The 106,413-nt window shown below is 42.0% G+C and overlaps 3 protein-coding genes and 1 long non-coding RNA gene across 5 annotated transcripts in view; all 4 read left to right on the forward strand.

Annotated features, from left to right (window-relative positions):
- inppl1b (inositol polyphosphate phosphatase-like 1b) overlaps nt 1–14,339 on the forward strand; it is a 39,485-nt gene extending 25,146 nt beyond the window's left edge. For both annotated transcript variants that reach the window (XM_050042378.1, XM_050042377.1), the window contains 15 exons: nt 1,873–1,990; nt 2,098–2,194; nt 2,300–2,438; nt 2,568–2,667; nt 2,863–2,951; nt 5,257–5,338; nt 5,849–5,938; nt 6,037–6,150; nt 6,237–6,325; nt 6,417–6,504; nt 8,166–8,318; nt 8,725–8,806; nt 10,670–11,462; nt 11,549–11,664; nt 13,518–14,339. In XM_050042378.1, the coding sequence (XP_049898335.1) occupies nt 1,873–1,990; nt 2,098–2,194; nt 2,300–2,438; nt 2,568–2,667; nt 2,863–2,951; nt 5,257–5,338; nt 5,849–5,938; nt 6,037–6,150; nt 6,237–6,325; nt 6,417–6,504; nt 8,166–8,318; nt 8,725–8,806; nt 10,670–11,462; nt 11,549–11,664; nt 13,518–13,611 (2,244 nt within the window). In that variant the 3' untranslated portion in view covers nt 13,612–14,339. The remainder of the gene's footprint in view (nt 1–1,872; nt 1,991–2,097; nt 2,195–2,299; nt 2,439–2,567; nt 2,668–2,862; nt 2,952–5,256; nt 5,339–5,848; nt 5,939–6,036; nt 6,151–6,236; nt 6,326–6,416; nt 6,505–8,165; nt 8,319–8,724; nt 8,807–10,669; nt 11,463–11,548; nt 11,665–13,517) is intronic.
- A 6,642-nt stretch (nt 14,340–20,981) lies between these two features.
- On the forward strand, nt 20,982–26,746 carry p2ry4 (pyrimidinergic receptor P2Y4). Its single transcript, XM_050042851.1, has 2 exons — nt 20,982–21,268; nt 24,276–26,746. The coding sequence occupies exon 2, from the start codon at nt 24,308–24,310 to the stop codon at nt 25,400–25,402; it is 1,095 nt and encodes a 364-aa protein (XP_049898808.1). The 5' UTR covers nt 20,982–21,268; nt 24,276–24,307; the 3' UTR covers nt 25,403–26,746.
- Nucleotides 26,747–43,015: 16,269 nt separating this feature from the next.
- On the forward strand, nt 43,016–90,279 carry LOC126389140 (uncharacterized). Its single transcript, XR_007569814.1, has 3 exons — nt 43,016–43,317; nt 47,582–47,679; nt 89,702–90,279. It is a non-coding gene; the product is annotated as an uncharacterized LOC126389140 (long non-coding RNA).
- On the forward strand, nt 51,919–53,785 carry sox3 (SRY-box transcription factor 3). Its single transcript, XM_050042647.1, has one exon. It carries the CDS (start codon nt 52,152–52,154, stop codon nt 53,052–53,054), a length of 903 nt encoding a protein of 300 aa, XP_049898604.1. The 5' UTR covers nt 51,919–52,151; the 3' UTR covers nt 53,055–53,785.
- Nucleotides 90,280–106,413: the final 16,134 nt, after the last annotated feature.

The raw sequence follows: 106,413 nt of genomic DNA on the forward strand, positions 1-106,413 counted from the left end.
TTTGGCTTCAAAACAACTCTGTCTCATAATATTACATTATTATTTCATAGCGTGGTGAATGTGTAAGCTACAAGTTGTCCACAAGAGCGTTTTGGAGTCATTTGATGGTGTATTTGATTAGTTTTGAGGGAGAGAGGGACCTGTATTGTTCACCTCCATTTCAGCGGGCAGCTCTGCCCCACCGATCTCAGAACAGCACGCACTGACAATTAAAGGTAATGTACCTACACATATGACTATAGGGAGTACGGCAATAGGCGAATTTGCCAAAATGTCGAACTATCCCTTTAAGACATTTCAACTTGAAGTGGTGACTCTTATGTCAAAATATGATGCATTGTCATACAGCTGCCATGTTTTCATGGAAGAAGGATTCACAATTTTACATGCCCTGAATACTAAAAGGGGGACACCAAATTTTACACACAAAAGTCTATTTATAGATTATGCATACATAAAAAAAAGTTGTATACAGCAGGGCAATGCTAAATCAGTACTGTTTCTAATAGAGCAAGTAGAGCAACACAACACAGCACAGCACAGAGAAGAAAATAAATATACAAATTAACAAATAATATTTGCAAAGAAATCAATAAAATAAAATTAATAAATAAAATTAATAAATTAAAAAAAATCCCTGACAAACCCACAGGTCATAAGTAATATCAGAATGAATGATTTTCCAAGCGAAAAAAAAAATTCAAATAATAATATAAGCTTATTGTACTACCAGCACGAGCAAGGGTCAGTTCCTGTTATGGATATATAATATATTTTCCTTATTTTCCAATATATTTGTCAAACCTATCAGTACTTCAGTAAGACATCTGCTCATACAAGGCTACTTGACCAAATTCAGTGAACCAGTCCTGAAGGATGGGTACTGATATTTTTCATTAATGTCACTGATTTTAGTACTTTATTTTAGTTTGTGCTTAATGAATATATAACGAAAACGCACTAAATTTTAACATAACATCTCAGAGTGAAGCAACACCCACTATTTATCAGTTTATCTGAATTGAATTGACACATTTCTCCAAACCAAGATACATTTTGTTCAAACAACTAACACAGCTAATTCTTAAGATTAAAAAATAAATAAATAAACATTTAAAATTCATCTCCCAAATGATACTCCCTTACAGTAAGTCTGCAAATCAAAACACTGCCCTGCTGTCTAAACAGATTTGCAATTTTGCGAAACAAATACCTTTGCATGATCTAATTTTACACAGTCTGATGCAACTAAGGATAATTGAGGTCTCTATAAACTAAGGATATTTTATTTGAACAGACCACTATATAAACATTTTACTTCTACTCTGTAATGTTGGGGTCACCCTGGCACTTTAGTCTTACAAAGCTTACGTTTCAACTTCATGTAAATCACAATCACTGCTTTATTCATTTTATAGTTTTGTACATACAACAAGATCAAAACATGTTCCTCAACATTTCAAAGGACGTCAACCCTCAAGTGAAACCTTGAAACGTCACATTTGGTAGACAGCATGCATTAAGTGTGAAGGAACATCTTTCAGTTTTAAGGAAAATGTTTCAGCAGCATCTCAGATTATATGAAAGAATTGTGAGAGTTTCTGATATTTTGTCATCAGTGTTCTTGTGGGAATATATTTGAAAATATTATCTAAATGATAGATTAGAGTTTTGATGTTTTTGTGTGTGTATTGGTTTTTACAAAGACATGAATAGAAACACAAACTGAGTGTCTGTTTCAGTGGATGTGTTGACTGAATCAGAGCCTGACTTTATAGATATGTGTTGAACCAATTAAGAAATCTGTATTATATGTTCCTTGGTTGGAAACTGTTCTTGCTACCTGTTGTAATGCAGAGCTTTGTCCTGTAGGTGGCAGTACAGTCCCTCTGGAATATGAGGCTGGCTGTGTTTGTGAAGCCGGAGCATGAGAGTCGCATCAGCCATGTGAACACGGCCAGTGTGAAGACTGGCCTGGGGAACACATTGGGTAGGCTGCCCTGTGTGATAAAGCACGTACAGAAAACGTACAGCATCATAGCTGACAACAAAATGAAATGTTTTAAGGTTTGAGGTTGAGTGTTGTTGTTGTTTCAGGAAACAAGGGCGCTGTTGGGATCTCCTTCCTCTTTAACGGGACCTCTTTTGGGTTTGTTAACTGCCACCTGACCTCTGGCAGTGAGAAAGTCCTGAGGTACATTGCTAGTATACATGTGTACCACCAAATGTGCGTGCTCCTATTTAACTTCTATGCAGTATTAAAAATATTTCTGTCTCTTGTAATGTAAATGATGTTCAGGAGGAACCAGAACTTTGTGGACATCCTCAGGCTTCTTTCTCTGGGCGACAAACATCTCAGCGCCTTCGACATCAGCCTGCGCTTCACCCATCTCTTCTGGTGCGGAGACCTCAATTACAGACTCGACTTGGACGTACAGGTGGGACAGACTTTTTATTTATGTATTATTCATTGCTCTTTTTTGACAGTGTTTGGAGACGGGTTTGATGTTACATGTGACATGATATTCATGATGTTCCTGCTTCTCTCTGCTCCTCACTGACTCCAGGACATCCTCAAACATGTATCTAAGAGAGAGTTTGAGGAGCTCATGTGTGCAGACCAGCTGACTCGAGAAAGACACAAGAGGAAGTCCTTTCTCAATTTCAGTGAGTTTCAGTTTGATGTTGACCTATATTTAAATCCATAAAACCTTTATCAGACAGTTGATGTGTAAACACTTTAAGGCTATTTTACAGTTACAAAATACATGATAAATAAATAAATAAATACAGTACGATTTAATTTGACTTTCCATCTCTGCCTTTGCTTAACTCACTCTTTCTCTGTTTATCATGGTTAAGAGGAAGAGAAGATTGCATTTCCACCCACCTATCGGTATGAACGGGGCTCCAGAGACTGCTACCTGTGGCAAAAGTACAAAACTTCAGGAGTGAGTCATTTCTTGTTTCACAAAAGCACCTTAGTAAAAGAGGATGATGTGTACATCCAAAATTCTTTCAGGTGCAGGATGGAGGATGCATGCCCTCAATAAATACAATATCCGCACCTCTGAGTTGCCGCCAAAAAACTGTTTAGACACATACAAGCAAGACGTCCATGACTTCAGTGACATCAAGGTTTTCAGCAGCATAGCTCTAGGGATGGCAGAGTTGGTCTGTTCGTGAGTCCTGAAATATCTCAACAACTATTGGATGGATTGTCATGAAATTTTGTAGACAGAGTTTTGTCCTCTTGTTGTTAGTACCCATTGATTTCTGGGATTTACCAGTGTTTTGTGCTTCTCCTAGGTAAGAGAACATTTTCAAGTGGTCAAGAACATATTAAGAGAGAAATATTGTTTCCACAGTCCACAAACTGTTTGTCCAACGCAAGGAAACACAAGTTTTAAATTTGAGTAACATGAAAAAACCAAGTGGCAACCTGCGAGGCTGAAAAATGAAGCCAACACCGTAGTGCCAAAAACTGCAGTTCTTTAAACGGCCACTTGAGGCTGGCTCCAGACGCCAGTCAATCCCCGTAGACACTCATGTTAAAATGCCCAACTTCACAGCAGAAATAAACACGTTGACAGCCTGATACGAAAAACAGTTTGGGTCTGTATAGCTAATTTCCTCCTTCATGACAACTGCACAGGGTTGAATATTTATATAACTCACCCCTTTAAATTTTACTAAGGCTAAAAGTTACGCATAATTAAGGGCGGGCCACTCTGAGTGACAGACTGTCTGCAGATAGTGTCCTTGATTTCTCAGCCTGATCCACCCCTAACTCCTCCACAGCTCCACCCTCTCACCCAAATATGGTGAGGGTGATATCACAGTAGCTACGTCCATTACTTTTACAGTCTATAGAACAAAAAATCACAGGTAAATATCTTGTAATCAAATTTAGATTATAATATAATGTAATAATAGTAATTGGATTATTACATTTGTGGATTAAAAGAAATACTATTGGTCCACTGATCCCAATTAAGACTTAATGATGATGGCTGGATGATAATGAGAGGTTTACATACTGCTCTTAGATGCTTTAGAGTATGTGTTTTTAGAGATCACACAGATTTAATTGATAAAACAGATGAATGGCTGCTGACCGGTCCAAATTGCCAAGAGCGCTGCTTTTAGATATCTGTAATACCCTAAAGAATTAAGGGTATTAATTCCCTGGCAGTTTCACTTACAGCGCATCCCTCTGCGGACTTGACATTTACAGCATCATAAATGTTTTGCTATTGCTAGGTTTTTGATTTTTCTGTAACACCAGTTATGATGCTTTGGTTAAGTTTATTTACCAGTACGTTAATTTCACTGCTGCTTAAGGTCTTCTTCTTACAGCCTTTTCTGGCGGCATCTTTCCAATTCTTGGGCACAACACCTGCCCTTATATAGTGTTTAGGGAGCGTTACCTAGGGTAATAGGTCACTAATGATGAGGTGGGATTCATGTTTCAGCCACCTGGGTAAGAGCAGATTTGGACGGTTGAGAACAGTTGGTGCATCTGGAGTTGACTTCTGTTATTTCTTCCTTTAACAGAAAATTAAGAGAAAATGTAAGACAAGTTTAAGAATAAAAGAACAAGTACAGAGCCACTAGCATGGCTGCAGACTCTTTGACTTGCTTATATTAAAGGTGCTGTATTTAACTCTGGAGAAAGATAGCTGACCTGGGAATGAGACTCAACAGTCATCTATCTTTCTCCAGAGTTACATACAATCCGTTTAAGTTCCTGATGAAGATCTGTTGATCCCAAAGTATGTTCCTATGATTAAATGTTTGCTTTTGGAGTCACTCAGTTTTGCGTTTATTGCTGTGTTAATCACCTTCACATCCTGCACCTGTTTGTCTTGATCATTTATCTAAATGACACCGCTGTCATACTTTCAGCCTGTAGCTTTATGTAGTTTAGACTCTGATGCTAAATCCAGTATGTAATACATACTGTCCCAGCAAAGCACAACTACAAAGACCCTACAGAGACGCTCTAAATATACAGTTGACTCACTTCTTAAGATATTTTTATGCGTACCTTAATCCTATGTGAGGGCTCTGTAGGGACACAGAACTGACAGCAGCAGCCACAACCACTAAAAATAGGAGGTTAAGAGTTAAGTCAGAGTCTAAAGAAGGAACGTGTGGCATAACAGGAATGAAGGCATCCTCAACTGCATACTGTTTCTATTTGTAGACTGACAAACATACAATACATTGTTGATTTATAATCTGTGTCTGTAGGTGCGAGTCAATGTTCCATCATGGTGTGATAGGATTCTGTGGAAGTCCTACCCCGAGACACACGTCCTCTGCACTGCATATGGTAAGATGTGGAGATTTAAAATATATATATGACTCAAAAAGCTTTAAGTAGAGAAGGAAACAGTTAAATAAGATGTAAATGAAACATATGAGAGCAGCACAGAGTCTTGTCATAACCAGAGGTTTTGATGCAGCACTCTCAAATTAGATATCTGTGGTCATTTTTTTTCATTTGTGCCACTGTAAAATGAGAGCAGCCCTCAAAAGGAATAACGGTCGACCCCTACATCCTGGTCTGTGGTCCGTAAAAAAACAGAGTCATTTCCTCTTATTCTGCCCGAGCTTTTGTTTCTGACTAACCTCAGCAAACTGTCAAAACAAAACATACTGTGTCTTAGCAAAACTACACTTTGTCTCTTAAATCACACTTTTGTCACATCCTGTGAAATATCATTGACAGCTCGTCTGCCTCACAGCGCTGCACGGTGATTTCTGCAACAGTGCATGTGAGATATTTAGCGCTATTATTACAGTTATGATAATAAAGTACCGTGGGTTTGTCTCTTACCAGGTTGCACAGACGACATCTTCACAAGTGATCACTCACCTGTTTTTGCCACGTTCCAAGTGGGAGTGACATCACAGTACAGCTCCAAAGCAGGTGATGTCATTGTTGTGGCCCCACTGGACACAAATAGATGGACTATGACTGAATCCCTTCATTAAGTGAACTGTATTGTGATGCACTGTCTCACACAGATGCAACGCCAGGCATGGAGAGGGCCTGGATAGAGCTCGAAGGCATCGAGGCCATTGTGAAGACGGCGAGCAAGGCAAAGTTCTTCATTGAATTTCATTCGTCTTGCCTTGAAGGTATGACGTTGCACCCTATAAGACATTTTATATAAAGCCATTATGCAACACGGTGGCAAAAGATTAATTCATGTCTTTCTTTGCAGAGACACGACGCTCCACAGAGAATGACTCACAGAGCTGTGATGTCCCCGGGTTTCTCAAACTGGGCTGGTCCTTCAAACAGCTGCCGAAGGTCAGAGGCTTATTTGAAAATGGTTGAAAGTATGGTTTTATTTCAAAGTCAGATTCTTAACATGGATTGTTTTATTTCATGTCCGTCACAGCTTCTTCCAATCATGTCCGACATGGAGTATCTCCAGGATCAGCACCTGCTGTTGTCTGTAAAGTCATGTGACGGTTTCGAGTCATACGGTTGGTCACACGGCAAATTAATTCTGTCTAATTAAGTAGTCTATTCATAATGTCCCTCTAGATTGGCTAATTAGGGCCCTTAAAGTAACAGTTTATCCAAAAACATGAAATTATTTTTCTTGTTTACACTCTTATTAAATATGATATCAACAGGGTTCCCACAGATATTTAAATAGTCTTAAAATATACTGACTTCATTCATAAAAAACTAAAGCCTTTTTTAGTATCAAAATGTTTTAAATCAATCTTTTTAAATTCTTACAAATGTTAACACATGGAAAGTAGGATTTTTTAAATCTTTTTTCTGACGTTGCATTGCAAATTGGGAACATTTTCAAAAAACTGGAACTATTTTCAAAATCAATTTTCCAAATGCCTCACGCCGATCAGGATAGCAGAGCCAACGATATTAGTATTTTGTTTCCAGCTGGGAAGCTCAAATCAGAGGATCTACTGTTTGCTAGCTAGCATAAATGAATCAAGAGAACTGAATACAACATTTGAGGCAGGGTCCTGTTCATTCCTGTGAAAGTTTTAAGTGGTGCATGAAGCCAAAAAAGCTTGATTTCTAGCCCTCTGCTAACTTGAATGAAGATAACATGATTTAATCACGCGGACTGAAAGCAAGCGTCAAATCCTGATAATGAAACAAGTCATTTTACAGAGGTTGTGACACTCAAAAAATGTATCCACTGATTTACAGACACTTCTTTTAAAATCTAACCCTATAGAAAAGGGTTTTTTGGTCACATGGCATCACATGACGAACTCAAACGTTGGGATTCCCCGTTTGGCCACTGTGTTGAATTGACTTCAAATCCTGGCACTGAACCCTTGACAACATGGGAAGTGCAAACTCAACAAAAAAACGTAACTAAGATTTTACAGCATTGCCAAAACCTGTACGAGGCAATGCATACGAGGCTTGGTGAATTTAAACGTTTTTTAAACTCCTGAAGATGAAAATCAAAGCAGTGGAATCTCACAGGCAGAGTGAGAAACACAAAATCAACAAGAAAACACATCAACAAACGCCAGGTATCTCTCAGTTCTACTCTACCCTCGTCTCTACCATGAAACAAAAAGTCATGTTGCATATTAAAATAGATATTTGTGCAAAATTAACTAAGTAATTGATGTAGCTTAATGTTTTTTTTTTTAAATCATTGTCAATTTGGTTTTTTAATTTCATTCTGCCTGGCATTAAAAAGTGTCATAAAGTCGTAACTTAAGTCTTCTGGCCTTAAACTTTATCTCCTAATCTAGATAGTTCCATAATATTTTGATACTGTTTGAAGATTTCATTTTGAACTCCAAAAATTTGTATTAAACACATCTCGCAGGAGCTGACCTGTGAACAGTTTCATTGATGACTATTTTCTACCGAGAATACTTTTTTTCATTTCTATGCAAAAGGAAGAATTACACATAGCAAAGTGTATGGACCACTGTAGTTTGAGGCGATGAACTGCGAGTGTTACAAGTATAAATTTTCCTCTAAGTGCTCCAAATGAAATGTAATTAACCTTCAGAGTCATTGAACTGTAGTCAGTGTCGAGGTTGATGGAAATCATGCTGAAACTATGTGGATGGAAAGGTTGGATACTTTGTTTCAGGGTGAAATGTTTTATTGATAAAATGAATAATCTTTTTTTTTACAGGTGAATGCTGTGTGGCTCTGCGCTCGCTCACCGGTGCGTCGGAGCAGTTTGAGACATTTTTGAGTCACCGCGGTGAAGAGATGGGCTCCATAAGAGGACGGGTCAGGGTCCATGTGCCCAAGGACAGACGAGGAACTCGGGAGAAGACCTATGGTGGGTCAGCCGGAACTCGTCCTCTTCTACCCTTTGCCTCGCTTGCACTATCACTTCCCACTAAACTTCTATCTCTACTTTCACTGCATTCTTTCACTCTCCTGTGAGTCTCACATTGCTTCCTCTATTTGGTTCCTCAATGATCCCTGGCTTGGCTTTACACTTGCTGGTATCTATCGACCGCTTCCTCTTTCGGCTCCTGATTGACTGACCCTGACCAGATGCATCCTGAGACACTGAAACAGGACAGATGAGTATTATGTCACCAGGTCAGGTATCACAACAACACACACAAACACTGCAATGCTGTTTGCAAACTGGCTTGCCCTTTGGCCTGCACGCGCCGCACAGTTTGAGGAAGTCTAGCTTATTATGAAATGCTTTTCTTGTGATTTGACTTTTTCAGAGTGTTTCTATTTTGAGAAAGACGATAAAGGTCCTGGAAGAGGACACATGGCTCCTGCATCCACACGGGTCCCAGTAAACAGGTGAGGACCTCTTAATGTGTCCGAGCATCAGTGTAAAGCAGCAGGACGCCTCCAGCTCTCAAGGAAAGGTTGGGATGTTAGATTCACAAACAAAATGTTCTTTTTCACCGGCTCTTAAAGAAAAATGAGTTAACTTCATTTTACAGGCAGGAGTGAATTCAAAATCCTGTTTCTGTATGGTGCATGCACAGGTGTGCGTTAGAGCCTGGTTAACTTCTGAGCTGCTACACTTGAGCCAAAAAACAAGTCAGTTTCAGATAATGAGGTAAAAAATATGTAGCTCCAAGCATGCTACTGCAAGTGTTTACATTACGTAGCCTGTGTACACTGCTACATATAGCTACAAGCTGTCATCATACCGATGTTAATTCCTTCCCAATTTTGGATCATATTCCTGCTGAAACATGTCCGGTTGTGTTTAGAAGTTTTATTGGTGATTGTCACTGTAGAAAATGCTGCCACTTTCCGTTACAGTCATTCACCTGCAGCAATAACAGTACAGAGCAGCCAAGATACAGAAAACCTGATAAAGGCTGACCAATCAGAGCAGACTGGGTCTTTTAAGAGGGGGGCTTAATGAGACAGGCGCTAAACGGAGCATTTCAGACAGAGAGTGAATACAGGTGTTACAGCTCAGACAGTGTGAGGAAAACAAGGTGTTTTTTAAACATTAAGGCCCCGATCAGACAGAGAGCGTTTTAGCAGCTGGAGGTGGCTTCATTAATTGTTTTTAACGAGAATGAAGCTTTTTGTTAGCGTTTCTGCGCTCTAGGCAGTGACCTCCTGGAGTTTAAAAAACCCAGAGCAGAAAAGCGCCTCACGTCAGCGGTGCTTTTTTCCGATTGCCCAATGGGATGATTTAAGAGGCGGTCCTTCTGTGGTGGTCACGACAACAAGTTTACTGTTGGTGAACAATGGAGGAGAAACTGGTGGTAGGGGTTGCTGGATACCCAGAGCTATACTGCCTAATGACAGACAGCAGGTTGTCAAACTGCCCCCAAGTCACTAAAATATGCCTGGAAATCGCCATCATGGAGGCGAAGCTCCTGGACCAGCTAGTGGTACTCCTCATGATCCACCGTCTTTTTTAGGGTCTCATGTACCCACACAGATCTCTGTTTCCCTGTGGATGACAAACTATCTGCTGACAGCCTCCCACACTCAACCAGAGCTACAGCAGTTACCCTCTGCCTGAACATTTTAGGAACTAGATACGAACAAATAAATGGTAGATAGATTACACGGGAAGGTTATGGTAAGGAGGTAATGCCTTCGAGCTCTATCCAGGCCCTCTCCATGCCTGGAGTTGTATCTGTGTGAGACAAATGTATCACAATACTGTTCACTTAATGAAGGGATTCAGTCATATTCCGTCTGTTTGTGTCCAGTGGGGCCACAACAATAACATCATCTGCTAAGGCTGGTTCCTTGCAATAAAAAGGTGCAGGAGGGTTTTTTTCCCCAGTGGCATTCAATTTTTAAAAAAAGGCAGTGCAGTGCAGTGTGCATTTCGCAACCTGCAAAATGCTTTCTGTGTGATCAGGGCCTAAAGTATGTAAACATATTCTAGTAGAAAAACAAAATGCAAGTAAGAACCTGAAAATGAGCAGAACAGGTCCTCTTTAAATTCATAGGAATATTAATCACCTAGACTCTTTACACTGTATTTCATCTTCTCAGTTGTAACTGAAGCCACATGCCCAGATCAATGCAGCCACTGTTTTAGTACAGTTCCACTTTTGGTCTGAATATCTGCAGCAATGTCAACAGTGAATGCTTAAGAACACATTACATTGAAGAAAGTGAGTGTGAGTTGAGGACACACTTAGTAACATAAAACTGTAACATGTACGTTCATTGCAGGTCCTTGGCAGCTCCTCCCAAACTGACTCCGAGCAGCTACACCAATCCTGCCTACTTCATATTCGAAGGTGTGTCAGTGGCACGCAGAGTGGAGGACGCTCTTCCTCAGCGAAGGGACCCTCAGGTGATCTGGTCTGGAAACGAGGCCTTGCAGCTCCCAAAAATCTCAGGACGTCCTGGCTTCGACAGAAGACCCTGTCGCAGATCGGACTTTACAGAGATTGAAATCCCAGCCGTCCTGCCCCAGTACACTCCAACCAACGACCTTCATACACCCCAAACCAACTCCTCCTATCAGCTTTTCCCTGCTAAAAACCCATCTCCCATAACACCACCCTCAAGTAACGCCGTGTCACAGTTCCAGGAACAGACACCACAACCCAGAGACAAATACCAAAAAAATATCCTTCAAGACTCCATACTGCCTGAGAAGAACCTGAGAAACTTGTATATGAATCACTCCGCCATCATCAGGGAAAAAACCAGAAGGGATCAGCATCAGCTTCTCCCAGAAAGAACCAAACCTATCCGGGCAGCCAAGGTTCCGCCAGCTTTCCCCTACATCCCCACTCACTTAGGACACTCTCATTCCTCTGCTTCCTGGATGGCGGATCAGCAGCCCCCTGCACCCACAGGAGACAACTCCCTCACTGCTTTGCAAATGGCCAAGTGCCTCAGTGAAGTAGACTTCTTCCCCACAGAGCAGAGAGGCCCGTCCATACCCAACCAGAGGCCGAGTTACAGAAATGGCCCCTCCATGCATGGAGACAGAGGCTACGGCTGGGAGAAAGAGGTAGCACACAGCTCTCAAAGACAACTTCAAGAAAGATGTGACTCCTGGTTCTCTGTATAAACTCTGTCTGCTTTATCTCAACGCAGGTGTCTGTCCTCCAAGGTGCACCGGAGACCGTGCGGGAGCTCCTCAGTACTCTGGGTCTTCAGAAATACACCCTGGGACTCAGCCTCAGTGGCTGGGATGATCTGGATTACTTCAGGTAACATGAGTTTGGATACTATTACAGCCATTACAGTCACTGCGACTAAGACCATTCATGCATTGACTTCATCACTGAGACATGTGGTTGCAGCAAGGAAATTGATAAAGCACTCTAAAGGGGGAAATAGGCTTTCTTTGCTTTAACTTATCATCATGAAGTACAACTTGATTGCACAATGTAATGACTAAAAAAACAATGGTGACCTTGTTGTATTTATTTTGAGGGTTCCTATTTGTGTATTGATGCTTTTCTCACTTTCCATGCAAATGTATCCCTACAGGTCAAACCCCCCCCACACACACACACACACTTTTCCTTTTTATTGATTTGTCCACAGAATACATTCTTACATGAAAACAAATCCCAATGAGTCCGTCTTTACACTTCAAAATTTTTTGTTCAGCCACACCAGTTTTACTTCCTCACCAGACTCCTCAATAAATAAATATTGAAACCAAAACTCCAGTAACGTGTGAAGCGAAGGTAGAAACTGTTTTGGTCTGAGTTCCCACACAACCCTCAAAACCACTTGGCCTCTCCTCCAGGATGTCACAATCCGGTGTAAATAGGAAACAAATACTCCCTTTACATCATTGCTTTTTACCTACAGGTTCATTTACTAATGCATGTGGGTAATGTGACTGATTGCAAACTCAGACTCTTCCTTAAGATGGCTTCCCTTTGCCTGATGAAGGTCCAGTTAACGAAATGTTGCAGCGATAAAATCATATTTTTGCAAGTTAGACAGTGCGTGGGAGTTTCTCTACAAGTAAAGACTAATGACACAATCTGCGTGTAGATTGGTTCCTCTAAACACGGCTTTCATTTTGCAACTCTGTCTGCCAATGGGTACAGTCTTGTGGGAAATTCAAGGCTTGCTTTAGGGCACAGAGGAAGTGCGTCAAATATTGTGCAACAAAAGCAGGAATATGATGGCACTATTGTTTTCCCCAGTAGCTATCGGTTGATATTCCCAGTTACTAAAGAATTTCATTGTAAATTCTGTCACTATTTACTGGCAGACAGTGGCACAACCGAAGATGCTCAGCTCTGAAGAAAACCGAAAGCGATTCAGTTGTCTTTGTGACAGCGGCACCAAAAATCTTATCATTTAGAAGCACTAAGGGGGGGGGAAGTTGACAAGTTGTCTGTCTAAATACTCTTTATTGTCTACTTTTTGCACGCAAAAAACCCCCCAAAAAACCCAGAAATTTATCTGTGGTTTGCATGTGCAAAATCTGCAATCAAAAAAACAGCTAGGTTTCCACTTTACACTAGCTTTATTATTTGCAGTATTAGCTGTATCATTAAAGCTGTCACCACCAGGTCCCAGTGTTATTTCACACCACTGACCAGCTCTTTCTTTTACAAAACATTGCTTAAGTTCTGCATCACTCTTTGATGCAGTCACAAAATTAAATCACTGGAATACATAAATACATAAAACAGAAACTTGATGAGTAACTCACCTCTTTTAGTCGTATTTTATTCCATCCTTTACATGAGCAAAATATATTTGCTTGTAGATGACCTCAGGGTTCATAGGACAGTTCTAGTTCTGAATATATTAATAGCTTGCATGTGAGAGTTATGCCCATCCAGTGATGTAGTGGTAAATGGGTGTACTGCTACATAAGTGGGTAGGTTACCAGGGAGCAAGTGGGTAAACTATCCTGTATATTCTGTGTATGCCCTCCTAGTCTGCTCATCTGAGTAAGATCATAAATCTCGTCATGGTGTGTTTATGTAAAGATGTTCGCACCATGTGTACCTACAAATATTTACTGGACTATGAAAGTCTTTACAAACTATGTAAGAAATTAATATGAATGTCATTCTCTTCTCCACAGTGGTATCACCGAGGAGGATCTGCGCGCCGCAGGAGTGACGAACCCTTCACACCGACGCAGGATCCTCGAGAACTTGCCCAGGAACTGGAACTGACACGCAGAGATTAAAAGCATTGCCGGCGCCTCGTAGCCTCGTAGTCTGCTCATTCAGAACTGGAAGAACTGTTCGAAACGAGATCTGAAAGGAGGACAGACTGATTGGATATCCATCACATCAGCTGGACTTTACCACAGCCCTGCCATCCTTTCATTTACTCGATCAATACTGTAACAATAGTTAGTCTGTGTCCACACAGCAAAGGGGAACATATCGCAGGAAGTACTCGTTGCAAACGCTGCTTTATTCATCATCCATCTTGATAATGAAAGCGGTGGGAATATGAATGGAAAACCTTGATGGGTAACTCCAGTTACTGACATGAATACAAATATTGATTGTGGTATCAAGGTCTCATTGATTTTGTTTTAAATGAATTTTAAACGACTATAAAAATATAGTCCTTCAATTTCCAGCGTTCACTCAAGTGTTTACCGTTCACCTTCATCCCTTCCACTGTGTGCTTTCCATTACTCTGCTATTATTGAGCCTGGATCTGAGCTTGTAAAAGCCCTCTGTTAAACCTATGGAGCATAAAATCCATAGCTGTATATATCTACTGGAACAGCGTCTGTAAAGTTGGGATAGGAGGACCTGCCATATCTCATTTTGTTTACTGTCTCATACTGTTGCTATCGTGTCACTTAATCAGCACCAGTGTCCACTGTGCATGTTTTATGCCACCTTTTATGAAGTAAAGTGCATAAAGCAACTCTTGACTGTCACTAAGCAATCACAAGTGTTATTTCATGCTGTGGAGCAGTGGTGGAAATCATTTCTTTCTTCCGTTTCAGTGCTCAAATCACATCATTGCACTAATGCTGCTTGTTTGGAGCTGACGTGTAGCCTACTTAATGGTCTAATACTGCAGTACATATGGGCAGCAAGAGTAGAGAGCTTGTAAAACCAGAGATGCAACAATATTTTACAAATAAATCGTGGAGCAATTATTGGCCACAATACTTTGCAGATCCACGACAAAAAGATGATGCTTCTATTTAAAGGGTAACTTTGGAATTTTTCAAATCGGACCCTATTTTTCCACGTTTAGTTTCTCTGTGTGACTGATTTGAACATCAATTTTTGAAATTGGTCTTGTATTAAGAGGGAGCACTGCAGCCGTTAGACACACAACACCTGCAGTCTAACCAGATGGGGGAATTGTGCATCGTCACTCTAAGTCCATTAAAGTATTTTCACACACCAATGCCACTAGATGAGATGGTGTATTGTCTCTATGCAACAACTCTCTGTACTTCTGTTCTGATTTCCAGCTTTTCAAGCTTATTTTTTGTCTGAATATAATTTGCAGCTTCTTAAAATATGAATGAGGATAGTGATCGTGAGATACTGGCTACAGCTGCATTTGTAGTAGTGATGAAATATAAGTACTTAGTCAATGAGAATGCGCGTGTGTGTAAGGGGGCATAACATACAGTGAGCAGCAGCAGTGACCCACCGTCCGACACTGGCACACATGAGGACGGCGGGGACAGAGCACCTGCCGCAGCAAGCAAACACAGCATCTTCATTTATTATGACTTGATCAGCGGACTTCCCTTCAAGTTGTTTGGCTGTAGAAACAGATGATGAGCTTTATGTTCTAAAACCAGCCGCCAGCGATTTGACCAGCTGAGTTGCAGGTGACACGATCAGCCAGCTTGAGTCGAGCTAAGACGGCCAGGTCACACCAGTGCAACTTTTCTCTGCAACATTCTAAAACGGTTTTGTCTAGTTGCAAATCTTTGGTCTGAACTAAGCTTAAGTCTCGCTCAAGAAGAAGTCTTGTTCTGAAATCTCACGAGACATGACTTGCTGCAGGAAGACAACACTGGAAACCCAAGTTAGAGGGATTAGTGTGTTGTGTTGGAGTATAGTAAAGGTAGCTTAGAGTTATGGACCATAATTTAGTTGATTTAATAATGTGGATGAGGCCTTTGAATTCGATGGCCGCCTATATTTATATGAGCCAGAGTGTGCGGATAAAGCGCTCCGACCAATTCAAGACCAGACAAGGGGAGAGTGACAACAGGCAGAACCAGCTGCTACAAGGAGCCTGAGCCTGTCAGTGGCAAATATAACCACTTTTAATGGACAGTAATGATGCACAGTTGCCCAATCTGATTACACTGCAGGTACTGCACAGCTACCATCTGCAGTGGTCCCTTTAAATACTGGACAAATTTCAAAAATTGTTGTTCACATTAGTTACTTAGACACAAAAACGTGGTATATCGGGTCCAGGTTGAAAAAATGTTAAAGTTACCCTTTAAGCATTCTCGGAACCCATCGGCTGTATTCAGCGCCTGACTTCCGGCAGACGGCGATACAGCCTCTGGGGGCAGACCCCCGATTTTTTGGCATTCCGGTTTGATTTGGGCAGAGGAGGTGAATTTCCGTTTCCGACTTCCGTTTATATATAAGTAAATATGCTGAACCATTGCGATGGATTCAGAGTTTGCAGTGACGCCAATTATGTTCCGCCTCGTTAGTTCACTGCATGGACCGTTTAACCTGGCAACAACTGCAGCAGGCTCAAACGTGATTGGTCAATATCACGCAGACTACAAACAGCCTACAACCGGAAACCAGGGCTCTTCCGCTCTTCTTCCGGAGGCAAGATCTCTGGGATACATTCACTGAATGTAGAGTCTGTATATAGAGACTACCCTTTAGGCAGCTGTCATGTAAGAACTAACACTGTGTGTTATTAGCTAGGTTTAGCCAAGCACCCCATAGTCTTTCTATTTCTTTAATTTTGATGAAATAGTTAGTTCTTCTTGAAAAGTACATGGTTGACTGACCAAGAACCAAATGCTTTTCCGCTGTTAAACAACTTGCACAGTTATGATTACATCAGTTATATTTGTGAATAGAGGGTGACTGACATGAAGTCAATGCACAAACATGTGAGAGCTGTATTTGTCAGCTCAGTTTAATAACAGACCACAGCAGCGAGAGATGGGACAATCTCATCCTCAACCACCAAAATCTCACACTCAGAGAGTGTGTGTGTGTGTGTGTGTGTGTGTGTGTGTGTGTGTGTGTTTTCCTTGTAACATTCAGTCGAGGTAGTTACTTATTAAGGCATGACCAAACACATCCCTCTGTCCTCTGACAGCAGGTACACACTGACTTGAGTGATGACATCAGCCGTAGGGGTGCTGGGAATTTTTTGGAAACATGCAAAAAAAGGGTTTAAAGTATTGATTTTTTTTGTCTTTTAGAACATGTTTAATTGAATAGAGGTTTAGATTGACAGAGATTTTAGGTGTTTGAGTAGCAGCATGTTTTAGTAAATGATTATTGAATTATGTTTGAAATACATGCACATATGTTGACACAGTAAAGTTTAAATATCCTCTCCGGATATCAAAACCACGTTGAGCAAAAAGGTAAAATACCTTGTTAAAAGATCTTAATATCCTTCTCATTATAAAGTCCAGAGTCTCTGAATATGTAAATATCTGCCATTTTGAAAGTTTAACTCAAAGGTCCAGTGTGTAGGGTTTAGGGGATATATTGGCAGAAATGGAAAATAATATAATGAGTATGTTTTCTTTCTTTCTTACTGTGTTTTCATTACCTTAGAATGAGCCGTTTATATCTACTTAGGGAGCAGGTCCTTGTCCACAGAGTTCGCCATATTGCACTGCCATGTTTCTACAGTAGCCCAGAGTGCACAAACCAAACACTGGCTCTAAATAGGGACATTAGCGCTTTCATTTTCACCTCTGCCACCATAGTTTGCAGCCTGTCCATGACACGCAGCGTCAGAAAAACACTGATTTGTAATGTTAAACTCCTTTATTTAGTGTTTTTTTTAATGGGTTCAAATCACTTGGTCTGCTTCTTTTGGAGAGGAGACCTCTAAAGGTTGATTCAGCTCCCAGTAAAAACCTCTTGAACAATGAACACTGAAGGAATTCTGACTGTGAGAAGCTTAAGCTGGTTGCAATCTGTCATCCTCACTCCTACAGTAGATGCCACTAAATCCACCTAGATCTTACACACTGGACCTTTAAAGCTCTCCTACCCTACTGAAAAATCAATTCTTAGTGTTTGTGCACTGGAGATTACAGATGTTCACACAACCTTTATCATAGTTACATAATGAACCAAACCAACTAGTTATGAAGCTTTGTAATTACGCACATGTAACAACATGTCTTGTAATATCAAGCTCTGCACACACATCATTCTGCACAGTAAAAGGTCAAACATCCAGGATAAGTAATAATTAGCAAAACACTTTATGACAAGTTAACTCAGAGATTTCAGAGAAAAAAGTTATTAACAATGGACAGTTCAGCTTTGTTTGTATGTTGACATGTTTTCCATCTGTGAGGAGCTGTAAACTGACGCTGTGCTTTGAATGGGTTTCTGAAGAAGAACATGCTTTGTCAGTGGCCCACTCACATTCCTGACATCTTAACCACAGAAACCCAAACAGTACACAGACACAAAAACTCGCTCTGCTGCCTGCCACCAAGCTGACCCACACACACACACACACACACACACACACACACACACACACACACGAACACACACACGTTCTTACTGCATCTATGGGGTGAAGGGATCTGGACTTTCCAAATGTAGGGTATTTGCTTTCACCTCAATTATTTCTCAAACTTTTACTCATCATATCGGGATTTCAAATCATTGTATTACGCTGAAGAATATATGTTAAAGGTCCAGTGTGTAAGACTTAGGGAAAATATTGGCAAAAATTGAATATAACATAATAATTATGTTTTCTTTAGTGTATAATCACCTCGAATTAACAACTGTACTGTTTTTGTTACCTTAGAATGACTTACATGACATAGGCAGTGGGTCCTCGTCCACGGAGTCTGCCATGTTGCACCAGCATGTTTCTACAGAAGCCCAGAACGGACAAACCAAACACAAGCTTTAGATAGGGCCATTTGTGTTTTCGTGTTTTTGTGTTGGCCACCATTGTAAGGACAGGTTAAAACCTCCTGAACAATGTAAGCTGAAGGAATTCTAACTAGGAGGAATTTCAGCTGGTTGCAATCTGCAGTCCTCATCATTTGATGCCATGAAATCCCCCTAAATCTTACACACTGTTTCTTTAATTTAACAAAAGTGCCAGGATTTACCTGGTGTTAAACCTTTGCTCTTTGCATGTAAACAGAGTCATATTTTACGTCTCTGTATTGACCATAAAATGGTCATTTAAGTCATATGTGTTTATAGTCGTTGGGTTATTGGAGGGAATATGATCTTGTTTGCGTCCGTGGGTCAATCAAACTTTTGGTAACTTATTAAGTGAGCGCCTCACCTGACCTCCGTTTATCATCCGCCTCTGACACCAGCATCGCTCATCCTGCCTGCTTTTATATCTTTATGATCAGCTGTTATAATTCCACTCCTTATCATGTGAATCTTACAGAAAAGCCTGAGATGACAAAGATTACAGAGGAGACACACCAGATGAACCCTCCCAGCTCCAGAGAGCAACTGTTGGGTTTTATAACAGCTGTATGGACTACTGTACAGCTGTGCAAATATTAACTTCTAGAACATTTCAGCATTGAGTGCTAGTAAGCGTCATCATGGGAATGACACAGATGATATTAATGGTGGCAAACATGGTTACATATTTTATTTGAGTTAAAGTGGCAATATCACCATGGAGCTCTGCTCCAAGCTCCATAGGTAACCATTGTTAGCGTGTTGCTTCTTCATGCAGTGGCGCCCCCAGACAACGATTCACTCTCACGTTCACACCTATGGGCAATTTTAAGTCTCTGTTAAACCTAACCTGCATGTCTTTGGACTGTGGGAGGAAGCCAGAGAAAACCTACATTAGCCACTTTTACACTGTCTATTCAAAGCAGGTATATCGCACCATTATGCTGCCTTGCCGTCCTGTGTATAAGGTACAATTGCAGAAAGTGGGGATAAAGTTGTCTCGCCTCTGAGCTGTGAACGGAGGTAGTAACAGCCCCCAAACAAGGTCTGTGTAACACATAAAGCCAGAAAGATGTGACCATGGGAGGAAGGGGGGATGTGTGTCATTTTGATTACATATTATGTTGACGACCACACTGCAGGAGATTTAAAAAGCAGCTGTTAGCAATTAGCGGCTAACTCAAATGTCCACAAATTGGGGAAACAATGAGATTCAGGGGCTCATTTCCCTCCCAGCAGATGACAAGATCAGCCGCCATATAACAAAGGCAGTAAATGATTGTGACTGACATGTTATGCCATTGTTATGGTTTAGAAAGTGCTGCTGACACATGTTATATGTCACACTTGAGGCCAACACTGTTGTCTTACATATCATGCCTGTCCCGCCTCTTTTGATTGTGGGATGCATTTATTTGAAAATAGCAGGTTTGTGCATTTAGTCCTTCTCAAGCAAATGCAGGGATTTAGGAACGATGCTTCAAGTGAGGATTGGGATTTATGCAAATCACATTAAAAAAATGTTTAAACGCTTAAAGATCCAGTCATTACTAAAACTGTATGTCATCGAAGAGAGACAATAAAAACTAAAGTTATGGTCTAAGTTGTCACGGTGAAATTTAAAGTGTGTTGATGGATTCATGTCGTCAACTCATACATTGTACCACAACAGAGGGGGGCCAAAAATGGGGACAGTACGGAATGGTTTCATTGGTACCATCCACAAGTTTTCACAGTGGAAATGGAAAAAATGTGAACTGAACCGAACTGTACTGGACTGGACTGCTCGGTGGAAACAAGGCTTTAAAGGCAGTAATGTTGGCCTTGTTTCCACCAAGCAGTCCAGTCGGTCAGTGGAAACAAGGCCAACATTACTGTCTTTAAAGCCTTGTTTCCACCGAACCGAACTGTAATGTTGGCCTCAAATTATTTTTGCCAGTGGGGGAGCCAGCAAATGTGTCAGTGGGGCAATGGCCCCCCTCTGGCCCCCTCTTGGGGGCACCACTGTCATCATGTGCTGTATGCAAGTATGATTTTAGTATTGTGGCTCCAGCCTGGGTGATTTATTTCATAATATTGCATTAATATCATGAGCACATCATAAATTAGAGAATAAATTATATTAATAAGGTTTATATTTATCTCTGAATTGTTGTGGAAGAAAACAGTAGCACAATAATCATCTTTCAATTACTGCACACATTTTAATCCAGACAATTAAAAGAACATAACTGGAGTATTAAGAAGTTATTTATTTCTTTAAGTGTAGAAGTAGGCTACATGAGAAGCTGCTGTGAGGGAAAAAGTAGTCAAACTATGGAGTGGTGTTAATGTGTAAATGAGCTCTGTAAGCAGCCTCACGTGGTTCACCAAATTGAAAGTGACTTACACACTGAGGACTGGGCGGCAGTTTTGTCCACTCAGCAGAGAGACTTCCCATCTCAGCCGTGCACTTTCTGCTCTCCATGTCCCTGCGCTCAGTGTCTCTGCAGCGCTGCCATGGACTCAGACACCACTCTCACTGATAAACAACTTTCAGTGTGTTTCTAATGTTTCTAATGTTCGCAGTCAGGACGGCTCAGGGACGAAGCAGGGGGGACAGAGAGGAGAGTATTAGCAGCTCGGCTGGAAAGTTACGAGGACTTCTGTGAAGCACCGGGACGGATCCAACCAGCCCGACACCAGCTCTGTTTTTGGGATCCCGGTTGGGGTGAGTAACCGCAGTGTCACGGTTACTCGGTTCTTGTTTGTGTGACCGAGGAGAAAGTTGTTCAACACCAGTTAAACTGATTATTTCTGACTCAACAGCGGTGCAGAATAACTAGTACATGTAGTACTTTAGGAGCCTACTGTATTTAAATAGCCTACAGTTTGAGTTACATGTACTTTAGTCGAGAATTTACACTTTATTACTGTTACTTAAAAACCTCTTCTCCAGTGGTGGACTGTAAGTACATTAAGGCTGCTCAAGTACTGTAGGCTTCTTAATGTACAGTTTTAAATACTTTAATTTTATATTACTATATACTTCTACTCCACTACGTTTTAGAAGCTACTTTTGTGTAGTATTGTATTATAGGCTACTTCACTACAGTTATTAGACCTTAACTTAAACTAACTTTAGTTACTTTGCAGATTAATAATACTAAATGTAATTAATAAATAAATTGTGATGCTTAATTATAGATGAAGACTACAAAAGCTACCCAGCTGCAACATTAAAGACATTAACACATTAATGCATCACTAATAACCAAAGTCTAATAATATATTATAGCCTACATTATTCTGAATTATTATTTTATGCATGATCAATATTTTAACTTTTGGTGCTTTAAGTGTATGTAAGTGATGCAAATACGTTCATACTTAAAGGTGAAATGCAGATAGGCGATCACTGTTGATGCTAAATGTGGTCAGTTGAAGCAATGGATTCCTCAGCCTCAGTGTGTTCCATATTGAATGACGGAGAAAGCAGGGTACTCCCAGGATGCCTTGCGTTTGACCTCCTGACATAGTGTTTGATGACAAAAATACCCGCTCAGTGGTCATCTGCCCTCTGAGCCCTGCTGGTCATGGACATCTTTTCCAGTTTAACTTCTGGATTTCGAAGAGGGTCATCAGCACACCTGGGTCCAAGTGAGGGGTAAAGCATGTTTGTGTAGTAACCCTCACAGTGTTGGGGACAGCCCTCAACAACAGCTCTCAGCAGCTCAGGTTCTGGAGGGTCCCCAATGGCTGTATCGTCTTTATACAGCTGCAGCCTCGGCCTCTCTCTGCTGCATTTCTTCAGCCATATTCTCTGGCTCAAAAAAGTACGATTGACTTGCTGAGTCAAACAAAACATTATATCCTCATCCATAACAGCAGATGACGGGCTGTCATTGTCAACTCTGGAAACGTAGTTAGTTTGCAATACAAGTAAAGAAAACTAGGAAGTTTGGGTTCTGAGCTTGAGCGCGCCCCCTGATTACCCAGAGGTACCTGAAATAGCCTGTAGTTCTTTGTTCCTCCAACTACATCACTGTCACGTTGAATGACGGCGCTGGATGCAGGAAGAACTACAGATTTTATAGCTGCAAACTCAGCTTTCCTGTTCAGTACAGCACAAACTGAGGAATTTATGGCTTCAGTCGACTACATTTACCATCAGCACTGATTGGACATTAACATAAAAGATGGTTTTCCTTTAAGCAGAATTTTGAATGTAGGACTTTAACTTGTAACAAATTATTCATACACTCAAGTGTTGCTATGTTTTTCTTTAGAATCTGCATACTTCTTTCACCACCGTCAAACACAGACAACAAAATTAAACCTGACTCCTCAATAAATGAATTATATACCAAGAACTAACAGTTATTTTCATTATTGATTAAGCTGTCAATTATATTCTTGATGAATCATCTGTTTTATAAAATGCTAGAAAATCATAATTTGCAAGAACCTAAGGTGACTTAAACATGCAACAGTCTTATACCCAAAGAGATTCAGTTTCTAGTTATATAAATCAGCAGCAGATACTTTTGCTTGAAAAACAAATGCACTCAAATTGTCTGTCAAACAACACATCAATTTATCGGTGCACCATTTTACTTTTAAAGGTCCAGTGTGTGGGATTTATGGACATCTTAACTATGTTTTCACTGGTTTCTAATCACCTGAAAATAAGAATCATTGTGTTTTCATTACCTGAGAATGAGCTGATCCACGACTGCCATGTTGTTTCTATGGTAGCCCAGACAAATCAAACTCTTGCTCAAAATAGGGCCATTTGTGATTTTCGCATCAGCCACCATAATTCTTCTACCTGCTTGACATATATAATATAATAAAAATATTTATTTGTATAAAATCTTATCTAAGCAAGGTCACAAAGTGCATTAAATAAGACAACAAAACAATATGGAATATAGTGTGTACAGAGGCAAAAATAGAACAAAAAGAAAAAAAACACAAAAGTACAAATCGGGCATTAAAAGGGAAAGCTTACTTATAAAAGTATGTTTTAAGCACTGATTTAAAAACAGGTAATGTTCTAGCCAGTCTAATCTCCTCAGGCAGAGAATTCCAGAGCTTTGGGACCTCGACGGCAAAAACCCGGTCACCTTTAGTCACCAGCCTTAATCTAGCAACGGCTAGTGAGAGTAGGCTTGAGGATCTCAGGTCACGAGTTGGAGCATAGGAAGTCAAAAGCTCAGTGATATAACTCGCCGCTAAACCTTGTTGAGCTTTAAAAGCTGCAGCAATCTGTGCATGTTGAAAATGAGCTGCTGAAGGTTCACTGAAGCAGCGCATTACAATAGTCGAGGTAGAGAATACAAAGCCATGATTAAGCTTTTCTAGGTCAGGAAAAGACACAGTTGATTAGATTTTGGTAATATCTCTTAGGTTTAAGTAGCAGGATCTAATGAGATTATTGACATGTTGTTCAAAGTCCAATTGAGAATCAAAGGTGATGCATAAAGTTCTCGCTGTAGATTTTATGTTCGTTGCAAGAGGACCAATAATGGGTTGTAATTTCCTTGCTAGGTGATCAGGGCCAAAGATTATTACTTCTGTCTTGTCTGAGTTCAGCTGCAGAAAATTACAAGTCATATGGGAGACGTTTCTAAAACCTCAAGGCTAGATGCCAATAAGTCCTCCACACAGGCCTTTAATTAATCTACATGTGCATTTTCTCTATAAATAATGTATAAATCTTATTCCTTTTGAAGGGTCGGTCACCTGCTGGCTTAGTCACATCACCATGGAAACGGTCATCAGCAGCCCTGAAACGCAAAACCAGTCGACAGTGTTCATCGCAATCTTCAACTCAAGCTGTCGCTTTGATGAGGAGTTCAAATACATCCTGCTGCCTGTGTCCTACAGTGTGGTGTTCGTGTTTGGCTTCATGCTCAACGCTACCGCTTTGTGGTTGTTCCTGAAGATGCGTCCGTGGAACCCCAGCACGGTGTTCATGTTCCACCTCGCACTGTCCGACTTCCTGTACGTCCTCTCCCTGCCCACCCTCATCTATTACTACGCCAACCGCAGTCACTGGCCCTTTGGAGTGGCTGCCTGCAAAATAGTGCGCTTCCTCTTCTACGCCAACCTCTACTGCAGCATCCTCTTACTCACCTGCATCAGCGTGCACCGCTACCTGGGCATCTGCCATCCAATCAAGGCGCTGACCTTGGTGAAGTCCCGCCATGCCCACCTGGTGTGCGGCATGGTGTGGGCTGTGGTGAGCGTGTGCCTGGTGCCTAACCTCATCTTCGTCACCACCTCCAGGAGGGACAATGACACCCTGTGCCATGACACAACCAGCCAGGAGTTCTTCGAGGAGTACGTGGACTACAGCTCTGTCGTCATGGTGCTCCTATTCGGCGTCCCGTTCCTGGTTATCGTGGTGTGTTACTGCTTGATGGCGCGGGCACTGTGCCGGCCAAGACGGGGATTATCTGCCAGCAAGCAGAGCGCCGCCTCACATCAGAAGTCCATCAAGCTCATCATCGTGGTGTTGGTGGTGTTTGCAGTGAGCTTCGTCCCGTTTCACATCACGCGGACGCTTTACTACACGTCCCGTGTGTTAAATCTTCACTGTGAGTTCCTCAACATTGTCAACTTTACTTACAAGATCACGAGGCCGCTGGCGAGCATCAACAGCTGTATTGACCCAATTCTGTATTTCCTGGCCGGGGATCACTACCGGTCCAAGATGATGTCTGTACTGACAGGAAACAGACAGATGACAAGCAGTCAAATACCTGAGCAGCCACAAACACAGCCGAACAATAAACAAGGCATCGCTCTGCACTATAAGAACCCAGCCCTTAATGCCAGTGGAGATTTGGAGAGATAGTGGGAAAATGTAAAGTATTAAACATGTATTAAATATTATGTATTAAGTATTCCTGTTATTGCACTGAGAGGTTTGGAAGAGAAGCAGTTTACTGTAACATTAACTTACAGTATTTACCTTCACTCCATCTAACTTCTGTAATAATGACTGTGTTTAACAGACTGTGTTTCAGCTCCCCTCACTTTCTTGAGGTTATTATGTTTGTAAAATGAAGTTAAGTCAGTAAAAAATAATCTGTACCCTTTCCTCAGCATACAGTCTCCTACCACAAATGGATTATTACACCAAACTCAAGTTATGATTGACAGTGTTTGTGCTGCTGTACACTGTTCCTCTTTGTGGGGAAAGATGTTGCGCATGCAGAAGAAAAGTTTTACTATGAAATTACAGGAAGAGAAACTGAAACATTTCGTTATGAGAGTTTGACACCAGTGGTCACAGGTGAACTAAAGAGAAGTTCATCCCATAATCAAAAATACATATTTTTCCTCTTACTTGTAGTGCTGTTTATCAGTGCAGTTTGTTTTGCTGTGAGTTGCAGAGTGTTGGAGATAAGGGACATAGACATGTCTGCCTTCTCTCTAATATAATGGAAGTAGCAGCTAGTTCTCATTCCTAGGGCATCAAATGTGACATCCATACTGAAAGCAGCCTTCGGCATTAATATGAGATGCAGCGGCCAGTGTAAACCCATCCATGGCAATAGTTAAGAGCAACTGATGTAGTATAAACAGTGATCCCATGGTCATGGAAAACCTGGACAAGTCATGATTTTGTGAAGTTTATTGTTACAGTAATCATCTGGGGATAACCTCTCGCATAATGTAACATAATGACTTTTATTTTGCGCAAGTTAGCCGTTGACATAACGTAGCTCTAATATGCGTCAGCTTAGGGCTGCATGATATATCCTTACAGCATTGACATTGGATGTGCAATGTCAAGTGACCAAAGTAACCCAAAAAACTTACACAGTTCTCATTTTCCATGGCTTACACCAGTCAAACCCTCTGCTATAAGTTGTTACATGTACTGTATGTGTGACAGTATAAGTGTATGTATAACGGCGGCCTTTGTTATGGGAAGCGACGCTCTTCTGCATGCTTGTGTGTAGAAAAGTACCATAACCAACCTGGCAAGTGCAGCAGACACAGTGAGGTACATGTTTTTTTGAAATACAAATTTCAATATGGGTCTTTGAAAAGTCATGAAAAGGTTTTGAAATTGTGTCCATGAAAATGTGTGGGAACCCTGTATAAAGACTGATAAAGTCCAGGCAGGGTGGAGGGTGAAGGGGAGGTGGATGGCTCAAACAAAACCGGACCCTCACCCGGGGCAACCAGAGTTTGTTTACAGTGTGAAATCAAAAGTCAACGTTGCTTTAATGTAACGTTAGGCAACTTAAAAACAGTCGTCGCGCACTGACATCACTCGTGACATATTTACGTGACATTACGTACTTATATTAACCCAAAACATGTTTGTTTTTCTAAAATTAACCAAGTAGTTTTGTTGCCTAAACCTTACTCACGACCCTTTTCACAACATTAACCCTGAGTTGCAATGTGCTTCAGCTCTGTGGCCTTCCTGTCACTATGAGACACAGAGGAGACGTGACAATTCGACGGTATTTGACAATTTGGGATGAGAATGTGTTGGAACTATATGCTAAAAGTGGTTTCCTCCTACCGAACTATACACACCAATCGTATCACTGTGCACAGGGAAGTGTGCATCTACTGCTAGCTCACCTAGCTTACTGAGCTAGCTAACATTACAGCTCAGCTGAGGAGGACGTCTTTATTGTTTTCATCTCACACTTTCACGAGCATCTTGTCTGTGAATAAATGCACGCTTCCCTCTGCGTGGTGATATTATGCTCATAACCCCGAATACAGCTTGCAATATTTGAATCTTTGGAAACATCTGGATTTTGACAGGAATTTTAAATAATGCCGTGAGGGTTTGAACAAAATTTGCCGACACCACATGAGTTGTGACTGTGCCACAACTATTACTAAAAATAAACTATGAATAAAGTGATACAGCATATTCACTTAAAACTGAATTTGTAACTCGAGACCAGAATTCAACTAAGCTACTTCATTGGAACTATCCTTCTTTCTGCATGGTGAAAGAGTTAGCGGGTGTAGTCCGGTAGAAAGAATATAGTTCCTACATGAAACTGCTCACAACAAAGTCTGTTGATCTTCTTGAGTAACTGGGTCATGATTTCTGGAAAATGACATTAATGTTGGGTTAGGCACCACAAGCCGAGTGCCATCTAGTTCCATTATATTAGAGAGAGGGCAGATGTCTTTACGGCCAATATCGCCAACACTCGGCAACTCCCACTGAAACAATCTAGAATGATAAATAGCACCACAGGTGAGAGAGGAAAAATATGGACTCTCGCAGTGTGCCTTTAAAGTAAATCACGGAAGAGTCAGTCAGTGAGTTGTTATCATCAGTTGGACACTTACTGATCCAAATATTGAAGTTGATATCTGACCGAAGATGACAGAGACTCTGGCTATTGTCTCAGAAATGAGGCAATAATGAGGCAATCCATCCTGTTGTATCAACAATGTCTGTGTGTTACCCAGAAACTGCAGCTACAGTAAGTGCAGCTCCTGATCCCAGCTGTTTTAGTCCTTCAGCTTTCACAGCTGTCTTTTGCTCAACTGTGGAGAGAAGCGGAGGGACCAGGCTGGACCAGACATCTCTTTTCAAACCTCCCACGCCTCATTTGAAGGATAAGGGATTTTCCTTTTGACTCGTTTACCTTTGGGATTGATACACGGAATTTAAAGCCCTTTTTTCTATCGGTAATTTACGCTGAACTCCTAAATGGCTTTGCAAGATGTGAAAGCAGTGTTGGAAAGTTTTACTTCATGCTACAGAGTGGCCCTCCACCCTTGTTTTTAATGTTGACGTATAAACCACTGCTGCAGCAGTTGTATTCTTACAGCTCTGTGCCACTTGGGTTTCTCATGATGTCAAGTGTGAGTGCTATCTTTGGAGATGTTTTTTCTAATTACAGTTCGATGTGTATCATAAAGTTTTACCTCATGAGTTTGTGGTGTTTACTGTGTGTCACGTATCATGAGCTGATTATGCAACGAATGTTTCCTGTCTGGTTAGTATGAAATCCACCACGATATCATTAGGCTTTAATTTCTTTGTCAACTCACCCTCACTAACCTGCTGTGACCTGAATAGGTAGAGCTAATGTTTGGGAAGTGAAAGTATTACAACAAATACAAAATTATATTTCACTGAAAGTCCACCATCAGTTATGCAGAGTGAGAGTCCTGTGAAAGCTGTAAGACACGATAGGCAAACAAAAGCCCCACCAGAGTGGTGTGAAAAAGTCTTAAAAGGTTACCATTTCTTTAAACCATTCAATGGCAAGAACATGATGCAGGCTCCTCTTTAGGGCGTTGGCTAAATAAAAACTGTAACTGATGAAAAGTTTTATGTGGACAGGATAAGGATCAGTGCATACACTCCCAAATGTGAGATTCTTACCTTTGTTTTTATGCTTAAAGTCTCTTTAAAGGTCCTGCCTGTCAGATTTAGGGGGATATATTGGCAGAAATGTGTGTGTTTTATTTAGATAATAATCACCTGAAAAATAAGAATCCTTGTGTTTTCATTACCTTACAATGGGCTTTTTATGTCTGTGTACAGAGCAGGTCCTCATCTATGGAGTCTGTGATGTTGCACTACCATTTTTCCACAGTAGCCCACAACAGAGAAATCAAACTGGTTCTAGACGGGGCCACCTGTGTTTTCATGTTTTCCCGTTAGCCACTGTAGTTCACCTACAGGCTTGGCTCACAGGAGACATTTCAGCTGGTTGCAATCTGCAACCTCAGCCACTAGATGCCACCGAATCATATAAACTCAACCTTTGAAGAAAAAAACCTTTCAGTATTTCCACACCATCTAATGTATACTTTATATTAACTTGCCTTTTATGCAGATTTTATAATAATAATATCTTTGGAAACTTAAGGATTTTGATAGGACTCTAAAGTAATGCTGTGAGGGTTTAAAGAAGTGTGTCCACATCACATGAATAATGACACAAAAGTTATCTATAACTAAAAATAAACTACAAAGAAAATGATACAGCATGTTCACTTGAAATTGAATTTATAACTTGAGACGAAGCAGAAACTTCTGGGGCTGAGAAATGAGGCCAACATGGAAGTGAAAACTGCAGATCCTCAAATAACCACCTCTTATCATGTCAAAATGCCCAACTTGAGAGCAGAAGTTAACATATTTACGGCCCAGTAGAAAAAACAGTTTGGGCCACTGTAGCTAATATCAGCATTCATGATAACTGTACAAAATAAAACACTGGCTCTAATTTTCAAGTAACTCACCTGTTTACATTTTATCAAGGCTTAAAATTATGCACATTCAAGGATGGGGCTGCTTGAGTGACAGACTGTCTGCGAGGCATCACTACAGTCTATGAGTCAGATTCGCCCCTCACCCCTCCACAGCTCCATCTTCTTGTCCAAATATGGTCACTTCTGGCTCCAAAAAACCCAAGGTGGTGAACTCGAGGCTTCAAAATGGTAGTCCACAAACCAAGGGGTGACATCTTGGCAGCTACGTCCATTATTTATGCACGCTATGCTCAAGACCAGAATTCACCAAAACCACCTCATTGTAAAAGTCCAAGTAGAAACCAATAGAATGATAACAGCAGTGCAGTAATACCCAGTTGTGAACTGAAGGATTATAATAATCCAAATAAATAAACTAATTAATAGTTAATCCCCATGAAAATGTATACTATTTTTTACATTTGCAATGTACAACAAGCCAATAACCAATGGTTGATTGCTGCCACTCACTCTGGGTCCTTTTGCTCAAAACTGAAGTTAATGACAGGCTGCATCTTATAATTCATTACTTTCTGGTACAGTACCAAACTGGTCTGAATCTTACTTGAAGATCAGGGACTACTTTGTGTCTATGGGTAATTAGACATCTGGGTGGACAAAAATAACATACGGAGTTCCCCAAGGCTCCTGTCTGGGGCCTCTTCTGTTGAACATCTACATGCTTCCACTGCAGGCTCAGATTATGAAAACACAAAATATCTTACCATAATCATGCAGACGACACATTAATTTAGATTAAATAAATGAAATGAATAAATGAACAGCTAGATATGCCAGGATTTTCACTCAGGTTCACTCTGCAATGTTAAAATCCATGAACCCAGTCAGAAATCATGTCAGTCACAGACCTGAATTTCAACAGCCACATTAAAACAGGTTGTAAAGTCAGCCTCCTATGACCTTATGAATATATCAAGGATTAAAGGACTTATGTCTCAGCAGGATTCAAAAAAATGTGCCCATGCACTTATCTCCAGTAGACTCCACTACACCACTGTAACAGTGTCTTTACAGGTCTCCTCAAAAAATCGATCAGACAGGTGCAGCTGATTCAGAGCGCTGCTGCTCGAGACCAAGAAAATGGATCATATACCTCCAGTTCTGAAGTCTGGCGTCCTGTCTGTTAAAGAATTGATTACAAAATACCACTGTTGGTTTATAAAGCACTGAATAGTTTAGGGCCAAATACTTTACGATCTTCTGCTACATTATGACATTATATTATTGCTGCAACTCTCAGTTCTTTTAAATCAAGGCTGAAGACTTTTCTGTTTGCTGCTGCCTTTTATTAATTCAAACAATTATTCATATCTTACACTGCTCTGTAACATTTATTCTTGTACTTTATACCTGTCTTTTATTTTATATTCTCTGGGCTCTTTAATTATTGTTTTTATTGTACTTAAATTTCCTTTGATAATGTGTTTCTTTTGCACTTTGTCTTGATATTAATGTTGCATTGCCCTGTTGCTGAAATGTGCTGTATAAGTAAACTTCCCTTGCCTTTCTTTTTCAGCAGACAGTCCATTTTACCAGCGTCTTCACTTTGTACTTTTTACTCCACCAATAGAAAAAGGTGACATTGACAAAAATCTGCTAATTTGACACATGATCTAATAATTTATAATTAAAGTGAATACTGGGTAGACATTCTACGTTATATGGGAAAAGGTCTTGGTATTGCTTTGTGTATGAATCCTGTCTCTACTCCTGGGTCACTCGTGTCAAGATGCTATTGTTGGTTGCTCCGGCAGATTGAATGATATTCTTGCATATGCTTTTTGTCATGGATTAATGACAAACCACCTTCAAATACAAACTGAAAATATGGACTCCATACCTCCGTTTCTCAAATTATATTATGGCTTCAACACTTGCAAGCAGATTGTGCTGTTGTTTTGAATTCATATCTAAATGTTTCATCACTTTTATTCTTGATGGTTGTGCAGACCAGTGTTGTGCAGAGCTGTTCCGTGCTGTTTGTAAGAAGAAGAAAAGTCAATCAATATACTTGACAAAAAAATAAATAAATAAAATGAATCTAATCAATTTTCAAACCGCCAAAAAAACACCTTAGTGCACCTTTTCCATCTGTGGTAATGCAGCTCATTCACTCCTGTGATGTCAGCTCATGAGCGCCTCCCTGTGGTGTGATGTTGACAGGAAGTTGCACCCAGGAGCAGATCAGGGGAGCTCAACTGCTCAGTTCAATGTCTTAAATAAACAAGTGAGAAAAGTTTATGCAGGAAAATACAAAAATGTGCATTTATTTAAAAACCTGTAGGTGTTTAAAGTGCTTTGTGTTTATTTTGGCCCCTGGGAGCGAGGCCGGAGGAAGATGGTTTCCATGCGCCACAGAGACACGGTAAGATGTTTCAATCTGCTAAACTGCTGTCCTCACGTGATTGTAACATGTTTAGTATTTTAAACACAAACACATAGGCTTACATGAGAACACGCGGACACGTTCATTGACATTTGGTTTGCTTTCTATCTCTTGTTAATACATTGCATTTCGTGTGTGATGATGTGTGACGCAGACTGAGCTCGGCCAGGTAGGCCTTGGCTTTGCAAGTTGGCCTTGTGTTGCAGGTGTCTGTCTATACCGGGTTCAGATGGAGGGCAAAGCTTTTTAAAATCACACAGAAAAGCAGAGAAATATTGCAGATGATTTTGTTAATTTTCAGTATAATTCAGGTGCATTGTGCAGAGGAGATGATGGATGATCATTCTGGGAAACCTTCAGTTTGTATTGTTGACTCTCTGCTCTTTGTTGATCTCAGACACGTTTTGGTTGTCTTGAAATTATCCTTAAAAGTTGATTGGAGCATTTGGGTTGAATAGAACAGAAGTGAGCTAAATGACACCTTTTATAGTGACGTTTTCATGTTTTGTGTCACACTTGAATGATGAGCCACATGCCCCCTCTCTGAGATCAGAAAAATCTCCCTGTGTTGGGTTCATGGAACAGTTTAATAACCACTTAGATAAACAGAAGACACATGACCATAGGGTAAAAAGAGGTTTTGTCCTGACTGTTAGAAAATGATAGAAAACTGCCTCTATGTGCCAGGAGATTGAGACAGATTTGTTCTAGTCATGCTGTTGGCTCACTTTATGTGTAAGGTTGCTCTTTAGGAGGCAGGTTTTGTTAAAATGTCATCAAATGAAGAATGATCGAAACAATTTAATTTATAAAGCCATGCTGACTTGGTGACCTGTGTGTGTGTGTCTGTCCTGGGCTGTCAATAAAGTGTTGTGTGCATTGTGATGAGATGAGGTCTGATGAGAGCTGAAGACATTAATTGTTCTCTTGATATTGCTGTGATTACTACACAGTGCTTTAATGTACTTTAAACTACTGTCAGACAAATATTTTCTTATGCAATTATCAAATACTGCTAAGTGATACAATTCAGAGTAATTTAATGGTAGATATTTTATTTTCTATTTGATAGGGACGATGCAATTTAACACAGTTCCAATGCAGAGTATGGAACCGATGTGTTGCACAGAGAGTTTAAAGCTTTTGCTAATTTATTAACCCTTGTCACTAGTTGGGCTTTTACATGTAGACCTAAAATGTTATTAGAATATACAGTTTAAACAATCATACAACCACAATACACTGTAAACATGGAAGGCACGATAAAACACATAAACCACACTCTACACACTACAATACACACACCAGAGTACATATACCACTGTGCAAACATCACAACATATCCCACAATACATCTACTACAATAGACATTGAGATAGATAGATGAATAGATAGATAGATGGAAAAGTAGGCATACATCTGCCTATACGACACATAAAAAACACAACACACAGTAATAAAGAATAGAAACATAAGAATAAAAAACAGCAGTGAAATCATATCTACACAGTGCTGTCAGTCACTAATAATGTGTGCTGATGGAGGTAGTGCAAATCTAATGTGATGAAACATTAACTAAACGGTAAAAACAGCACAAAAATAATGATTACAACTTAAAACTTAAAATGCAAATTGAAGATAAATACATGGACAAATACAATGCCCCTACATGCCTTTTTGCATGTGCACTATTTTATCAGTTATATTATTAGATTGTATGTTTTAATGGTGTATTGTGTGTCTGTGTCCTTGATTTTTGAGTGAATCTATCTATCTATCTATCTATCTATCTATCTGTCTATCTATCTATCTATCTAGTACATAATTTAAAGTCATTTTCAGTTCTGTTCAGTTACTTTATACTTTAAATGGAGGTGCCATGTGCTTTTGGTTTGTATAGCAGTTTAAATGTAACCAGGTAACTCATATTAATTGCCTGTATTAATGTTGGAGGGCGTTTCCTTTTATTAGAGTTAAGATTTTGGGGAACAAGTATGTTACTAGTGCAGGGCCCCAGCCCACCCCGCGCCTGTCAGACTGCAGCGCGGGTATTTTTCGCCCTTTTTAAGTTAATTGGCGCATATTTGTTGTGTCATTTACAGTCTGTATAACAGGAGAGGTGACAGTGGATGAGACCTGGTAATGGAAGAATTCATTTTTAACATAATGATTGAGATATTTGATCAGTAGGTTAATTAGTAAATGAGGCGGCTGGCACGTTAATTGCGACAAAACAGGAGGATTAATGCGCGTTAAAATATTTTGCTTATCGAAAACGACATTTAAAAAATTCTAGTAAAGTATTTGATTATAATGAGCGCAAAAAAACTTCAAATAATCATTTAAAAATTATGGATTTTTATTTATCCATTTATTTATTAACTATTATGGCTGTTCTTTAAAGACATGTCAACCAGGTGCAGCCTCGATTTAAAGAAAAAAAGGCAAGATTTGATGGGTCTGTTTGGATCTCCGTGCGTCTCCACTCTCCAGCTTGACTTGAATAAGTTGCAGCTTTTTTTCCCCTTCCCTTAATCGACCACCGTGCAGACAACACCACTGAATAAAACACTTGATGTCCCCGGGCAGTGAGGATGTCTGTGCTCAAGGACGCTGTGGATAGCGAGTGCAATCAATGAATGATGATCCACGACGTTTAGAGGAGAGAAGAAGAAGATTTTTTTATTATTCTTATAGAAATATAAGGGGGAAAAAGCGTTTCAGACTACTTTGAGAAGTCTATTCAGCTCCATGCATCCATCATTAATAAATGTGACAGCTGTAGTTTAAAATACTTGTGAAAAGCTTTCCATCAGCTGAAAGTCTTCTCCTGCAGAAAGACATTTTTTTGAGTCATTTTGCACTTTCAAAAAGCAAAAAAACCTAAAAAATAAAAGTAATTGCAAGTGATTATGAAGGACTTCAAACCTATTTAGGACTGTTTAAAACTTCTTTTTTAAAAAATGGTTTAATCAGAAAGGATGAATGCAGGTTTTCGAAGAGAGAATTATCACCTCACAGCCATGTCAACCATCTAATCAGAGTCAAGGAAAATGTCATTTTTAACCATGCCATTATCAAAACAAACAAAAAAAAAAACCATCTAAAATGAAACTGCAAGTATGGAAGTATTTGCTTTTAATTATGAGGACATATTCCTGTTAGTAAATCTCAAAAAAATACACTGTATTGATTGTGAGATCCACCCACGCCTCAGCCTAAAGTGATGCATTTGTTGAGCCTTGGAACATTTTTTTTGTCTGTGTTTTTCTCTTGTTTGGCAAATTATAAGGCAGAGACGAGGGATTTCAAGGACGCGTGGACTTCAATTTAATCGAAGAGGCTGAGAGTGGAGTGGAAGAGTGACACACAGAGGAGAGAAGTTCATTATTCTGCTGAAAAGGAAACCAATGGCTTTCACAGTCACCATGGTAACTGGCCTTTCTTTTGCCGTCAGACCTATGATAAGGTACTTCACAGCATTAAGCACAATTATTGCAAGGTAAAAGGGGAAATATTGCTTTCCAATGCTAATAGATGTTAGATATTGATTGGCATGGTGATTCATATAGAAGTGTGCCCCAACTGTTTCACCTGCCTGACTCTCTGCAGCCTTTTAATGAAATGTGATGGAGGGGTGATGCTGGATGGGCCTTTGTGGCGCCGTGGGCTTCGGGCTGCTCTTGCATCTTTACCTGAATATCAGGAAATCGTACTTGTGACAGCAAGAAGATGAAGACAGATTCAGTGAGATGAAGCAAAAAAACAAGAGGTAGTTGTGAAAAATCTGAATGGCTGCTTCCTGCTCTCTTGTTGCAAAAAGTCTCATAAAATAAATACTAAACACCCGCTGCTTCCCATCATTAGCATGTCATTCTGTTGTGGAGTGACCCTGCTCGCACTCTCACACAATGGCGGGGCGGCCTTGGCAGTAGTGAGGTCAGCGCCAAGCACAAGCCCAGGCCATGGGGGGCGGTTGGTTGGTGGCAGCCTGGTGGGTGAGAGCATGGAGGATTAGCATAGTGGAAAGCATGGGAGCTGTGGTGTGTGTGTGTGTGTGTGTGTGTGTGTGTGTGTGAGGAGGGATAGGGTGGTGGGGGGCAAATTGTTTTAACCCCTATTACAGCAACTGCATGGCGCTTCTCTTATCTAGGCCGCTGCAGCCACTCATTAATATTCCGTACATATGGCAGTGCTTTCTGTATCATTGTCTATTAATGGGAGGGATAATCGCTCATTCAATTATCAGGCAGTCAGCAAAAGACCAACCGTGCCTGCGCACCCCTGGTTCACACAGTGGCACAGCCCAAAACAGAGGTGTGCCAGTGAGAAGGTGAGAGCGATAGCGGGGATTACAACATATTAGCTTCTTTAATAAGTCAGGCAGCGTGGAATAATGTGAAGCAAATAGGGATCTGTTGGCGAACAAGAAACATGCCTGAACTTTGCAGCAACAAAGCAGAGGAGGGCTTAAACCTTCTTCCTGTTCAACTTTAAAGTCACACATGCCTCTCGCGCGCATCGCGGCCGTGATCCATGAGGCAGCTTCAGAGACTGAAGCGACTCCTTTGTGGCGATGACCTGTGGTCAGAGAAGGCCGCGGATGGCCGTGTGATAGACTCTGACGGCCGCGCTGAATGAAGCTTGACCCCCGATGTCTGCAGGCCAAAGATCTGTGAAAGTGATCAAATGTAGCCTTCATCCCTGTTGATCTGTGCTTTGTGGCCCCAGGACCCCGCGCTGTCTGTGTCCCTGCTGCCGGGGCCACGGCCTGGATATGAGGAGGTTACTGATGATAGTGTGACCTCTGGCCGCTTTGACCCGGAGAGACCTTGTTGAGTCAACACAAGCACACGAGAGAAGGCAAGAGGGAGAGTTGGAATAAGGTTGTTCAGTGAGTTTCTTCAGGAGGTGGGCCAGGAGATTGGGAGAGTGCAGAGCTGTTGCAAGCGGGGGTGTTTTGGGGGAGTGTGAAAAAGATAGGAGGTGAAATGTTAACAAAATCTTATAAAAATCCGTAGTTTGATAAATTTTCGCATTTTGAATGAACCGAAGGCGGCTGTGGTTGTGGAGGGGCCTTTGTTGGAGGTCCCATTTTCTCTGGCAGAGCAGCACGCTCACAGGGTCAGCGAAGTTACGAAAGTAATTAAAGCTCGGTGATTCACTGCCTGCTGCAGAGAAAAGAAAGCAAGCTGTCATTCTGATTTAGAAAAATAAATTACAATTTTAATAATGGGGGAGGATGGGGGTGCGAGAACGTCTAGAGCCTCGGTGGGTTGGGGGGAGGCGGGGGTGGGCATGTTGGGTGGGAGGAGGGGTCGAGGGGGTTGCTGGCTGCCTACTTATCAATAGTTGCAATTTTTTTTGAAACCGCATCGGTAGTACATTGCGAGAGCACAAGTGCCCTTAAAAAAAGAAAACCCTGGAACATTAACATACTGATTTCATGCGCATGGCAAAGGGCCTGAGCCAATATCAGAGAGGACTCAGCAGTCCTATTGTCTGCTGGGACTCTGGTCCCCTCTGATATGAAAATTCAATTATTTTATAACTAGATCTGGCGCTGCGTTTTGACTGTCGACGGTAGCGCCTTGCCAGCTGCATCAGTGTGGGGGACCAGAGGCTCCTGATAGCGAGAGGGAGGCCTTTCAGACATTGACATGTTTTTGGGGGACAAGATTGCCTAAATGTGTTGCATTTAAGGACTGAAAGTTAATCTAATGCACCACCATTATCTCACTCAGGTAATTCCAATACCATCCTCAATCTATGTTTACGCTCATGCACGCACCCGCATACTCGCACATCCATTCATTCTTCAGCACTTTGAATCTGATTCCCAGGCTTTCTGCATCCAAACAGGTAATGTATTTATTTATTTTTCCGCCCGTGCACATTCGCAGGCAGCCGGAAACTATATAAAATAGAAGTTGTTTTCTGGGAGACATCAGCAGTTTCTGGGTTGTAATTCTGTAGGAAGACATACCCAATATAAAATGGTGCTCAGTGTCAGAAATCTTTTTTAAAAAGGAGTTTTCCAAGTACTTTTATACTTTTTGCATCGCTGGGTACAAAAAGTATATACATACAATAGTTATATACCACTCCACCATGGAATATGGACACCATCCCCCCAAATTTTCACAAATATCTTTGTCTAAAAGAATAAAAATATCACTTTCTATTTGTACACAGGTTGTTTTGTTCTCATATATCTTTAAAATTTCCTCAACATTAACGTCACATTCGTACAAGCACCCAAACTTTTAGGTGCGATCCACACGGACACACAAGCTGCCCTATTTTCCGAGTTTATGGGACAAATCCTTTCATTACCTCCGAGGCTCATTGTGTGCGTTCTGAGGGGGGTCTGTCAAGATTAGGGAACAGGAAGCAGCCCCCTGGTATGGCCCTCTCTACTCAGACCCCACTGTGTTGTGCTTATTAACCCAGCCTGGGAGAAGACGTACCTGCCTCCCCTCATTAGGCCGCCGTGGAGTACGCGCTCAGCTCGCGGAAGAATGGAACATTAATTAGTATTCTCTGCAGGGGGAACTGCCATTAGCACTTAATTAGCAGTAAGAGTACCATTCAGCCGGGCGGCCAGTTAGTGTCTAACACAATATGTTCTGTGTCTTTTCCCTGTGTGTCATGGTAAAACGCGGATGAAAGACCTTGTTGTTTGGTGCATGCATGTGTGTCGAGCTGTGCTCCATGTATTTTTTTTTTTGAAGGTGTCCTTTTTTATGTCCTTTTCCAGCTTATCAGACCAAAGATGTCACATCATGTTGTCTTTATTTCTGTCTGAGAAGAGAGGTATAAAATCTGGTCATAAGGCACGGTGAAGGCCTGAGCTCTCGTGTCAGCGTGCCTCCATCCTTATCTCTATACGATTCAGCTCTGCGTGCTGCCCTCTCGCTGCTGTTGACCTCCTTGAGGGCAAACGCTGCGTTCCCATCTGCCCGCGCGGCTCAGCTCGGGGTGGTAAAGTGGGCGATTAGGGGATTGAGGTCAACTTTTCCCATTGGTCTCAGGGAAGTTCCTTTGATCTGCTGAGTAGGCATTCTTCTCTCCTTTCTCTGTGTTCTCTGTCCAGCACCGTCACCACCGAGGAGGACAAGGGAAGCTGTTAACCCACCTCGGTCCGCTCCTCGGGCCTCGCCGGTCCTCACTGTCCCCCCTGTACTCACCCCCTCCTCCTTCCCTCCGCCAACAGCTTTTTCGGAGGCTCAGGCGGACGGTGGCGGTGGTACCTTTCACTTCCCGAAATCTGAGAGGCGGAGAGCTGTCATTTGCCAATTTGGCCTGAATGGGGCGGACAGCGGATTGAATGTCGTTTTCCCACCAGGCTGCGCCATCCAGAGCAGCAGGGGAGGGAGGGGGATACAGGGAGCGGGGTGTAATGCTAGAGTAAAATTAGAGCTTTGATGGCAGCTAATAGTGTGTGATGGGTGGCGCTGACGTGGATTTCCAGTAAAGACGCCACAGGTTCCCTCTCCCTCCTCTCCCTCTCTCCCTCTCTGCCTCTCTCTGTCCTGCAGCCAAGCACTGACACACCTATGAGATTATGCGGGCCCTGCCTTCTTTCTCAGAGCTGTAATTTCTCCGTGCTCAGTGTAATTATACATCTCCAACTCCAGGCCTGCCTGTGTCAAAGGGCCAGACCGGTCCTGTTTCTCTGTGCGCTGCCTTCTCACACACACATGTACACACACACGTACACAGATCAGCGGTTGAGCAAGTGAGGACACTGCAGAACAAAACTTTTGTAACTGAAGTCCTCCACTTTACATGAGTGTGTGACACTGTAGGAGGTATTAGTGTTTAAATGACCACTCCTCAGACCCCGAGCTCTCTTTCAGAGCTCAGAATACTTTCTTAACTGTGTTTTTGCTGCTTAAAACTTTTTCTAATTTAATGAGAAATGCCTATAAACATGATTTTGAGCATGACGTTTCAGAAGCCCACTCCAGAAATGTACATATAACTGTTGCTTGTGGTCACAGAAAATGCAAAGGATCTTCACCTCCTCTATATCTGTGTTGTTGTTGCAGACGTGACTTTTTATTGAGCGCTCCCAAATCCAAAATAAGCATATTTGCATTTCTGTTATTGGTGTTTAAAAGCATTTTGTTGATAAGACATCCAACAGAAAAGCAGACTTTTTTGAGATCTGATCACCTCCGTATATTCGTCTAATCAAGGGATGTTGCCATATATATCAGTGTTGGTGATAATTTAGAAGTGAAATACTGACACAGTGTTAATGATACACACATGATTATACTGTATAAATAACCCAGCGCCTCTTAAATCATTTTCCAGTTTCCTTCTGTTCTCGCTTTGCCTCCCTCCAACAATGCCATCCGGTTCCCTTGACACTATCCTGTAAGTGTAATGGCTGCTTTCTTAGTTTTGTACAGTTATGGTGACAGGCTCTCTTCACCTCCCTTCATTTGAATTTTGAATGTACTCATTTGCCAAAAAGAGAGACAAAATTCACAACAACACAGTTAAAGATAAAACTGACTGATAGCATTATTGTTATTATTTAAGTTTTTCTTTAGATATCGTGATAAAATTACTGTTGTGAAATCTTTTGGCCACAGTAAGTGTGTTGTGAATGATGTGATATTGTGCCAGCCTTATTGTAATGTTTGTCTGTGAACAAGTTGGCGAACAAAATTAATTTATATTTGTTTTTTCGTAGCATATCACGCATTTATTCATTCAAATCTTTATTTAGGACTTGGGAAATCAGTTGAGGGAGATCCTTATTTTCAATGATGCCAAGCATGAACAAAGACATTTAAAACAATCAGTCAGCAAACAAAGAACCATCATGTGTTTCAGTGAAACAGAAATGAAATCATACAAAACAACAAACAACAATAGCGATAAATGATCACTAACAGTACAAATACAGGATGACAAACTGGATGATGCCAAGGTGTACATGTATAGTTAAAAGCATTTACACTCAGTTAAAACAAGATCAGAAATAAGGTATTTAAACAGCCATGATGGCGGCAAGTTTAAGGTCTTTTGCAGATTACTCCATGTATAAGGAGCTCTGTAAGAGGATGACACTCTTCCTAGTTCAGTTCTGATTAAGGGAGTGTGAAGCAACAACCTATCCTGCAAGCGAGTGCCAGGATTATGTGAGGTCAGAGTTAAAAAACATAAAATATTTTCTTATTTGGTGCAATAATAATGCTTTAAGGTGTAATTCTGATTTCTTCATGTGCTGTTTTATGCGAAAAGATGTTGATTTTACCAATTTGTAGTATTACTTTTACATATACTGCATGGGGGAACATCGAGTAAACGCCAAGTTAATCGATTAGTCAGTTGATAGAAAACTTATTAACCACAATTTCTCTTTCAGAAACATACATATATTTTTTAACCTCAAAAATTAAGCTTGAGAATGTGAATGGAGCTGCTGATTTTGCTCTGATGTATCCAAAAGATGCCATAGAGGAGTATCATTTAGCATAGTTAGTACTATTCTGGCTGAATTTAACATGATGATTAACTTAATTATTTCCTGGATTTTGTTTTGCTTATAGTCCCTAAATGTATACAGACCTGCAGGATATGTAAATGGATATGGATTATTGACTGGATGTCTTGTGCCCTGGCCATTTGTTGCCTTTATTGAAATAGCTGCTGTGTTGTTAGGTTAATTGCAACAATATATTCTGTATCAGACAAGTCATAAAAAACACATCTATGAGTTTCAAGGAGATTTTAATGTTCAGCCTCAGAATATGAAGTGGCTAAATGCACTTTTAGTTACTTTGAGTTTCTGCCATTGTGACAAGTCACTAAATGAGTGCATGGATTTGTGTTGCGCAGGATGGGAAGGGTCTCAGGTATTGCAGCTGTCTCCTTCAGGGGTTTTCAAATCCACATTACTCACTCGGGCCCTGTCTCCCACCCTGCTTCCCACTGAGAGACACGAGGATGCACGAAACACAACACTGGGAGCCGCCTCAGGGCTGCCAGACACACACACACACACACACACACACACACACACACACACACACACACACGTTACATTAGGTGTTGTGATAGCTTCTGAGGCACGAGCAGCACTGTGATGCTCTGACATATGGAAGCTTAAAGGCTTCTTAAATATCCATATCAATCTGCCTGCTTGTCAGCTTGACAATGACGGAAACAGAACACCATTACCAGCGTCAGGCGGTATCGTCCTCATCTGTGCAACATTAGAGAAATAGATGGCCCTGTGGAAGACATTCCTCTGGACGCTAGCCGAGCCTGCGCACGGAGAGTGAACTATAGTTTTGAGTGTTTTGAGTTTTGTATGTTCTGTGTGGTCAGAGCCTCCATGTTTGGTTCAAGAGTCAGAAATATAATCTCCTGTTTTAAAATGGATCTGATTGCATTGATTTGATTGTTCTGCTCTTCCTTGGTAATGCCTATATGCTTGTGACCGTGCGAGGCGATTGTCCTCTTCCTGCTGCACAGAAAGCATTGTACTCTGCTCTCTTGGGATGGGAGATGTTTTGTTTTTTGAGCTCTTTCACACCAGCTCTCTCCCTCTCTTTTTTTTTTTAACACAATAGCCCTCTCTCCTCTCACCCAGCGTGGCAACCCTTTCAAACGGGAAGCTCCAGGTCAGTTTCCCTTGCCAAGTTTTGCAGCCTGCCATGTTGTCTATTCTGCTCAGCTATTTAAAAAATGTTGAATATCAACAATGGCTTTCACTGGTGCATTGTCAACTTTTGTATGAAGCAATCTTGGCTGAATGAGATGGGTCCCAGAGCAGGGAGAGCTCAGCTGCAGTGTGCACTACCACACCAGTGACTGCCCGGCTCTCTTGCTCTTTATATTTCCTCTGCTGCACTGGGAGCTGCCGTGGTGGTGGTGGTGGTGGGGTTGGTGGTGGTGCTGCCGTCTGAATGGCCGTGAGTTGGAGTCTGTGGCTGAGGCTCTGGGGCTGTGGATGTCACTGCTATCTTCCAGTCCATGGTCCTGCTCCTGGCCCTGCTGACAGCCAGCTGTTGAAGGTGTGTCTAACAGAGGGATTGGGAAGCAGCAGCAGCAGACTCGGGACCAGTCAGATCTTGGTGAGTGTCCTCAATTTTCTGGCCAGAGTGGGAGGAGGTTAGTAGTAAAAAGAGGAGAGAAGAGGGAGGGGGCGTTCAGGGAGATGGTGCAGAGAGCTTTGTATCCTGTGAGTTGTGTTTACTGTCTCTGTTCAAGCATATATCTGTGAAGACTTTACCTGCAGGTATTATTCACCTGTTGGTCATTCTGAGCAGAAGATTTAAGATATTTAACAATATTAACTTGCGCTAAATGTCACAACTCTTTTTTCCTGTTGCAAAAATACTGACACACTCTCCGAAAATCAGAACTCACGCAACAGTTCTTCTGTTTGCCAACGCCGCGACCATTTAGCCACTTCAACAATGTCCAACCCCCCCTACAATAACCAAAGGTTTGTCCCGTCTGATATGCACACTGGATGCATCGGCGACTTTCTGCTGAGCCCTGTGTGTTTGCACAAGCACGTACATCTATGTTTGTGCAAGTGACGAGAAAGATGAAAGCAAGAATGAGAGCTTGCTTCCAGATAATAGTAGCTTAGGCTCTTTGTCCTGCTGTCAGCCAGGAGAGGAGCGACGCTGGAAATCGCTCCAATGCAGCGGCAACATCTTGTATGTTTCATTGACATATCAGTCTATGGGGCAATGAGCCGTCACCTCTGCACTCCTCTGGTCTGTGTGTGTGGGTGTGTGAGGGCGTGTGTGTGAGAGAGAGTGTGTGTGTGTGTGTGTGTGTGTGTGTGTGTGTGTGTGTATGTGTGTAGAAAAAGGTGGCACACCGAGGTGTACTTCTTTGTTAGCTGTGTTAGTGAAAAGTGAAAGTTGATATAAACGAGATGGAGAAATAACGGAACAGAGGCAGTCGCTCTGAGTTTATCAGCTGCTTTAACAATTAAGCACAACAATATTTTTTGCAGTTATTTTTTTTATGCTTTCACACTGTGATTTTTGCTTTTTTGTATTTTTTCATATCATATTCAGAGATTATAGCAACAAGAGATATAAACAGCAACCTTAGGAACATAGGTACGGTCTCTAGTTCAGTCAAAATTAAATTAATTTAAAATTATAAGAAAATATTTCTTATATGGAGCAGTCACAAAGTCAACTACACCGTGTAATTTCATATTATTTGGAATTTCGGATTTGTCCGTCACACTGAACTCCACATTTTAAATATTGATTTGACACTTAACACAAAAACTTTTAATGTTTTAATACTTGTTTCCCACTATATTAAATTATTTATCTCAAGTAAATACAGCTATAAAGTATACTACACAAATATGCAATAAATGAAAGCTATTAATGTCTTCATAAATTACACATCCACGCAATTTTTTGACACTTAAATCCGACTTTGCGTGGCCTGTCTGACAAATATAACATAAGAAAGACATTAATGTTACTTGAATACACCTGTAAACCATGTTTTGCTTAAGTATGGCAACACCACTGGGACAAAACACATGCAGAACTGCAGTGTTCTGTAATACTGAAAGCAATAATAACAAGTTTAGCTGTTAATAATTATCATGATTAAATTTGCGACAGCAGTGCATGGCTGCTTGTTGTAAAACAGCAATTTTTTTATTTATTTTTTTTTTATATTTTTTGTTATAGGGGACAGTTATATCACATTTTTATATTGATGGGGATGTGTCCCCCCCATATGTATTATAGTTACTGCCTTGTGAGTATTTATCCTGAGCTAGCTCTTTTTATATATGCTCCTATTATCATTTATTCTCATATTTCTCTGACAATTTTCTTCATTAATTTATTGAATGTGATCCACACTTTCCAAACACTTACCTGAAAGCTCCAAACAGTCCCAGTAAACCGAGTGGAGACACCCCACCTTCTCGAGGACCTGCGCTGTCCTCTGTCTCACCTCCTGCGAGCGCAACCCAAGGCAAGGTGACCAAATTCATCTCAGACCGGCCCATCCATTATCTTGTCAACACAGTCAGCTCCCCACCTTAGTTTGCTCTTCTCCCAGAAGACTCACTCTAATGAAATACGCAATAATCACCGCGCTCATCTCGTCACGCTCAAGGTAATTAATATATTTAGAGGGCGATGGCTAACTCTTAATTAAATTATGCCTCCTCTAATGAGACCTTGACTGGGACTAAATTTATGACCACTATCTGCTTTATCAAGTGCTCTGCATGCAACAAAGATTTGTCATTTTCTCCCAAATCACAGATTACACACAATGGTACTCATGATTTATATGTCAATTTATGCTTGTTTGTTTCTTTATTTAAGGTTTAATAAATTACCTCTCATAATTACCTAACCTAGTTTTGGCTCCTTAAAAGCCCCAATTTCTGCAATTAATGCCTCGGTGCCGTATCGCTGTTACATATTCATTTTGGAGGAGAATACAGATAACAACTTGGTGGCATTAATCATATTACAAAATTGGGTGTATTTAATTAATTAAAGTTGCACTGCAAATTAATTGCGCATTCCCACAATATTATCTTAAACTAATGAAGGCTCGACAAAGAGACTGTTTCATTTTTTAAAAAGAGGCTAGATTAGTGGGATCTCAATTATGGCTAAAACAAAAGAGGGCTGCTTGCTTGGGCATGGCGCAAAGCAAAAAGTGGCGATTCAGCACTTTCTTCCAAACAAAAAACGGAGAAAGTTTCCATTGTTTTTGCAAAAACTGAACATGGCAATGATTCAAAAGATACATGGAAAATAATGAGTGCTGTAATTAGCCAGTCAGGCAATAACAGTATTTAAAATGATCATCATATAGAGGTGCTTGATAATGCCATTCACAGGCAGCAGGCATCTGCTTGCTGACAGAATATCATAACTTTAATAATGGTGCAAAAAAAAAAAAAAGAAGCAGCAGCATCCGGAGGCCTAATTTAAACTGCGCTCTCTTTTGTTGCACGTTTACAGCATTATTCAGAGTGCATCTTGCTCTGAAAACGGCTGCGTGGCGAACCCCTTGAAACCGGCAAATGAGATGTAATATGATGTCTCTATAGGATAAATGAAGATTGCACAGATTAGAGGTTCAAGTGTGAGCTGAGCTTTGGCTGAGGAAGTTCAGGCGGCGAGACTTTGTTCCTGAGCAAACACAGGAGTGATCATGTTGCGCGCGAGATGGCTTAATCCAGCCTCACCCAGTGGCTCAGAAGCAAAACCATATTTATTGAAATTTTCTGCCTAATTTAAACTGAATTGAAATTAGCTTTCAATGGGTAAGAGCTTATAATTCACCGTAATTTAGTATTTTATTTTTCATTTAACGCGTCATATACCAAATGTTTTAATATGAGTGTTCCCCCTGATCTGCTAAGTAAACGTAAAGAGTCTTTGTCTAAGAAATGACTTCAAGGAGCTAATAATGATTGTGTATTCATTTAAAAATGCTTCCACCGATGTCCTCTCCTGTGATATAATTCCATTTGCTTTCTAGCTTCATTAGTCAATAACTGCAGGAAAAAATGCTTGTGTCAATTATGGGAACTCCAAGGGTCAGTGAGTATATGAATTTTTAACTGCACACTGGTGCACAAGATTATATTAAGTGGTCTTGTAACAATGATTAACCCCGACTGTGTGTGTGTGCTCCTGAGCAATCCTGCATGCACTCGTGTGTCGAGCATACTTGATCAAATATGTTTGAAATGTGCATCCCTAAATGATAAGCAGCTACAAGCCCCCCAAAGAGGGCGAGGTGATGAAGTGAAAAACTATTCCCTTGGCTAAGTGAGATGGAGCAGAGTGTTGGGTGGTCACGCCTTGTCTGCTCATGACAGTGGCGGGTTAAAGAGATTACACTGGGTCTGTGTCAGCAGCCTTGGCCTTGCTCACACAGGAACATAATGAGGAAGGACATGCTTGGCCTGCCGGGGAGAAAAAGAGCTGAAAGTTTGAAGCATTCTTCACGGGCAGCTACAGGAGGCCAAACAGCTTTTTGCATGTTGTTTTACAAGCCGAGGTCAATAAGTAGAGACGGTTACATTCCGCAGAGCTGAGCAAGGTGGCGGACACATCACTTCTGGGCTTCACTTCCCCCCCCCCCCCCCCCCCCCCCCCCCCCCCCCCCCCCCCCAANCCCCCCCCACCACCCCACCACCACCACCCCCAGTCACCACAATGAAAACACAAATCACTTTGCTACAGCGGAGGCAAGAATGCAGCGTTCTCCATTAGCCCTCCTCACAGACTTGCAACACTCCACTAAAGCTCTCCTGAAAAATCGATGCATCTGTCCTCTGAGTGTGTGTTGTGTCTCTTTTTTCCGAAGGTTTGAGTGACAGTCCCGACACCTAATGACTGAACTTTCACTGCCTCAGATGGGCCCACGGTTAGAGATGATCGCCGGGGTTACATCCCAACGTGTGGGTGAGTTTATGAATCTGCCTGCTTCATGCCTTTCCCATCCTCTCTTGTGATGACTTAGGCTCCATATGCTGCCACTATATGGTGGAACAATCGAGGAGAAGTGATGACACGGAGCTGCACTTAAGATAATCCCATGTTTTTTTGAGGATCAGGCCTCCATTTACCTCCATTTATTCCCTGTCCTGATGCACATATGAGTCTAAACACCATGGTGTTCATTTTAAAGTTTTGGCTGTCCTTACTCTGGATCAAATCTGCACATATTTGTGTAATATTAATATTTAATTCAACACATTAAAGATAAAACTTACTTAGATTTGATCTTCTTAAATCTCCAGGGCTTATTTTAGTTATTTTTTGTTATTTGCCTCTTAAAGAGAGTTTGTCGTAGCGCCTGAGGGGAAGTTTTCAAGCAGCAGAGTGCAAAACTATTCCCATGTTTTTTTTTAATAAAAGTATTTCTTTTTGATAATATTTCAAATCACACTAGGTTCCTAAAAGATCTGCCATGTAAAGACTAAGATGCTATCAGTATGAAATATAAAATGGGTTTTATGATACCTGTTGCAAGACCAGCTCATAATTTAAATGTCTAAATTTCCCAAAGCAGCATCCAGGGATAAAAAATGCACTCAGTTGAAAGCTTTAGATTTATTTTTAGCTCCTTCCTGACATAAATTAATGACCCATGACTGATGAGTGTTTGTACAAATGTGTTAATATCAGGTCACAATGTTTCCCCCAAAAATCTGACAGGGTATAAATGTTCCCTCGGCCATGACTCTGCATTACGCACAGACATTAAACATTTTACGCTATTTTTGTTAAGTATTTTTTTGTCTCTTATTGGGTCAAATAAGTCAAATTACCATCAGGAATACTATCCCTGCTTTGTGTTAATAAAGAGGTGATAATAGCATCACTTTTATTCCTCCAAATGACCCGTGAATATTATTTTACCTGTGTTGAACTGGGAGGACGCAACCATTCACGCCGACACAATGGGAACAGCAGACCGTGCGTAAATTGCATCTTCATTTGCATTCCTGGGTCCAAAAAATCATGCAAATCTTAATGAGACAGTCTCCATTGTGGCTGTAATTGAAAACCCATTCTTTGTTAATTACTGTTACTCAAAGGCCTTGTCCGCAGTCACTGAGCTGAAACAAAAAAAGTTATTGATTCTGGAGGTCGTGGGGTTTAAAATGGACACGTAAAATAATGTTGTTTATTGTGACATCAGATGCGACTTTCGATTATTTAAAAAAAAAAATCTCCTTATGTGGGAATTGTCAGAAATAAGACTACTTGTAAACGCAGGCTGTGGCGATAAAAAGGCAATAAAAGGGCAATAAATTACAAGCTATTATCAGTTACTTATTTGCAGCTGAATGGCAGACACGCAGCGCCTGTGTCTCCTCGTATAATATTAAAGTTGTGCGCATTTTGTCCGTCATTAATTCAAATTGTCTGACCATAAAGCTCCATTGACAGGCGAGCAAAGGATGCGGACATGCAGAGATCTCCACTGGTTTCAAAGGTGGGATTAATGTGGTTTTGTGTCGTCTTGAATAGATTTTAATTCCCTTAAAGCTCTTTGCAAATATAACTTAACATTTTTGTTTATTCCCGAGGCCCACAGGCCAGAATTAGACCTTTCATTAAAGAAAAGTTGAATTTATTTTTATCCTAGTCAGATTTAGAAAGTAGATTTAAAGCTGTGGCAACACAAATGTGAAATAAAAACAAAATATTTGCGTTAAATTATCTGATTTGATTTTCTCTGCAACGAAAGCTGCTCAACTGAATTGATTTCTCTCCTTAGTTTGAGGGGAAACGCGCGCACAGTTCATCCATTTTTAATAAACATTAAATGATCCATCGAGCTGGCTGCATGCAGGTTACATCCTCCCATCAGGACATCCACATATTTCCCAACATTCAACAGTGGGATCCTGCAGCCGCGCGCCCTCACAGCCCCCTTTTTAAGGCTGTCAGGCTTGTTGAGTCTGAATCAGAGCAGACTGTGCTGGTGGTCCTCCCTTCCCTTAATTAGGAAATTAGCTGCACAGAGGCCCTCATTACCAAACTCCGGGTTACTCCTGGTGTTTTTTTTTCTCTTTCTCTCCTTCTCTCTCTGCTACCGGTCAATTTCCATAAGAAGATTACAAGCGGATCAGTATTGAGATCTGCCCAGATAAACAAATAACTGGTCCCTGAGAATAGATGGCTGCTAATTGGACGTTAGTTTTATTGCTCTTGCTCTGTTTGTGACGCCCCATTGAACGCGAAAATTAAATTCATGAAGTGATGTCTCTTTGCAGCTGATTTACTGCAACTATATGGCTGACTATAGGCTTTCCTTCCCTGGAAGATAACACATCATCATCTTTATTTGTGCCTATGTGCGTCATTTAAGAGTGTAAATGCATTTTTCTGTACTCCTGTTTTTGAGTCATAGTGTAACTTTTATAAATATATATATTTCCTTGTCACTTTTTTTTCATTTTGCAAAACTTTCACTCATTATTAGGAAGAAAGAACATTGATAATTTAATAGAAGCAGCTCTTTAAACCCTTAAATCAGATCTGATTTGAGACAGAAGCGCAATTTTCCAAACAAACTCTTATTTATTTATTGTTCTCTTTTAATATCTGCTCTTCTCCCACATTAAAAAAAACCCCTGCACACCCCGGTCCCTCAGGTGCCCTGCCTCTGCAATAAAATGCATGACTTGTTTCAGATTTGAAAGCTGCAGGAGGTGAAACGCTCTAAAAATGCACATACCCCACCGATCCCTGCAGAGCTCCATGCAAATACCGAGGTGTTAATAGTCGTTTTCGATGGGCCCATTCGCTCGTCATCATTAGCAGGTGTGAGTTTGGCCCCTGTTGGGGTTTGCTGCAGAGTGGTTTCAGCGGCCGAGCGGCGTTTCAGGTCGTTTGTAAGCACACACATGCAAACGAAGGCCACTCCACGGTAATCATTTTAATAAGCATTAACACCGCCGAGAGAAAACAAGTCAGCAAACAGTAGCTGACACGCACATGACGGAGCGAGCTGTGCGTGTGTGTGGGAGATGGTGTGTGTGTGTGTGTGTGTGTGTGTGTGTGTGTGTGTGTGTGTGTGCAGAGTCCCAAAGTAAACTTTTCCCTCGGGGATTAAAGAGATAGCCTGTCCCCTCCACAAGAGGTCGTTGATGTATTAAAGTTTTGCATTGTGGTGCACCTGAACGCAGCACAGACAGACACATGAACGTGCCTTTCATTTCATTTAAAAATATCCTACTTTACAAATCATGTTTAGGTATTTTTTAAGATTAAATAATGCTTTCGAATATTTATTTTAACCCGTCGAGCCATGCGCCTTTTTCTGTTTTATTTTTACGCACGTACACTCAGGGGATATTCCTCCACTGGAAGGAAACTCGGCAGGTTAAAGGAAATTCACTCAGCGCTCAGGGAGGAAAAACTTCCGAGCAGGTGGTCTAGAAATGCTCTCATGAAACATTTTTATCACATCAGTGTGTTGAGGGGTTTGACAGCACCGAGCCTCCAAAATAAAACGAAACCTGTGTATATTTTTTATATTTAATGTTGGCAATATATTTAGTGAAATTGTGATTAAAGCAACAAAGGCGTGTTTGACAGCTTGTAGAGATGAAACGATTTATATCTGCCAAGGGCACATTTTATTCCAATATTCCACTTTTTACTTGAAGTATTTGCACTGATTTAAAGTGGCCTGTTGGGATTCGCCTCTGCAATTAATTTAATGACATTGATTCCTTAAGACTTTTATTCCCTGCAGCGTATGTACTGCATATGTACTCGTTTGCATTTAACATAAGGTGTAGCCTTCTGTCTGTAAAAGTTTTTGCATGTCTGGCTCAGATTTATTCAGCTGAGTCCCGAGTGTGGAAAAGGAGCTGACAAAATAACCCATCATCGGATGTAATTAGCTCCAAAAACACCTGCTCAATAACACAAATAAAGCTGCTGTATTTCCCGTTACTTCTCACATTATAAAGGTTGTAAATTTCTAACATTTTGCGCTCACGTTGTTGAGCTGCGCTGCTGTTTTAAAACTTTACCTCTCCCTCCTCCTCTAACCAAAACACGGCGCTGCGCGCTCCGGTTGGTTACGCGCTGGATATGGGAGCTGCGCGCTGATTGGTCGCCTGTCCCTCATTGTCATGCTGTCAATCCACATCACATGGTCCGACCACTAGGCCTATTAACAGATGAGCTTGGCGAACAAGTTTACAGACTTCTGTTTCAGAGCCGTGGGGGACAGAGCAGCTTTGAGCGGAGAGCAACCAGAAGCACCTGCAGACACATTTTGCCTCTTTGGGCACAACTTTTTGTTCCATCTTCTTATGAGACTGGTCAGTACCTCTACCTCTTTGACTTCTGGCGCTGTTTTGTGAACTTTTTATGTGCCTGTGAGTGAACACTAAAAAGCCGCCTGAATGTATAACATGATGGAAACCGAGCTCAAGACCCCGCTCCCGCAGTCCAACTCGGGCTCGGCGCCGGGCGCTAAGAACAACAGTGCCAGCGACCAGGAGCGGGTGAAGCGGCCGATGAACGCCTTCATGGTGTGGTCCCGGGGACAGCGGAGGAAGATGGCTCAAGAGAACCCCAAAATGCACAACTCTGAGATCAGCAAGCGGCTCGGCGCTGACTGGAAACTTCTGACCGACGCTGAAAAGAGACCATTCATCGACGAGGCCAAGCGTCTACGCGCTATGCACATGAAGGAGCATCCGGATTATAAATACCGTCCCCGCAGGAAGACCAAGACCTTGCTCAAGAAAGACAAGTATTCTTTGCCCGGGGGTCTGTTGGCGCCAGGAGCCAACGCCGTCAACAACTCGGTGTCTGTGGGGCAGCGGATGGACGGTTATGCGCACATGAACGGGTGGACAAACAGTGCGTACTCCCTCATGCAGGACCAGTTGGCCTACCCTCAGCATCACAGCATGAACAGCCCCCAGATCCAGCAGATGCACCGGTACGAGATGGCAGGGCTCCAGTACCCGATGATGTCCTCGGCGCAGACCTACATGAACGCGGCTTCCACGTACAGCATGTCTCCGGCGTACACGCAGCAGACCACCAGCGCCATGGGACTGAGCTCCATGGCGTCCGTGTGCAAGACCGAGCCGAGCTCACCGCCGCCGGCCATCACGTCCCACTCTCAGCGGGCGTGTTTGGGGGACCTGAGGGATATGATAAGCATGTACCTGCCTCCCGGCGGGGACAGCGCAGAGCATTCCTCCCTGCAGAGCAGCCGGTTACACAGCGTCCATCCGCACTATCAGACCGCAGGGACTGGCGTCAATGGGACGCTACCTCTCACCCACATCTGAGGGGAAGAAAGAGACTTCAAACTTTAAAAAAAAAAAAAAAAGTACTTCGGATACTTGAACTTTTTGGTTGCTAAAGAAACAACGTTCAAAAAACAATTTTATCTCAATATCTCTTTGAGTTGTCCATTTTGAAATCTGAAATGGACCCGAAACTGAACGTTGAGCCCATCAGAGTAAAATGCATTGCAAAGAGGCTTTTTATCACAAGTATAAGCAATCAACTTATGTAGAAGAATTGGACTTCTATATTTTAATTAATGCCATATTTTCTCTCTATGAAAAGGCATGTGGCCTCATTAAGAGAGGCTGGTGTATTTCAGAAAAGCTGGATGGAAAAAAGTTGGTTCATAAATGTTTACACTTAATTTGTAGAATGTCAGCTGTCTCGACTGTGTCCAAATTTTTTGTAGTCTCTTTTTATTTTCTCTCCTCCCTCATTACCCCCTAGGTTAAAATGAAATGTTAAGACTGTGCGGGTCGCAAACGCAAGTTTTATTTATAGTAAGATTTTTTTTTTCTTTTTAGCTTGTGAACCCGATGTTTTGTCACGTGAAAAAAAAAATGTTCAAAGTTTTTTTGTTTTTGTAAAATGTTATTTTCTGTGATGGTTTTTTGACAGTGTCATGTTTACGCATTCTCCTGAACGAAAAGGTTTATTTAAACTGACGTTTCTACATATTTTAAGACCATCCTCTATTCTTAAATGCTGAATAAATTTGTACGAAACATGATTCGTGACTCTGTCTTTTGTGTGTAATGTGAGGTTTGGAAATATGACTTTTGAAAATACCTGGTGTACTAAAACTAGAGTTTTTACAGGTGTAAAGATCTTCAAACACACTGAATGACAATTGTTATTTCCCTATGATAATCTTGTAAAGATCAAACCATAGAATTAGATATCTAAATATTCAAACAAGTTGAATCTGCATTTTTAACATTTTTGCCCGCATATTTATTTAAAAAAGAGAAATACAGGCACAGTGATATTTCCAGTTAACACATCAGATATTTCCTCATGCAGAAGATAATATTCAAATAAATTGTTTCTCCAGTTCCTTTACAAGCCTGAAAGAACAGTGAAATAATTACACAGTGCTTTTGTGGACTTATTAAAATGTTTAGTTTGTTTTAAACATCCATTTAAAATTAAAAATATAAATTTACATTATTTATTCTGATCTTTCCTGAAAGCTTTTTTACAGGCTTGTTAGTTTTAGAAATATCATTCATAGAAAATAAGGGTACTTTTCATCTTTTTATTTTTGTGTAACAGTCGGTGAAAAGAACCTGTATTTTGTTTTGCTTTATCACGTTAATATAGTTAACTTAACTAGCTCATTTTTATATTTTCGTGGTGATGATTCCACAGGTTGTCATCACTGTGTTGCCTTGTTCAGTTTAAATGTGTTTTTTGTGTTTTATCATAAGAATTTAGTTTGAATATTTCTACTTTTTTCAACAAATCAATTCGAGTCTAAGCAAATAAAACTAAAACAAATTAAAAAAAAAATGAGATGTGCATCAGATTACATTTTAAAATGGTGTAAACTGACACATTTTTCAAATAATCTATTATAAATTGTGTAAATATAACCCATAAAGCACAGGTGATGACATCAGAGGCTTGCTTTGAAAAGTTTTGTGATGATGTGCCAAAGTATATATAATTTGTGATGTTCTGTTTGGCAGAGAAAATAATGTAATAAATTACTTCAGCTTAAGCATTTTATTTAAATACTTTGCATGTTGACGCAAGTTTTTCTCTTTAGGTGTTTGATATATTTCCTGACGTGTGCAGAGAAACTTCTGTTGTGCCCATCTGCAACATTTAGAAAATGCTCTGCAGCGATGTGTCCCCCTCCGAGTTAAATTTCATGATGAGTCAGGCGACTATAATCTATATTTCATTTTTAACAAATTACACTGAAATTGCTTCACATTCATGAACTCAACAGCCCTGAACAACACTCACTGTGGCTGACACTGATAATGCAAAGGTGTGCTGGAGAGCGCACCGGCCTGCTGTTGCAGTGTACCTTAGGATAAATAAGCTCTGGCCACCAAGAGGGCCGAAGCAGTGGCAGTCCTGCTGGCCTTCCCACACTCCCTGTAGGACTTGATCCACAGCTCAGCACAGCGGCCTGGATTAGCCCCACGCACCTTTGTGGAGGGAAAGATTATCCAGACCTCCCTGCATTCACTGACAGGGTCTTAAGTCACTCTAGCGTGCCAGCAGCCACCCGTCACCTAATCACACTTTCCAACTCATTTTTTTGTGATTAAGCAGCTTTTCTCTTCCTGCTCCTCTGTGTCAGAGGTGTTTGCTGTGGGCTAGACGGACTGATGGTTTTCAGTCATTTATCAAACTCTGAAAATTACGTAACCTCGGTACGGCTTCCACCTGCACAACCCCTTTGATAAATAAATAAGTTGTGGGTTAACTTTCAACCAAAATGTTGAGGTTTGATGCAGAAGTTTGAACATGTCAGCACAGTTCAGTGAGGCTCGGTGTGACTGGCACAGAAATGTCATGCCTAATGATGATTTAGCAGTGAAACTCAGTGTTTGGGGTAAGGTGTGTGGCTGGACCGTGCGTGGCTATTGATCGTGTTTGAATGTTCTGGCAGTGAGGCCATCCGAGTTGGGCTCCCTGCTCCCATCCCCCCCTTCGCTCTCCCCCTGCTGAGTGCCCGGAGGGCCTCTCTCTCCTGTCATGTGGAGCTCTGTGCCCACTCAGCAAGTGCAGGCATATCCCACTTCCATCTGCCTATGACCTCACAGCCCCTGTTTGTTTAACCCCCTCTCCAAAAACTAACCTAATTATAGCCCTGTAGAACATGGATTCAGCGGATTCCCAGTGGATTCTGCCACTGTGTGTCTACGCGCACCTATGCATGTGTGCAGTGCATGCAGGGCTCCAGCTCGACAGCGGCAGTGCTCTAGGCCGCGTTTCAGTCGATCCTGTTTTTCACATGTCTCTCCTCACATTATGTCAGAACATGCCCTGCTTGTTGCACGTCTTGTGGGAGTAGATGTGAACAAGGTGGTAAAAAAGCAACAGGAGTGTGTTTTGAGGCCTCTTTTGACGTCAGCATGATGAGTGGAAAACTCATTACACAAATCTGGCTGACAGACTGACGTTGGTGACATCACTAACTCGCCTGCTCGACTGGATGGGCAACTTCCAGCAGGAACACACCTTCTGAAAATACTCTCAAGTCTTCACGTAATCTCAAACTCAAATCTTGAACCTCCTCTGATGTACAGATCAGACATCACTTGCAACATAGTTTGAATGTAACGGATGAGTGGATGAGTACAGTGTGTGACCGCGGTTAGGGATTGCACTTATGACAGTCAGACTGTATTGATTTGCTGTGGCTGGGATCTCCAGGAGGCCCTTTGAGGCGAGCCTGGAGGGCCCTAAAGTGGCCTGTCCAGCTTGGGCAGGCCTGTCCAGAGCGGTGGGACTCGTGTGAGGTACTGAGATTGACAGCAGAGCGGTGTGTATGTGTGAGTGTGTAGAGGTGCGGGGGTTGGGGGTGGGGGTTAATCTCCCTGAACTGGGGCAGATGTTGTTAACGAGCTCCTCTCAGGTCGACTCCCTGCGTGGGAAAATGGCATCAAATCCTCCTGGGGTCAGGGCTTTTGGGCTGACCCACTGAGAGCCATCCCTCTCCACTGCACCGTCCTCTCAATCCCCTCTCCATTCACTCACCCACTCACTCACTCATTCACTGACAGCACTCACCACAGACACTAGAAAATCACATTTGACCATTTTTTTTATACCTCTCCTCTTTTAAGTACATCCCCAATTTTCAGCTCCTTGCCTGAACGCATGTGAGCACCGACAGACTTGTTCCGTGATGCAAATGGCTCATTAATGATAGCTGTGGTTGGATCGCCATGCCTTACACAACCACAAGGAATGCTGAGTGGGAAATGCTTCAAAGGAAAGCACGCCGCCACTCAAGAAACTGCATCCGCCCAGCAGCGAGTTACTTGTGTTTATGGCAGTCGAAAGTAAATTAGCTGAATTAAGGCCTTATAGACTTTCAGGCGCCCGAGCTGCTATAAGGTCGGGTACCTAAAGAAATAATCGTGGGTGCAAAATTACATGTGTTTAAAAAAATATGTTCAAGTGGAAAAAATGATGTGTGATAGGTTTGTTTTTCCTGTGTTAGCTTTGATCTGATTCAGTAGATGTCTGTTGAAAGACATGTGAGAAACACCTGACACCTGTGCCACAGAGCATGAAGGGAATCAAAACTCAGAGACTCAAACCAAAATCTATGTTAAAATCTCAAAAGTGGGGAAAAGAGAAGACACCAAGCACCTCGACCACGATGTTGTTCGACCTATGTACAGACTGTATACACTGTACACAAGTGATGGCTCTGATGTGGCGACTTCTCATCATTCATATCCGGAATGGGCACGTCTGTCATGTCAACATACCTGCTTTAGGGTTTATCCTGACTTAGGTTTTAATACGAGGGTCATCCATTAAGGTGTCTGACTCTGAAGGTGTGTTTACTTTGTCCCAGCAGGTGTGTGTGAATATGAGACTTGTCAAATATGAGACGGGATTACCGCCTCTTTTGTCCCAAACAAAACAAATACAAATCACACGAACAGCTGAAATGGGAGGTTTCTGTTTTTTGCGCCGCCCGGGTTGTATGTTTAAGAGTCTTTTTTTCAGACATGGATCCTTTTGACGTTTTTGTTCAGCTACTGAGGTTTACTTGAACTTGTTTTCGCTTGTAATTGTGGTTGGAGGAAGATGTGTAAAACCACCCGCACACATGCACATGAGCACACAACCAAGAATGAAACTGGATTAAGAGGCCTCTTCCTGAATAACCTGTAAGGGCAATTACATACAAACGGTTGCTTCTAATGAGCGCTGAGGAACGCTCAGGCCAGACCAGTCACCAGAAGAAAATGTTTGCATTGCATTTTTCTGCAAACCACTAATTAATATATTTGCATGTTTTATAATTATCAGGGTTTTTGAAGTTACATTTAACCTAAAGATTGTCATCGGGAGTTGATGGTGTATACCATGTCACACGCCTGCTAAGCTGCAGACTACTGTTTAAGACCAACGAACAACAAAACCTGTTGTTTTTTAGCGAGACATTGCTGTGTTTCCTGTGGCTTTCTAGGCACTGAAGGTGGGTGTTTTTTAAGCGATCTGTAGTTGCTTTGTTTTCTGTGACTTCTAAGTGCCCAAACATGGGTGTCTCTTAGGGGCACGTAGCAGTTTTTCCAGCAGCGTTTAGGTAGCCAAAAATGTTTTTTTTGCATGTTTTTGCGGCTTTTTAGCCCTGAAATGTGGGTGTTTTTGAGGGGCCAGTTGCTATTTTTCCGACAGTTTTTTAGCCCCAAACATGGGTGTCTTTTAGGGGCCTGCAGCTTTTTTCCCAGCAGTTTTGAGGTACCCAAACATGGGTGTTTTTAAGGGACCCGTTTCTTTGTTTCCTTTGGCTTTTTAGCCCTAAAATATGGGTGTTTTTTGGCAACCTGTAGTTGTTTTTCTGGCAGCTTTTGAACTCCCAAACATGGAAGTTTTTTATTAATCCATAGCTATTTTCCGAGTGGTTTTCAGCGCTCAAACGTGAGTTTTTTGAAGGGACCCATTGCTGGGTTTTCACTGGATTTTTAAGCCTTCAAACATGGGTGTCTTTTAGGGGCCTGCAGCTGTTTTTCCAGCAGCTTTTGATACTTTAGGGACTCGTCACTTTGTTTCCTGTGGCTTTTTAGCCCTCAAATGTTGGTATGTTTTCTTCAGCACCGAAATGTGGGAATTTTCAAGGGGCTTGTTGCTGTGTTTCCAATGGATTTTCAGCCCCTAAACAAAGATGTTTTTAGTGACCCATGGCTATTTTTCAAGCAGCTTTTCAGTATCCAAATGTAGGTGTTTTTTAAGGTACCCGTTGCTGTGTTTCCTGCGGCGTGGGTGTTTTTTAGTTGCCTATAGCTGTTTTTCTAGCAGCTTTTCAGTATTTAAATGCAGATGTTTTTACACGACCCATAGCTGTTTTTTCAGCATATTTTCAATATCCACATATGGATCACTTTAGTTGTTCTTTTATCTCAGACATGTCTTAAGATGTTACATGCCTTTTTAGGCTCCCTAACATCAGCTGATTGACAGATCAGATAAAGCTGATAAAGACATGTCACAACCACCACCAAGTGACACTTCTGAGGAAGGCGGACACACCTTAAAACCTTAATACATGTCTGAGATAAAATCAAATCAAATCAACTTTATTTATATGGCACTTTTCATACAACAGTAACACAAAGTGCCTCACAGAGGTTAAAAACAACAAAGATCCAAAACAGAAAACAAAAAGAAAAGAGAAAACCCAACCCTCCCACCCAACAAAAAGCTATTTAGCTCATAAAATTGAGTTAGTAGCTAGGTAAGAATGATCTAAAACAGAGACATAAAATGCATCAAAACTAAAACCTATAGGCTAACTAAAATAACAAAAGATAAAGGTTAAATGAGATAAGAACGTAAAAAGAGGAAGGGTAAGAATATAAAAAATAAATAAAAAATAGATAATAGATGGATAAATCGGTTATAAGAGGAATTTAAAATAGATAAATAAAGAGATCAGTTAAAAGCCTGATTAAAAAGATGAGTCTTGAGCCTCTTTTTAAAAACATCAACAGTCTCTGCAGCTCTGAGGTTCTCCGGCAGGCTGTTCCACAATCGGGGGCCATAATAATTAAATGCCGCCTCCCCGTGTGTTTTAGTCCTAACTTGTGGTATGGTTAAAAGGCCGGTGCCGGAGGACCTCAGGGTCCACGAGAGTTGATATGGTAAAAGCAGGTCAGATAAATAAGAAGGCCCAAGACCGTTAAGACATTTAAAAACTAATAAAAGAACCTTAAAATAACAACTAAAGTGATTATCAGAAACTGAAGACATAATGAACACCATTGATCCAAATATGGATGTTTTAGGGTCCCATAGCTTTTTCCCCAACAGCTTTTCACCTGTTAAATGTGTGGGTATTACAGCAAACTGAAGCTGTTTTTCCAGCGGCTGTTCAGTACCCAAATGTGGGTGGTTGTAAGGTACACGCTATTGTGTTTCTTGCAGCTTTCTAGCCCCCAAACGTGGGTGTTTCTTAGTGGCCTGTAGCTGTTTTCCAGCGTCTTTTCAGCCCTGAAACGTCGGTGTTTTTTTAGTGACCCATAGGTTTTTTTCCAGCAGGTAGTGCCACAAAAAGTGTTTTTTAAAGCCAAGACATGAATGTGTTTCCTGTCTGGATAGTGGCACTAATTGTGGTTGGTTGTTGCCGAGACATTGCTGTGTTTTTTACTGAGGATTGTGCACCCAAACCAGGTATTTTAAGCCAAGACATGATCTTCTCCGATCCGTAACCAAGTGTTTTTTTTTTGCCTAAAACATGTTAACCAAGTTTGAATGTATCTGCTATATATATATATATAACGTGCAAATGTAACATATCTGTTTTTGCAGAAATGTTTAATGCCGACATTTTTTCTGGCGTTTGGGTTGCTCAGGCACCAAGTGAGACACTGTAGTGTGTAAAAGTGTGTCTGCTGCAGCTGGCCCCTTTCTGAAGAACCCATCACTTTGTCTATGAACACTGGAGCATGTAGCGTTGCTTTTAATTCGCCAAACTAGAGTTCTGACCCCACTTCTGACCTGTCTTGGAAGCCTTGGAAAATGGGGCCAAGTGTATATACTGTGCCTAGGGACAGCAGAAATATGGGACTGCTGCAAGACAATGCAGAGTCTGGGGGGGATAAGGACTTAAGGGGGTGACAAGGGGGAAGATTAGGCCTCTCATCTAGGCCACAGATATTGATTAGTGTTTGTCGAGGACAGTGAGAGGGAACACAGATTGACAGATACACAATAGTGGTGTGGTGTGAACATATCGCTATTGTCAGAAGCTGAGTCCATTCAGTAACCTGTACCCGTGTGTGTGTGTGTGTGTGCATCCCCAATAAACACACACACACTTCAAAATAAAAGCACATGTTGAAAAAAAGATGATTAAATGCACCCAAAGTAGGAGGAAAGATTTATTTTCCTAGTGGGGTCACTTTGTGTTTTAGTTTAGTGTAGCTCTGTGTGTGTGTGTGTGTGTGTGTGTGTGTGTGTGTGTGTGTGTGTGTGTGTGGTTTATGGGAGTTTAACCCTGGGAACATGGGGGGAGGTGGGAGACACTGGGCTATGGGTCAGTCCTGACTGACTCTGTCACTTATTGATTAGTTGCCATGGAGAGTTAGTCAGGCCATCTCTCTTTGAGGTGTGTCCCTGAGGGCCAGCAGCACTGCCCAGATGAGCCTGTGGAGGCTTTGTCTGCAGGGGGTCACTGCGCTTGTGTGTGCGTCTTGTGTGCACTGTGTGCACGAGTGAGAGCGTGTGACCTCGCTAACTCTCACTCGCACTTCCTTCATCCTCATCCCTCTTCTTTTGACCCCCTGTGGTACTTCTTCTTGCACTTTAGGCGCTTTTCTGCATCATTCTCCTGCACGGCCCAGACACCCAGCTAATCTGCTCGTATCTCAAATGCATCAATATTTATGTACACCTACTCCAGAGGGGCCTGTAATAATGGGGATTGTAAACAAATTGTCCAAACTTATTGAGCTGTGAAATCCCCTTCATAGCAGCTGGATTTGCCTACTTATATGATCCTCTTTCGACCGTGTTCTTGATTTGTCAGTGTTCCCATCAAACATAAAGAAGGAGGGGTAGCAGGAGAGGGTGCAGGAGGGAAATGGATGGTTCAGGACTCAGTGGTGCCAGAGGTCCACCTGCAGTAGCTGACGACTCCACTGACAGCCCAGCAGGGGACGGTGAGGGTGATGGTCTTCACACCTCTCTGGAATAATTAGGGAGCTCAGGAGTTGAGGCAACGGGCAGCATACCAGTGTTTAATTCCAGAAACAAGGTGGAGATGATGATTATTTTAATCAAGATCACCAAGATTTAAAGGATAATGCCATTGTTTTGCAGCTTATTTTCATGGCCTTGGTCATTTTTTCTATTAATAATAGTACTACAGTTTTATTTGCCAAGTTAATTGCTGGATTTGGGAACATGGAGACAGTGCAGAAAAGTCATAAAACTATACAAGTTTTAAACAAACTCCCAAGTTACCTGAACACGTTTTGTCCTCTGGCCTTCATCAGGGCCGTAAGCCAAGACACACTGGTCTTGCAGTAGAGTTTGTTAGACTTCTTTCCCTTCTACATGAACCCTTGAAGTAGGTGACATTGTCCCAGAAACCCCCGACCTACCCAAACTTATTTGGAATGAACAGATGAACTGAAACGTAAAATTGTTAGCCACAGTGTTCTTCACACTTACTGCAGTTGTGGCCACACAGTTTTTCTGTGCTATGACAGTTTATTATCATAAAGGCCTTGACACGCCAAGCCGACAGTTTGCTGTTGCTCAATATGGGGTGTTCAGTGAGTGCCTCTTGCCCTAGTATTAGCAGTGTGTCTCGTACCATTGGCACTAGTCAGCCCTTGTCTGCTGTTTTTTTTGGCTAGTTCAGCATATTGAGTCAGTGCCGGAGATGGCAGAACACATCCATAAATTAAATCAATCTGATTGGGAGTTTAGGACAGTGCAGGTGAAGAGAAATGGAAGTGAGGAAAGCAAACAAATGACCTAAAACAGCAGGGCTCAAGACTGAATCAGACTTTTTATCTTTTTATTCTCAAAGCTCTTAATAAGCAGAAACAGTTCATAATTGTTTGTGTGATTGTTTGCTAGCGCACAGTAAGTATCCTTTGTTCTTTCAACATTGGGGTTGTCGTTAATGTGCTCTCGGGCTAACTAGCATCTTGAGACTGTCCTGTTGGTCTTCTAGTTTTCCTTTTAGCCATTTTTACACAGATATTGTGCTCTAGGGCCGCTTCAAAGTTCCTTCTGCATGCCACCTTTGCATTTTTACACAGAACCAAACAAGGGCAGCGTCATTCCTCTACAGTGTGTGATTACGGACTGCGTGCCGGCATTGCAGAATCAAAAAAGGCATGACAGGCATGACATGTAACACAACAACAATGGTGAAATATGGCAATGACAATCGTTTACCATCTCTGATATATGGCGGCTTATCTAGCCGTCTGCTCAGAGGGTAAGGACCTCCTAAACCTCATTGTTTTTCCAATTTACAGACAGTTACAACCACTGTTCTTCTTCTTTGAGTCAGCCGCTAACTGCTAGCAGCTACTAAATTTTAAATCTCCCGTGATGGGTTGCATGCATAACATGCTGATAAAACGTTACACCCGTCCTGCCAGCTGACGTGTTTATACAGACGCTGTTTCGCTACTGTTACTACTTGCGGTGGGAGCTTAAAGGCGAGACCACTCTGTCTCTGTATTCCACGATTGTACCTTATATACCAACCAGCAAGGCCATATAACGGAGCATTTTTCCACCTTGAACAGGCAGTGTAAAGGGGCTTTTGAATGATGAATACAGACTACTGTTCGTTGCTGGTGTGGAGAGTTTCCTCTCTCACAGGTGCAGAACATACCTGCTAGTTGGCTGTAGTCTTTGCAGTGTGTTCAGATGCAACCTTTTGGGCGAAACAGCGAGGACGTGATGGGACGCAACTGTCGGCCTTCATCACCACTTGTTCTTTTAATTTGGGGTGAATTCACTTTTGGTTTCCCTTGTAATAGTGAATGATTTTAGCCCCTTTCCCACTGCACAAACAACCCACTAACACCAGCTAACATCTGACTTTTCTGCCTAATGGGAAAGGTTACAGTTGGCATTCACACCCATGTGAAATGACTCCGCAGTAGTCATAGATATTTATCAGCTCTGGCTCCGATTGGCAGTGATGGAGACGCAACACCTGAGTGAACACACTAGTTTTAGCCCTTTAATCTGTGAGATGCTATGATACGCCACCACAAACACCGTCCGTCTCTGCCCAAGCAACACGAATACATTGTTCCAAATTAGTCTGCACCAAGTTTGAAAGAAAGACTGAACAAGTAAGAGATATATAACGTAAAATATAAATAAAGACATAACGTTTGGTCCCCATGCTGCTTTCTACTGTTTACAGCCTGTCTGAGACTTTGAATGTGACACACTAGTAGAAACAAGAGAGGCACACTCGTTAACTGCAGAGCTGTGTCCAGGTCTCTGGTCTATGGGCAATGGGAAAGGAGTCTATTGTCTATTTTAAGCAGGTTTTCCCCATGTTTTTTAAAAAAAAACCTGCATACATGCACTAATTTTGGTGTAAACGGAGAATTAGATAATCTGAGTAAACTGCTGGCTTGTTTACAACCTGTCTGAATGCCTGAATGCTCGTGTTTCTTGCCCTGTTGGACTTTGTTGTAACAATATCACCATATTTACAGATCTCAACAATTACTTTTGAGAGTATATCTGATAGAAAAGAAGGCCCCAAAGTGTTTAAATATGACCTAAATTGTTAAAAAAAAAACTTTTTATTTATCCTTTAATGCTTCTCAAAGTTTCAAGCGCAGTCTTAAAGAGAAAAAATAACATTCTGGACTTGATTTTCACTTAAAATTTTAAATTTATCGTCAGAATAATGCAAACGTCTTCTCCTTTCAAGAATATGCGCACAAACTTCTTAACCCGAAACTTGACGACGGGCCCCACTATCCCTCCCTAATATCACACCTTGGATGCATAAACATGCCTGTGCTCCACACATCACCCCACCCCGGGGGGGCCTGCATGGCTTTAGTGCCGCGCTGTGACACCAATCAGGGGAGATGGCGGGCTCCTTTGTCATGCAAACACCAATCGCTTCTTGTCTTATTCAAATGTCTGCCCTCTCTCTTTCTCCTCTCCCCTCACTCTCGCTCAACCCCTACCCCGCTTCACCCTCCACCCCCGACTTCAGCCCTCTCCCTGCCTCTCCCTCCTTCTCAAGTCCAAGTAAATCCTCGCTGAGAGGAGAAGGAGCCTCCGGGCCCGGGGCTGCTGAGGCAGGCCTCTCTCCTGGGGGTCAGCCAGTGTCTCAGCGCATGGGGCTGTTTCCAGGCCCAACCAAGTCTATTTCATATTCAAATGTTACAATCAGGCCTCTGACCCACGGGGGGCTCTTTATGGTTGCGGCCCCAGGTCGCAGGGTCAAGATGGTGATTTAATAGCTCAGGCAGAGGAAAGGAGCGGGGGAGCCAAGTGATTTAGGGGATGAATGAGTAATAAAAAAGCATTTTTCCTAAGTTGTCATGTAAATTTCAATCCGTATTCAATATGAGGCTCCCTCCACACTAGAGGCCTTCCTCAATGGCTTTCTAGTGGACTTTAGTCATTCAGAATTAAGAAAGTCCATTTTCTGCTTTTACTCTTGACTTGTGCTTGGTGTAAACAGTAGCTGACGGTGAAGCGGCCGAGGATTAGGGATGGAGATAAGGAGACGTTAAAGAGTCATCATGCTTGTGTGGTGCCACTGTGTCTCAGATGTCCTCATGCTCTGGAGTGGCCTGTTATTCCTGTCCCCGAGGGTGTGTTCCCAGCACAGCAGCTCCAGTAACATAGGCAGGTCGGTGTGTTTATGTACATACGTGTCACAGAGAGCGAGCCAGAGTATTATGCTTGCATTATCTCGAGTGCTTATAGGGTAACACGTATAGCTTGTTGTCCACAGGTGGAAAAAATGGAGGCGCGGACGGCTCTCGGACCCAGCATGCCAAGTTTTTTTCCGGTTAGGTACAGTTAGGTGTTTCCTCACTGGCAGCACACCTCTGCTCTATATGTGACTCACACGGTGTGTCCTGTTCAGGCCGTTTTCTGAACCTGACTCATTTAAACAAACAAACAAATCCTTCAATCTCACACCTGCTTTGATGTTGAGGTTTTAATTTTTTTCCATTTTTAGCTCAAGAATCGGCAGCAGCTCTGAGCAGTTTATTTAGAAACAGATGCAGCATTAGATGCAGATTTAATAAAAGGTGATAAAACACAGTGTGACACAGACTGAGTGGCAGCAATAATTATACTGTAAGTGAACAAATTGTGAGTGATTGAATGAATGACATCAATTTTCTTGTCTTTATAAAAGCACGACACACCCGATCAGGCATGTAAGACCACATCCAAGTAACAGTACAAGACTTAATCTACAAATACACACATATAAACTTGCAGATGTAAATTTTTATATACAAAAACATACAGTATGCCACCTTCATTTATATGTAGAGATTTTTATTTAACTGGGATAGGTCCCATTGAGGTTAAAATAACTTTTCCAAGAGAGTCGTGGCCAAAATAGGCAGCAGCACAGGATAAAAACAAGACAGGACAGAAAAACAGATAATACTACAATGAACAAAGTGCAGTATCTGCCATGTATCCAAAAATCTGTTTAAACACAAACACTCTAATGATTCCATCTCCAGGTCTTTCGAAATTGATTTACAAGCATTCAATGATATCAGCTCAATGAGTTCTTAATTACATCTCAATTTAAGATTTGAAATGTTGCACTATAAATAAAACAAATAAACCAACCTACAAGAGTCAACAAGCCTGAATATGAGGCCTTTATAGGTACCTGTGTGTCTGTCCCAAGCTTCCAAATAAAATCTGCAAATGCAAAAACTTTACTTTCACACTTTAATTTTAGTTTCTTTTCATTTAATGTTCTAATAATCATTTCACTTTCATTTTCATTTAGTTTCTCACATTAGTGGTGGTAAAAGGGGACAGTAAACCAATAAAACAAAACAAAATCAAATCGACTTTTGTTTTCTCTCATCACATTATCTAAGCCAAGGCTCACGACCCGTTTCAATTAGAGCTGCAGTAGTTGGTTAATTAACTGATTTGTCAGTCAACAGAAAAATACATTTTCAACATTGTGGTTGCACCTTCTCCAGAGCAAGGATTTGTGGCTTTCTTCTGTTTTATATCATCTCAAAAAAAAAAAAAAAGTTTTTTGGAGATTAGCTTTTGGAAACTGACGGATGTTTGTCTGTTTTCTGACATTTTAAAGACCAAACCATGAATCAATGAATCATTGTATCCAGAGATGAATATGCAGATTATTAGCTGGGGTGTAGCACCAAATTTTAGACCTCATGCATTTTTTTTTTTTTTTTTTTTTTTTTTTACAAAGTCAGTTTGCTTTCTTTTGTTTTTTGGAACCCCGATTTCCCTTTTTTCGGGAAAAGACATGACAGTGTACGCTGGTGCCCCAGCAGCATAAGCAGTGACTTGCTCAACTTTAGCTGCCCTCTCTTTATGTATCATTTTGTCATATGGATTTGTAGACTTATTTTGTTGATCTGTTCTGTACGACATCTATTGAACATCTGTCCGTCCTGGAAGAGGGATCCCTCCTCAGTTGCTCTTTCTTTTTCAAATTTCTGTCTGTCTACCAGTTTATTTCATGAATTTTAATTCACTTATGGTGCTAAATACTAAGAAATAAAGAATCGCAAACAAAACCAAACATTTCATTACAGGTTTTTCGAGGGTCCCCCCTCCATTGGGGCCCCGTGTAATCAGTCCCACTCTTTTCCTTACTACAACACCCCTGATCATTATAGTCACAGCCTTTGTGTCAATACATTAAAGTAAATTCTCTGATTTATCTGTGCTCATAGTGATTTGTATTTGTTCACATGATAAATATATTTTGCACATGAGTAATTCTGAGGGTGAAATAGATAACGCATACCATACTGTTAACATCTTCAATATTAGTAATCCACAAAGACCCCTTTTTCTAAACACTTTAGATTTGATTTTTATTGTAAAATCATGATGACACAATGAAGTAGCATTAATAAAAGGTATAGCACTTATGTTACTAAAAACACTTATTTCCAAAGTGGTCCTCAATGGCAACAACAAACACATGGGAACATAGAAATCAATGGAAATAAACAAATTACAATATAAACCTGCTTGTCACCCTCTGCAACTCCACATCTGCAGTTCAAACTCCCTCCCTTAAAGGTGAATCATCAGCACTCCTCACAAATCCTCCTTAACTTTTGTTTTAAATATTGTCTTTGTTTAATACGCAGGGGCAGGTTGTTCTATAAGGAGATCTCAGTTGTTGATGCTGGAGGTAAATACTTTAATACCCTGTAGCTTCCACTGACAGTAGCAGAGGCCAGAAGCAGAGGGCAGCACGGTGAGATGAGGTTGAGGGGCCACTGCAGGGCAAGGTAGGGCAAGCCTCAGTGGGCACAGCTGTAGCTCTATAGTCATTACTGCTCCTCTACTGGTTCAGAAGAAAAGGGCCGCTACCGCCACATGGCCACTCTGCCACGCCTGCCCCCTGCCACACACATACACACCCAGGAAGGCCTGGTAGCGCCAGGCGGCACCACTCGCAGTTTGCTCTCCCGTCACGTGTGGCAGGGCGGTGGAGCAAAACAGAGAGGTGTTGCAGGAGCTGGGACGGGGCCGGGGGGTGAGGGGTAGGATGGGTGGGTGTAGAGGTTAAACCAGGGTAGGGGGGCTCTGTTCCTTCCTCTCTTATCTCCCGACTGACCATTCTCTTTCCCATCCCCTCCTCCACCCCCCTCCACTCCCCCCCTCTCTTCTCTCCCTTTTGTGGCCTGTGCACCTGCAGCCCTTGAGTCTGGGCAATAAAGCTGAAGGATTTGTCTACTGGAGGTTGGAGGAAAAGTGGGGGAATCATTAAGCACGGGGAACACAAAAGCAACAGGTTCAAACTGTGGTTGTTTGATATGGTGCTATGCCATATTCCCCGGTGATGGGCACGACGTAATGCAGTTTGACACAGAAGGAGTGAGTTTAAGCAGATTTGCGTCCAGATTTACACCCTGTTTGGGTTTGTGTCATTATGAATCAGTTTGATCTGCCACATGATCGGCTTTCAACCTTTGGCCGGCTTGACTTTCATTTAGGAAGAACATGTATGTAAAATGAGCAAATCTCAACTGACCCATGAAAACCATCCAAAAGTCAATTTTCATGAGGTGACAAAACCAGCCCTGCTTTCAGCATCGTGACAATGCACTTATAAAATAATGCAATACTTACTTTTAAGAAGCAGTAGGATTCAAATCACCAAAATTGGAGATCACTGGATGACACAGGAAATGAACTGCAGTGACAGTAATAGTAGGTAAAACTAATCTTATTTTAATAAATCAAGACAAAATAATCAGTTTTTTTTATGACAAAATATCTTTGAAAATTGTCCATAGTGAGTACATGAAATCCTCTTAATGAGGCTTTTATTTTCTAAAATCTAATGCATCAATATTTATAATTCAATTATATAATACAATACATTATTCGTAAAGTGGAGCTGCGCCCATTTTCAAATTTCATACATGTTTTTCCTGTGGTCTGACAGTGTAAAAAATAATAGCAAACATGAAATATTCTCTCCCAAATCCAAAAACTAGAGAGCTAAACCTCAAATTTGTGATGTCATTGAGTATAAAGTCTGGAGCGGCTTTATATACAGTTAATTGAAAAAAATGTTCTTGATGACACTGAGAGCACCCAGGGATTGTTATGAGTATAGACTGACAACTGCTGCCTCAACTGGTTAGTTTTTAGCCACATTAAAAAAAGGCCCACCTAAATAAAGCCAATATCAGTTTAAGTGTACGCTATTTTTAGAAAACTGTCACCACTTTATTTTCCTGTCAGACAGCTCTCTCCAACAGGGATCTGATGCCGTTATCTCAAAGCCACCAGACTCCATTGGTAAAAATAGTAATTTTACTCGGAGAATACAGGAGTTGCTGGTCTACCTCTGCCTCAGTTGGCTAACGATGCAATGTAATGCAGAGAAAATATTCTCAATATAGTATATGCTTAAAAGGATACTGATTTTTTTAGGTGGCTAAAATGCGTTTTGCTGCGGCCCTCGTCCACAGCAGCATTGCTGAGCTTCTATGCTGGTGGATCTGGTTTATCAAAGAGGCTAGCAAAGCAATGCAGCCATGTTGTTGAGCTAGTTTGCGGTTTCTGCTAAGTATCTGTCTGTTAGTCACTCACTCTACAGCAGGGAACGGCACTTTTTTTTTACAAATAAAGTGTGTTTTTTTTACAAACCTGACATGTTGGAAGTCACATGTGGTGCAATCTGGAAATCCATCAGTTAAAAAAAAAAAAAAAAAAAAAACTTTCTTCCTTTACCTCTGGAGGCACTGCCCGGAGTTTTTCAACTAACGGAAGTGCAGGGGCCTCGGCGATCGCTCGCGGCCTTCACTTCCGGTGGTGCCCCCAGAGAATCGCTGTGTTGTTTACAAATACTTTGGGTAGAAAACCAGCAGAGTTTAGCTATATATCACATTTTTCACGTCACTATATCACCGTGTAGACTAATCTGATGTTTGTTAAGTCTATAAACACAATGACTGAACAAACGTTACTATTTCTGTGTGCACGTTTTGTAAATAATAACAATAATAACATCGTAGATTAGCTGGGCTAACCGTTAGCTGTTAACGTTAGCCGTTAGCGGTGTCTGTAATAACCATACTGTATCATACTGTAGACTGTATAAAAATAAACGGTCCGTGAATAAAATATTTTTTCCAGCGGATATCTTAGTTACAACATGATTGAGCTAGCAAAGCAGTTTTGTGTTGCTATGTGTGGTATTTATTCAGTTTTGGGAAATCACAATGTCTAGAAAGCATCAGTGGCTGCAGCTGACAGGGACAGTTAGCAAAGCTAACATCAGGACGTCATCTGTTAAAAGCCTCCCATTGTCGGATACGACATGAAACTACTCCAGTTAGTTTAATCATGTTGTAACTCAGACATCCGCTGGAAAAAACAAAAAATTTTCACGTTGACGAGACAGCGTTTTGGGTGGAGCGGTCGCTATGGACGCGGAGCTTGCTGTTTCTGTAGGTACACATTTCCTGGGGACACCTGCACGTCTCGGCCACGCCCCCTCCATTGTGATTGGCTAAAGCGCAGCATCGTTCAAACTCAAAGCCCCGTCCTCCCCTCCCTCTGTAGTCGTCTTTCACACAGGGCTGCCGACAGATTCTACAATGTAGATTGCAGAATCTGTCTTGAGAGATTACATGTGGTGTAATCAGAATAGACGTGCAATCCACCTTTGGACCGCAACCCACCAGTAGAGAACCAGAACCACTGTCCTTAAATATTACAGTTACGACTGAAAACAACAATAGAAATCACCAAGTTTTTTTACACAAGATTTCACACATCTCTGCAATTCAAATCAATAACCAGTGTCTATGTGGAATTGATTGTTTATAGCACAACATCATGATGATTTGGTCTATATGGGTACATTTTCTGATTAAACTGAGAAGACTACAATAGAGTAAAAATCATGTGGGTGTAAAAAACAGAGCAAACAAAATTCTGTGGCTCCAACAAAATCAGTCTCCCATTCACTGCCTATGAAGCAGCTCCAGACTTTATACTTGATGATGATCACAAATTTGACTTACTTCTCTGGTTTCTGGCTTTGAGAGGGAGTAGCTCATGTTCACAAACATTGATTAAACTTTTCTAGACCATGCGAATAACACTTAGGTGGTGTTCACCTTTAATTATGTTTGGATGTTAATACTTTTGTATATGTACACTTTTTAAAGCTTGACTTGAGTTTTTCTACTCTACACAATGATATTTCTACTTTTACTTTTTATATAAAGATCTGGGTACTTTGTCCATCACTGAATAACAGCAGCAATTTAATTTCATAGTGAACTTTTCTAAGTTTGTTCAGCCTTCCATTAGAGCCATTCCTCACTATTTTCCATCATGTCTGAGGGATCTTTTTCTTGTTTTAAATCAAAACTGAGAAGACATTTCAGGGGTGTTATAAGCTCCTCAGATTATTTTTAAGCTTTCAGCCAGCCAAGCAAAATAAATTCACACAAACAATCTCTTAGGGGTCAAGTGATAGCTTAACAGTAAGAATGTGTGAGTTTTATAAACATACATGATGAAGGGATTGGGTAAATTCAAAACTAAAGAATCTAAGGGCTTTTATAATTAGCCTAATACTTGCATGAACATATACAGTTAAATATAGAAACACTGAATATTCCATGTAAAATAACTTGATTGAATATTAAAACATGTGACATTGCTTCGACTGTGTTGTATCACCTGGTTTAGGTGTCTAAAGCTAAACACACAGTGACAGAGATATACCAACAACAGACAAAGCACTGGTGATTGTGGTTCCCCAGGAAAGCTGGTTGTATACTGATAAACCCACATGAAGGTAAGTGTGCTACAAACTTTTCTGCCACACTGAAATGGTGGTTCAGTGTAACTCAAACGCATAGGTGAAGTGAAATAGTTCTCAGCCATGTTCTGCAGACTCCCTGTTCAATTCCCCACCTGTTGTAATGTTATGTTCAGTCATGTAGAACTTTTCTCTCACCCGTTGCATGCCAGACCCCCCACATTGTAAATCGGCGCAAAGGGAAAAAAGATTCAGCTCTTTCAGAGTGCGACCATGAAGGCAGAGGAAATCACTCTAAACGGTCTTAATTCTGCCATTAGATGAGAGGGAGCGCTGAGGGGATTGGCTGGCCCTATGCTCCATATTCACAGAAGCAGGATGAGGCTGGGAAGCCTGCTGAGAAAATGGTGTCGTAATCAGGAGCCGGCAGTTCTGCCTGATCAGGTACACTAGCCCCTCTTCTCCTTTCCTCAGACCCCTCCTCCTCCTCCTCCTCCCCTGCCTCCCCCCCCCCCCTCTCATTTCTCTTCCATTCCCCTGCCCCGTAAGGAGATCCTAATAAGAGTTTGGACGTACTGAGCTCCTCTTATGTGAGGACCTGGCAGGAGGGAACAGAGATGAGGCCTGAGGTGGGGGTTGAAGCTGGAGGTACGGAGTTGTGGTGGTGGGATGGTGGTGGGGGGTTCGTTTTTTTGTTCCCACATTTGATTATTCAGGTTGGCTGAACTAAATTCTAAACCCATAAAATTCGTATCCCCTCTGGGGGACCATTTGCATATATTTCAGTAACCCCCTCCCTCACATCCCAATTCCCCTTTTTTTTCTCAGAAAGTGAAAGAGAGGGCAAAGCAACCAGGCCTGTCTAGGCTTTAAGATGTCACCGTGGTGTGAAATATGGGCGAACAAGCAGGGTCTTTGAAACTCAAACTAACCCCCCACCAGCCTCTGAGCTGCTGCCACACACACATATACAGACCCAGTCATCCTCTTGCCCTCCACTTGTTGCTATCCTTAAACAGGAATTACATTTCGGGTGTGTGGTTACATGCTCCGCAACTTTATTCTCAACTTTCTGCACCTGAGGTTCTTTCAGGTGACACATGATCACGATGGTCTGTAGTGTTTGTTGAGAGTCATATCTGTGCAGATTAAAAAGGAAGCTGCTCTCGTTACAGTTGAGTGTGTCTCTGTGTTTTTATGTTTGGGCAAACGGGAGTTTATGACTTTAAGATATGTGGAATCATCTGTCAGTTGTGTACGTGCAGCTATTTACAAAATAGCATAAGCCATGACATGTCAATTGGTGCCATTATATCAGCAGGGCAAAACTGCTGGAGGCCAGGAAGAGCTCCAAATATTTGATAAACATGTCAAAGCAGTAAAGCCTGGACTTGTAATTATGCCAATTTTACTCTTACCGTCGTCGATGCAGGGGATTAATTTTCAGACAAAAAATGTTCTGAAGCCAGGTCTTAAAATTCCGTTTAGGATGTGAGCCCGGCAGCATAAAGACGAGGGGAACACACATGTAGCCGGGCACACAGACCCTGAGAGGCAAGCTGGATGAAGGCAGGGCTCCACATCGCCAGTCAGCCATGAGAGACACCTGTTCGTTTGTTTGCTCTAGCGAAACTCGAGGTTTTGTTTCTCACCGTGCCAACCAACCAGGCCCGCTGGCACTAGTTTTACTGCCCATCTGTATGGATGGGTGAAGTTAGACGATGGTCTTTGAAAAAAGGGGAGGAGGGGGGGGGGGGGGGGGTCATCTCTGGCTCTACAAAACCTCTGCAGCATCCCAGCTGATGCCCCAACATTCAGCTTCTGCCAAGAGGACAGACGNAGTGAGACGATGTTTTTTAAAAAAGGGGGGGGGGGGGGGGGGGGGGGGGGGGGGGGTTTGATACTTGATGGCATTTTGGTCACATGGGGTGAGTTGCTGTCATCCTTTAACCCTCCCCCCTGGACCCCTTTCCCTCCCCCTCCCGTGCCCACTCCCTGGTGCACAGGCAGAATGCAGTGTCAGGAGGGTGAGCACTGAGCGCCCATTGTGTGTGCTAACCAAAGCGGAATGCCCGGGTGACAAAAGGGGGAGGAGTGGGCTCAGGGCACACAAAGCCAGGGGGAGGAGAGGGGTGGAGGAGGAGGAGGGGAGGGAAGGAGAGGGGGGCAATCTGCTGGGGGCTAAATAGACCCACTCAGCCCCCAAAAACTCTAGGCACCCTAAAAATCTCCTCTCACCTCCCCCCCACTGCCTTCTCACCCGCACCAGGCCTCCCTGCCTCGGCTCTGGGGTGTACAGTACGCAGGCGGCTGGAAGTTGCCCGTTTGTTCCCAGCAGCGTGAAAGACGAGAGCCTACGACAACTGAACCCTTAAACTATTAAGTGTTGGTTTTGGTGTTGTGAGTCATGGCCCTGAGGTCTAAAACAAGGATGTATTTGCCAACAGTAACCATGGTTTCCAATCTGTGTCATCAGTCAGAGATGTCCCGTAAGCCCTGTGTATCACTGTCAGATGTTTACAAAACAGACGGGGAATTCTGCGTGCTCAACATGAAACGCTTCCTTGGAAATTTTCAGGAACAAACATTCCTGAAAATACAGGAACTGCTGATTCGCACTTTTCACCGCACACCTACTGCTATGTGAATGACTTCTATCACTACACGGCCTATGACTTAGTATCCGTGTTTGTGTGTGCATGGGGGGGCACATGTGCATGTACTCACCTGCCTGTTCTAGAAGCTGAGAGCAATCTAGCCTGTGTAGCATCGCATGTCAAAGCCAGCCTCTCAACTCCCACACAGGACCTGGGGCAACAGTGCGGCCACTTTAAAACGCATGAGACAAACCCTGAATTAACTCTTTCTTAATACCAATATATCTCCTGCAGATGCAAGTAGCAGCAGATCCACTTTTAACAGGCACCTTACCGCTGCAGGACTCTGGTACTTTTTAATGGGCGTTTAATCTGTAAAATCTGTTTATTGGCCTTTAAATCTTTGTTCAAAGTGATGAGCATAAGTCTGGAATCAATGACCGAACATTGAACAATTAATTACAGGATATTATAGCACTTGCATCATTGGCATCAACCTGGCCATGATTAGCGGCATTGTAGTAGGGGAAGGTGGGGCTAATTACCCAACAAATAAAAAATTTGCGTAATAAATCGGTCGACAACTGAACTTTGTATAAAAAGTAGTGGGATCTCTATGAGGCCCCTCCCACCTCTCAAAGGCACAAAATGGTTTAGTCCGCCCTGCACTAGAATTCATTTCTAAATGCATGCAGAGCTGAGTGAGTGACTGCTTAAGGCTCATTTTTACTACCTTTACATTTATAAATAAATACATTCATTTCAAACATGATGAACACCTTCATTTCAAATGTCCATGTCTTCTTTCGTCTCCTAAGGTTGTATTTAGCTCGAACCACGCTACACTGACCCCGTGATCTCTGATAGTACTGCTCTGTCTTGTCCGTATCCGTTAGCTTTTAGAAAACACAAGACATACGACATGAACGCAGAGCACGGACAGAAGTCTCCGTCCATGTCNATACATTCATTTCAAACATGATGAACACCTTCATTTCAAATGTCCATGTCTTCTTTCGTCTCCTAAGGTTGTATTTAGCTCGAACCACGCTACACTGGCCCCGTGATCTCTGATAGTACTGCTCTGTCTTGTCCGTATCCGTTAGCTTTTAGAAAACACAAGCACAAATACATACGACATGAACGCAGAGCACGGACAGAAGTCTCCGTCCATGTCCAAATATGTATCTAACGTTGAGCATAAATGAGCTGTTATGCTGCTGGAGCACCAACATACAGAAATCAGGGTTCCAAAAAAGACAGGGCACCCAGTAGCTCAGTAAATAGGGTGAGTGTGCCATGTTCAAAGGCTGTGTCCTTGCCGTAGCGGCCGTGGGTTTGATTCCAGCCCGCAGCCTTGTTGCATGTCATCCATTGTCTCTCCCCATTTCACGCTTCAAAACTGACTCATCATTGACGGCAAAAAAGCCCCAAAAAATAATCTTTAAGTAATAAAAAAATATGTATTAAAAGAAGAGAGAAAGAGAGAAAGGAAAGGGAAAGAAAGCAAGCAAGCTGACTTTGTAAAAAAATTCATAAGGTGCGTGAGAGAGACATGGATTGAGAGAGGAAGGACAGGGGGGCCCAAAGAGACTGCGCGTGCATAGGGCCCAAAATTTGATGTTACGCCCCTGGACAAGATGTTAAGGAAATAAATGAAGTAATAAAATTTTTGGTGAGACTCCACCAATAAATGTTATTACTTTGATAATCTTAAAATTCTTTCCAGCAGTATTTAATGAAACTATTTATTTATTCTATTATAAATTTACTTATTTTATTATTTCTTGGTCTCTCTCTGTCTCTCCCTCTCTTTATGTATCATATGGATCACTGTAAATTATTATGTTTATCTGTTCTGTACACACGACATCTGTTGCACATCTGTCCGTCCTGGGAGAGGGATCCCTCCTCAGTTGCTCCTTCTGAGGTTTCTACCATTTTGTTTCCAAATGGCAAATTGAAAGTTGTGATGTTGGGCTTTATGAATAAAACTGAATTGAACTGAATATTATTATTTACTTATATTGCCCAGGTCTCCATTTCCTGGCTAATGGGATTAATTATCATCCTTTTTAAACTGACACTGATGGCAGGGTTTGGGGCAACAGAAGTGGCCTGTCAGATTAGTTATATTTGTTGACCTGCTTTTGTTTTATGTAACTTTGACAATCAAATCAAATTATTCCTCAAAGATCTTGGGTGATGTCACTCATAGATAACATTAAATCAATTTGCTGATGCACCAGCAGCGTGTGGATGTTGCCAGTGCCAGTGAAGCCACAGGGCCACTTTTGGAAGAGACCTTTTCGTCCCTTGTGGTCCTTCCTCTTTCCCCAAAATGATGACCGGGCAGATCAAAGGGGATGCTCTAAAGAAAACTCTTAATGGTGACCTCCCCCTCCTCCCTGCTTCTTTCTCCCACTCCCCTCATATGCCCACTTAACATCTGAACTCCCTCCTTCTTTCATTCATGCAAACTCAGCCTTTCCCGTCGTATTTACATACGCCGCTGCAGGGCAAAGGTAGTTTCCCGTTTTATCTGTGCTGAGTTCATAGGAAGTAGCTTGCTGAGTTGTTTTGGTTTATGTGTTGTTAGTGAAACACAGAGGGTCAAATGCAAGCCTCGGGGGCGTGTGTAGGTCACAGAGTAAACCTGGCAGGGTCGATCCCAGCACCTTTGTGACTGAGTGTTTTGGTGGTTGTATGTGTGAGCGCGCCTGCACGTGTGCTCATGCATGTATGCACATCAGTGCATGAATGTCAGGTGAGTTTGTGCTGTCTGTGCTGGTGCAGTCACAGCCTCTTCATCAGTGCTGACCCAGGCAGCCATCATTGTTCTCAGGCTGTAAATCACCCTGCTGCAATCAGGGCCCTGATCTAGACTTCTCTGAGCCCTCTCCACTCCCGATGATTCCCCTCCTGATTGGCCTAACTGGACTCCTGTCTGTGGCGGCAGATTAGCATGGATTGTTTTTTACTCTGTAGCATACAGATTGAGCCATGTTAGCATTCACACCTCCACACAGTGGCCGAGGGCTCTGTAGAGGCTCTGAAACGCAGAAGAAAACCAGACTTGTAGCTTTGAAAACTTTTAGAAGAAAAACAGGTGGTGGACCAAAAAAAACGGGGACAGCTGACACAATAATACATTTCTATGACATAACCTTGAGTGCTTTGTGATGCTGCATTTTTGTCAATACTGTATCAGATTTAACAAAGTACATTTTTAGGCATTATTTTATGTTGCTGTTGTGTCAAAATGCATTAAAGGGGAGCATGGGGAGGTACCTTCATGAGCCATTTTTTGGCATCTAACCTCTCCTGCACAATGTTTTAACTTTTAATTTCTTTTTCCTGTATTTTCTATACATGTATTTGCAAATAAACTAAACTAAACCACCTCAATTAAGAATTCCCACGTTAATTCCGTGGTGTAGGAAAATTCAATCAATATTTATGTACATGAGTTACTCTGTCTCTCTCAAAGCCAACAAACCAAAGGAGTAAAGCCCTATTCACATGGGACTAGTATTACCCCGGGACCTCCGGTAATTTGTAATAATTGCCGAGATCATCTGTGATCTTAATTCCATGCGGTACTGGCCGTTATTTGTCGAGTAAAAATTCCACTGCAAATAACCTACCCTATATCCCTATTCAAACACAGAATTGTCCGTGGAGCAGCTCCAGACTTGATACCATCTGACATCACAAATTTGAGTTTTAGGAATCTAGTTGTTGGATTTGGAATAGAGTTGTCCGTGTTTCCTAATATTACTTAGACCATAGAAATAACATGTATGAATAGTTCTTTTTTAAAGGTATTTCCCTTCATTTGTCCACACCTGGTATGTGTACAGGTTAACACTCAAATGTCACATCTACTCACATCCTTGACCTCATGTCAATTTTATAGGATGCGTTACAGCTGTTGGACACTGCTATCTTCACTGATGGGATTTTTTTTACACAGTTTCTTACTGGTATTTAGTCTGCAGTTACAATGGTTCAGTTTCATCAGGATAATCCATTCAGTATGCAAATCACTTCCAGAGAGTCCTGGCAACATATACGAGTACTTATCAGGTGAGACAGAAGCTCCTTCTACACTGCCTGTTCAAGGCAGGAATATCAGGCTGTTATGCCACCTCGCTGTGCTGTATATGAAGTACAATCGCCGAATGGGGGGACAGAGTGGTCTCGCCTTTAATCTGCCACAGGAAGTAGTGACAGCGCCGAAACGGTGTCTGTGTACACAGGACAGCCGGCAGGACAGGTGTGACATTTTGACGACATGTTATGCGTGCGACCCACCATGGGAGATTTAAAAGGTAGCTGTTAGCAGTTAGCAGCTAACTCAAAGAAGAAGAACAGCAGGTTGGGAAAACGATGATATTCGGGTGCTCTTTACCCTCTTAGCATAGAATAAGATCAGCCACCATATAACAAAGATGTTAAATGATTGTAATTGTCATGTTTTGCCATTGTTGTAGTTTATGAAGTGCTGCTGACGCGTATGTTTCATGTCACACTAGAGGCTGATGCTGTAGTGTTACATGTTACAACCATCACATCTCTTTTGATTCTGCGATGCTGGGATGCAGTCTATAATCACACACTGGAGCGGAATGATGCTGCCTTCGTTTGGCAAAGTAGGAATATATCCTTTTTCCACCAACATTAGCGTGTGTACACAGGTTTTTTAAACATGGGAAAATGAGCTAAAAATATGCTTAAGACTCCATTGCCAGTAGACTAGAGCCGTGTTTTACTGGTGTGTTACATTTGATGTCACAGACATGTTGGAGAACAGGTCAGTAAACAGTAGAAAAAAGCATGGAGGCCAGTGAAAATGTTACGGTGGTTACTTTCTTCTATATATCTTTTAGTTTTTCAGTTTCTCTTCCAAACTCGATACAAAGTAACTTGGACCGACCAGTTAAGGGGCTAAAATTAACATGTTCACCTTGGTGTTGTGCTTCCATCTCTGCCAATCAGAGCAGGAGCTTATAAATACCCACGACTACTGCAGAATCATTCGACCTTGGTGTGAATACCGATTGTGATCTTTCCCATTACCTACAAAACCCAGTTGTTTGTGGGTTTTTCGTGTAGTGGGAAGGAGGCTATAAAGAAGGAACTTAGTAGAGGCCCCATACCGCGATCTCTGTATGAAAAGGCCTTGTATATACCTGCAAGATTTCCTATCTACGGCTGCCCATGAAGTTCTACCGCCTGGGGTCATTTGTTCTCCCAGTGGGGGACCATTTGCCTTAGCACCTTGTCAACAGTAGTCAGGGAGTGGATAGGAAGGCCCATTGACTCCCATGGAGAGAGACTTGCTTATCTATCAGTATCCATGCTGCAGCATTTATGGGAAGACAGCAATCTGTGGTGTGATATCATGTGCAGTTTGGAAGACAGAGATGAAAATTATAGTTACAGTCAAGATCTGTTATATTTTGATATGAGCACGTTAGATAAATGGCACTTTATGAGCTTGTTTACACCTGGTATTAACATGTGTCTTAGGTGATCCGCTTACACGTGGACAGCTCATAATCTGTTGTTAGTTCACACCTGGCTTTAGAATGCGTCTCCAAATGAGTCTCAAGTGACCACTTGTGATCGGATCTGAATTGCCTGGTCAATATGCAAATTAACAAGTAGCTTACATCATTTAATTCTACATAATAATAGTAATAACTTTATTTGTATAGCACCTTTCAAAACAACCGTCACAAAGTGCTTCACACACAAGGACACACAAGGAAAAAAGGAAACAAACACAAACTCACAGTCACCAAATAAAAGTGCACATAAAGAGCAGATGACACAGGAAACAGATAATTTAGAAAAGTTTAAAATAAAGCCAGACGGTAGAAGTGAGTTTTGAGAGGGTTGAAGTCCTTACCGATGCGGTGTGTCCTGTACCGTTGGCCTTTTTTCCGCCAATTCAGTGTGTGGAATCGGCTTCAGAAAATTAAATCACTGTGATTGGCAGTTCAACTCAGCATGTGAGAGGAGAAACAGAAGTGAGGAATATCCGGATAATCTATTGATAATATACGTAGGTTAACATAGGGATAACCAGTTTCAATTATGTCAACTTTGTCTCTGCCATTTTGGCATGGTGAACAGCTCTACATACTACAGGACCAATGAGCCCTAACCGCTGTTGCCATGGAGAAGAGGCCAGTCAGAGGTGCGAATTGAAGAAGTAGTGAATTCAAAATGCTTCATTGTAGCAGTGGTTCACAAAACATAGTACTATAATTGGTTTTTTCAACCAGAGTTGGCCCCAAAGTATAACTGCATCATTTTTTAGCTTTCATCCGTCATTATTGTTCATTTCAAACATGGTGATTGTAGGTTTCTTGCCAGAATGCACCTTCGTAGTCATAGTAACTTCTCCTAAATTTTTAGGTACAGCAGCTTCTGACTTTTTATGAAACAACCACTCCAACTGTGAGTCATGCAAGTTTGCCCATGGGAAAATTAAGTTTAATTTCAGTTTTTATTGTTTTGGTTATTTTGCTTCTGCAAACCAGGAGCTCTAAAAATACCTTGTCCCTCACTGCAAATCCATAACTGGTTGAGTTATGTTGTTGTGGAGATGGTCATTGTGTAGGCCTCATGGAATCCTGATGACATCACAGCGAGTCCAGGCTGTGTGTGTTCAGTGATTATCGGGATAACAGGCCTCAAGTCTGGGTCCTTACAGTGGACGAGAGACTGTGACTAAAAAGTGACGGGGACACAGAGACAGACAAAGAAGAGTAATACATTGCATGCATAATAGTCTGAAGTGAAGTGGAGATATCAGGCACAATTTCATCCAGTTACAAGTGCATATAGAAAAGAAAGTAGCCATGAAGGGTCAAAACTTCAGCACTAATAACTAACAACAACTTCATATTCAGACTGAAGAGGTTTGGTTTGTCGACCCTGATGGAGGCCACATGCATGATATTATAGACAGGTTTAGTGCGAGAGAAACTGAAATGATGTGCTTTATGACGAGATGATACTAGTCAACACAATTACTCTTCAGTGCACACGATACATGTATGTGTACAACAGGACGATATGTTTCTCCTCTTACCTTACCTTCATCTTTGAGTCTCTTGTGTTTCTTCAAATCTTGTTTTTATCTTAATGGCATTCTGAAGACTTTTTATTTAGTATACTGAGCCTTTATTAGCGGGATTAGAGCAGAGAGATTACAAGAAATGAAAGTAGAGAGAAATAAGGAACGACATGCAAGAAAGATCTCCAACTGGATACAGAATGAGGGTATTGCAGGTCATGGTCAGCACCCTAATCCCTAGGCCACCAGGGGCGCCTCCTGAAGATCTTCTGAACAATAACTTTTTATAACACTTGTCTAAATTAATTGTAAACTGTGACTAAACACAGTCCTTACAAACTTTATCTTTCTTACTTTATCTCAGTCCATAACTGCAAACAAGGCTAAACAAAGCAGGAGTCTACAACCATGCTAGCAGCTCTGTGAGGCACTTACTGTGTTCCCCAATCCTGGTTTGTTAGCATGCTAACATTTGCACATTAGCACAAACACTAAGCACAGTTTAGGCTGATGACAATATCTAATAGATCTACTATGATAAATGTAATATAATCTATTAATATAATTAGTTTTGCAAATACCAGTATTGGACAAACTAAAATTTTGACCTGCTGGTGGACAATTTATCCTCTGGGGACCATGAATGTCTGTAAAAGTTAATTTTGATTTAAGAAATTATGTTAAACAAGTTGATTTTTATCGTAATCAAGTTGAAAGACACCTCTGCACTGCCATTTTGTTTTACATGTTAGGGGCTCAATTTCAGACAGTTGATAATAGAGAGATTTTTAAGAGTGCATGTATTTGTCAGAGTTGAAGTATTTAATGATGGTGAAATGTTACCAATGGAAAGAACTAAAGCAGTATAAATTAGAGGAGCACTTGGAGAGCACAGACCAAGGCCAAATGCCCTAAGTCGCCTTGTTAAAGTTGCAACATACAACATTCAGAACATATAGCAGCAAACTACTATTCATGTCTTCACTGGCTAGCTAATCGCTGCTACTATGCACTGCACACTTTCTGAATGGGGTGTCTTTGAGGGAGCGGTGCTGATACGGTGGTGTTCATACGGGACAGTATGAGCAGTGTTGTGTGTTAGCTCTGTCAGCACTATTGGCATTGTTAGCACTGTTGGTGTTGTTAGCACTGTTACACCTCCTCCTAACATTCAGGGAGCAAGCAAACTCTGGCAGATGTAGCACAAAAATTGTTCAGAAACTACAAGAGACGACAACATTCATGGGAGCCTATCGAGCAAACAGCTTGCTGTTGCTCTGAAAATATGTTGGAGGTGTTCAAAGCTTCACAAAAAATAGAGCAATGCGAGCAGTTTTTCGAGCAAGCAACTCATCACTTTGTCAGTTCGCTGATGCATGGAACAGGTTTAGACTTCTTCACTGGGGAACACAGAAACAATCAAAAGCCCTTTTTAAACAGGAATTGTGCAAATTTGCAGGAAAGCCCAGTCAGTCTTTTTTCAGCATTGGCAGTATAAAAACAAAATCGGGGAGCACCTCAAAATGCCGCCTGTCTACTTTTGTTTATACAGAATGCGCCTTTTTCGGGGCAATGGGGGGCGTGAGCAAGTAACAAAACATGTAGCTCAGCGTGTGACGTAAACAGTGACGTGGGAGGGAAGCCGCGGCTGGTCAGTCCTTCTGCGATTCTCTAGTAAGTCGGCCCATTCTTCACCGTCCCCGTCATCTGACGGTTAATGGCCTCTTCGTTTGCGAGGACAAGGAGGGCGTGCAATTCCTTGTCTCCCCAGTTGGTCATCTTTACAGTGTCTGTCAGGTTTGCGTTTCCCTCTTGGTACTAGCTGCTCATTCCTGCTATCAGCTGTTTCCTGTTTATCCAATGCCAGTGGCACGTCGCATGTGTGGCGTCTTCAACAGCCCCTCCCATTGCGGAAGGCCACCTTGGTCTGTTTAAACTAAAAGGGTTCCGCCAATATGACTACCCTACGAGGCGAAAAATTGGGCACCTCGGATCAACTTGCCAATCCAGCTCTGTGAGTCTAAATGCTCGCAGCTTGCCGGCAAAACAGCCCAACATTCGCGGAAAATCTGGCAGTGTAAAAGGGGCTTGATGTTCACTTGCTTGCATCGTGTCCAGTTAGAAAGTTAAAAAGAAGTGTTTGGCTATTGGCACAAAGCCATATGGAACCACGGTGGCGGGTTTGTTGTGAAAGCATAGCTTCCCATATGGCTGACAACTCATTATGAGCCCAGGCCTGGCCAGTTTAAAGTCAATTTCTCACACTGAAACCATGTTTTAAGCTAGCACGAAGGTAGTGGCATCATAAGACAACCAGAGGTGCAATTCAAGGTCGATCAGAACAAATTTTCTCTCATATCTTGCCTTAGATCACCATTTAGGGTTTCAGAATAATCACGCGCCATGTTGGCCTTAAAATTCTTCATTCAAATGTAATTCAAGTGGTGAAATTAACCAGAAAGGATGAAAACCTGAAGATGGCAGTGATCTTGTGATGTCTTGTTGACTTTGGTAATTGCAGAAAGAAAAATAGTTTGTGTATCCACCTCGTAGTTCTGATGCAGTCCAAAATGTAATGAAATGACTTAAGCTACGCCCTTCTACCAAGTTTCATGAAAATCAGGTCGGTAGTTTTTCCACAGTTCTGCTGACAAACAGACAAACGCACAAACTGAGCTGACTTCATGACCTCCTGGCAAAGGTAACTATGCCACAGATAAAATGTGATATTTCAGTATGTCTTTTCGTCGGTAGCAGGAAACTAGAGAGGAATTTGCACTCACATGCTCCCTAACTGAACGATGAAAGAGGATGCTAAAGACTAACATCTCACTGACTAAGTAATGAATCAGACAAAGATCCTCTGGTGGAATTCAACAGTAGGAGAGAGAGAGAGAAAGAGAGAGGGAGGGAGGGAGGGAAGGAAATTGCCTCTGGTGTACATATCCTCATGTCTGATAATCCCGCCTCATGTGTCTGAGCGAGACTCTCTTGACATGGGCGTAATGGTAATTATGGTGATTTACGACTCGTTCCTCCAGTTGCTACCATTATATCACATGAGCTGTATGTTTTTTTTTTTTTAAGGAATGGTGCTGAGTGGCTCATCATAACTCTCTCTAATAAAAAAATGGCCTCACTTTGATTTGGACCCACTCTACGTTATTTGCCCTCATGGAGCAGTTTCGTGTGTGTCGGTGTTGCTTGTGCTTGCATGATAAAGGCGTGTTTCTCAGGCCTGATCGTGTACTCCAGTGTTTGCCTAATGCTCACATGTGTTGTTGATGTGTTATGCATGTGTTTGCTCATTGAGTGTGTGTGTATTTACCTTTGCAGGGTGGGGCGAGGGGTCCGAGGGGGTGGGCGGGCGAGGAGGTGGGTAGTAGTGCTTGGACCTCATCTCCCAGGAAGCTCTCTGTGCTCCAGAAACCTGAGCTTGAGCCTGTTAAGACAATGAGGGGAACACGTGAGACTCTGGCACATGGTGGCTAGGGTTACCTGCTCGCTCTGAACTTTTGGCCCTGGGAGCAAAACCTCCCCACCCTTATGACTCCAGCGCTGCTCCACCTGTCTCACTGCTCTCTGTCCTCCATTTGTGCGGTACCTCCCTTAATGTTCGTGCACTTCATTTTGAAATGTATCAGACAGGTTTGTGTCGTTGGTGCTGCTGCTCCGTACTTCAGTTCCTCCTACAGTTGTGCCCCCTACTCCTGCTCCTTCACTGTGCTACAGGTCGCTGTGACTAATGATGTTTTGAGTGAAGCGCTCATCTACAGAATTCCTCTATTTTTGTATGTTTGTGTGTTTGCTGTCTGCCTCCCCAGACAAAAGCCTGGCTGGGCCCCTGCCATCAGGTCTCCATCCATCCACAGTCCACAGGTGAACTCCTTCCACCAGCCAGGCAAACCTGACTTTCAAGTCTCCCACCCACACCTATTGGACTGCTGTCCTCTCACCTGTGCAAATATGAAAGAGAGAGATGGAGGGGGAGGAGGGAAAAGAGTGAAATGGAAAGATATCCTGGCCTTTGGTTACTGGGTGGGGCGCAGAAAAGAATACTGCGCAGCTGAGCAAACCTTCATACCCATAGGACTTCACTGTACACTTTTCTCTCTCTGTTTTCTCTCTTAATCCATTCTCTCTTTCTGTAACCAGCCCCACAGCGATAGCGGGCTAAGGCGTTCTTTTATGGCCACTGAATAGAGATTTCCTTTGAGGTTATGGAGTTGATACACTCTCCAACGTCACTTTTGTGCCGTGGTCACAATGTGGAGTGATTTACTGCCTTAGGGGACACATACTCTCTTTAGAAGTGTTCCCGTGTAGGTGTAGGCATTATCTGGATATTATTCAGGAAATCCTTTTATCTAACGATATCCGCAGCAGAGGTTCGACTTAATTTGGAAATGTAACCTATAATCTTGATCACACTGCACTAAACCGACTTGATGAGTGAGGAGACCGGCCAGTGATATGGATGGTTTAATAACTGAATCTGTGGCAGCTTAAGTCAGAATAAAAGCTGAGCTGTGTGGACAGTTGGAGGGGAAACTAACTTTAAAAAAAAAAAGCGCACCACACAAACAGATTTTGTACACATTCCTGAGACGCGTGACTGCTGAAATACAATGTGTTCATCAACAGCGATGCGCTTGGCTGAAATGTTAAAGCAAAACAAAGATACCCCACATGCTTTCTCGTTGCTCCTCGGTAAGAGAAATGTGTCGATACGGATCTGAACAGAAACAAGGTAAAATCATAAGTGTATCGAGCAGAGGTGGGATGAAGTCTTTGTTTTGCAAGTCACAAATAAGACTCAAGTCTTTGCACTCAAGTCCCAAATCAAGAATGACGAGTCCAAAGTCCTAAACCTTGAGTCATAATGCGGTCTTCATTAAATGTAATGCCACTTCAGCAACAGAGTGATAATATATCAAAGTTATTTACATTCATGAAACTGAATTTATTTGTTAAAAGAAGTTAGTTTTAAAAAAGTATCATATAGCATTATCAACCATTGTGTCTTTCTGTCCCGTCTTCTTGTATTTAACTTATCTCATATTGGAAAAATGTGGAGGTGCGGGCTTGAGCCACGTGACTTGGACTGGAGTCACAGATCTGATGACATTAGACTCAACTTGTCAAAATACAAAAAGACTTGCAACTCGACTTGAACACCAATATCACCAGTGACTCGTTACTTGAACCTTTTGACTTAAAAACACTTAATACCTTAACCCAAACCCAAAGATTAAAAAGTTTATGATTTTTTTTTTTTTTCAATTTTTTTTTGAGCATTTTGGCTTTAATGGACAGGACAGGTAAGTGTGAAAGGGGGAGAGAGAAGGGGGGATGACATGTAGCAAAGGGCCACAGGCTGGATTCGAACCCGGCCGCTGCGGCAACAGCCTTGTACATGGGGCGCCTGCTCTACCACTAAGCCACCGACGCCCCGAAAAGTTTAGGATTTTTAAAGTGTGGAATAAATCAATTAATTTCCCTTCATTTCCTGAATCAACAAGCCTTAACCTTACAGCATCCAGTCAATGTCAGCGGAGAACCATGAAGAACTAATGTTACGTTAGGGAGCACCAGTTGGAAGAAAAATTACACCACAGGCTGCAGGCAAAAGCTATGTGGTGGTCAACAAAACAACTTATTGCAGTATGTAAATCACGCTGGTTGGATATCACAGACGGAGACACAACAACTTCAATCAGCAATTTTTAAAACATTCCTGATTTTTCTAAATGTATTAAATTATTGCTCTGTTGTTAAAATTGCATTACAGTAGGTAAAGAGCCCATTCGGACTTGTCTAGGACTTTCAAACTCAAAGTTTAGGACTTGGGTCATGACTTTGGATCTTCAGTTTTAACTTGGGACTTGAGTGCAAAGACTTAAGACTTAGGGTGCTTTCACACCTGCCCTGTTTGGTTTGTTTTAATTGAACTCAAGTTCATTTGCCCCCTGAGTGCGGTTCATTTGGGCAGGTGTGAACACAACAATCACACTCGGGTGTGCACCAAAACAACTGGACCGAGACCTTCTTGAAGAGCTGGCCCGGTTACAAACGAACTCTGGTGCTGTTCGTTTGTGGTGAGAACGTGTTGCGACCTCGATCTGAACCAACTGCAGTCACATGACACGTTGTTTGGGTTAAACATGAGCATGTTACAGTCCTGGAGGATTATTAATGTGCACCTCCTCCTGTACTGCCTTAATATGCACATTCAGCACATCCAATGCATCAAAACATTGTTTTCTAGTTGGAGCCGCGCCTCGTTTTCAAACTGTATGGTTTGACTAAAGTTAGTCTGAGTGGGCGGAAGTTCGCTGCAGAGATCAGCCTCTCATTGGGCGGAACGAGCCACCCGCTGAAGTCCCGCCCTACCACCTCCGGTTGTGTAGCAGTTTTCAACCGTTTTCAACACGTCCTTTACTAACTTTTGCTGTGTTTGATCTTGCGGGGATGTAGCCATTTTTCTGCCATGGTTCACGTCCTGTAGGCAATATTTTGTGGGCATGTTACACCAAAACCTGTTTCCCCCCAGCAATATTTTTGCAAGCGCACCGTTGCTGTGGCAACGCCCAGAACGATTGTGATTGGTTGAAAGAAGTACAAACAGCCGGGGCGTTTTTTTCTCCAATCTCAAAGTGAGAGTCGGCCCAGCCAGACCTTTCTTTTCTTGAGAAAGGTCTGGTGAGCGAGACTAGACTAAAGTGAACAATGACAGCAATATAGTCCACGATGAGCAGCGCTAAAATCAACCTGCGTAGTTGTCCCTCCATTGTGACATTAGAAAGTGTCACATTTATCTTGCAAGTGTACTCTTCTTCAGCGTTTTGTTTACTTCCTGGATTTTCCCACATGGAAATTCTGACCAATCAAGAGCAGCTTTCTCGCACAGGGCATTTTATCTGGTCCGCTTGTAAATGCTGCTGTGAGAACACGAACCAACTCTAGGCAATTATGCAACTTTATAACAAAATTAATCCCTGATTCAGACCAAAGGAAGACAACTCTAGGTCTGAAAGCACCCTTACCTGTGACTTGCAAAACAGTGACTTGATCCCACCTCTGGAAAAATGTCTATGACTTTCTCTTCCCAAATTTGTTATCATTTCTGTAAGACTATTCTTCCTTTAAAGTGATATTACACTGTCTCTTCATGAAAATAAAATGAAAATAAAAATAGTGGGGAAATAAATTGGTTCACAGCACACTTTTTAAACGATGTACCTTTAATCGTTGGGCTTGGGGGAAGGTATCAAGTATTTTCAAGTCAGGGCTCAAGTCCAAGTGAGTCAGTGGTAATAAAGTCCAAGTTGAATTGCAAGTCTTTTTTGATTCTGCCAAGTAGAGTCTAAAGTCATTAAATTTCCGACCTGAGTCCAAGTCATGTGACGAGTCCACACCTCTGGTATGGAGCGGAAACTCACCACCCAGCTAGATGCAAATGATAAGGACATAAGCACAGAGATACATGGGAACTCACTTTAATTATGAGAGTGTAAATAAACCCAAAGTGATGTACTTTTTTGCTGCCTTGCTGTTTGGTGCATTAACGACTGTACCGCACTTTAAAAATAGCCCCACTGTTAAGCTACCTGGACCTGTATGTGGTTTGACGGTGCCAGGAGTTTGAAGTGATGGTGAGGTATAAGTGAAGCATATCACATGAAGACAGGCAGACTCTCACACCTATTTGCTTTCTGCCTCTCTTCTCTCTCCCTCTCTCTGCAGGTTTGGGCCTGAAAGACGTGCCAGACCTGCTGCCAAAGCATCGGCCTCCACCTCACCCTGCAGACATGGCTGAACACACACGCATGCATACACACACAAACACGCACATACACGGCCTTTAAAATCACACATATCTCTTATATGTGTTCTCAAGTGTTACTTTACTTCCTCATATTTCCATACATCCACCATGCATATGTATGTGTGTCCTTTTTCCAGCGTGTACACACGCAAACGCACATTCTTTGCATCTCTACGCTCTGTCTATTTTCTGTCTGTGATGACGGAGCCGTCACACATGCCTCGTGTCGGACGTAGACACGATCGAGCCACATTCACACGGTCTTCCATCACAAACATAAACACACGCATGCGTTCGGTTTGTCAGTTGTGTCTCAGGCATGCCCTATTTTTAAAACTGTACGCACACCTACACACATTCTCCCATGCTTGGGACACACCCACTGCAGCCTGTGTCATGCTGTGAGACTGTCCTCGTCTTGGAGAGCACCCTGCACGGTTGTAAGGCAGGGGAAATTAGTCAGGTGAAGTAAATCTTGACACCTGACACTAGTGGTCTCTCCTTAAGGTTGTTTGCATCACCGCCCCCATACTTAATGGTACAGCACCTACTGATTATTGCATGCTCTGAGCTAGTCTGGTAATTGCGCGGTACATACCTGTCCAGGGTGTAAGCCCATCCGCTGAACATGGGGCCCCTCTGTTAGTTGGCTCACGGTATTGTCGTAACTGAGAGAGGGAGCCTCCTATCTGTCATTCACTGTCAGTCATTGTCTGTGATGCGTGTGTCGCGCAGTTTGAAAGGTCAAATCACAGAAAGGTGTGCATGTTCATATGTTTTTAAGCTGGTGTTCATGAGAATCTCAAATAACCAGCGTCTGTGACCTTACAAGCTCAGGATCACACTGAACAAGAATCACCCCTTCAGAAGTGAAGTCATGATGGTTTTCGACAGTCATTTGGCATGTTCTTAAACCTGAGGTTATCTTCGTGACATCTGAATGAGTCAGACTGTGTGTGAATGTGTTTGGGTGATGGTGATGTTTGTAGTAGTAGTGTCATGAGGCATACAACCACAGAAGCATTGCAAATATCACATCGTATGATTCTTGAGTAGTTATTTTGGGTGCTTTACCAATATTACTTTCCCTCTTATCTATAAATCAGACACACTGATTATCTTTTCGTATTAATCTGCTCCTTTTGCTCATCATACAGTTGCAAACTGCTCTAAAACACCCTCTCCTACTTAATATGTGCTCGTGTGGCTGCAAAAGCATTAGCTTTTTGACTTAAATGTAACCATTACCAACAAATGTCTTCCGACAGACTCTTTGATGGCCTGCTAAGATGCTGAATGTACCGTAATGAGGAGGTGTAGGGAATCATTTATCGCTATTATTCACACAAATATGGAAGAAGGAATACGAGGGATAGGAGTAAATGAAAGCTCACAGAGAGATCAAACCATCTACGAGTGTTTACCAGCTCATTCCTGGGAGAAGAAAACTGGAATGAGGAGTGGCTGCAGAAGTTTGTCACACGAGCTCCGTCTGAGAACGTACTGGATGTACACCCATGTTAGTGTACGTACAGAACATTTATAGGTTAACAAAGGCAACAGCCCAGTGCCAAAACAACTGCAGGTTCATTTGAGTTGTGTTATGTTGCGCTGTATTATTGGCTGCTTTGTAATTGACCAGTTTTTTGTTTTTTGAATTCCAGTGCCCTTTGAGTACCCAGACCACATACATGGGCCTGAGGAACAACACAAGGAAATGTATGTATCCTCATAGCTACCCCCTTTTTATTCTTTATCTGCCCAACACAAGCAAATATAAAGATTTTTTTCCAAGATATTTTATTTAGTTTTCATTTTTAATAATATAACACAAAAAAATCCTACACATGACAGCAGAGATAGAAAAGAGCACATCACGGACCTTACAGGACAGGACAAGAGAGACAATCAGAGGGCAGCAGCATTACATAAAGGCAGTCACATTACATGGGAAGCCATTGTATAAAGATCACACAGCCTAAATAAAGATCACAGTTCAGTGGGAACACAGCTAATTCAGAGAACCAAAATGCACAGGTGAGAGCTTTAGACATTCACAGGGGTCCTCAAAGGGTGCCAATCTACAGTGCCATGTCCGCTACTTATTTTTGAAAATTAGAAATATGTAGATTTCTGAATTTTATGCAAACTAATCATGACATTAAATTGGACAATGTGGATTTGTATAAAAGGAAAAGGCAATGATCAGTACACAGAATTAAGGTTTTACGAATTAAGATCAGGGAAATCTACCCAGATAATGCCTTTATTTTCTAATTTTATGCAGTTTGCGTCATGAAAAAGAAAAAATAAGTTAATGTTGGTTTTCAGAAACATTTTTAAGAGAAATTAAATTGTTGCTTTGCTATGTAACTAGCTAGTTTGTCTGTGTGGTGAAGCATTAGTGTTATGTACGGGTGTTTGAAGTGACAGGATGATTGTAAAGAGTAAAAATAGCACAGTTATAACTCACATAGGAGTTTTTAAATAGACCACTGACAGACTTACAAATTAAGATCCACTTAAAGCTGCTTTTTCTTTTTAAACATGACTGGTGTTTCCACTATCCCTCCCCCCCCCTTTTTACAAATCTCCCAGTAGTTGTGAGGTGGTGTTGTGTTGGTTAGGAGGTGGTGGTTGTTGTTATTGATATAGCCACGGGCCTGTGGCCGTTCCTGGGTGACAGTAACAGGAGTTAAAACCTGTAAATCTCCTGGAGACCTCCTTCCTTCCCTCTAATTCCTCATTACCTCACGGCAGGTTGTCTCAGGAGAGATTTAGGAGGCCTGCAGGGCTGCTTCAGTGGAGGAGAGTGTTTGACTGAGTGCGTGTTAACCTCTGTGGCGAGCATGTAGGACCGCGGGGAAGGACTGTGGCCCATGGCTTCGGGCCAGGCGTACGACCACGGACCACAGGCAGGTAACACCATGTGGAGTTCCCATCGTTGGTCGTGTGTATAAGTGCGTGTGGTTTCACGCTCCAGGTGTAAAGATGCTGCACTCTGACTAACCTTTCCAGCAACCACAGCCTAAAATAATAATTTAAACAAACCCCAGAGAGGTTAAAACTTCAGATTCAACTGCTGTAATCTTCTCCGTCAGCTCAGTATATCAGGGCGAGTGTCACCTCTCATCCACCCTGTTGATTTTCCCTAAATGTTTACAGACTAATAAAAGGACTGAGGGTTTGCTCATCCTTTCAGTGAGTGTAACCGAACACCCGGCCCCTGCAAACTCATCTATCTATTTATCTACCTGGCTGTCTGAGTCTTAACCTGTGTCTTTAAACAAACCCATGAAATCAATGTTGGTTCCCTACACTGTTCAAACAAGAACTTTTTTCTGAGTTGCAGCCTGCAGGGGAGCCTCATGTCATCTGTTTACTAGCTCCCACTAGTGGAGACAAGCATTAATGTCAAAGCCAACCTGGAGGTGAGAAGTGTTCAGCTCATCTGTGCTCATGCGTTTAATATCTCGTAAAAGAAAGATGCCTTGTTTCATTTTTGCAGATTCAAGTTTAACATTTACATCAACCTGATTCGTGGTTTGATTTAAAACAGGAATTAATAAGTCAAACTACATTTATTTTAGTGCACACATCACTTCTGATCTTGTATCATGAAACTGACAGCTGTAATGACTTTTGCCTTTCTTCACCAGGCTCTCCTCTGTGTGAATGCATGTTGTTGTGGTGTTGAAGTGAATCATTCAGCGGTTTGTGTGATCCCCTTCTATGGCATTGTGTCTCCAGCGACAGTGTTTACTGATAATTGAGTAATTACCTGTAAAAGATAGCACTCCCGTGGCTCTGTTCAGCTGTAATCTTCCCGGTCTGTCTGCTGCGGATCAGGTTTTAGCTTGGGAAGAAGCTAAATACAACAGTTTAGCACTGCTCTCTGTGTAAATGTGTGTGTGAGAGTATGTGAGAGTCCATGTATATTCATAAAACCACTCTTATGCCATCACTAAACCAGCATCAGAGACTATGAAATCACAGGAAACAAGAAAGTGTTTAAAACTCATTTGCCAACTCTGACAAGATGATGGTTGGACGTTGGAAAATTGCACAAAATCATACGACAGTAATTTGACATTCCTTTGTGAGTTTCACAATCCCGCAGTGAATAGAAAGTTGTAACAGGCACTTTGTGCGTACACTAGTGGCCTCACCCACAATGGCATTTGAAAGACAAACAGCAGTGCGTGCCGCTGGCCGGAGCTCCACCGCAGTGAAAGTGGTCGTTCTTTTTGAGTTACGGCAGCCAAAGTTCAGCATAATGTCCGTGTCATTACAGTGTAAAGAAAGCTTTGTGAGTCAGCCCTGTCCCTTTCCTGATCTCCTCAGGCTATTCTCTTTCTCTTAAAGATTTTGAACTTGCTCTTCTTTCTCGTTCTCTCTGTCATCCTTCCTTTCTTCTCTGCCGTCTCTCTCTGTCAAACTTTGTTTCTGTCTCTCTCTAGATTCACAGGCTTTTTAGGTCTGTCTGAAAACATGTGTACTCATTCCTGGTGTCCATACGGGCCTTTATCACTTCCTAATCAAGCGAGTGTCCTCCAAAGTTTCAGCCTTTCTTTCCTTTCTGAGATGCAGTAACACGAAGAGATAATGTTGTACTAAAAAGGCTGTAACTTTGGAAGTTCTATATTTCATTTAACTAACTGATAAACTAACAGATAAACTTTTCACTACATGTTCGCAATGCAGTCTTTGGATTTTGTCCCATATCACTTTCATTAAAAGTACATTAAAGCAACTCCATCTCCTAGACAGTGTGGTTGTAGTGGGACTAATAAGCCAGGGCTCCAGTGGAAAAAAACTTGGAATAAAATGTTTAGTTTAGTTTGCAGTTCTTTATTTCTAAGTGATTAGTGCCATAACTGAATTAAATTGAACTTTGCTCCTGCACTAGCCTAGGGTTCGTCTTTGAACGCAGATAGAGACGAGGATGCTGTTAGAGCACCAACGAACACTCATGTTATTCGTAAAACAGGGAAATTAGAATTCCGGAAAAAGAAAAGAAAGGGAAAGACAGCGACAAAACTGACATTGTAAATAAAATGTAAAAAACAAAAAACATCAAAAGCTGCACGAGAGACACATGGATCAAGAGAGGAAGTGAGGGGTAACTGCTTATGTATAGGGCCCAGAATTTGTTGCAGTGCTCCTGCTCCTAGATATCATGTTTGTATGCTACTAAACTGCTCTCTTGATTACATTGCTATGGCAACATATCACTGTCTGGATTATGTTTAGTGAAACTGCTTCTGTCAGGTAACCAAACACTACAGTTCTGTATCACAACATAGGCTTCAGAAGGAGGTGGTTGAGGAGAATGGCGGGCCTACAAAGCAGAGAATCTTGACACCAGAACTTAGGGGTTGTGTCCAGACTATGTGTTAGGTTTAGGCAACAAAAACACCTTGGTTAAGGGTTAGGGAAAGATCTCGATTTTGGTTACTAAAAAAGGTAATACAAATAAATTTAAAAATGTATGCTGTAGTCATGGATGGATTACTGAGAGGGCCTACCAGGCACAGGCCCAGGGCCCAAAGTGTAAGTTGGCAAATAGATGCACAACTACCATAAGGAGACACAAAATGACTACAAATAGATGCACAACTACCAAAAGGAGACACAAAATGACTACAAATAGATGCACAACTACCATAAGGAGACACAAAATGACTACAAATAGATGCAAAATTCCTTCGAAGAGACACAAAATGACTACAAATACACAAAACTACCACAAGAAGACACAAAATGACTACAAACAGATGCACAACTTCCATAAGGAGACACAAAATGACTACAAATAGATGCACAACTTCCATAAGGAGACACAAAATGACTACAAACAGATGCACAACTTCCACAAGGAGACACAAAATGACTACAAACAGATGCACAACTTCCACAAGGAGACACAAAATGACTACAAATAGAAGAAAAACTACCACAAGAGACATACAGAATTACCACTGAGACACAAAACCATATAAAAAGTTTAACAACAACGACGGGAAACAACAAAAAAGAGGCAAAGCAGCAACAAAGTCTGTGTGTCTTGCTCCTGTGTGGGAGAGGTGGTGGAGCCTTTTGCATATCCATGCAGGCCCATTGTCTCATAATCCGCCCACGGCTGTAGTCAGTACGAGTGGATACTGTATTGTAAGATTGCCTATATTGGTGGAAAAACTACTGAAATACGCTGTTAGTGAACATTTTGCTTACATGTTTAGTATCAAAACTTTCTGTGACGTGTCAGATACAGTAATCAGCAACATTTCCTCATTATATTAATGGTAATTTGTTTGACACTACGTTTCACCTAAAGACATATTTGCTGTTTTAAATTAGTTGTATATAAATGTAATTCCCAAGCACACAGGGCTGATTAAAGGGACCTTCTCACAGCCAATATCAACAGGAGGAATGATCACAGCAGGCAGAACCTGTTTCAATGTTCATATAGCCGCCCGACTTACTTGACAGGACATACTTGAAAAATCGTGAGCCTATCCTTTAAGAAAACAGCTGCTGATCACACTTTTTTTCCGTACAGTCACGTAACCTACTTTCTTTTCCTCTATCTATTGTTTTTTATTTCTTTCTTCTTGTAAACTACCAGCTCCAAACTGGGCCTCAAACCAGAAATGAGTGGTACAGGCTGGAATATTTGGTTACGGATGCATTTCCATTCGATTGTCCTAAAAGGGGACGAGAAGAAGTAAGCGATATGACTTAAGGGGATCATATTAATGTAATGTGCACACACACACACACACACACACACACACACACACACACACACACACACACACAGTAATCCCACAGGACTTCCTTCCCATTCCCATTAGAAACCACACCCAGGAGAACAGGTAACAGGAGAACACCTTTCACAGGGTCAGATTGGAAGAGGTGGGGAAAACAGGCAGGGTTTCTCTCTGATTAGTTTCACCTCTTCATATCTCTCTCTTCTTTTCACATTTACGACACTTGTTTTATATTTCTGTCACTTAAAAACTATCTCTCCGTCTCCTACCAGCCAAGTATCTGATCTATTTTAATACCAGTATTGGCTGATAATTTGAAGTGCCTCATGCATATACCCAAACTGATCGGCCAGTCTTTTTTTTTTTCTCCCTGCAGCGTTTGCCTGAGAGTTGGCGCTCTCAAAGGGACAGTAATATGCACTGATGTAATGTGTGAGATAGGGATCTTTTGTGGGGTGTGTTATAAATTGTCACCGTAATGCGAGTGCACAGGGAGCTGGGCTGAGAGGGGGGGAGGAGGAGGAGGGAGGGACTGAGCGGAGGGGTGGGTGGATCAAGCAGTGTCACTGGAATCCACAGTGTTGTGAGAGCCCCATACCTTTCAGCTTCATTAAACCAATTTCACGCCGAGGTGAGCTAAGAGAGGAAGCTCTGAATCTCAGCAGCGGCAACAATGGTGCATTGAAGGGATGAGGCGAAAGTAAATTAGGTACCACTTCACAGACGGCAAATTAAAATCTGAAAGTTGGATAGGAAAAGTTGAGGGTAGATGATTATGTCTTTATTGTGCCCTCCCTCCTCAATCTAGAGAAACCCTCCCTTCCTTTTAGCAACCACCTTTGCCCCCCTCCCCATATCCCCACAACCCAATCCTCTAAGAAAAAATAATGATCTATTTCTTGTCTGGTAATTGGTTTCTAAGATGCTCCCACTCAAAGACCTGATCTCAAATACCAAGCTGCTTATGGCCCTCCTTTCAGCCACTTAATTTGCTTGAGCTTATCAGTAAGATTTCATATCCAGGAAAATCATATAAATTAAACATTAATGTAGGGCTTATTTCTGTGCAATCATTGACCTCCCACGGCCATTGAGCTGCTTTATCGGGTTGGGGACTTAGTGTTTGTCACTCAAACTGATGTGAAGGTTTCAACAAACGCTCACACTGTAGCCGAGCACTTGAGAAGTACTTAGTTTAATATCTGTGGATACACGTTGTTATGCAATCTGCAAAAAAGCAAAAGACTCCCTGTGTTTATTCTGATTTTTCTTTATCAAATTAAACTTTTAATGTGTGGAACTGAAATAATGAGTTGTCCTACAGTGATTACCAACTGGTCATATTAAACACAAATGATGAAAAAGAAATTAAAAAAAAGAAATAAAATAGCAGCTGCAATTATGTTTTATTATTTTAAGTGGTGACAGATTTTTCAGTTGCTTTATCTTTTACTTACTTAAAGGTAAACTTTGCTATTTTTCACCCTGGACCCTATTTTCTCATAATTTGTGTCTAAGTGACTAATGGAGGCAACAGCTTTTAAAATCTGGTCCAGTATTGAGAGACAGCGCTGCAAACGGCAGCCACGAAATGCACTGCATTGTAATCCCTAGGGGCAATTGTGCAACGTCAGTTTACGTCCACGAAAAGTGCTAGTTTTTGTCACTGACAGGCTCAGATTATTATTGTGTGTGTCTGACAACGTTACGGAAAGGACCCTGCAGAGAAATTAAACATTTTTCCTTACCGTTTGCTGGTCTATTTGTTATTTTGATGAATCCTGAATTCTGAAATCTTGTGAGCGGTGGAAACATTTGTGAGAGTTGGTGAGAGGAGTGCTGGGAAGACTTTGTTGTGCTGGAGCAGTGTTAATTTTGACAGCTATTTTAGATTTAGTCGTAGTCTTAGTCTTGAGATGAAAATGCTCATTAGTTTTGGTCACATTTTAGTCATTTTTATCCTTCACAGTTTTAGTCTAGTTTTAGCCAATGAAAATTCATGACATTTTAGTCATAATGTTTTCTATATATTTTTTTCGTAATCTTTAAACTAATCCAGTGAGGCCAATTCATGCATCAGAAATTAGAATGATGGTGCATTTCTCCAGCAGTTTTTGACAGGTTTAAAGGGTGATTTACAAGCACACACTTACTGATCATCATTTGAAAAGCTCAACATCTCTGTATCCAAGGTCTCAAAAACTTTGACACTACAAATAACTAATCTGAGACAACTAGGATTTGTACCCAGGTGCACCATAAACTCTGACCTATTGCTCTCAGTTTTTAAAAGCAGAAAAATAACTTAGTTAAAGCCTGAATTATTTCGTAATCTGCAACATGACAGTCCGGAGCCTTCTTAAAATTATGTCCTCTCACGGAATCACTGATTAAAACTAAACTTTAAGCTGTCAGAGAAAACTGATCTGAGTTCAGACTCTTTACTTAATGCACAGCTACACTCACAGATTATCGAGCCTCCTGCCTGCCTGTCAAACAGCATCAAACCATAAACCTCCTCGAGTTGGGACTGAGTCCTGCAGGGATCAGCTGTGAAGTCCGGCGGCCAGTGGCTGCTTGCTCTGCTGCTGTTAAGCGGCTAGCAAACCATCCTGGTGCTGACTATTTACTGGAGTTTGCCAGCCCGTCACTTGCGCAGCATTTGAAGATAATTGCAAGCACGGATGCTCTTGGCTGTCAGTTTTAGTTTTTATTATCGAGATCTGTTTTTAGCTAATCATTGCCTGGTTTTCATCATGGAAAAAATGTTGTTGGGTGAAAGATTTTCATCACAGTTTTGGTCAATAAAATTAGCACCTTGTTTGTACAAAACAGAAACAGAAAACATAGCTTACTGTGATCTAAAAGATTTTCAATGTGATGGCTGAATATTTAGCTGGTTTGGACAATGTGGAGAAGTCTGGGAGATTTCAAAACGAGACATCTCCTTGAGCGAGACTTCACAAAAACGTTTATTTTTCTGAAGGGTCCAATCCATAATGTTGTTAGACATTTATAATAACAATCTGAGCCTGTCAGTGGCAAAAACAAGCACTTTAAATGAACATATATTGACGGTGCACAATTGCCCTAAAGGATTACATTGCAGCCTGTTTTGCCACTGCGGCTGCTGTGATCTCTCTATATACTGGACGACTTTCAAAACTTGTTGTATTTATTAGTCAATTAGACACAAAACCATGGATTAATAGGGTCCAGGTTAAAAAATACCAAAGTTTTCCTTTAAGTAAAAGTTTTAAATATGATGTTAAAAAATAAGCAAAAGTCCTGTTATAGTCAAGTAAAGTTAAACACATTACATTTAAGTATCAAAAGAAAAAGTATTCATGGTGGAAAATGGCTCCTGTCATTCTGTTACATTGGCATTTATATACTATTATATTACTGTATGATTATCAGTACCGCTTTAAGCAGCATTTTAATGTTGTAGCTGATCAAAAATGGGTTTAACATAACAAAGCACATTTTTATAAGGTGATTGCATGTTTTGTATGCAAAATCTTAATCTGCAAAGTCACTTGTCTCAAGTGGTGGAGTAAAAAATGCAATAGTTCCCCCTGAAATGTAATTTGTTTACTTCAAATATCTGATCTCTTTCTCCAGGAAGTAACTATTGGACCTGTTTCATGTTTTTAGTGGTGAGGTCTAAAGACAGAGGAAAGACTAATGACAGCAAGACAGCAGTAAACACTTATTGTTTCAGAGTGGCACACTGGGAGGATCATCATCAGCTCAGGGGACCCCCTCTGTATGTCTCCATGTATGTACATTCACATATGTGCACGCTTGTGTTTTTATGTATTTTTTTGTCTTAATGTAAATGCCCATATGGACGCACGCTATAATCATGTGCGTCAGTTTGTGGTGGGCGCTAAACTGGGCTCCCTCACTGGCTGGTGGGGTCACTCTGGGAGCCACGGAGGCCCCCACACAATGCCCTGGCAGCAGTGTGGCTTTTACTAGGCCTCGCGCCGCTGGCTTTACGAGAGCCAGACAGACGGATCCCCTTCACGCCATAAAGCCATCAACAAGGGAACAAAGAGGGCAGGTGCTGAGGGCTGCATTGAGAGCTCACCTGCACCCAGCGGGGGAACAGACTGTGTCCAGCCAAGCCAAGAGGCCCTCCACATTCACATCCCCACTCACCAGGCACTAACGGGCTAGTGTGGGTCTGCCGCCGCCACAGAGGGACCGTTTCTCTTTTAAAACAGAAGCAGATCCTCGGTTGATGGTGTCGATGGTGATACATGTGTACTGTATGCTGTGGTGAATGATTTTTGTTGAATGAATGTTGGCTGCTGTAAGACCCAAAACAGGCTACAACAGGTTGCTGCTAAACTCTGTAATTATCAGCATTTGACAGGTAGCGAGAGTGAGGGCTTTGGGAGCCAGCCAATTAGGACTGCTTTCCAGAATTTTTTTTAAAGAGGTAATTTTAGACAAGGATGTGAGATATTAAGTGTTTATGCTGGTGTGTGTAGTAGGGCTGTTTGTGAGGGTTAAACTGAAATACTATGGTAAAGGTTAAAGGAAGGAATTAGAGGGACATGTAGGGAATTGTGCAAACAGAGCCCCCAAAGGAGAGGCAGATGGTAAAGCTTGCACACCACAGCCACAGGTAGGCATGGCGTCAGGCAGGCAGGCAGGCTGTCAGCGGGGGCAGACTCTGAGCTGCCGCCCCGGCTGAAGTGACAGATGTGTGGTGAATCTTTAACTCTGCTAGTTCCCCACTGTCACCGCATCTGTCCCTGCGCTCCACGAGTTTGGCTCAGCCCCCTCCTGTGAGAAAGAGGCGACTTTAAAAAAAGAGAGCCATCACTGGACTTATTGATTAGTCCAGGCTGTCCTGGCTGGCTGCGTTTAATGACCTCTGGGAGTCATTATTGAAAAGTCATTGTCTTTGTGATTAGTCCTCACTTTCCCTTACCATATGGGAGTCCTCCTTCTGCAACCTCAAGGGTGAAAATGCGCTTGAGTGGGACAAAAGCGCACTTGTTGGCCGACTGGAAATGAATATGAAGATATTTGATTTTTGTTTACATATCAAATCCGCTTGTAGAGAAATGAGGTCATGCTGGGGGACATGTTCAACAACAATAACATAAATAAGAGGCCGGCGTATGCTCTCAACTGAAACAGCAGCCCCGCTCATTGTCTCCATTTAAATCCTACTATAGAAAAACATATCACTGACAGTATGAATGATACATCCCACTTTATTCTCGTTTATACATTTGGTCTAATCTCCTCAGACGGCCCAAATGGCAGGGACACTGTCCCTCTCTCTTTCCCCACTCAGCCATGGCACTGGCAAGAGATGGTTTATTTTAATTGAAAATTAGCAAAACAAAACAAGGGCAAGAGGATCCCTGAATGGGGCCCCTTTCTCCGGGAGCTCCTGTGCCGTTGAATAATGCATATGGGAGAAAGTAAACAGCAGCCGCGGGCCTTGCTGGGGGAACAATGGGCCGCACACAGCCCAACCAGGGCGCCTGATTTTATTACTGGCCTGTCAATCCCCCCAGCCTGGGAACTGTGGGACCTAGGCCAGGCAGCAGCTGCTGACCGCTCCGCACTGACCCAACACACCCAACAACCTGCAGGATAAAACTCTCACACCGCTGCATACCTCCACTAACCGCACTGTCCACCCCTAATCTGTCTATTCACACGCTCAACATGGGTGCGGATGGAAATGGAAGCGGGCTGAATTGAATCCATTTCCTGTTTGATTGGATTCAGTCTTGTTTAATCGGAAGTTTATCTTGCAGGATAAGACGAGGTGTGCGCTTTTATTTAAACATTAGATTAAAATCAAATGAAATGAAAGTTAATTTGCAACCCAGTGAGCAACTTACTTCACACCCCTCATATTAAAGTAGACTTTCCTGTAAATATATTATGTCCTTTAATTCGCTGGGTTTCAGATCAACTCCATCCCATCTCGGAGGCAGTGGTCTGAGGTCACCGTGGCCACTTGTAAACTTTTTCCTTCCACTAGAACATTCTTTGTGTGTTCTCTCTCTCTCCGGGCATTGAGATTCTGGTCTTGCTTCTGGCTTCAGCCAAGTCCCGGTTGCCATGCCGACTGGCAACTGGTCTCCCAGGATGAGTAATGATGTGATGTGGCTGTGCTCTAAAGTCCCAACAAAGACCTTATTACCGCTGCAGCACCTCATAACACACCATTGTTGTCAAGTGCTCCTGATATTAACCTGCCTGCACCGGGGCTTCCTCCCTTCACAGAGGAGATGTGTGTGTGTGTGTGTGTGTGTGTGTGTGTGTGTGTGTGTGTGTGTGTGTGTGTGTGTGAGCTCTCGTGTAAGCATTTTGAGGGCTGCTGCTGATGAAAGTTGGTCAAAAAGAGCCACCCTCAGAAGTTTGCTCTGAATTTAGTTGATCATTCTCACACTGTAATGGGAGTTATTGTTTTAATTTAGCAGGTTGATTAATTGGTTTATTCGAAAATGACTCGTTCTGAGGCTTCAGCAGTGACACACACACACTTTCCTCACTCATTTCATCATGAGAACTATCCTCTGGCAGTTTTTACACTTGATTTAACTTTTGAATTTTCCACATTTCCAAAAGAAATCCAGGATCTCCTCACCTCAGCAAACAGCATCCCCGGGCCCCGTGAACCGTCTGCAGTGGCCAGGCCCCAGCCAAGTGTGAAATGCCATAAAGGAGAGGTGTGTTATGTATGTGTGTGTCAGAGTGGGGTGGGGTGGGGGGGGTTGTGGACTATATAGGCAGGGTGATGCCACAGGATGTTTGAGTGTTTGACTTGGTTTAACAACATCCTCTGACAGAGACACCACAGGCTGCAGATGAGGTGAGAGATAAGAAACAACTGTGATCCAGGCCTTCACCCCGGCCATTGTCCTGCTTATCTCTAATGTAGCGCTATCTGCTAATAATGGGGAGGAGAGAGGAGGAGATAGAGGGAGGGGGTGTCATTGATAGAGAGCAAAAACATGGCGTTTTGTTAATTAAGGTGGGATTTGGAGACACTGTGCTTTATTAAAGAGCTAAACGTGTGCTAGCAGAAAACTTGCTTATGCGAAATCAGGTTATTATGACTTCATATAAGGTGAAAAGAGTTTTGAAATGTCCCTAGAAAATAGGAGAAATATATATCTGTTCATCTCACAGTCCTATCATATTCACATTAAAGCACTAAGTATGTATTTTTGATGTGTTCAGATGTCTTAATGGGCCGCTTTCAGAATGGAGCCCTCTTTGTTTTAGCCTGATGAGGCGTACACTCAGGTGCGTCACACAGGATGTCTTGTCCTCTCCAGTTTCCCTCGCCCCAGCCGAGAAGGGGTGCGCCAAGGAGGTTATCAGTACAAAATCACCACTCCTGCTCTAGACTCCACCGAGGGGAAGGGGAGGGGGGGGCTTCTGGCCCTGCGTACATCACTGTCGCCGTGGGAAACCGCATCCATCAAATAAAGTCAAGCATTTACCTGTGTGGCTCAGGTGACAGTGGAGGAAGGGCAGGAGGGTGGTTGGGGGAGAGAGGGGGAGATGTAGGTGGCCCAGGGGGCGAGGGAGTAACCCTGACCCTGTGGTGGTGGTGGAGTGGGAGGGGTGGCAATGGCGGGCCAGCGCCCTGTGGCCTCTGTCCTGGAGCCAGACAGGGGATTGTGGGAATCGTGCCTCCTTCTAACAGGGTCAGCTGTCCCTTGGGAGACAGTCCCCTTTCTGGGAATATCAGCGGTGCCTATCCCGCCCTCCTCCTCATCTTCCCTCAGCAGGACTGGTAGAACAAGTTCAAACACACACTGCAAAGATTTCCTCTCACTGGTGTGATATTCCTGCACATTCTACATGCTGCATTTTTATTTAGTTGTTTATAAAAACGTGAAGAGATCTGCAGCAATACAAGAGTTCAGTAACCAGCTGCAAAACATGTATGCATATTTACTCGTGTGCATTCACATGGCTGCCAGAGTCCATGAACATGCATATATGTCATCTGTAAAATGAGCAGGGTGTGGCGTTTGCTCGGCTATGATCACTGGCTATGTCATATTTCACAGAAAAACTCTTATTTCAAAACTCTTAAGGAAGTAATTAAAAATAAATCACCACCCCCACATTTATTAGAAACTCCGTTATAGATACTGTAGAAGAATTAATTACACTCCAAAGTCATTAAAAGTAGACTACGTCTCCGTTTTAATTACAATCATTCTTTAACGTGATCACTTTGAAAATTCATCATATTTCTCATACTCTAATGAAGCTAACTTCCATCGCAAATACCGCGCCGATTCTTGTGACATGTGACACATTATTTATATATTCAGTTTCCACCCGAATAAATCACTCCTGTGACAATGCAAAACAGAGCCGAAGACACCTCGGTTGATAAGAGGGATATTTGGTTACACCTGGTGATATGTAGATAAGATTAAATTTGAGACAGAGGGATGAGGGGACGGAGGAGGAGGGGGTGGAGGGGATAAAGGTTTCCTCACTGGTGCATGAAGAACAACATCTAAGCTAGCTGGAGCAGGGGCCAAGGGGTTGTCGGAAGATGGTCTGATGCAGACTCAGGGCTGAGGTGAGGAGCTGGGTGTTAAGGTCTGATGTAGAGCTAATCCAGAGACAGGCTCCAGGACAGGGACAGGGTCTGCTGAGAGCGGGGCAGAGTGGATGGCCGAGAGGTCGAAGGGTCGTGTTTACCTGCAGCAGGTATTTCCTCTGGGAACTGATAAGGCTCGGGGAGGGGAAGTGCTCTGTTCCAGGTGAGTGCAGAGGGGCCCGCAAAATGACACCATACACAACCCTCACCTAAACCCCCTCCCCCTCAGGCTCCACCCCTACACACACACACAAACAGGCCACCTTTATCCCTCACATATGACCTGCTCTTTTTACATGGTTGCAACAGGACATGCTCCTCATTTGAAGTATTGTGCCAGATGAATTTAAGTTTTCCCTCACAGCTGTGACTGCATTTACTTTCACTTTTTTTTGGTTTTGTCATTTGACTGCTCAGAAACTGTCTGTGGAAACTAACTGCTGCTTTATTTTGCTGCCTTCACCTGCTTCTAGTGGGCGTTTTGACTCACTTAATCTGCTTTTGTAGCTACTCATCTTGAAATCAATGCATACACAGACAACTCATTGTGCTTTACATCAAAAAAAGCAAAAGAAGCATCTATGTATGAATAAAATTTGGCAGCCAGTATCATTCTGACTCAATATGCTTTCCACTGAATAAACTGAGCTGAGGTAACCAGGCAGGACAGCTGTGATACGGCTGCGGTGTCACCTTGTTTGTTTTCCTTCTCTCTTCCTCTTCCTCCTCTTCACCTGGCTCAGCTCTGAGGCCCTAACCCCGGGTGCTGAGAGGAGTCACTGAGCTAGAACATGTTAACAAGCACAGCCTCGACCACTGTATTGAAAGACACACACGCGCTTGCTGCACAGGGGGTAGGTAACAAGGCAGGATGGGGGGAGCTCAGAGCTCGTATTGATAAAAAAAAAAAAAAAAAAATCAGAGTTTATGCAAAGTTTTAAAGTTTCTGCAGTAACTAATTTGTACATGACAGGATTTGAAAATATACCTGCTCAAAATAATCTTGATTTTGTGTGTCCATCACCTCTTTTGAACTGATTTAATATACTTAAAGGGCCAGTGTGTAATATTTGGCATGGTTTATTGTCAATCTGAATCTGAATCTGAATATTCTACCCATTAATATGTTTATACAAGTGTATAATCGCTATAAAATAAAATTCGTTTGGTTTTCGTAGCCTTATAATTATGCTTTTATATATATATATATATATATATATAGCAAGGGCCTTGCTTT

This window comes from Epinephelus moara, chromosome 4 (genome assembly GCF_006386435.1).
Source record: "Epinephelus moara isolate mb chromosome 4, YSFRI_EMoa_1.0, whole genome shotgun sequence".
Classification (NCBI taxonomy): domain Eukaryota; kingdom Metazoa; phylum Chordata; class Actinopteri; order Perciformes; family Serranidae; genus Epinephelus; species Epinephelus moara.

Excerpts from the sequence above, each read along its gene's own strand:
- p2ry4 (XM_050042851.1), top strand. The coding sequence starts at position 24,308 with ATGGAAACGGTCATCAGCAGCCCTGAAACGCAAAACCAGTCGACAGTG.
- sox3 (XM_050042647.1), top strand. The coding sequence starts at position 52,152 with ATGTATAACATGATGGAAACCGAGCTCAAGACCCCGCTCCCGCAGTCC.